General features: G+C 42.8%; 10 protein-coding genes across 15 annotated transcripts; 5 read left to right on the forward strand and 5 right to left on the reverse strand.

The window, feature by feature from the left end:
• Positions 1-288: 288 nt before the first annotated feature.
• igf2r (insulin-like growth factor 2 receptor) lies at positions 289-33,253 on the reverse strand. The gene is made up of 48 exons (XM_021600432.2): positions 32,630-33,253; positions 31,291-31,430; positions 25,945-26,069; positions 25,318-25,416; positions 24,664-24,796; positions 24,441-24,552; positions 24,144-24,249; positions 23,784-23,943; positions 23,386-23,581; positions 23,170-23,273; positions 22,862-23,023; positions 22,486-22,632; positions 22,124-22,273; positions 21,833-21,970; positions 21,569-21,719; positions 21,209-21,386; positions 20,945-21,060; positions 19,306-19,465; positions 18,826-19,002; positions 18,593-18,694; positions 18,170-18,271; positions 17,893-18,067; positions 17,550-17,723; positions 16,274-16,423; positions 15,787-15,962; positions 13,602-13,689; positions 13,272-13,481; positions 13,023-13,153; positions 12,809-12,912; positions 12,550-12,680; positions 12,169-12,365; positions 11,960-12,086; positions 11,623-11,754; positions 11,054-11,316; positions 10,188-10,403; positions 9,888-10,037; positions 9,550-9,708; positions 9,220-9,421; positions 8,826-8,978; positions 8,483-8,717; positions 8,211-8,347; positions 7,766-7,883; positions 7,212-7,358; positions 6,512-6,696; positions 6,072-6,258; positions 5,693-5,836; positions 5,491-5,560; positions 289-1,321 (listed from the first exon to the last, which is right to left on the reverse strand). Exons 1-48 carry the CDS (start codon positions 32,770-32,772, stop codon positions 887-889), a joined length of 7,497 nt encoding a protein of 2,498 aa, XP_021456107.2. The 5' UTR covers positions 32,773-33,253; the 3' UTR covers positions 289-886.
• Positions 33,254-33,336: 83 nt separating this feature from the next.
• c4h1orf198 (chromosome 4 C1orf198 homolog) lies at positions 33,337-36,197 on the forward strand. Its single transcript, XM_021600434.2, has 4 exons — positions 33,337-33,768; positions 34,615-34,665; positions 34,772-35,458; positions 35,673-36,197. Exons 1-4 carry the CDS (start codon positions 33,463-33,465, stop codon positions 35,727-35,729), a joined length of 1,101 nt encoding a protein of 366 aa, XP_021456109.1. The 5' UTR covers positions 33,337-33,462; the 3' UTR covers positions 35,730-36,197.
• Positions 36,198-36,437: 240 nt separating this feature from the next.
• Positions 36,438-38,541, forward strand: clec11a (C-type lectin domain containing 11A). Its single transcript, XM_036975797.1, has 4 exons — positions 36,438-37,109; positions 37,358-37,457; positions 37,558-37,749; positions 37,869-38,541. The coding sequence occupies exons 1-4, from the start codon at positions 36,999-37,001 to the stop codon at positions 38,267-38,269; spliced, it is 804 nt and encodes a 267-aa protein (XP_036831692.1). The 5' UTR covers positions 36,438-36,998; the 3' UTR covers positions 38,270-38,541.
• A 409-nt stretch (positions 38,542-38,950) lies between these two features.
• On the reverse strand, positions 38,951-43,030 carry selenol (selenoprotein L). The gene is given in 9 exon segments (NM_001193456.1): positions 38,951-39,227; positions 39,409-39,546; positions 39,686-39,808; positions 40,345-40,459; positions 41,742-41,869; positions 41,967-42,012; positions 42,128-42,181; positions 42,472-42,550; positions 42,914-43,030. Coding segments are annotated over 9 exon segments (924 nt in total). The 5' UTR covers positions 43,020-43,030; the 3' UTR covers positions 38,951-39,092.
• Positions 43,031-43,324: 294 nt separating this feature from the next.
• LOC110522223 (tetratricopeptide repeat protein 13) lies at positions 43,325-62,058 on the reverse strand. 4 transcript variants are annotated; one of them, XR_002473272.2, is made up of 23 exons: positions 61,860-62,058; positions 59,737-59,831; positions 59,557-59,632; positions 59,404-59,474; positions 58,391-58,456; positions 58,060-58,152; positions 57,611-57,727; positions 57,397-57,507; positions 57,199-57,281; positions 56,927-57,068; positions 54,345-54,519; positions 53,494-53,650; positions 53,149-53,279; positions 52,724-52,856; positions 52,465-52,557; positions 52,244-52,327; positions 51,846-51,930; positions 50,365-50,471; positions 47,285-47,494; positions 46,794-46,873; positions 46,549-46,627; positions 46,292-46,371; positions 43,325-44,511 (listed from the first exon to the last, which is right to left on the reverse strand). XR_002473272.2 is itself a non-coding variant. In XM_021600437.2 (23 exons), the coding sequence occupies exons 1-23, from the start codon at positions 62,023-62,025 to the stop codon at positions 44,397-44,399; spliced, it is 2,475 nt and encodes an 824-aa protein (XP_021456112.1). In that variant the 5' UTR covers positions 62,026-62,058; the 3' UTR covers positions 43,325-44,396. The 4 variants fall into 4 exon arrangements, 2 of the variants coding, with proteins under 2 accessions (XP_021456112.1, XP_021456111.1); XM_021600437.2 differs by having other exon boundaries at positions 47,285-47,420; XM_021600436.2 differs by having other exon boundaries at positions 47,285-47,420; positions 50,365-50,474.
• A 106-nt stretch (positions 62,059-62,164) lies between these two features.
• arv1 (ARV1 homolog, fatty acid homeostasis modulator) lies at positions 62,165-68,166 on the forward strand. Its single transcript, XM_021600438.2, has 5 exons — positions 62,165-62,305; positions 62,672-62,791; positions 62,950-63,103; positions 63,328-63,549; positions 67,689-68,166. Exons 1-5 carry the CDS (start codon positions 62,213-62,215, stop codon positions 67,814-67,816), a joined length of 717 nt encoding a protein of 238 aa, XP_021456113.1. The 5' UTR covers positions 62,165-62,212; the 3' UTR covers positions 67,817-68,166.
• Positions 68,167-79,299: 11,133 nt separating this feature from the next.
• LOC110522225 (protein FAM89A) lies at positions 79,300-83,559 on the reverse strand. Its single transcript, XM_021600439.2, has 2 exons — positions 82,976-83,559; positions 79,300-81,718 (listed from the first exon to the last, which is right to left on the reverse strand). Exons 1-2 carry the CDS (start codon positions 83,225-83,227, stop codon positions 81,458-81,460), a joined length of 513 nt encoding a protein of 170 aa, XP_021456114.1. The 5' UTR covers positions 83,228-83,559; the 3' UTR covers positions 79,300-81,457.
• Positions 83,560-86,741: 3,182 nt separating this feature from the next.
• LOC110522227 (sprT-like domain-containing protein Spartan) lies at positions 86,742-90,479 on the reverse strand. Of its 2 annotated transcripts, XM_036975798.1 has the most exons (6): positions 90,193-90,479; positions 89,755-90,071; positions 89,469-89,568; positions 89,209-89,337; positions 88,831-89,128; positions 86,742-88,706 (listed from the first exon to the last, which is right to left on the reverse strand). In XM_036975798.1, the coding sequence occupies exons 2-6, from the start codon at positions 90,063-90,065 to the stop codon at positions 87,718-87,720; spliced, it is 1,827 nt and encodes a 608-aa protein (XP_036831693.1). In that variant the 5' UTR covers positions 90,066-90,071; positions 90,193-90,479; the 3' UTR covers positions 86,742-87,717. The 2 variants fall into 2 exon arrangements, with proteins under 2 accessions (XP_036831693.1, XP_021456119.2); XM_021600444.2 differs by having other exon boundaries at positions 89,755-90,479.
• Positions 90,480-90,717: 238 nt separating this feature from the next.
• LOC110522226 (exocyst complex component 8) lies at positions 90,718-93,304 on the forward strand. Its single transcript, XM_021600440.2, has one exon. It carries the CDS (start codon positions 90,882-90,884, stop codon positions 92,949-92,951), a length of 2,070 nt encoding a protein of 689 aa, XP_021456115.1. The 5' UTR covers positions 90,718-90,881; the 3' UTR covers positions 92,952-93,304.
• A 4,100-nt stretch (positions 93,305-97,404) lies between these two features.
• Positions 97,405-118,132, forward strand: LOC110522228 (E3 ubiquitin-protein ligase TRIM9). 2 transcript variants are annotated; one of them, XM_021600445.2, is made up of 11 exons: positions 97,405-98,242; positions 103,810-103,905; positions 104,609-104,731; positions 107,129-107,239; positions 108,760-108,913; positions 109,615-109,683; positions 109,922-110,082; positions 110,457-110,595; positions 111,804-112,107; positions 113,671-113,833; positions 115,728-118,132. In XM_021600445.2, exons 1-11 carry the CDS (start codon positions 97,484-97,486, stop codon positions 115,776-115,778), a joined length of 2,130 nt encoding a protein of 709 aa, XP_021456120.2. In that variant the 5' UTR covers positions 97,405-97,483; the 3' UTR covers positions 115,779-118,132. The 2 variants fall into 2 exon arrangements, with proteins under 2 accessions (XP_021456120.2, XP_021456121.2); XM_021600446.2 differs by lacking the exon at positions 109,615-109,683.
• Positions 118,133-142,768: the final 24,636 nt, after the last annotated feature.

Genomic DNA, 142,768 nt, shown 5'->3' on the forward strand with positions numbered 1-142,768 from the left:
GTTAGCAGTATAGAGATTCAACATGAAAATCAGTCCACAAAATTAATTTAAAATGTGAATAAGTGATTCTCTGGAAAATGCAAGTGACAAATTTTAAATCCATATATGCACAGTGTCTTCAGAAGGTATTCATAACCCTTGACTTCTTCCACATTCTGTTGTGTTACAGCCTGAATTTTAAATGGATTAAATTGAGACTTTGTGTCACTGGCCTACATACAATACACAATTATGTCAGTGGAATTATGTTTTTAGAAATGTTTACGATTAATTAAACATAACAAGCGGAAATGTTTTGAGTCAATAAGTTTTCATTTTCCATATTACATTCCCTTTGTGATTCTTCTGAAGAAGGCCATTGAAGTCCGAAACGTCAATCTTTTTAAACTTGTCCAATAAAACTCTATCGCACATTTCCCTGTCCAATTACAGTATGTATTTCATTTTCCAAAAATGTGCTAAAATTTCTAAAAACATGTTTTCACTTGATCATTATTGTGTATTTATAATCCATTTTGAATTGAGGCTGTAACAACAAAATGTGGAATAAGTCAAGGGGCATGAATACTTTCTGAAGGCACTTTATAACATTACCTATGTACATCAACTAAATCAAATAGTCCAAATACAATTATTTGATGAAAACACCATTTGTCATCAGGAAGGAATCAACTTTCTTTTGAAGAGGGGACAAAAACATATCTGCTCTTTAAAACTGTAAAACAGCCAACAGACATTCTGCATTGTTTTCTTTAGAAAAAACAACAAGCCTCTAAGGGTTTCTGCTTTCTTGCGTTGTCATCGTTGTGTAGAGACATTCAAAGAGAGAGGAGAGAAGAGGAGAGAGATAATAGTTTAGGTGGACAGGGGGAGGATGGAGAGTCCCTCACACTGTCAGCAGGTCCTCATCGCTGTCATACTGGGGGTTTTGTTGTTTCCTCTGGGTGGGTCTGTTGTTACGGCAAGGCTTGGCCCTACCCCTCCTGTCCCCGTCCCCCAGGAGCCCCACCAGGTCCTCGTCAATCTCCTCCTCCAAAAGGGCACTGCGGAGGGGCCCCGAGGAGCGGGTCCTGGATCCTGAGGGCCGCAGGGTGGTCCGGCCACCGAGGACGCAAACCCCGGGGACGGACAAGACCTCCTCCTCGCTGTCCTCCTGCTCTTCCAGGGAAAAGGAGCGTAGGGCGTCGGCATTGACGGGCTTGGTGGTTATGTGGCCGTTTTCCTGGTGCTCCTTCCCCAGGCGGGAGGACATGGCTGGGGCCTCAATCTCCTCCATTAGCCACTCCATCTCATCCTCCCCTCCCTCATCATCCATGTTCACCTGCAGGGACAGACAAGACAGACAGGGGTGAGATTTAGCACTGGGAACTCACCACACCAACAGTCGTGGCCAAAAGTTTTGAGAATGACACAAATATTCATTTTCACCAAGTCTGCTGACTCAGTTTGTATGATGGCAATTTGCATATACTCCAGAATGTTATGAAGAGTGATCAGATGAACTGCAAATAATTGCAAAGTCCCTCTTTGCCATGCAAATGAACTGAATCCCAAAAATAAATTTCCACTGCATTTCAGCCCTGCCACAAAAAGGACCAGCTGACATCATGTCAGTGATTCTCTTGTTAACACAGGTGTGAGTGTTGACAAGGACAAGGCTGGAGATCACTCTCTCATGCTGATTGAGTTCGAATAACAGACTGGAAGCTTCAAAAGGAGGGTGGTGCTTGGAATCATTGTTCTTCCTCTGACAGCCATGGTTACCTGCAAGGAAACACGTGCCGTCATCATTGCTTTGCACAAAAAGGGCTTCACAGGCAAAGATATTGCTGCCAGTAAGATTGCACCTAAATCAACTATTTATCGAGACCTTAGTGCTGCTTTTGATACCATCAATCACCACATTATTTTGGAGAGATTGGAAACCCAAATTGGTCTACACGGACAAGTTCTGGCCTGGTTTAGATCTTATCTGTCGGAAAGATATCAGTTTGTCTCTGTGGATGGTTTGTTCTCTGACAAATCAACTGTACATTTCAGTGTTCCTCAAGGTTCCGTTTTAGGACCACTATTGTTTTCACTATATATACACACATTTTACCTCTTGGGGATGTCATTCAAAAACATAATGTTAACTTTCACTGCTATGCGGATGACACACAGGAGTACATTTCGATGAAACATGGTGAAGCCCCAAAATTGCCCTCGCTGGAAGCCTGTGTTTCAGACGTAAGGAAGTGGATGGCTGTAAATGTTCTACTTTTAAACTCGGACAAAACAGAGATGCTTGTTCTAGGTCCCAAGAAACAAAGAGATCTTCTGTTGAATCTGACAATTAATCTTGATGGTTGTACAGTCGTCTCTAATGAAACGGTGAAGGACCTCGGCGTTACTCTGGACCCTGATCTCTCTTTGACGAACATATCAAGACTGTTTCAAGGACAGCTTTTTTCCATCTACGTAACATTGCAAAAATAAGAAAGTTTCTGTCCAAAAATGATGCAGAAAAATGAATCCATTCTTTTGTCACTTCTAGGTTATCCGGCTACCCGGATAAAACACTAAATAAACTTAAATAGTGCTAAATACGACTGCTAGAATCCTGACTAGAACCATTTTTAAAAATCATATTACTCCAATGCTAGCCTCCTTACACTGGCTTCCTGTTAAGGCAAGGGCTGATTTCAAGGTTGTACTACTAACCTACAAAGCATTACATGGGCTTGTTCCTACCCATCTTTCCGATTTGGTCCTGCCGTACATACCTACACGTACGCTACATTCACAAGACGCAGGCCTCCTATTGTCCCTAGAATTTCTAAGCAAACAGCTGGAGGCAGGGCTTTCTCCTATAGAGCTCCATTGTTATGGAATGGTCTGCCTACCCATCTCAACCTTTAAGTCTTTACTGAAGACTCATCTCTTCAGTAGGTCCTATGATTGAGTGTAGTCTGGCCCAGGAGTGTGAAGGTGAACTGAAACTGCAGCAACGAACCGCCCTTGCTGTCTCTGCCTGGCCGGTTCCCCTCGCTCCACTGGGATTCTCTGCCTCTAACCCTATTACAGGGGCTGAGTCACTGGCTTACTGGTGCTCTTCCATGCCGTCTCTAGGAGGGGTGCGTCACTTGAGGGGGTTGAGTCACTGATGTGGTCTTCCTGTCTGGTTTGGCGCCCCCCCCCTTGGGTTGTGCCATGGCAGAGATCTTTGTGAGCTATACTCAGCCTTGTCTCAGGATGGTAAGTTGGTGGTTGAAGATATCCCTCTAGTGGTGTGGGGGCTGTGCTTTGGCAAAGTGGGTGGGGTTATATCCTTCCTGTTTGGCCCTGTCCGGGGGTATCATCGGATGGGGCCACAGTGTCTCCTGACCCCTCCTGTCTCAGTGGTGCTGCAGTAGTTTGTGTCGGGGGGCTAGGGTCAGTTTGTTATATCTGGAGTATTTCTCCAGTCTTATCCGGTGTCCTGTGTGAATTTAAGTATGCTCTCTCTAATTCTCTCTTTCTCTCTCGGAGGACCTGAGCCCTAGGACCATGCCCCAGGACTACCTGGCATGATGACTCCTTGCTGTCCCCAGTCCACCTGGCCGTGCTGCTGCTGCAGTTTCAACTGTTCTGCCTGCGGCTATGGAACCCTGTTCACCGGACGTGCTACCTGTCCCAGACCTGCTGTTTTCAACTCTCTAGAAACAGCAGGAGCGGTTGAGATACTCTCAATGATCGGGTATGAAAAGCCTTCTGACATTTACTCCTGAGGTGTTGACCTGTTGCACCCTCGACAACTACTGTGATTATTATTATTTGACCATGCTGGTCATTTATGAACATTTGAACATCTTGGCCATGTTCTGTTATAATCTCCACCCAGCACAGCCAGAAGAGGACTGGCCACCCCCCATAGGAAGAAACCTAGAGAGGAACCAGGCTGTGTTTTGACCTTTCTAGGGAGTTTTTACTAGGCACCGTGCTTCTACACCTGCATTGCTTGCTGTTTGGGGTTTTAGGCTGGGTTTCTGTACAGCACTGAGATATCAGCTGATGTAAGAAGGGCTATATAAATAAATTTGATTTGATCAGATTATCAAGAACTTCAAGGAGAGTGGTTCAAATGTTGTGAAGGCGGCTTCAGGGCTCCTAAGAATGTCCAGCAAGCACCAGGACCGTCTCCTAAAGTTGATTCAGCTGCGGGATCGGGTCACCACCAGTACAGAGCTTGCTCAGGAATGACAGCAGGCAGGCTGCACAGTGAGGCAAAGACTTTTGGAGGATGGCCTGGTGTCCAGAAGGGCAGCAAAGAAGCCAGTTCTCTCCAGGAAAAACATCAGGGAATGACTGATATTCTGCAAAAGGTACAGGGATTGGCCTGCTGAGGACTGGGGTAAAGTCATTTTCTCAGATGAATCCCCTTTCCGATTGTTTGGGGCATCCGGAAACAAGCTTGTCCGGAGAAGACAAGGTGAGCGCTACCATCAGTCCTATGTCATGCCAACAGTAAAGCATCCTGAGACCATTCATGTGTGGGGTTGCTTCTCAGCCAAGGGAGTGTGCTCACTCACAATTTTGGCTAAGAACACAGCCATGAATAAAGAATGGTACCAACACATCCTCCGAGAGCAACTTCCAACCATCCAGGAACAGTTTGGTGACGAACAATGCCCTTTCCATCATGATGGAGCACCTCGCCATTAAGCAGAAGTGATAACTAAGTGGCTCGGGGAACAAAACATTGATATTTTGGGTCTATGGCCAGGAAACTCCCCAGACCTTAATCCCATTGAGAACTGTTGGTCAATCCTCAAGAGGTGTGTGGACAAACAAAACCTCACAAATTCTGACAAACTCCAAGCATTGATTATGCAAGAATGGGCTGCCATCAGTCAGGATGTGGCCCAGAAGTTAATTGACAGCATGCCAGGGCGGATTGCAGACGTCTTTAAAAAGAAGGGTCAACACTGAAAATATTGACTCTTTGCATCAACTTCATGTAATTGTCAATAAAAGCATTTGACACGTATGAAATGCTTGTAATTATACGTCAGTTTTTTTTCCATAGTAACATCTGACAAAAAATATCTAAAGACACTGAAGCAGCAAACTTCGTGGAAATTAATATGTGTGTCATTCTCAAAACCTTTGGCCACGACTGTACATTGACATAGAATCAATGGCTGAGAAACTATAGCATACTGTGATTTAACGTAGGAGCTACACCGGATGTGTAACGTTTGCAGAGCATGCACCGGCTTATCAAGAGACTCGTACTGCTCTAACTTATGCTTCGGTTCCATTTTCAAGATTTCAAAGTGCAGCTCACGCCTGAGAACAATAGGATAAAGTGGCTCATGCTAGCTTCTAGTGCAGCAGGTCGTAAAACAACTCCCCCCCCCGACACCCTAGTGTAGCTCCCATAGGCCATACATCAGGATTTGACATCTATGGAAGTACATAGCTATGTTGATTTGATTGGTGTACTATAGTATTTATTAGCATGCATACCTTTGAGTATTTATAAGAGACAGGATTTCCTCTCCTACAACATCCAGTGATTTTCTGCATCACCAGCTCCCTGGAAACAGAACATTTGAGATTTAGGAAAAGATTATAGAGGAGCTTTTTCTATATTTTGTTTTCAAACATATAGATTTTGTAATGACAGTACAAAGCTGCGGGGAGGAAAAGAATGGTAGGTATCTCTTACCTCCGCTCTCGTTTGTGCAGTAGCAGAACCAGCAGACAGATGGCCACCACAACCAATAGCATGCTCAGGACTGCCCGTCTCCTTCCAGACAAGCCTGTACTGTCCTGCCCTCCATCGTCAGTAGTCTTCTTGGACACGGAGGTTCTGTATGGCACACCAGAAAAAATGTCACACCTCTTTACTTTATACAGCATCATTCATTCAAATTCAAAGTCCAATTCAATGAATGGAAGAAAGAGCTTTAAAGTGTAAGACGAAAATCGTAGCATTTTTATAGGACAACTTTAGGTAGTACTTCCTCTGTTTCAAAGCCCTTTCCCCTGTATCGAGACAACTGAACACTACCCTGATGTCCGTGTGTAAAGAGTTGTCGACTCACACTAGACCACAAACAGTGGCGGTGTGCCAGGTAAAGAGGTACTGGCATCCATCCGTCTCCAACAGGAACTCTGGGATGCCCTCTCCTGCTGAGGGGTTACAGTGGAACAAGATGGCCGACGACACCATCGTGGACTTGTCCCGCCCACACACAGACTCAGATGGGACCAGCACGTCCAGGTTACCATCTGAGTAGAGAGAGAGAGAGAGAGAGAGTCCATCTGTCAATCACAAACAGCTTAATGGAGTGCGCTTGTTGCATTACTTGATTGCCAAGTACTGTATCTTGTGAGTGATGTTGAAATCCGTTTAATCTTTAATAAAACGCAAGGTGAGACACTGAGGACAATCAAAACTATTCCCCAAACCAAATCACACTGTATTACCCAAAAGCCCAGACCACTTTGGAGTAAACCTGTGTCTGGCACGTATGTATTTTACCTTTGATGTAGTACTTGGCCTTGCTGGAGAAGCCGATCTTCCTCCTGTGGTCTCCATTGATCTTCACCTGGCAAATGTTGGCCCCCAGACACTTGGAGGAGGAGCTGTTGGTGATGCCTGACAGCTGGATATCATAGATGTACTTGTCCCCGTTGGCGCGGATGTCCCCAGAGGCCTGGTAGAGCCTACAGAGTGGACAGGGGGACAAAAAACCTGGTCTGAGTACGTTTATAAAAGGCTTATTTCATCTTTCCTCTAGTACATTGATAAATGTTTTCTGTTCCCACTGTTGTTGTGATAGACGTTCATGCAGTTCTGTCTATCTGATATAAGAGGCTTTGACCTGTGATCTCGCTCTGTCTGGGTTCAGGAAATCCTGATGTGAATCCATTCACAGGCACTCCCGACTTGAGTTTGCATTAATTTAGCAAGTGAGGTCGTTATGTGATACCGATTGGATGCTAAGAAGCTTGTTTTGCAATATATAACCTCAATGACCTGAAGAAAAACAGCTTTTTGGCCCAGCACATGAACTTGACTCATAACAGGTTTCAACATAAGATCGTTTAATTCTGGCTGAATGATGGTTCCTGTATGTCAATATCCTCATTAGTGGACCTGAAGCGTGAATGTGATAATTGGCCTGGATTGTTGTGACAAAGTGAGTTAATTGAACTGTGTTGGTGATGAGAGGTTTCACCTGTGGTAGAGGGCCCCCAGGCTGAAGTTGGCCCCTGTATCGGGGACTTTGATGGTTCCATTGACCATCACCACCTCATGTTGTTGAACAGCGCATGCTGCACGCGTCTCCCAGCCCAGCACGAATTCACACGAGGCATCATCCACGCTAGGCACAAAGAGACAGAGACACAGAGTGTGTGTGTGTGTGTGTGTACAGTATGTGTGTGGTACAGTGAGAGTTAACAAACATCCTTCAAAGAGTGACAAATGAAACCATGAGAGATGGAAAAGTTTAACTAGATAATTAAATATGACCTTTAAGTGGTCAATTTTCAACTTGAACATTCAGTAACTTTTCCTATTGTTATTCAGTTGGATACAGGTTTATTTTGCCCACATGGCTACATCATTTTGCTGGCTCGAGGCCAGTTGGCTTTCCTCTGTAGGAGAGGTAACCTGGTCCCAGATCTGTTTGTGCTGAATAGCCAACAACAATAAAAGTTGGTTATATAAGTCACAAAGAGATTACAGAAGAGGAAGCTCTCCCATGCTAGCTACTCACAGCTCACTCACCTCAGCAGCTTGGGCTGGCCTATATTAGGACCACATGTCAGCTGGACCACTGTCTTGGCCTGGAGGCCGTTCCCACACACAGTGTCTCCCATAGCGTAGCTCACTAGGATCTTCTTATCTGGGAAAAGGAGGGTTGGTTAAAGGGGATAAGTCTACCAGGACTGATATTACTGGGTTCCTTAAAGGGGATAAGTCTACCAGGACTAATATTACTGGGTTCCTTAAAGGGGATAAATCTACCAGGACTAATATTACTGGGTTCCTTAAAGGGGATAAGTATCAGGACTGATATTACTGGGTTCCTTAAAGGGGATAAGTATCAGGACTGATATTACTGGGTTCCTAGCAAAACACACAAACCTAAGAAGAACGTAAGACGTTTCAGTTCATTACACAAACATGACATCTTGAAGTAAGTGTCAGTAAGTAAGTCTGTAAAACCCACCAGAGACTGCCATCTTCTGGGTGTAGACGAGGCCCAGGGTCTGGGTCTTCCCATCGCTGGTCTTCCGGCACACCGTGGCGCCCTCGGGGCAGTCTGGCAGGCCCCCATGGATTCCCTGGCACAGGTTGATGTAATACCTGGAGATAGCAAAATGTTTTCTAGCGCCTAACCACTACTGTGCATTTTCAATCCTCGTCAAGTGGTACAGAGGGAGAGGAAGAAAGGGAGAGGAGGAGAGAGAAAGAGAAGCAGTAGGGAAAAGCTAAACATACGCTGCTTTGTTGTGGCTGAACTTCCACGGCTCGGTGAGAGAGGAGAGGGTGCGCAGGTTGAAGGTCTGGTGCTGGTTCACCAGCTTACACTCCATCTTCTTCGGTGGGCACACAGCCATGGTTTTCCACTGGAAGGTGACAGCGCAGCCCCCAGTCTCACTCAGCAGCTGTGGGGTGCCATGGCCGGCTGACTGGTCACAGGTGAACAGGATGGACGACTGCCTCTTCCCTGTCACTGAGACACGACACACACAGTAGAGTTGAGCACAGCTACGCCCAGAGCCCCTAGGAGACACACACTCAAAATAGTTTCTTTTTTTACACACATTTCAACAGTCATTACCGTGAACGCAGAATCCCCATTTCTTGTCCTTGTCAAAGTCACTGGTGGTGGCACACCATAGTCTCCCGTCCATCCTGCCCTCGGTTGTACACACCGTATACGACTTCTTCAGGAAGTTGAAGGGAAAAACGCAAACCTCCTCATTCTCAGTCACTGAAATGGAGAAATGGAAACCATATAAGGCCCAAACGAGCTTCCCTATGAGATACAGCACAACAACAGGCTGATAAACATCAAAGCATTACAGGCTGCACTCTTATGCGACACCCTATTCCCTATAAACCACTGCTACACTGGACACTGGTCAAACATTGTGCAATATATATGGCATGAAGGTTGTCATTTGACTTGCCCATAGACACCAGGGTGTGGTACTGAGGATAGCCTGTCTAACCTGGAGGGCAGACGTCTCCTCCTCCGTACTGCATGATGACAGCCTGCTCCTCGTGTTTGTAGTCCATAGTCATGGCCTGGCTGATGCCGTAGGAGAACGCTGATCCGCCCGGCGACTGCACACACACTGCACTGTTCTTACAGCGGGGGTCTGCCACCTCCCCACACACATTGATCTTATAGGTCTCTGAGCCGACAGGCACCTGGAGGAGAAAGACAATGGATGAAAAGGCATCATGAAAAAGTAATACTTTCCACGTATAGCTAAGTAGAACAGAACATGTAGATATGTTGAGGGTAAGAGGTCGCATATATAAAAAGGTCTACGCACCTGAATCTCCCCAGAGAGGGGTGAGAGGTCAAAGGTGAACTGCAGCTGTGAGTCTGTCAGGGTGCAGCCTTTGGTCTGCGTGGCGTCAGAACAGACCACGGGAGTGGCCCACTCAAACACATACATACACTTGTGCTTCCTGATCATCTGGGGTGAGCCCTGGGGGGTGGGGGGACAGGAGAGTGGCTTTAATACCACAAAGACTAAACATGCACAAGCTTTCCAAGACACCAAACCTAATTTTAGAGGAAAACTATTTCAACACAAGAGAGAAAACAAGACAATGAGAGGTCTCTAATATACAGACACGTCATCTGTGCCACTGATGGGGTACTGACCAGCTCCAGGCCCCTCTGGCAGGTGAACATGATGGTGGAGGTATAGTTCTGGGTGGGGTCAGAGGGGCAGGCGGTGGTGCTGTTGAAGGTGATTGACACCTCATTGGTCACGCTGTTGAACTCCGGACCGGAGGTGATTCGACCAATGTCCTGTTAGCAAGAGAGAGAGAGACACAGGGAAATATATAATTGAACATGTTGGTTTGTAAACACAGACGGAATACTATTGATGAGTGTTAATTTCTGCTGTGTGTGTGTGTGTGTGTGTGTGCGCGCATGTTTCTGTGTTTGTCGACTCACTATGGGGGGCCCTTGATAGGGGTCCATGCAGACAGCGGCCCCTGGGGGACAGGTGACCCCAGGGATGGGGTTTAGGGGCTGGCAGATGTTGATGTAGAAGTCAGGGGACTGGCCCTTGTCCACCAGGTCCTCGTTGGTGGCTTTGTAGTAGCCCGTCACGTGGATCAGAGGGGTCAGGTCGATTAGGGTAGAGCCGTTCAGGACTGAACACTTGACCTACGGAACACATCACGATTGTGAGACAGACGAGGGGGCTAGCAAGGACAAAAGGCATACCTCAGGCAGCAAAGTTGATGTTTAAATATTAAAGTCGCTATTACAAAAATGTACAGATATAATACACCTATCACAGTAAACCAATTCTAATGCAAAATTGACAGCTGTTAAGATTTGTACACCTCTATATGTCAGGTTAAACTCAACATACAAGTAATCTCTAATGGTCTACCATTCAGCAGACTAAACATGATGTATTCACATAGCCTTTTCTCTTCCACCTCATAGTGGTAACTAACAGTAGAGTCATTTACGTAAATAGCACATTAACTATTTAGTTTAGTTAGTCAACACAGACAGTGAGCCTCAGTGACCAGTTACAGTAGATGGGGCCTCTATCTGATGTCTACCACACTGCTACTTTATCAAGCAGCACACTGACTTGTTTGAAATGACTCTACATCAAGGACTCACTGGTTGCCTGATCTGTATGGCATGACTGGTAAGCACGGTTGAAGAAATTCCAGCTAGCGTATCAAAAGGCAAATTGCCATAATGGCTACATCTATCCAATTCATTCAGATCTACTAAGTTTAAGGGGTAGGAGGCTACGGGTTGTTTTGGAATTGGGAAGCGCCACCGGTCATTACCTGGTGTTCACACACCAAGGGCGTGTGCCAGGAGAAGAAGTGTGTGCACGTGTTCTTGTCCGAGTCCACCAGTACAGGCCCAGTGCTGGCCTCACCGTGGGCCTTGCACACAAAGCTGATGATGCTCTTGTGTGTGAGGGCGGGGTTGGCGGCACACACAGCCCCGCCCTCATAGGTTAGCTCCACCACCTGGTCCAGGTATGACAGCTCCCTGCTGGCCCGCCCACCACTCAGAGCACTCTTGGTCTCCTTGATACACACACCTGCACACACATCAAAACGACCATTCGTTGATACATTTCAAGACAATAGGGACTACATTTTATGCAGAGCCAAAGCCCATTGCATAACCCAGCTGCATGAACCACCATCTTCTTGAAAAGTGGGTTTAATCTTTAAACAGCTGTCTTGGGACCCGTGTCTAGTCCATGGCTCAGTGACCTCATCATTGCTGGCCAGCTGACATTGGCAGGACTGTTAAATGATTGCTGTGGGAATCAGGATTTTACCAGTAAGGGGCAGAGATTTCCCAGCCAAACCAGAGCCTGTGAGATATAACATTGTTGTACCGGTGTCTGGTCCACAGCCTGCATTGGCTATTTCCCCACACACGTTGAGCCGGAACATCTTCCTAGGGTCCAGGTTGTCGTACACAGTGTAGCCTCCCTCCTGGCTTAGTCCGTTCAGGTCAAAGAGGTGGCCTGGGGTCAGGAGGGCAGCACAGTACATACAGGTGTCAAAACAAAACAATAGCACATGGAGAAGTTGCTCACTAACTCTTTGCAGTGGCCTGCCTGACTGCACTGAGATCCTACGAGAAGGCTGGTATTTCCCCATGTTAATCATACTTAATGCAAATACCTTTTCAGAATGGTAACATGGCCTAGTACAGGCAGTGTGACTAACCGGTGACTGGATTGGTGACTCTGCAGTCTCCGTGCTGGGTGCTGTTGAGGGGGCAGGCGGCTGCAGTGAACCACACAAAGGTGTAGACACACTCCTCTATGGCCGTTATCAGTGTAGGCCTCGAGTCCTGGGGCAGGGACGGGAGAAACATGTTCAGTCTACTCAGCCTGTGTTACGTGTGTGTGTGTGTGATGTCTATGATCCCTTACCACTTTGTCCCGGTCACATTTGAAGCGTACAATGGTACTCTTATTCCTCTGTCCACCGGGACACATCTCTCCGTTGGTGTACTTGAGTACCAGGATGTTCTGGTCCCACTGTGGCGCCGACTCGGCCTCTCCCAGACTCACATAGTGTTCCCCGCTCTTCAGACAGGACGCTGCGTTGGACGGACACTTCCAGGAGCCTACAACACGAGGAAATAAATATGTATCCCGTGGTTCAGAAGGCGAGCATAATTGCGCCACATTCAAACTGAAGACTTTACGAGAAGGTTGATGTTTGTTCACACAAATGGGGAAATTAAAACTACACAGGAACCACCAGTGTCCTTCATATAACGGATGCTGGTGTTGAGGATAGGCACTTACCCCCCTGTTGCACCAGAGACTTGCAGACGTTGATGTAGTAGCGCTCCTGCTTCCCAGTGCTGGGCTCCACCACCCAGTTTCTGGAGTCCAGTGCCAGAGAGGAGAGGTCGTACGAGTTCCCATTAGAATCTCTGTGTGGGGAAAAATACCAAACAGTCAGTCGGAAATAACTGACAAAGGGGGAACTAGTCATTGTCTGGGAGGAAGAGGAGGTTGTGTTGGGAAGAGAGCTCCCAGAATGGAATAGGACTATCCATACTGGTGGGAGCAGCTGGTAGTCTTGACTGGGATACAGGCGAGAGCAGTACGCCAGGTAAACAGGTAGGTGCACTCCGCAGTCTCCTTGATGAACTCTGGCACCCCCTACAGGCAGAAACACCACAACAAGCCAGTAACTCCCACATTCACAAACACTTTGGGACGAGCATAGATGTCATATTACACGTTTGCTCTGTAGCTTCACTTCGACTCACAGGGTTCATTTTAGGATGACAGGAGAAGTAGATCTCTGTGGATCTCTGGTAGATCTTGTGGCATGTCTCCCCACCAGTGTAGTTGAGGACAATCTGATCTCCAACATAGCTCAGAGTCTGTGAGGCCATCCCTGTGATGAATAATCAACCAGCCGTTTCTCAGAGGTTTTATCAATTTACTACCAAAAGAACATCAAAGCTTTATAAAGAAGTTGAACCAACAAGATATTTCTGGACAGATTTACATACCAGCAATTCTGTGGGTGCTGTCTTTCACCTGACAGGCTGACACCTGGTCATTTCCTGTGTCTTTGTGTGTGCAGATCCCTCTCTTAAGCCCCCCGCAGACAGAGAAGTGGTATTGGTACTGGCCACTCTTCACCATGTAGTCCTTCCCTGACAGGGAACTCATGTCAAACATGTAGCCACTTCTGGGGTCCTTGACTTTACAGTTTTCACCTACAGGAGTCAGGGAGAGGAGAGTTACCTTAAGCACGATGATGACACTGGTGGAGAAAAGTACCAGTCTTAGCCAGAGCCAGGACACAAAACATGGCAGCCTCCTCCTCCAAAACCTACCCTGAGCACTGGTGAGAGGACACGCCTCGGAGGTTCTCCAGATGAACACATACTCACAGCCGTCTTGACGGTCAAATACAGGAGAGCCCTGTTGGTAAATGAACCAAACATGAAAAATATACTGTACCAGATAAAAGTTTGGACACCTACTCATTTAAGGGTTTTTCTTTATTTTTACTATTTTCGACATTGTAGAATAATAGTGAAGACATCAACACTATGAAATAACACATATGGAATCATGTAGTAACCGTGGAATTTCTTTCCTTCTTAATGCGTTTGAGCCAATCAGTTGTGTTGTGACAATGTAGGGGTGGTATACAGAAGATAGCCCTATTTGGAAAAAAGACCACGCCCATATTATGGCAAGAACAGCTAAAATAAGCAAAGAGAAACGATAGTCAATCATTACTTTAAGACATGAAGGTCAGTCAATCCAGAACATTTCAAGAACTTTGAAAGTTTCTTCAAGTGCAGTCGCAAAAACCATTAGGCACTATGATGAAACTGGCTCTCATGAGGACCTCCACAGGAAAGGAAGACCCATAGTTATCTCTGCTGCAGAGGATAAGTTCATTAGAGTTACCAGCTTCAGAAAATGCAGCCCAAATAAATGCTTCAGAGTTCAAGTAACAGACATCTCAACATCAACTGTTCTGAGGAGTCTGCGTGAAATCAGGCCTTTGTGGTCAAATTGCTGCAAAGAAACCACTACTAAAGAACACCAATGAGAATAAGAGACTTACTTGGGCCAAGAAGCACGAGCAATGGACATTAGACCGGTAGAAATCTGTCTTTTGGTCTGATGAGTCCAAATTTGAGAATTTTGGTTCCAACCTCTGTGTCTTTGTGAGACGCAGAGTACTGTAGGTGAATGGATGATCTCCGCTTGTGTGGTTCCCTACCGTGAAGCATGGAGGAAGTGGTGTGATGGTGTGGGAGTGCTTTGCTGGTGACACTGTCAGTGATATATTTATAATTCAAGGCACTTAACCAGCATGGCTACCATAGCATTCTGCAGTGGTACGCCATCCCATCTGCTTTGCGCTTGGTGGGACTATCATTTGCTTTTCACCAGGACAATGACCCAACACACCTTCAGGCTGTGTAAGGGCTATTTGACCAAGGAGAATGATGGAGTGCTGCATCAGACAACCTGGTCTCCACATTCACCCGACCTCAACCCAATTGAGATGGTTTGGGATGAGTTGGACTGCAGAGTGAAGGAAAAGCAGACAAGTGCTCAGCATAATGGGAACTCCTTCAAGACTGTTGGAAAAGCATTCCAGGTGAAGCTGGTTGAGAGAATGCCAAGAGTGTGCAAAGCTGTCATCAAGGCAAAGAATGGCTGTCATCAAGGCAAATATATTTGGATTTGTTTAACACTTATTTGGTTACTACATGATTCCATGTGTTAATTCATAGTTTATTTCTTCACTATTATTCTACAATGTAGAAAATAGTAAAAAATAAAGAAAAACCCTAGAATGAGTAGGTGTGTTAAGGGATTTTTTTTATCAATAATAACTAATTATGTATACATTTCAATCAGGACTGACTAATCAGAATACTATTATGTTACAGTATAGATGTATGAATTTTATTTTAATATAATGTGTGTAATTATAATCAAGAATTAGAACAATGACTGTCTGTTCCTTGGTAGAAACGAATGAACGTATCGTCAGACTGGCTAGAATGCTTATCTACACAGGAAGACCTTGGCTTGGTCATAAATTATCTAAATTGGTGGGAGACGATGTAGGGAGGCTTGAGAACTATACTGCCATTGTACCGGAGTGGAGGAGAGACGGGACAGTTCGAAACCTAATGACGTCATTTTCAGTTTATAACCTGTGGTATCATGTATCATGTTCAGTACTCTCGAGAATAAACGCTAGTGCTCGATTTTGAGACTGGTCTCCGCCCATTTTATGCAAATTAGTTTCTTACAAATCCTTAGAAATGGGCTGAGTGTATTAATTTAATTGGGTATTAAACATATAGGAATTTAATTCCTCTAACAGTGTCCAAACGTTTGACTGGTACTGTAGGGATTAGGAAGGAACATATATGGTAAATGGGATCAGCAACATCGATAAGTAACATTTCAAACAGATTATTGCCACTCTACGGCCATAACATGGAAGAGCATTCCCATAGAGAGCAAGTGTAGGTCACTCACAGGGTTGTCGTCACACTGGAAGATGATACGTGTGGAGTGGTGGCCTTTGTCACAGCGGTCCCCGTTGAGGTAGACGATGCTGATGGAGCCGTCAGAGGCCACCTGGGGGCTGGACTGGATGTAGCCCAGGTTTACACCTTTACCCTCCAAGGTACCACATGCACCCAGGAGAACATCTGCAGACGGAGGAGGACAGTTAGCAAAGGACGGCATTAACACGGACAGTACCTCACACATGGAGAGACAAACTAATCGACTCCTTCGTGGTACAAATGTATAAAAAGACAAGACACTCATCTGTTAGTATACAGTCTGACTGAAACACTTAAACACTCTTCTATACTGTACACATGCATGTAGTCAAACGCAAAAGCTGAACATCAATGAATACTGATTGACGGATGGAACAGCACCCTTTTTATCCTCGTAAAGGCCAAGCGATGACTCATTGCCTGGCCTTCACATAGGCTAATTGCATTCGACTCACCGGGGCATCCCTGGACTGGAGGCAGAGGTTTACACACATTGATGAAGAAGCGGCGTTTCTTGGCCTGCTCAGACGTGTCGATGGCCACCCAGGGACTGTCGTCACTGTCCCTGCTCAGGTGACTCAGGTCATACACGTTACCGTGGGAATCTGAAAGAGTAGAACAATCACTCTGTGAATCCAGGATGAGAAGCTGAACAATATCTTTCAATGAATATGAAGACCCATTTGTATGACCAGAGTTTTCTAAAGTGAATAAAATGATATGCCACGTTAGAGCCATACTGAAGACATCGATACCGTTTTGAAGAGATTAATACAGGGGTTCTCAAAATTCAAGTGATCCCAACCACGTGAAAGAAACATGTCACTAACAGCCAGTGTTCACTTTTTTATTTGGGTAGTCAATTGCTAAAAATTATAACAGTATTTCTGATTGTCTTCTCACCTCACTATCACATACAGTACATTTAATGTGGGGCTATGACAGTCAATTGCAAATTAGTCTAACATGTCTCTAATGCCGCGTTCAAAACAACTGGGAACTAGGAAATCTCAGACTTCAGAGCATTCAAGACAACTCGTAAAAAACAAGCTCCCGCTGGGAAATATCGTTTTGAACGGTCATCGAACTCGGAATTCCAACTCGGGAGCTCGTGTCTTTTTCTAAAGTTCTGACCTGAAGATCACTGATGTCACGATTTGACCTAGATGTCTTGAAAGCACCACTATCTTACCACCACTAATGAGATGGGTGTGCTTGATGCATGTCGCGTCAGAGCTTCTCAAAGTCAGGGGGCGTGGTCAACAGTGCGCACCGCATCTCTGCTGTCACATCCAAACTGGTTTGATACTTGGTTTTAATGCAGACCTTAGATCTGAATCCAGCTTCACACAGATATGAGCTGGTGAAGGGTACCATGGGTTTTAACGCTCTGTGGGAGGAGGCAGGGTATTATTCCCTTTGAGTCAGGAACCAAAAGTTCTCTGTAGTGACCCGTGAAACCATTGTCTGCAGCATTCGGTCACATGACAGCTTGAGAGGCCCCACTTGACTTTGCGCTTGAATCGGAATGATTAATCGGTCAAGTGCCACCTTTTCCCACCATCTAAGGTCTCTCTATGGTGGAATTTTATATTTTAAAAACAAATCTTAGATTTTGAAGGTTACAATGATTTTGAGATACATTTTTTTATACAAAATATGTTTTTTGGACCCCACATGGGTTTGCGACCCCTAGTTTGGGAACTGCTGCCGTAACAGTTTTGTTCCTACCAGTGACACGACAGTCCACAGGGGCAGGGATGCATGCCAGGGCTGTGGAAAACTCAAATAAGACATCGTGTGTGACGAGTGTGGACGAGCTGAGCTCCTCTCGGACCAGTTTCAGAGTGCCGAGGTGGGCGTCCTGGTCACAAACAAAACTAATGGTGAAGGTGTCCCTGGTGCCTGGGGGGGGGAGAGGGAGGAAACAAGTTAGTGCTCAGACTAAAACATTCATAACCTGACTTTAGTGTCACAACATGCATTTCGTTCAGACTTCCATATTCCAACAATGCTAATGGAGCCCCAGGGTTAGCCCTTAGTGAGTGATGATGGTTGGATCCATTGAATGTACCTGTAGGCTTGTTCATGTCTCCTTTGTATGTGAGTGTGAGCAGGCCATCAGTAGAGTACTGTAGAGCTCTCTCCACTCCCACAGGACCAACAACCAGGCCATTGTCCAGCTCACACCCAGCTACAGGCTTCCCCTGGTCCTTCCCACACTCTGCCACCTCGCCACAGATATTCACCTGGGGGGAAAGCACGGGGAAATGGATTGGAAAATGCACATTATTCACAATTTCTGCTATTACCTGAGGCCACAACACTGAGAGTGCTTGACTGTGACTTACCACAAAGGTTTTCCCATTGCCTTCAGCCTTGTAGCCAGTCTTGGAGGCCAGAGGAAGCAGATTGAACTCAAAGCCAGTATTGGGATCCCTCACAGAGCAGGTCTGCCATACAATAGAACGATCAAGAAAAATTATTGATGAGACCTCGGCCAATCTAACAGGTCCTTACAGACATCATGCGGCCATTTCAGGGGAAATGGAAAGAGAGCCTGTGACGCAACTTCCGCTTTTGGCCTTAACAAAGCGAAACTCCATCTTAACTCCTCCACATTTACTGGATTGGTTGAACAGTGAAGAGAACCTCCTCTGACAGTTACTAGAAATAAACCCCACTCAGGCATTTCTTTTACACCTGCTATGTTAGGTTAGACATCATGAAAAACACTATAATGCATCCAGTTGATGTGGAATGAAACAGCTCACCATGTTCTGGCCATCAGCAGTACTGATGGCACAAGCTGCCCCGGTCTCCCACATGAAGTTGGCAGTACAGTTCCCATAATTGAGGAAACGAGGGCCGGACGACTGCAAATACAGAAAAAGACAGGCACATCGCAGTGTTACAATCCTAGGCAGACATAATGACATAAAAGATTCAACTAAATCTAATTTCTTTTTGACACAGGGCCCTAAAAAAAATATGCCATTCCACTTACCACAAATCCTCTGGAGCAGACCAGGTGGATACGTGTGGTGTAGGTGAGTTTCAGGCCGTCTGAGATGCACTCGGAGCCGTCTGAGTACTCCAGCAGCAGGCGATCCTTCTCCTCGATCGCTGGACCTCTCTTAGCCAGGCCCATATTACTGACAGACACTGTTTCAGACAGAATGCCCTGATGACAACAACACAGAGAAAGTCCAGTCAGATCGAGCTACAGTCCAGTACTAAGACAGACCCACAGTGGATGGCTACCAGAACCAGAAGAGGGATACTACTAACCTTACCTTCAATTTATATCAACAACTAAAATCGTAATAATTTTTTAGGAATAGTCTCTGAACTTTTTAAATACTGTTTATTAATGAGCTATTGTCAGAAATTGTGAAACTGACGTTCCATGACCCAAACAGTGTTTAGCACACATCCTAGTGTGTGAAACTCATCCTACAGGATATCCCACAGCTCTGACACTAACCTGCTGAGGCTGGTATTTCATCTGGCAGACAGAGGCTTGGCGGTCACAGCCCTGCACGGCGTTCAGAGGACGACACACGTTGATGTAGTACTTCCTCAGGTTGTTAGGGTCAGACAGGTCCATGGCCTGCCAGTTCCTCCCTCCACTAGACCGGGAGAGACTGGGAAAGAGGACAGAGAGGAGGGTTACACACATTATTCCTCAAATATTGCTTTATGTCTGCCTTCTTCGGACTTAACTAGGACTGGGAGTTTTTCATGACCTGACCAGTACAAATTCTAAGCCGTAGTCATTGACCACGTTTACATGCACACAGTATTCCGAATAGTAACTCATATCCCGCTTAAGGTCTTATTCGGGATAAGCGGTTTACATGCACCTTTCATATCCCACTCACGAGTATTCCTGTATTCATGAATAAACAGAATGTTCCTCATTTAAGTTCATATGGATTAAATGGAACAGTAACTGAAATATTTCAGGGAACAGGAGTGGAGAAAATGTGAATGCACATATAACGTGTTATCTTTGACACTTAAGCAAGCAGACAGTATTTCAAAACACATAAAATATGCAGCCAAGATAAGACTTCAGGTTATCAGTAAAGTGATTCGTTTTCTCAGCTTTTCATTTCCATAAAACCGGTCAAACTGTTGACATTTGGACATTTTGCACAGGAACAATCTGTTTTGGAGTCGTTGCATTCCCTAAATGAAACAGACCAGTGTCAACTAGATCACGAATATATTCATTTTTTCAATGTAAGACGTTATTCTGGTGAACACATCTTTATTTAGTCTTCTGGGGGAACAAGTTATGACAGAAGAGAAGCTGCATATATCTAACTATACTGCCCTACCAAGCAAAAAGGCAGTAACTGCTCATAGCGGGGAACTGAGAAAAACAGCTTTTATTTACCTTGGTTTCACATTCACTTTAGGCAGTTACTGTTAACATAACCCCCATTTTCTCCAAAACACAATACGAGGCAGGATACTTGTCCACGTGATTAAGCATGTATTTAATGTAGCAAAAATTACTAACTAATTTTCGACCAAATGAGCAGTTACTGCCTTTTTGCTTGGTAGGGCAGTATAGTTGACAAACAAATGGCCTACCAAAAGTAGGAAAACATAATATGGCCTGCCAAATGTCGGAAATTATAAGCAGAAACGTTCCTAAATCCAGGGGGAAAGTAGCCAGTACGGAGTATGAGAAAAGTATATTATTATGGTGGATATGCAGTAACTGAGCAAGTAGCCTACTTTAAGTTATTTGTTTGACAATCAGATTAAAACATCACACAACACCCACACTATGCAAAACAGAGCCTGTTCAGACGGCGAAAAACAAGATGTTTACATGCCACAGTATCCCGTTTAAGATAGCATATCCCAGGCATCTTATCCAGGTTTCTCATAACCAGGATACAAGCTTTTTCAGGTTACTGTAAATGGGATATGATGATTATATGCATCAACTCAAAAACAGAATACTTGAGTAACCCGAATAATAACGGGATATTAGTGTGCATGTAAACGTGGTTACTGTCTATACCTGGAGTTTTTCCAGATCAAGCTTTATGGTTCGGGAAGATTCCCGGCTCTAGTCATAACATATCCTTGTGCAGGGGTCTCACCTGGACAGGTCATACTGGTCCAGTGTGTTGGGGTCTGTCACCACACACTCATGTGGCCTCTCTGGGCAGGCGTAGGATGTATACCACCTGAAGTTATAGGTGTACTTGTCCTCAACCTGTGAGGATCAATATGGTTATGAAAGTGGTATATTCATGGTAAATGATTTTACAGTTTAATCACCGCATAAGTGAACCATACGAGGAGCTACTTATTAGAGATTGGATGAGCTCTGTCAGCAGCACATGACAGGACCCAATCAGTACCTGGAACTCAGGCTTGCCGGCGCCGGCCTCTCGGTCACAGAGGAATGAGATCATGGTGGAGCGCAGTGTGTGCTGCACGTTGTTGTACCGAGAGCCGTTGCTGTAGGACAGCTTGATCATCCCGTCATAGTAGGACAGCTGAGAGTTAAACTCCCCCAGGCTCCATGAGTTAGAGCCACTGTAGCAGACAGACACACCAAACAGAAGAACATAAGCTAAAACATTCAGTCCACCTCAAACATTCGTCAGAACTCTAAAGCACATTTACAAAGCCCAGATACAAGCTTTTCCTACTACTGTTAGTGGGCATGTCCACCTCCTCTATATTCATAAGGATTTATTTAGTATGATAAAACATGCCTCTGGTCCACCTGACAGACCCCGGCTTTCAGAGGGCATTTGGCTGCAGTGACAGAGCCACAGACATTAAGGAAGTAGTCATAATCTCCGTTGGACAGATTGTAAAAGCCTCCTCCAGGTTTAGACAAGGGGGACAGGTCAAATGAGAATCCTGTAGAGAAAAGACAAAAGAGAGTGAGTAGTATTATTGCATTAAACAGCCAATAGTGTATCATATCACCATCGCTGGTAGGCATCTGGGTCCAGTGGGTCCGTGTGACCTACCAGCTTGGGGGTCTTCCACCTTGCAGTTGTCCCCGACTGTCCTGGACATAACACAGGCTGCAGCCGTGTACCACTCAAACTCATACACACAGCCATCACTGGACATGTGCCGCATGATGGGAGCACTCTCTAGATCACCTGGATAGGAGGACAGGAGGGTTGGGGGGGGGCACACAAAGAAAGTTAGGAGGAGTTGAACAAGTAGACTGAACGCTAGCTAGCTCCACTTTCAGGCACTTCCTTGTTCACCTTCAACTCTGCAGCTAACTTACAAGTCTATCTAACACTCACCTGGCTTGCATTTCAGAATCATGATGCTCTTCACTTTCATGTCCTTCCTACATTCATCTCCCTCTGTGTAGACCAGGCGTATGTCGTTGCTGTCATTTCTTTTTGTCGGGGAGGTGAGGAATTTTCCCAAGCTGACAACTTTTTCTTTTCCTAAAAGAGAGGTTTGAATACATGTTAAGGACAACAAATATCTTTGTTTCTCAGATTTGATAGAACGCTGTGTATAGATTAGCGTCTCAGAGTAGGAGAACTGATCGGGTCCCCCTGTTCTTTCATCATTTAAATGGCTAAACTGATCCTAGATCAGCACTCCAACTCTGAGATGCTTTATGAAAACAGACCCAGATCTTCTCCAGACTTACCCACGGCGCAGATGGCAGCGTCCTCAGGGCATGTAGTGGTGGCCCCCTGCTGGAGGACTTTGTGACACACGTTGACGTAGAAGCGCATTTTGTCTGACTTGGAGGCGTTGGCGTCCACAGCCTCCCAGTTCTGGGCCGACTCAGACTCTGAAAGACAGATAACACCACGAACAGGATGTTACGTGGGTGGTTTAACCTCCATATTTAAATGTGTTAGGGCTCGGATCACTTTCACTTCAAATGTAAAATTGGAAGTCAGGTCCTGGGCATTTACATTCATAAATAATGATGTTCAACTCAACGTTTTAGTACCATGTCTGCTACAGCCCATGCAACATCGCTCTGTGAATAGAGATTAACCAGGACTCCATCTTACCAGGGTAGCGTGTTAAGGGGGACAGGTCATAGTGTTTATACTGGCTGACCCTGCAGAGTAGATCCTCCTCCTCCTTGACACAGGCGGAAGCCGTCTGCCAGTCAAAGTAATAGGTGCAGTCTGTTTCACCAGCAAACACAGGCGAGCCTCTGCCGTCGTTTCCTGTGAATCACACAAATGAGGAAATGAGGAAGAGGAATAATGAGAATGTGATGGGTAAGACTTAGGCGAGTGACCTCTACGGAAGAAAGTATTGTTCATTTAAAAAAGGGCCTTTTCTCCTTCGGCATGCTATGGGTTATGCTCACCCGCTGTTTTGTTGCACTCAAAGTTGATGATGGTCATGCGCTGAAAGCCAGAGCTGCACCTGCTCCCATCTGGATAGATCAGTGTCAGGTCGCCATCGGAGTACCTGGGATAGAGCGAAACAAAACGTTGAGTAATGTTCCAAATTACAAAGAGAAGGAGAGACAAGCTGAGATGGCGAGAGATGAAGAGGAAATATGTATTCCTATTAAAACAACCTTAGTGTTTGATTGTGGTATCTCCCAGCTATCTTTTTGCTTTGATCTCCCGTTGCTTTGATTTGGCAAGCGGACACATAGTGCGGGTCGCCACCGCACTCTCCTGCCTTGATTTCCCCGCACACATTCAGGTAGTAGAAATAGTTGTCCTTCCCATCGCTGCTCTTGGCCTCAGCCATATAGGGGGCGTCTGTAGCTACACACACAGAACGTGACACACTGATATTAGTTGTGTGTATCTCAACACGTTATCATTCACTGTTAGAGGAACTGGCTTCAACTGTGAATTGAATTAGCCAGAGTCAGTGAGAATTAGAAAGGTCACATGATTATGCATAGCATTGCATTGCGTTGTCAAATGTTTCGCAAAGCCTGTGTGTGGGGCTGGGCGGACTCACAGCCAAGGGTGAGGTGGGTGAGGTCTATGTTGATGTCGTGCTGCTTGCTGGTCAGGGTGCAGTTGTGACTCTCTAGGTAGTCTCTGTGGCAAGCATACTCCGTCACCCACTCTACCTCATACCTGCAGTTGGACTTGGCTGTCATCTTGGGGTCATTACCCTGTAATGACAAGGTCAAAGGTCTCACACACACAACAAAAATTAAGGAGATATTGTACTTAAATACATGTAGGTTGACATGTGGAGCATATTTATATTTGATGAATTACCACTATTCTATGTGTTAATTCTGTAGTATGATGAATAGTATGGTTTGATCAATGGATGATCCCACGGGTCAGACACCCAGGTCTCTCTTACCTCCTGCCTGCGTGAGGGGCAGATGAAGGTGATGGTGACAGCAGGGGTGTGGCCGCTGCAGAAGTCCGGCGTGCTGTCCGGGGCTTCCTCGTATCGCAGCCTCAATCTGGCACGGTGAGAAAAAGAGAGAAATCAGCCATTCAGAAAGGCAACGCAGCTCTGGGGCCGGTCGATAACCGGTCAGCATGAAGGTCGCACAGCAATTATCAAGCTTGAGGTACGCTAGAGACAGAGGATGCTAGCTAGCGGTAAGCATGGTCTTTGTGCGTGGACAGGTTAGCATTAGCATGGCTATACCTGTCACTGGATTCCAGCTCTAGCTGGGTGGTGGGTAGGCCCATGCTGAAGGAGCCCTTGCTGGTGGTCAGGCAGGCAGCAGAGCCCGCGGGGCAGAGGCTCCCTGGACGGTCTGGGGAGGAAGCAGAGCCATTTTTGCCACAATACGAAGCAATAAGAAAAACCACTGGCACTAACATCTTCAATGAATCATAAGATAATTACTACTATTAAAGAAACGTACTTAGGCTTCTGCATATGTTAATATAAAAGTGAACTTCATCATCGGAGTCATCCACCAGGTAACCATCTGTGAGTTTGATGAGTGGGTTCAGGTCATGCTTTTTCCCATCCGTGTCAAAGACATAGCAGGGGACCTAGACAGAGTTAAAAAGGTAGAATTACAACATGACAGGAAGAGTTTCAGTGTGTTTTGGCACATACTGTAACTGAAGTCCAATATAATAGTGGAATGAGTTGATATTTAAATGAAAACACATTTCTTTATTATTTTTTTCTCTCTCTACAGGTAGCCTAGTGGTTAGAGCATTGGGGCAGTAACCGAAAGGTTGCTGGATAAAATCCCCAAACTGACAAGGTAAAAATATGTCAAGGCAGTTAACCCACTGTCAACCGTGGCTGTCATTGTAAATAAGAATGTGTTCTTAACTGACTTGCCTAGTTAAATCAAGGTTTAATAATAAATAAAAAATACACAAGAGACAGCGAGGGACTTTTCCACAGTGGAGAATGTGCCTGTCACAGACTCACCTCCCCCCACACATGGAGACCACTGTGGACTCACACTGCCACGCGCGCGTGCCTGCATACAAACCACTAAGAGGTGACACACACACACATCCTGTTGTGTCCGCTGCACTTCACTATTCAGACATACCTCTTTATCGGGCTTGTATTTATTATTTTTGCAGGCTGCATATGTTCTCCATTCAAAGTAATGAACACACTGGGCCACAGTTACAAACTCTGGTGTTCCCTGGGAGGGGGGGGTAAGAGCAAAAACATAGTTTTTAGTTGACATATGACATGACAGTTAGTTTCATCTCCTCTCTGCTACAATACATGTGATGACATACAAGGAAGTTACTACTAGAGGAACTGGGCTACCATGATAACTGTTTTTGTTCTGCTGCAAAGCTACCATTCCAGCTATGATCACTGTCAATACTGCAATCACATGGTTACACACCACTGCTTATCAATAGGCAGGCCAGGTATTCATTCTAAAGATATTACATCACTGTATGCTATTTAATATCATGTTTCATTCACGCTTCTGTTTCTAGAGAGAACTTAAAAATGTTCAATAAAAGAGACCACCACAGTATGTGTAGTTTCATTTCACCACCAGACTGACAAAGAACAGACATGCTTTGCGGTAAAATCCTTCTCAACCTAAACCCACACCTGTGATCTGACAGGAAATTCATAAGCAGCCTTCAATACGTATCATTTCCACGACTACTCTTCATTTGTAATGACAGGTGTGACTGGGTGACTTTACCATTGTCTTCCCACACTGGAAACTGATGCTGCTCTGGACATTAGTCCCACTACTGCCTGGGCACTTCTCAGTGCTGTTGAAGTCTATCACGCTGCTCTCAGTCACCTTCTTCAAGGACAGAACACCTGGAAATAGAAGTGGATGAGTGAGAAACGAATGCCTCTTTAAACATGCAAACGCTAAAAGATGTAATATAATTGTTTAAGGATTTATTTCAGTAGGCTATACTGAACACTGCACTACCTACAAAACAAACAGTTCACCAAAACCCAGAACTTTCCCAGTGGTTTCTAGCGGATGATTAATACAGATTTCAACTGAATCTGAAGCCTCCACCAACTCCCACAGTCCCTACAGTGGTGGGGTCAAAGCATTACGGCACAGGGTCAGGGAGGTTAAGTAGTTGAGGACATTTTTTCTGCCGAGCTGTCTGGCTGTGTACAGCCCAGAGAGATAAACAGCATGGGAATATGACCCATTGGACAACACTGCCTATCTCTGTCTGGTCTGCCAACAGCCCGGCCCCTGGGCAGGCTCCATACATACAGTTAAACTCCAACTGGAGAGAGAACAGAGCAGAGAGAACAAACTTTATGACCAGTTCTAACCAGTTATTCCCCTCTAACCACATTGGCTGGACTTTCTGTTTCCCAGGGGCAGAATACAGCAAGGACTAACTGCTTTTCACAGCAGAAAACTCCTTCTCAGGGATAGGTGATGGGGTTTAGGGTGCAGCACCAACTGCAAAGCTGTAGGTAACCATCGCTAGTCTATTTAAACATGTTCTACCGCTTGTCCCAGATAGTACTGAATAAACAGACGCCGCTATTAGCTTTTATTTGATTGTACTCTAATTTGATAGCAGTGACTGTATCCACCTCTGTGTTATTGAACACGGTCACACTCACAGGTTCCATTGTAATCCCTTACTGCTCGCTGCACCATACTTTATCGCTCATATATCATCAGATATCTGACGTGTCATAAACGAAAGCTACTCAGCAGAGCCTGGAGCTGACAATTTGCTACTCAGCTGACCCAGTAACATAAATTACTAGAGGTGACCTAGATTATTTTTTTGTTCAATTTTATTTCTATTTTTTTTCTCAAACCATAACAACCATACATCAACAAAAGACAATGAACAGACGCACACAAATTTCAACTAAATTCAATGACATCACACCTGCTCAAACCCGCATGTTCCCTCCGCAAGCATACACATCACGTATCTCACAACCACACTCCATCTCATCCTTCCCCTGGAACTTTCCAGTAGTTGTAGCACTCTCTCTCCTTTAAATTGCATTGTTCTAGATTTTTTTTCAGTATTTAAATACAACTAAATTTGATTAATCCACTGTTGTAGTGATCATTTGATTTCCAGTTTTTTGAAGTAGAATTTTTTTCAAAATCCTTGACGAGAAAAGTATGGTCTACCCTATTGGGTATATCACTGCACCCTCATATGCCATGTCTTAAAATACGCAGTTAGAGGGATTAAAAGTCAACTTGCATTGTAAAACTTCTGACAGCCAACGTTGTAACTCCACCCAGAACTTTTGGACTTTATAGCACTCCCAGAAGGCATGAATTATTGAGTCATTGTTAGTTTTACACTTAAGACATGACTCTGCCGTTGTGCTGTAGAATTTGTATAAAACATTCTATACATTAGTTTATACTGGATTAAGAGTACATTTTCGTTGACTGTAATTCCGTTAGTTATGTTCCAACACTCCCTCCATTTTGTGCCTATATCAGTTATTTTTAAGTCTTGATTCCAATAGTTTATATATATTTTTTTTATAAGAGATTGTCAGTTGGATAGGCTCTCTGAAAGGTTTTGTTTATCTTACGTATGATACGAGGAGCTTTATCGGAGCCAAATAGGATTCCCTCAACATTGCTCTGATGTCCAAAAGCTTTCAGGCCGAAATCATGATTTACAACATTTATAGGTGCACTATGCAGAAATTGCTCCACCATTTCCTGGTTGGAAAAATTATAACAGTTTGCCACAAAACCAGCATGTATAGTGTAGAGAATCATTGTACGCTCTAAACTGCTGTGAAATATAGCTTGTGTTCAAAACCGAAAGTAAAAGACACAAAAAACGAAACATAAGAACGGGAAGCATAGAAATAGTGCACATAGAACATATATACTGCTTTTTAGAGTTGCTACAATTACAGTGACAGATCAATAACTCACATTTCTGTGTGAATTTGGTCAAGCTGCCCAAAAAGTTGAATATTGAAGCTTTAAATTGTTTTTCCTATTACCATGTCATTAACGGTTTCTATGCCTTTAGTTTTCCATGTGGGCCAATTTATCGGTAAATTCATAAAAGCTATCCAAGGATTGTTCCATAGGGGTGTGTTTTTAGGGAGTGATATTGGTTCTTGTAAAATCCGTTTCATTATCTTCCATGTTGTTAACTGTGAAGTTGTTAATTATCTTAGCTTCATTCTTTGAAAATCTACACGCGAAAAGATTCTGGGGATGAGCATGCGCATCATCAATACATACCCATGGTTAATCTTTAGTGCATTTAACAATAAAATCACAAGTAAAAGCCTTGGGTGGCAGTTTGATACAATTCGAAATCTGCAAGGTTAAAACCACCCTCAGATTTAGCCACTTGCAAAACTTTCCTATTTATTGTATGAGTTTTATTTTCCCATTTGAAGTTTGTTATGGACGAGTATACTTTTTAAAAGAATGTCTTCATGGGGTAATAAATATAAAACTTTGTGAGCCATTCCATTCTAAAAGAGATTTGTTCTACTTGTAAGATTTATCTGGAGGTTATTCAATTTATTTAGATCTGCTTTTGTGTTGTTGAGTAATGGGATAAAGTCATTGTTATATATTTGGTTGTTTGTTGTCCCTTATTAAGCATCCTATGTATTTTATATTTTTTGTGATCCACTTAAAGTATTGCTGTAGGTCATGAGTAATTATTTTTCTTATAATATATATTTTTTAATCACGTACATTTTATATCCTGATATTTTAGACTATTTCGAAAATGATTTAACAAGGGGAGGCATTGACTTGACAATATTAGTCACGTATATCAGGAGATTGTCGGCAAATAAGTTTAGTTTATATTCATGCTTACCAATACTGATACCTGTTAAGCTTGGGTCCTGTCTAATTCTTTCTGCAAGCGGTTCAATTGCCAGTGCAAGAAGGGAGAGAGAGGACATCCCTGTCTCATACCACTTTCTTAAGCAACTTCATCAGATAATGTATTATTTGCATACATTTTGATTCAGGATATTTAACAAAGATTTTTATGACATGTATTATTTTAGCCGGAAAGTTTAATGCTTCCAAATAATGAATGAAAAAGGCCACTCCACTCCAACACATATTATGCAAGGTCAATTGCCTGCATGGAAGCAACCTGGTGGAATTCAGAGCAAAGCTGTGCGAGAGGATTTCTATGTTCCATGCTTATCAGTGCTTCTGTGTTCCATAGCATGAAGTCACAATCATGTGAACAGGCAGCTGCTTGGGTTCACCTTTAACCTCTGATTATTTCTACACAAAAGACAGGTTAGTCGCTACAGTAGTTATCAGCATTAGATCCCCTTCCTGTCCTACTCTCACACTGAGAGATTGTCGAGTTGAGACCATGGTGTCATACCAGCTGCAGGCATTTATCGCATGTAGACTTTAATCATGAGGTCACACAACCCAACTGTTTCTTCCTGTTTCTACCACTGATTTGTCACTGAGCGAAGGTCATGACCAAGTGCCCCGGGCCGGGACGTATAGTCATCATGTTTTGGAATAGTCTAGCCCAGTAGCCCTGTTCTCTGACATGGTCTTCTTACAAATGTACATTCATTCATACAGGTTCATTTGAGCTTTAAAGAAGTGTATGAGTCCATGTAAACCACCAAAGATTTATAGCTGAAAGAGCAAAACCACTTCTCTGAAATGCTTAGCAACATCAGCACTAAAGTGAAGCAAAGCTAAGTACCAATCTGTGTGATTCAATTAGTTTGATATCAGTGCTTCCTCTGTTCACAGCAAAAGCTGAGGATAAGGTGTTTTCAGTTTGAGGATTTTATGACATTCATTACAAATAGTACAGGAAAAGCCAAGCTTCTGTCATCATTGAGGAACAGTCTGATCAGATAAACTCCCATTAAAAGGTAGCCTGCCTTTTAAGTTGTTTCACTGACCAGACCTTACTCTTGACATATAATCATTAAAGCATACTTTGTCCTTTATCACAAATTGTGCCTTCATGGAACAGCACTAAACCGACACATCACTGAAACAAACAAACTGAATCAAAGGACATTATGACTTGACTGGCATCTGACTGGAAGCCTTTAAGGCCCATCCTGACAAGGTGCTCATGTTGCTACTGCTGTCCCTTACTGCGTCCTGACAGCAGCATCTCCTACAGTGATCTATTTTCCATCAGAAAAACGTTCTGCCTTGTCAGCGGGGCAGCTCGTCAGATGCCAACCTCACTTAATGAACCATCAGCACATCCTCCTGACAGAGCCAGAGCCCTGTACTAGACTTTGGGCCAGTCCTTTAAAGTGCAACCAATTTTTGCGGGAGCAACTACACTACCAGGCCGTATTTGACATGAAACAGGTAGCAGCCCAAGCTGGTCAACAGGCAGAGCTAATTGAGATAGAAATTGAAATGAACACAGCTTACTGCATTGCCAAAAAGGAGATGGCTTTTACGAAATTCAGGCCCATGTTACCCACCCAGAAAAATGATGGATTACAAATCAACCCGACATATGGAAAGTGTCCTGCAAAAACATGAATTGGTACCATCGCGGACACTATACGGGAAGAGGGTTAGTGCTATCTGGGGTCCTTGGGACATCCCTACTCTAAACCCTAACCCTAAAAGCAAGTTGATTAGTTATTCTGAGAGGAGATTAAACATTTATTTAATTATCCAAGTATAAGTTCTGTCAGCATGTTTCCTTGTTACAACATTAATATTATTACACTGTTTTGTATTGTTAGTTTTATGATTATTAGTTATATTAGCTGAATGCAGTAATGGATAACAGTTTACAGTTGCACTTTTAAATACAATAAAGGTTGTTTTAATCACCTATATAAATAAAGTTGCTTTTGAAATCTTGCTCAATCTATAGTAATGCATTCTATATCATCAAGGTAACAACTGATGACACTTAAGAATGATAGGACAGTCATTTGCAGTAAAAGAAAACATTATTATTATACCAGACCAGGAAAAACTCTGGAGCCTTCTAAGGAGCGACAAGGGCCTGTTGGTCCTGACCAAATCACCTTATCAGGGAAAACTCCTGTCCCTAAATATACTCACCCACTGACTGATTCTTTTGACTGGTGAGGTTGCGGGCACAGACAGCACTACCGGCTCCACATTCTGTGTTAGGTGAGGAATCACAGAGCTTCAGTGTGTATTTCACTTTGCTGTCCCGGTCTATAGCCTCCCATTTGTAACTTGAGCAAAAGTGGAGAAAAAAAATAAAAAAATAAATCAGATGTAGAATTCCTTTGTAAACATTCACACAATCTCAAAGCTTACACAAAGCACACATTTTACTGTTTAGTTGTCTATGTGTCCTCAAAATATGAAAAAAAAAAAAAAAAAAAAAAAACTCTTCTTGGGGTCCAAACACAACAAATAAAATACATAGCACTACATTTACATCACAATTTAGTCATTTAGCAGATGCTCCCATCCAGAGGGACCCACAGCTAGTGCATTCATTTCAAGATAGCCAGGCTAGACAACCACCTATCACTCACTACACAATACAAAATACATAAACGTGTCTCACGTGGTATGACCTTCCCTGATCAGCCAACTGACTAGAGACACCACCTTTCTATCCAAACTGCCTTGTCAAAACTGGACCAGGAACTACGCTTGTCTAATAAATCAGACTTTTAATACCAATTGGATCTTGGATACAGTCAAACAATACACTGCAAAATCGTGGGAATGTGCCTTACAAGATAGAATGTTGAATACAATTACATTTGAACTTACTCTACCGGTTGTCCTTCAGCTGCTCGACATTTGAGACAGAAATGTCAAGTTCAGTAGGCCTACTGACGCTCTAAAAGGTCGGGTAAACAATATTTTCATGTGGATATTATATCACCTGGCTCATGCACAAACCAATGTTAAACACCTGTTAGTATGCATGCATCGCGTGCATGTACATCTTGCGCGTCTACATTCGGTCATGAGCAAACATCTTGATTGCCACATAAATATACCCGCGTTTTGAAGTTGGTTTAATAACCATTTCCTGTGGATATGTGTCTAATTTCGACTAGCTGAAAGACCATCACCGTAGACAATAGACAAAGTTCAAATATAATTGTATTCAACATTCGTGTCAGACGTGCGTGGTGTTGCCTACACAATTGAAGACATCGCCACGTTTCGTGACTAGGGTTACAACAGATGATGAGCTGCTGACAATAGAATAGGACAGACACACACACACACACACACACACACACACACACACACACACACACACACACACACACACAGAGAGAGAAACATTGTAATGTATCACTCCAAATGCGCTGTATAAGCTGCGTTTGTTGCTAAATAGACTTTCCATATGCTAAGAAGCTTTATACGCCCTTGTTTATTCCCATGAGAGCGAGCAGTGCCTTACCTGCAGAGGTCTTGGTACCACTGGCTGACATCAGAGCCCGTTGTATCCGAGGGAAATGTCACCAGGACCGTTGTGATCGACACAAGTAACGCTACAACGATTTTCCAAGGCACAGCCTTGTTCCAATTGCACGGCGAGTCCATGCTTTGTATTCAGTATTAGAAACTAGACTCTAGAGCACAATGTCCGACATCATTCAGCAGAAGTCCTCGGGTCGTCGTACAAGGAACTAGGTGAATCACATGATAAACTCAACACGCGAAAGAAGACGTCACGTGGTATGACCTTCCATGAGTCATCGTGAAAACATATATTTGAATTTAGAGCACAACAAATGTCTGGAGGAACCAAAATACAGCCATATGAAATGGGGTTAAAATCACAAGTCATCTATGCTCTGTTTGTATTCTCAAAGTGCAACAAAATGAATACTAGACAGTCCATCATCAGCCTTTGATGTTGCGCTGTTACACTTTTTCCATTGTGTTATTTATTCCTACCGTAGAACTAGCCCAACTGGACACTAGATATCGCTATTACTCCTTATGGACTACCGTAGAACAAACATTTCTACAGAGCGAGATTTCTGAACTGCAATTCAGCCGCAGAGTTTCTAAATCTGTCTTTGGTGTAGCTGTAAATGATCCACTGTTTGTTGCGATGAATGATTTTGAGAAACTACTTCCTATCCTAAAATGCACATAGGGCATCGTTTATTTCTGGCGCCAGATGGCGCTTGCACATCCGTGAAATGATTTATGTTTACATGCAAACGTCATCAATGACTGCTCCATTTCAACGCCCACGGAGAGTACTGTACAGCTGGTAGAGAAATGACTGCGCCTTCGATGGAAGGGGCCGATGTCCATAGGATGGAGCAGAAAAAGTTGGAGTATTTCTCATCCATCAACTCCATGGCCAGGAAAATAATGCAAGAAAGGGAGAACATCAAGGAGAGACATGGATCCGATTGGGAGAAAATGACACCGAATGAACAAGACAGCGCAATCGACAATGGAATGATGGACCCCCATATTAGTGCTCGATATGCTATGCATAGGGTTGACCGAGAAGAAGTCATTTGTTATCCTAAGTTACTCATTCAGACTGGACAGAAAATAGTCCATTTTGGTGACGAGGTATGGACTTTTACCCCATTTGCATTGGTAGCCACATATATTAATTTGAGAGAATTAGCTACGTTTTCTTGCACGATTCCAGCTAGTTAAAATGGCTAAAGTAGCATGCTAACTAGCCACGACGAATATTTGGGCTGGTGGTAAACTGCTCGACATTTGAGACAGAAATGTCAAGTTCAGTAGGCCGTCTGGCGCTCTAAAAAGTCGGGTAAAACAATATTTTCATTTGGATATTATATCACCTGGCACATGCACAAACCAATGTTAAACACCTGTTAGTATGCATGCATCGCGTGCATGTACATCTTGCGCATCTACATTCGGTCATGAGCAAACATCTTGATTGCCACATAAATGTACCCGCGTTTTGAAGTTGGTTTAATAACAATTTCCTGTGGATATGTGTCTAATTTCGACTAGCTGAAAGACCATCACCGTAGACAAAGTTCAAATATAATTGTATTCAACATTCGTGTCAGACGTGCTCTAAAGTAGCATGCTAGCTAGCCACGACGAATATTTGGGCTGGTAGTAAACGTCACACCAACAACACAATGCAAGGGGGCGAGTTGGATCAGATGGCAATTTTCATCATGGTCTTTGCCTTCCCCATGGAATAATTATTTATACGATACCATGCGCTGTCTGATTTTGACAAAGCTGGGGAAATATACATTTATGTTTTGCACTCAATTCGCTGGATTATCAAAATATTCAGACAGCCAGATAGTACAGTCCTATAATCCAGTAATTTGACTGGCAGACTGTTTCTGCGTGTGAAGAGTAGTGGTTTATCACGAATCATCACACTTTTACGATAACATCTGTTTTTGTGTTCAATTTCAGGACATAACTTGGCAAGATGAGCACTCTTCCCCATTCTCCTGGGAGACCAAGGTGTGTATGACTGTGTTTTCTTCTATCATTCACAAGATGACCTTAAATTGATGTAGGACTACACATTTTATTTTCTGTCAACACATCATCTCCCCTCATTTTACAGAGCCAGTTGGACTTCAACCTGACAACAGGTGAATCGGTGCAGGGCATCTCCTCTTCGACAGCTGATTACAAGCCAAGCAAAGTCACCCAGTGCAGCCAGGTGGGCAAGATGACCCAGAGCAGCAAGGTGTCCAATGGCGAGAGCCTCGGCCTGGGCAGGAAAGAGGAGTCCTCCTCCTTCTGGAAGATCAGTGCTGAAAGATCCAGGCTGGAGGGTGAACAGGCAGACTTCCACTCCCTAACCCCCAGCCAAATCAAGTCCCTGGAGAAGGGGGAGAAGCCACTGCCCTCTTATCTCCGTCAGGAGCCCACCCCCAAGGAGACAGAGGAGACTCCACCTCCACCACGAGTAACCAAGCAGCGAGCCACCAGGCCGCCTGCGCCTCCTCCCCCTGTACCCATCAGTGTGCCCCCCCTAACAGCCATAAGTGTGACCCCTATGAGCGTGACCCCTACCCCTGCTCCTATCAGTGTGTCATCCACAGTGGCTGGCTGGGAGCGTGCTCAGAGCACCCTCCCCTCAGTCAGCAACACAGTGGAGGAAGTCTTCACTTCAGGGCTGGCCAACAAGTCCCCGGGGCTGCCCACCAAGTCCCCTGCCCGCTCAGGCAACACTGCCAGAGACCGAGAGGAAAAGGCTGCTGCTCAGACTGAGTCTCAACTGGCAACCAGTCCCACCTTCGCTCAGGTGAGTTTCTGGAACAACCTATTGCGTCCACTGAATGACTAAAATATAAATGTTAAAACTGATCAAAGATATTTTGATCCATAAAAATTGGCAACAGCACTTACCTGTGTATTAGCAGTCTAATTACTCTACTAACAACATTGAAATAACATGTTACATAGTATATTTACTTCAAGTTGTGTGCGCAGTTCTAATTGAGATTTTCTCTTACCAGTTTAATACCAGCAGTAACCTCCTGAAGACCGGATTTGACTTTCTTGACAACTGGTAACAGCAGCTTCAAGCAACACAACTTGAGTGACTGGATCAACTCAACACTAGAAGGACCCTTGTGATCACCATTTTATGAAAAGCCAACTATTGAACTGACCATGTCTATTTATCTTAAAATGGCTTGTTATGGCATATCTCACTACATGCGTGCTTTTGTTTCCCCACTGCCAGATCCCCCACCTTTCAACTGTTTCTCTACCTTTATTACTCAGACCTTGTATTAGTGCTAAGCATTACAGTAGTGTACACTAATGAGAAGCACTCAAATTGGTATGTTTAGGTAAGCCAGCATGTTAAGTGATTTATACCACTTGCAATGTAGATCTACAACCATTTTACAATACTAGAGAGTACTATTTTACTGAATTTTGTATGTAAAGTATATTCATTGTATCATAATATGCTATATTGCACTCATGCATTTTGAAAACACAGATTCAAAGCAAATAAATTAAATGGAACCAGGTCATTGTTCAGGGATGAAATTATTTTTAGACACGGTGACAATATCAGTCCACCATGTGGCAGCAGAAAACTTGTGGGTTCAGTTGAGAGAATCTCTAAATCCACAAATAGAGAATCAACTGTGAACTATAAATTATTGCAAAGGGCAAACGTTTCAACAGAACTTCCCTTGCCCTGATGAAATCGAGATGTAAAACCAGCAAAGCATCAGACCTATAGGTACTTTATATCTCTATTGGTCAAGTTCCTCCAATCAGAAGTATATACTGTCAAAGACATGCAGACGGAGGATACTGCAAATCCCTTTTCAAGTTATTCTCTCACAGCAACCTGAACATTTCAGTTAAGCCACACACCCAGCCCTTTCAGTGTCTGGCTGTAGCCACATCCTAGCAGACTTAGCTAGTTCATATCAAAGTCCTGGGGCCTGTGGAATGTAAACTGATTTGTGTGGCATTTTAACTGGCGTTCCTCATGTCTGCCATGGCTTCAGCACATACATTGACTCTCATTTCCCTGCCTCTGATTTATTTCCATTGGCAAAGCCTCAAAGGTTAGCCCTAATAAGACCATTAAAAGTGGACTGTAGGAACATGTGTGCCACCAAAGGTCCTTCTCTGTAAAAGTACCCTTAATACAAAGCGTGGAAGTGGGAGGTGATAGGAAAAACAAAGAGATTTCCTGTTGTTGGGGTGGTGCGCTCAGGACAAGTCAGAACGACAGAGTGTGGAGGGAGTGAGATTGAAAAAGAGAGGGCAGGACAGAGGGATACTGAGAAAAAACAACATTATTACAGAGGAAAATGGGAATAGCAGCCATCCTAGTCACTGTCTTGTGTATGTGTTCACTCAGCTTGAGTGCTTCAGACGGCGACACCAAAGTTGGAGATCCTGACGATGCAACACCAACTGAGGTGAGTACTCGCTTGAGCTAAGACATCAAATCAGTTGAGGTACAGCAGCACCCTGCACATAAACACAAATAGAGTACTGTAACATCTTCGTGATATTGTCATAATTACATGGAAACCCCTAGACTAGTTTTGTGTTTTTAACTCGTGTCTTTTTGTGGAATAAGTATAACAATCTCACCATTATAAAGACAATCATCAAAGGAGCAGGAGTATCGGTTCCACGGTTTACTCTTAACTGTTTTGTTCAGATCCCAGAGACTCAGGGGAAACAGGCAAGAGGAGATGTACCGGAGGAGCCAGAGCCAACCAGTCCTGTCTCAGATTTTGACAACACATACAACTATATTTGTACGTCTGCACAGACTCATCAGAAGTATATGCTACACACGGTACAAATGATTGCTGAGTTGTCAGACATTAACGCCTTGCGAGGTCTTCTCTTGCACAGTGTCCAGGCTGTCAGCGATGGATCAGGCCATCCACAGGCTGAATGTGGGCCACTATACACTGGACGTGAAGGTGACCCAGCTGGTGGACAGAGTGTCCCAGTTGGACGGCACCATTGGGGAGGTACAGGACACCATGCAACAGATATCCCTCCTCACCAAGGAGAACCGCAAAGAGATTGGCCGCTTGGAGGGTATGTCTTCATTTACCTCCCGTTTCCTCTGTTTAGTTGAAATGTTTTACAATGGAATACTGAGAAACAATGACAAAATCATGAAAAAGGAAAGGTGAAATGTTTCCTCCACTTCCTAGGATGTCAGAAGGGCCGGCGGGTGGGGTATAAGTGCTATCTGATCTACCGCACATATGAGACGTACCCAGGTGCAGCTCAGAAGTGCATGGAGCGGGGCGGCAGGATGGCTATGCCTCAGGACAGGAAGGAACAGGAAGCCCTGGCAGACTACGTCAAGGCTTTCTTCCAGCCAGGGAACTGGCCTGTGTGGCTGGGCATCAATGACCTGCGCTCTGAGGGACTCTACCTGTTTGAGGACAACACACGAGTCACCTACTTCCAGTGGCGCAAGCACTTCCTCTCCAGCCAACCGGACGGAGGCAAGCGGGAGAACTGTGTGGCCATGGCGTCAGATGATGGGGACTGGTGGGACAACTATTGTGACAGGAACATGTTTTACCTCTGTGAGTTTGATGCCTGATCCTTTTTCTTCCAAAGTATCAGAAATTTCAGAAAAACAAATCCAGCCAAGCTTGACGACAACTTTGAGTGGATAGACTATCATGGGTAGTCATGAGTCTTATATATTTCATGTAAAATATTTTTTTAAAGCAATAGGGGATGAAGCTGATCGACAAAGAAAATGTTTACTAGCTGATGGTGCTCTTGTTGAATAATAATTCACAACACATTTAACATACTGTACACAAGTTAGACAGATGGTGCTCATATTAATCCACACTGAAAAAAGAAACACACAGAACTCATTACTCACAGTAAACTAAGCCAGTCTCTTTGGCTGAATACTTTGGATCAAAGACTCACACAATTGTTTTTATCATCAATATATTTATTAAAAGGTATCATGATTAAAAGTATACCATTTACTACTGTACTTTTTCACAGTTAGTGTAAACCCAAGAACAGCATATTTCTAGTACATATATTGTGCAATAAAATATTTGAAAAGGCTCATTTTTTTCACATGATCAAGATCTGGATTATTTTTACTCAGTTAATGATTATCCTTAAAAATCATAATTAAGTTCGTAATTCATTTAAATTAAATGTCAGTAAACATTAGAATCTACAATCTTAGAATTCAGTCAGGAATAATAGCAGTAGCACAGCACTGATCCCTCAGAAGGAAGGGTGGTTGTCATTGGCTTGTGAGTTCCCATCAGACACTGCTCTTCATGAGGTTATGAGTGTGATCAGTGTCTTCATCCACATAAGCCAAGGTGGTGCGCTTCCTCTGAGGGGTCAGTGCCATGTCTACTCAGATGGAGTGAGTCACTACTACATTAGAAGCTGGTAGGACGGCCAACAGATGAGATGGTAGCCACCATCTGTGCTACTTCAGGCCTGTCCATTGGATTCTTGCAGGGATGAGAGAGGATCACTGTCCCGCCTTCATCCAGGACAAAGTCCCCACCCATCTGAAATCATAAAAAACGCAGTTAGAATGAGGACATGGATTATACAAACCTATCCCAAAATAATTGGGCATTGTATGGATATTCTTCATGGAAAGAGGAAATATTTTATGTGTTTAATGTATAGCTACTGTAGGTCGTATCTTAAGTAGGATTAAATATGTTCAGTTATATATCTGAATACCTGATAGAAGTCTTCCAGGAAACGTGGTGGGATGTCAGGAAACTCTTGGCCTAACACAACATACTCTGCATATTGAAGCAAGGAGTCGAAATTCATCACATTTGAATAGGAAGATCCCAAGCCAAATGCCTTGTAAATCTGAAACAGAGAATATGTATCCAGTTGTCTAAACATTGGCATAGCACTGAGTACATAAAAGCTTTACATTCAGCTACCAGAGGTCAATAGGTCATGATCAACCCTGAGTGACCCTCTATAGTGGCGGCACAGCTCTTACCTTCCTCTCTGGGTCAAGCAGCATGTCGTACTTGCAGCCCGTCTGATCTAGCCAAATCTGAGCACCTTCCCGACAGCCAAAGGAGACCACCAGTACCCGAGCTGACTGAGAATCTAGAAGTCCCTGAAAATGAAGGATGGGCATTTGAAAGAATGTCTGTGTTTCGAGTGCTCTTGTGCAAATCATTTTATGTACTCAAGTACTCGCTTGTTAGCGTGTAAAATGGGTTTGAAATACAAAATAAGTTTATGCTATGCTATCGGTTGTTCCAATTAGGTCTACTGGTTGTTCCGATACACACATGAAAACGAAATGTAAAATGTTTTCACTGCATTTTACATACTCCACAAACAATAAACATCTTAGAGATTGACATTTTGTCAGTGCTTATTAATTCAACCTGCTAAATAGTTGCATTTGTACATTGAGTACTTGTATTTGATCATTAGCAATCGAATACAAATCTTGAATCGAGTACTCAAAAATATTTTAGTACTCACGCCCATCCCTACTGAAGATACATAGTACAATAAGGGCACTGACACTAGGCTGCTAGAGGACGTTACAAGTTAAGGGCACTGAAAGAGGATAGGTGATGTTACATGAAGTCAGAAGCACTGAGAGATGATAGGAGACACGCTCCTCTCAGGTTGACTGACCTGTTGGGTCGCAAGCTCAGCCACGTGCTCGCGTCACGGTAGTCATCCAAAGTGTCGGATCAGGACCAGCAGCAGATTCTCCCCTTTCCCAAAGTACATTCCCAGAGTCACATTCCTGCACAACACAACAGAGGGTTTGTTTGGGTAATTTCTGTCTAAATAGCAGACACGATTTTCTCTGTAACTTTCTCCTAGTTCTTCGGAGAGGTTATTTAAAAAAAAAAATACAAATATACTTAACAAAAATATAAACGCAACATGTAAAGTGTTGTCCCCGTGCTACATGAGCAGAAATAAAATATCCCCAAAAAATGTCATACTGAAAAAAAAGCTTATTTCTTGTTTACATCCCTGTTAGTGGGCATTTCTCCTTTGCCAAGATAATCCATCCACCTGACAGATGTGGCATATCAAGCAGCGTATTAAACAGCATGATCATTACATTGTGCTGAGGACAATAAAAGGCCCCTCTAAAAATGTGCAGTTTTGTCACACAACACAATGCCATAGTCTCATGTTTTGAGGGAGCGTGCAATTGGCATGCTGACTGCAGGAATGTCCACCAGAACTGTTGCCAGAGAATTGAATGTTAATTTCTCTACCATAAGTCACCTCCAATGTCGTTTTAGAGAATTTGGCAGTACGTCTTACCAACCTCACAACCGCAGACCATGTGTATGGTGTCGTGTGGGCGAGCAGTTTGCTGATGTCACGTTGTGAACAGAGTGCCCCATGGTGTTGGTGGGGTTATGGTATGGGCAGGCATAAGCTATGGACAATGAACACAATTGCATTTTATCGATGGCAATTTGAAGATACAGAGATACCGTAAAGAGATCCTGAGGCCCATTGTCGGGCCATTTATCCACCGCCATCACCTCATGTTTCAGTATAATGCACGGCCCCCATGTTGTAAGGATCTGTACACAATTCCTGGAAGCTGAAAATGTCCCAGTTCTTCCATGGTCTGCATACTCACCAGACACCAATTGAGCACGTTCGGGATGCTCTGGATCGACGTGTACAACAGCGTGTCCCAGTTCCCGCCAATATCCAGCAACTTCGCACAGCCAGGCATTTAAGAGGAGTGTGACAACATTCCACAATCAACAGCCTGATCAACTCCATGCGAAGGAGATTTGTCATGCTGCATGAAGCAAATGGTGGTCACACCAGATACTGACTGGTTCTGATCCATGCCCCTATCCTTTTTAAAGGTATCTGTGACCAGTAGATGCATACCTGTACTCCCATTCATGTGAAATCCATAGATTAGGGCCTAATTTAAGTTTTTAAATTGACTGATTTCCTTATATGAACTGTAATTCAGTAAAACCTTTGAAATTATTGCATGTTGCATTTATATTTTTGTTCAGTATCTATCTATGGTGACTCACTCTCCACTCCTGGCATCTGTGAGGGGTGTATCAGCACTCAGATTCTGTGAAGTTGGGCCTCCTGTGAGCCGTTTGTCACTTGTCTTCAGCTCAGTGTCTATGCGGTCCAGAAAGGCATCCCATTCCTCCTTTAGGAGCAAAAGCACACACACACATCCTCATGTCTTTCCAAGGGTACACCTCAACCACATAACAATGGACCATTGTGCAGACTGGAAGACTAACCTCCAACTGCAGGAGCTCCTCTACTTGCTCTTGCACCTTGGCATGGCTGGTGAAATATTGGGAAAGAGAGGTCTGTCAAAGAGGTGTCAGTTTCTTCTAAAATAACATTTGTTTGTAGATTTGAGTCACACAGTTCTTTGATACTTGATCTTCAAACTCACTGATAAGACTTCTTCCACACGTCTTCAGCGTCGATCCTCTTCTTCACACCAATACTAACAAATGTTAACAAAATTATTCAGCAGAATTTAACCAAAATGACCCCAACCCTCAGTATGTCAGCAAAACAAATGAGGAAAATAAAATTAGGCCAAACTTCTCTAAAATGCACTCACCTGCTGTAGAAGTTGGCATCACATCTCTAAAATGCACCCACCTGTTGTAGAAGTTGGTACCACAACCTCTCTAAAATGCACCCACCTATTGTAGAAGTTGGTACCACAACCTCTCTAAAATGCACCCACCTGTTGTATAGGTTGGCAACGTGTCTCTAAAATGCACCCACCTGTTGTAGAAGTTGGCAGCACAAGTCATTAGTCCAAATAAAGTTGTAATTTTATTTGGGACAAAATCTTCAATGGAACCTGAGGAATGACAAAGGAACAATGCAGCCAGCCGATTGTGCAAACGTCAGTGATGGCAAACGCATGACAGGGCTTAGTTCCCCATTGTTCAATTATTAATCCCTAACACACTTTCCTACTTAAAGAACATGCCCTGTAGGCTACATGTAATGTTGCAGTAGATTTCAGGGGAATTTTTTTTTTTAAATGATGGTAGCAAAATTCACTCTAGTGCTTACAGACACCACACTGTCAATATTAATAGCTATTTATAGTCTACTGCTTTTGCCTTACTTTACAATTTTGCGTAGGTTACATGCGAGTTAGCTAGATAATGTAACAAGATAGGTACAGAAATACTGGTAGTAACGTCATATACTGTACCTGCTGCTTCTTGCTTGCCATTTTCAAGTAGGATTCTTCCCATAGTATTCAAGCCTGTTAAACCATAAATAAGAGTATCCTCTGCCTCACTGATATCTTCAGCCATGTATGGACCCGGTCAGCCTCCTCCAGCAGAGCAGAATCACTAGTGTTGAACTGCTACTGTGCAGCAAGCAAGCAAACCATATCCTTGCTTATCGAACATCACATGACTTGGCTAAAGGACGGTGGTTTACAGTATTTAGCAGCACTTGTGCGACATCTGCTGACATGAATCATGAAGTACAAGTAAGGTGTGTTGGAAAGGTTAAGCAAGCAAGATCATTAAACATCTTTGTGGGTGATGTGGCACAACTGTAAATAAACATGTAATTATCACCTCTGGTTGAATTGAAATAAGAAACAAACCACTCATTTGTCAACCAATTGTATTGAACATACCAATTCCCCAAAATCTCCAGATGTCATTCCTTCAAGTTTAAAACTTCAAGATGGGACATATTGCTCACTTAAAAATCCACATTTGAGCTTTAATAAACATAGCTAATTCACCCAGTGCTAAAATAAAATAAAAAAATCCCAGCAATTCAGCACAATCATTGATATGGAAACATTATTAAACAGTAGTTCTGCCAAAAAAAGACAATTAAGCAGTGGTCCCTGTTGTTGTAGTGATCCTCTGGAGCTCATTCAATAAGGACCCATGCAGGCAATGCATATTCTATCCTGTCATTAACAGTAAAATGGTAAGTGGGGAACATAAACTGAAAACCAAAGCTTGTCCTGAAATGAGGTTCTTCAGAGCAATTGAACAAAATCCCCAAAATAAATCCCTGAACGTTTGTTCTAATGTTGTGTCTATAAGACCATGGTCAAATTATTCAAACATTTACCAAAAAAAAGAAAAGCAACAATGAAAATCACAGAGGTCTCAAAATAAACCCAGAGGAACGATATCATGGCACAATGTGTTCTTTTCCCAAAACAAGTTGGACACAACCTGAAACCAACCCTTCCTCGTGCCCTTTTTGGGTCAAGATAAAAACAATTCCAGAAAATGGCAATGGCACAGAGCAACACTGTCCAATATCAACAAGACTAAATAAAAGGATTGCTTCACTTTTCTAAATGTTCAAGTATCCCAAGTGGAACTGCATAGCCCTGAAGTTAAGTTTACATCTTAGAATCTCATCCCACACTTTCTCTGCTTAGACTGAATAGCTGTGAGGGTTGTTAAAAACAGAATTGTGGCAATCACAATCGAGAGATTACCTATCATTCAAATGAATGTAATTAGTTACATTTCATAGCTTTTACATACTAGACACTAGGGTTTTGCTGGTATTGCATACATAGGGCCATACCTGAACAACATGTAGTTGCTCTGAATTATTTTTAGACAGACATTGTGCTTTGGGGGTTGAGCTTGGCCAGAGACTATGAGCAGACAGACAGGCCCTTGTTCTCATCAGAAGAAGTGGTGTTAGGACTTCTTTGGACAGTGCGATGTGGAGTCCGTGTTGAGGACCTCAATCATGGTTCTAGTCGTTGGGAAGGTTCCTGCTACTGACGGAAGACTCTGGTACCACACTGGTAGGCTAAGAGAATAAATATTTAAAAAATAAACATATACACAGTACCAGTCAAAGGTTTGGACATTCAAGGGTTTTTCTTATTTTCTACGTTCAGAATAATAGTGAAGACTATGAAATAACACATATGGAATCATGTAGTAAGCAAAAAAAGTTAATAAATCTAAATATATTTCAGATTCTTCAAAGTAGCCATCCTTTGCCTTGACAGCTTTGCATTCTCTCAACCAGCTTCATTAGGCAGTTAGCAGGAATTTGTTTCAATTAACAGGTGTGCCTTGTTAAAAAAGTGTGTCATGTGTTTGAGCCAATCAGTTGTGTTGTGACAAGGTAGGGGTGGTATACAGAAGATAGCCCTATTTGGTAAAATACCAAGTCCATATTATGGCAAGAACAGCTCAAATAAGCAAAGAGAACAGTCCACCATTGCGTTAAGACATGAAGGTTAGTCAATGTGGACCATTTCAAGAACTTTGAAAGTTTCTTCAAGTGCAGATGCAAAAACCATCAAGCAGTATGATGAAACTGGCTCTCATGAGGACCACCACAGGAATGGAAGACCCAGAGTTACCTCTACTGCAGAGGATAAGTTCATTAGAGTTAACTGCACCTCAAATTGCAGCCCAAATAAATGCTTCAGAGTTCAAGTAACAGACACATCTCAACATCAACTGTTCAGAGGAGACTGTGGGAATCAGGCCTTCATGATTGAATTGCTGCAAAGAAACCACTACAAAAGGATACCAATAATAAGAATTGCTTGGGCCAAGAAACATGAGCAATGGACAGTAGACCGGTGGAAATCTGTCCTTTGAGTCCAAACGAGTCCAAATTTGAGATTTTTGGTTCAAACCCCTGTGTCTTTGTGAAATGGAGAGTAGGTGAATGGATGATTTCCGCATGTGTGGTTCCCACCGTGAAGCATGGTGGTGGTGCGATGGTGCTTTGCTGGTGACACAGTCTGATTTATTTAGAATTCCAGCATGGCAACCACAGCATTCTGCAGTGATACGACATCCCATCTGGTTTGAGCTTAGTGGGACTATCAGTGGGACAATGACCCAACACACCTCCAGGCTGTGTAAGGGCTATTTGACCAAGAAGAAGAGTGATAGAGTGCTGCATCAGATTTTTATTTATTTAACTAGGCAAGTCAGTTAAGACTAAATCCCTATTTACAATAACGGCCTACCGGGGAACAATGGGTTAACTGCCTTAACTGTTCAGGGGCAGAACAACATATTTTTTTACTTTGACAGTTTGGGAATTTTATCCAGCAACCTTTCGGTTACTGGCCCAATGCTCTAACCACTAGGCTACCTGCCGCCCCCAGATGACCTGGCCTCCACAATCCCCCAACCTCAACCCAATTGAGATGGTTTGAGATGAGTTGGACCGCAGAGTGAAGGAAAAGCACCAAACAAGTGCTCAGTATATGTGGGAACTCCTTCAAGACTGTTGGAAAAGCATTCATTATGAAGCTGGTTGAGAGAATGCCAAGAGAGTGCAAAGCTGTCATCAAGGCAAAGGGTGGCTACTTTGAAGAATCTAAAACATAACATATATTTTGATTTGTTTAACACTTTGTTAGTGACTACATGATTCCATAGTTTTGATATATTCACTATTATTCTACAAAGTGGAAAATAGTCAAAATAAAGAAAATGAGTAGGTGTCTCCAAACTTTTGACTGGTACTGTATATGGTTATCAATACACATAGAAATAAATAATTGGCCAACTTATGTGTTTAAAGGTGATGCAAGTGGACATGCCGAGCTACTCACCTCTTTAAATTCATCCAGTTTTTTGCTGTTTTACTAAAGCTGTCAGGACTGTGTGTTGTCATGGCTTCAAAATCAACCAACTGGAGGAATACATTTAAAAAATAAAAAATAAAAACAAGGAAAATGCTTAAAAACAGGCTCATTGATAACTACATATAGTATACATTATTATGAATAACACATTTTCCACCACTGGAAAATGTAATGTATTATATTGACGTGGTGTAAAGTAGAGCAAAACTATTCAGCAATATTACCTTCCCTTTGGGGATTCTGCCTATCACCTCCTTTCCACTGGCCATCAGTGCTCCCATGACAACAGAGTATGCCACAACACTGTAAAGGGAAACGGGGACAATATAGAGAAATTAGACAGATTTCATAACTAAAAAAACATTCACAAAGTAAAATCACAATTCAGACCGAACCAAACTGAAAACTGTGTCGTTACATCATGTCTTGATGGTCACAGCAGAAAAAAATGACTTGGATAACACCTTACCTAGAACCTCTGGAGAGGGGCATGAGATTACAGAAGTAGTAAACCAGGGAGAGAATTAAATTACACACTGCATCTGCATCCTGAAAGAGAGAAAACAAAACCAATTCATACTACAGGGTCCACGTAGAGGTAATATCATTATACAACAATGGGAAACTGATACTGCATGTGGGCCGTCATGATTAAGTCATGTCTGAAGTTTGTTAACTGAATTTTAACTTGGGAGGGATCTACTAAGTCCAATAAGGAACGGAATAATGGACAAGGTTAGGTAGCCTCGTGCAAAACTGTCCGCTCCCAATTTTTCAGGGGTAGAGAGTGAATCTATCAACACGACAAAAGGACAGTTTTGGATTTACATCAGATAGTAGAGCAACATTATGGATCAGATTGTTGAGATGGCAATTCATTTCACAACTGGAAGCCAACACTGACAGTCAGACAAAAGAAAACAGAGGCAATGGAAAACAAGTGACAGAGAGAGAGCATACCCCAAGTTCAGTGGACAGCATGAGAGCCTTGCCCTTGGCAGTCAGGTCTTTATAGATGGACTCAATCTCAGACTGGTACTGCTGAGTGCGTTCCTCTGTGGTCTGGGTCTCCACTGAGAACAGCATGTTGCCCACTCTAAGGCCACACAAATACACACCGTCTGAACAAACACTGTGGTCTGTAACATGGTCCATACAACCGCCGTGGTGCTGTACATCAACATTCATCAAGGGACAGACAACAAGGTGCACTTTAGTGAAAGCTACAGGGTTAGAGCTGAGAAGAAGCTGAATCATAGTATTTCAAGCCTTGCATTCCAAGGTGTCTTAGAAAGCTTGAGCTGAATGGCAAAGAATTCATATCGGTTCAAATGATTTAACTAGGCAAGTCAGTTACAATGATGGCCTACATCATAGGGGCTAGGCTGTTTATACACTGCTCAAAAAAATAAAGGGAACACTTAAACAACACATTGTAACTCCAAGTCAATCACACTTCTGTGAAATCAAACTGTCCACTTAGGAAGCAACACTGATTGACAATAATTTTCACATGCTGTTGTGCAAATGGAATCGACAACAGGTGGAAATGATAGGCAATTAGCAAGACACCCCCAATAAAGGAGTGGTTCTGCAGGTGGTGACCACAGACCACTTCTCAGTTCCTATGCTTCCTGGCTGATGTTTTGGTCACTTTTGAATGCTGGCGGTGCTTTCACTCTAGTGGTAGCATGAGACGGAGTCTACAACCCACACAAGTGGCTCAGGTAGTGCAGCTCATCCAGGATGACACATCAATGAGAGCTGTGGCAAGAAGGTTTGCTGTGTCTGTCAGCGTAGTGTCCAGAGCATGGAGGCGCTACCAGGAGACAGGCCAGTACATCAGGAGACATGGAGGAGGCCGTAGGAGGGCAACAACCCAGCAGCAGGACCGCTACCTCCGCCTTTGTGCAAGGAGGAGCAGGAGGAGCACTGCCAGAGCCCTGCAAAATGACTTCCAGCAGGCCACAAATGTGCATGTGTCTGCTCAAACGGTCAGAAACAGACTCCATGAGGGTGGTATGAGGGCCCGACGTCCACAAGTGGGGGTTGTGCTTACAGCCCAACACCGTGCAGGAGGTTTGGCATTTGCCAGAGAACACCAAGATTTGCATATTCGCCACTGGCGCCCTGTGCTCTTCACAGATGAAAGGTTCACACTGAGCACATGTGACAGACGTGACAGAGTCTGGAGACGCCGTAGAGAACGTTCTGCTGCCTGCAACATCCTCCAGCATGACCGGTTTGGCGGTGGGTCAGTCATGATGTGGGGTGGCATTTCTTTGGGGGGCCGCACAGCCCTCCATGTGCTCGCCAGAGGTTGCCTGACTGCCATTAGGTACCGAGATGAGATCCTCAGACCCCTTGTGAGACCATATGCTGGTGCGGTTGGCCCTGGGTTCCTCCTAATGCAAGACAAGGCTAGACCTCATGTGGCTGGAGTGTGCCAGCAGTTCCTGCAAGAGGAAGGCATTGATGCTATGGACTGGCCTGCCCGTTCCCCAGACCTGAATCCAATTGAGCACATCTGGGACATCATGTCTCGCTCCATCCACCAACGCCACGTTGCACCACAGACTGTCCAGGAGTTGGCGGATGCTTTAGTCCAGGTCTGGGAGGAGATCCCTCAGGAGACCATCCGCCACCTCATCAGGAGCATGCCCAGGCGTTGTAAGGAGGTCATACAGGCACGTGGAGGCCACACACACTACTGAGCCTCATTTTGACTTGTTTTAAGGACATTACATCAAAGTTGGATCAGCCTGTAGTGTGGTTTTCCACTTTCATTTTGAGTGTGACTCCAAATCCAGACCTCCATGGGTTGATACATTTGATTTCCATTGATAATTTGTGTGTGATTTTGTTGTCAGCACATTCAACTATGTAAAGAAAAAAGTATTTAATAAGAATATTTCATCCATTCAGATCTAGGGTGTGTTATTTTAGTGTTCCCTTTATTTTTTTTGCAGTGTATTTCATTTCTCAAGCGCAACCATTTATTTTTTTGATGATGTTCCACACTTGAGGAATCCTATACAATATGTTTCTCACTGCAGCTCTTGCCTCTTGCAGTTTGTGTTTTTGTTCTGCAACCCCAAATGGACTGATTGTCTGGTTCTTTCCCATCACGGGGCTTTTTGGGAAAGGTAGATTTCATTTCCCTGTTCAACATGGTTTTAGCAAGGAAAGGATTAGTTGTTTCTACTACATAATGTAACTGGAATGCAATGTCAACAAACAGACCTAGAACATTTGTTAAAAAGTTCCCAGACAGAAACATCTGAGCTGTGAATTCAAATGAACAAAAATGTTATTCATTGAAGCACAGGTAACTGCCAAAATAAAGGAAACACCAACATAAAGCGTCTACATAGAGCGTTGGGCCACCACGAGCCGGTGAACAGCTTCACAGCACCTCGGCATAGATTCTACAAGTGTCTGGACCTCTATTGGAGGGACGCGACACCATTCTTCGACAAGGAATTCCATCATTTGGCGTTTTGTTGATGGTGGTGGAAAACGCTGTCTCGGGCTCCACTCCAGAATCTCCCATTAATGTTCAATTGGGTTGAGATCTGGTGACTGAAACGGCCATGGATTATGGTCTACATCATTTACATGCTTGTCTAACCATTCAGCGACCACTCGTGCCCTGTGGATGGGGGCATTGTCATCCATAGTCATGGTAGCCAAAATAATGACCTGACAAGCATTTTTATACATGACCTTAATCATGTTAATTGCTTAATTAACTCAGGAACCACAGCTGTGTGGAACCACCGGCTTTCAATATACTTTGTATCCCTCATTTACTCAAGTGTTTCCATTATGTTGGCAGTTACATGTATTTAACTGCTTTCAACTAACCCAAGTTGACATACCAAACCCTGACATTTTCACACAATAAATGATGTTCCATGATGGGAAAAATTCTCAAATTTCCATTTGATTGGAAAATCTTAGGTAAACCACTGATGGAGGTAGACTATAATGTCAAGAGCTCAGTTCTTTATTCATGTATTAGAACCAAATAAACTGACCTGTCTCCTGTTATGGTGATTGTGAAGCCGTCATATTCTTTGCCAGGGTCTTTTAGACTGGGCACCTTGGAGTTAACTGTGAAGCCATCTCTCGTTTTACTGTTAAACTGCTTCAGGATAGAAATGCAAAACAGCAGCAAATCAGACATTCTATCAGCGTTGAAACACAAGCCAAGTTGACCTAGATCTCAACTCTGATCTACATGATATCACACACACACACACACACAACTCAGTAGTTCCTAGATGCTATTCCCATGAATAAGTCAGGCCTCAAACCGAGTCAATATTTTCTTATCAGGGTGTTGTTCCAGGGCTTGACATTCAGGTAAATTTGCCAGTGGCTCACCAGGACAGTGCCAACTGAAAACTACTGACGCAAAAATGAAAAAAATACTGCCCAGAGTCAAGATCTGACAGGAAAGTGAATGATGCTCCCATAATTTCAATAGCAAGTGATTTTATATTTAATTTGCAGGCTGAGCAAGTAGCCGTATACACAGTTCATACTGGCAAGCCAAATTCAAGGACCTACATTTTACATTTCATTGTTGTTAGTATATAGATCCCCGCCCCACCCACAACAAAAAACACATTATACAAAAAAAGTATCATTACCACTTGATGAATATTGCATTTTTAATATCCCTACACAATGTAATTATGCATTGACATTCACATTATGTTTACATTCTAAAATATGTCAGAATAATGTGGGCATTGACTGACTAAATACAGCAATAGATTATCCTGACACAAACACACTAATGAAGTCTGTTCATGTGGTAGCTTTACTCGGTCTTGCCATTTGAGAAGAGTTATTGAGGGGTTATTGCATCATGTTTTAAAACGAGAAAGCAAAATAAAAATGAGTACCCTTTGTAATTGAACGCTTTGTATGGAAAAGCAAGTTGTGGCCAACATTTGACATTGTCTCTCTTGCTCATAATGCTCGGCTTTACCTTATTAACGAAAGCAAACAGACTAGCGCAACACCCGTCAATTGAAACAAACAAAAGCGGCAACATCTCTTAAAAAACGATCAGAATTTAAATCCCGGAAATAAGTATATTGCTACAAGTGTCTGGAAGTATATTCAATGATGCCTTCATTGTGCATCGCAAATATTCAACCAAGACTTTAAACTTCAAAAGCCTTGCCTTAGCGTTTACTGGTGAGCTAGATATCATAACTTACTGTATCACTGTCGGTCTTTGATGAGCTGCTCCACCAAACAACCAGCTGTTTGAGAGCTGCGCACCCTCTCTGCCTGACAAATTATCTAGGCTGTGCAACGCGCATGTGATAAATAATCAACAAACTAACAGCTTCGGGAATTTAGTTTTTTGAATCAATTATATAGCCTAAATTAAAAATAGCATTATTACAACAACAAAATGCGGGCCACTGACGGGTGTTATCGACTGGCCCGGAGGGTTTCCTAAACCCCCCCTGTATGTCTAACCCTGTGTTCTTATTACCTTCATTATGGGGAGAAGGTCTTCCACCGTGTTGACATTTTCCAGTGCTTGTCTGACTTCCAGTAGGCCTCTTGGGTTGTATGCCCTGAGGACAATGCATCAGTAAGTCAACATACAGTGCATTCTGAAAGTATTCAGACCCTTTCCCTTTTTCCACATTTTGTTAAGTTACAGCCTTATTACATACATATTACATTACGTATACATTTGCTTTGTCATTATGGGGTTTTGTGTGTAGATTGATGAGGAAAACAATGGAATCCATTTCAGAATAAGGCTGTAACGTAACTAAATGTGGAAAAAGTCAAGGGGTCTGAATACTTTCTGAATGCACTGTATATCACCGTGTCGAAAATATTTCTCTAATAAACAATCTGTATTTTCTTTAAAAGGCACACCTGTGGTAAACCAATATTCTGTCTTTAATGAAATTGAGTATGTTGTCAAAGTAGGCCAAGTATCTTATGTTGATGATTTGTCCTCTGTGGAAACAAACAAAACAGGAAAACCACATAATGAAAAGGAATATCTAAAAATACAACTTGACTCAACAGTTGTGTGTCAGATTTACACAGCGACTATCTTTGAGACGATTTGATGTCATTCTCCTTTAGGTTACCTGATGAGGTTAATGTGGTTATTGAACCCTCGGCTGAGACTTCTGGCAGGCATCTGGTCCAGCCACAGAACAGGCTGGTCTGGATCAGCGATCCTTCAGAGGGACAGAATACCACAATGACTTGAAACATGTACCAAACCTCAGACTGACAATACAGAAACAGACAGGGTGGTGATTGACACTGCAGATGGCCCATTGTGGTAATAACATTTTGTTTTAAAAAAAGTTACTATAAAACAATCTCACACCCAAGCCTCACCTCCTCCATTTGACGGCAATATCGAACATGTCTCTCCACTGCATCTGCCTGGTTTTGCCGTTGACTCGCACCTTTGAATTGCTCCAGGTGCGCTGCATAGCCTGCATGACCTCCAGGGTCGCTAGGCCCATGGCTATTGAGGTGAAACACAGCACATATTCAATTTCAGAACTTGGAAATATACTGTTATGGAGCTACTGGATTAAAGCCATAGGATGGGGTGAGACAATATGTATTCTAGAAAGACCAACATGTACAATAGTTTGTTAGGTTGAAATGAGTTCCAGCATGCACATTGTTTTTAACAAAGGACATGTTGTTCAGGGCTGATAGTCATATTGAAACTGACAGAATTACTTAATCTGATTTCAGCCATGTACAACAAATTTGAGGCTGAACTCAAATGTGCTCAGGATCTCACCCACCTCTGTGTATTCTGCGATTGGGAAGAAATCCTGGTGTGTCGTATTGCATAAGGGCACCAAGGTGATCAGCAGCGCAAATGAGCTTCTGAACTTCAATGTTGTAGCTTTCAAAGTTCTGAGGTAGAACATCCCTACAACGGCAAGGCACGAAAAAAGATCAGTTGGGCAGGTTACAAATGGGTTGAATAGCACAAACACTCAGTAGGTCAAATTCATCTACTGTAAATGAGCCTGCTCCATTACCCATCAGTTAGCCGATACTATTAGCCTATTATACTACCTATACCTGGCAGAAAATACTGAACTATGTTCAGTCAGCAGCAGGTGCTATCCTTTTAAACTCACTTAATATGAGGCTGCAGTCCTGGCTGCTCCTCATAGTCCTCTATAAGGAAAGGAAGGTGTTTTGCCCAGTGGTTTTTGAAGTTCCCTGGAAGATCCTGATCAACATTGTATTCTGCCACAGGTTTGTCGAGATGTGAGTGCAAGTAGCGAGAGTATTCTGTGGGGGGGAAATTACATGAGGAAAATTCTAACCATATCTCCATAGGCAAGAAATGATCAAAGACACAACATTCCGCTCCAGGTTGAAATGTTAGTTCAGAGGTCACTATAGCTGGCTAAACTCCTCGGTGAAGGAAGTTTCTGATGAACTCCACCAAAGGAGTGGAGCTGAGACCAGGCTTTGTGGAATTCAACTTAGGCGACATCGACTCGCTCAAGGTCAATACTTACATTTCAATTATGAAATGCTTACCTTGTACCCATGTTTGTCCTCCGTAGTTGCGTGCCTTTCTTAGTTTGCTGAAATCCACTGTTTCAATAAACAATCAAATACAACCGCCGACTGTTTGCTCACTGCTGTTGCTCTAAAATGGCAACTCAGCGCAAATGCGGTAATTGAATCTCAACAAGGAAACAGTCGGTGGCTGTATTTGATTAACGTTTACAGAAAAAGCATGAATTTCAGCAAAGAAAGGCACGCAACTACAGAGGACAAACATAGATAGTACATAGTAAGAATTTCATATTTTTTTTTTATATATATTTTTTTTTTAAGAATTGACCTTGGGTGACCTTTTAGCTGAGCTGAATTCCAGAAAGCCTGGTCTCTTCTCCACTCCGTTGGTGAAGTTCATCAGAAACTTCCTTCACTGTGGAGTTTAGTCAGCTAAGGTCCCTAATGCTACGCTCACCTCGGAGGTATTTCACTTTGAGATATTCCGAGCTTGCCTTCTGGCCCAGCAGAGGGTCATTCAACATGACTTTAGTCTGAGCCTTGATGCCTTCATAGAACTGACCCATGGACACGTGGCTCAAACCCTTCATGTACTGACATACCTCATTGTAGGGCTCCAACTGTAGACACCTCTGAAAAACACAACACGGAGGTGTTACACATCAAGTCCAATGACACACATACAGTGCCTTGCGAAAGTATTCGGCCCCCTTGAACTTTGCGACCTTTTGCCACATTTCAGGCTTCAAACATAAAGATATAAAACTGTATTTTTTTGTGAAGAATCAACAACAAGTGGGACACAATCATGAAGTGGAACGACATTTATTGGATATTTCAAACTTTTTTAACAAATCAAAAACTGAAAAATTGGGCGTGCAAAATTATTCAGCCCCTTTACTTTCAGTGCAGCAAACTCTCTCCAGAAGTTCAGTGAGGATCTCTGAATGATCCAATGTTGACCTAAATGACTAATGATGATAAATACAATCCACCTGTGTGTAATCAAGTCTCCGTATAAATGCACCTGCACTGTGATAGTCTCAGAGGTCCGTTAAAAGCGCAGAGAGCATCATGAAGAACAAGGAACACACCAGGCAGGTCCGAGATACTGTTGTGAAGAAGTTTAAAGCCGGATTTGGATACAAAAAGATTTCCCAAGCTTTAAACATCCCAAGGAGCACTGTGCAAGCGATAATATTGAAATGGAAGGAGTGTCAGACCACTGCAAATCTACCAAGACCTGGCCGTCCCTCTAAACTTTCAGCTCATACAAGGAGAAGACTGATCAGAGATGCAGCCAAGAGGCCCATGATCACTCTGGATGAACTGCAGAGATCTACAGCTGAGGTGGGAGACTCTGTCCATAGGACAACAATCAGTTGTATATTGCACAAATCTGGCCTTTATGGAAGAGTGGCAAGAAAGCCATTTCTTAAAGATATCCATAAAAAGTGTTGTTTAAAGTTTGCCACAAGCCACCTGGGAGACACACCAAACATGTGGAAGAAGGTGCTCTGGTCAGATGAAACCAAAATTGAACTTTTTGGCAACAATGCAAAATGTTATGTTTGGCGTAAAAGCAACACAGCTGAACACACCATCCCCACTGTCAAACATGGTGGTGGCAGCATCATGGTTTGGGCCTGCTTTTCTTCAGCAGGGACAGGGAAGATGGTTAAAATTGATGGGAAGATGGATGGATCCAAATACAGGACCATTCTGGAAGAAAACCTGATGGAGTCTGCAAAAGACCTGAGACTGGGACGGAGATTTGTCTTCCAACAAGACAATGATCCAAAACATAAAGCAAAATCTACAATGGAATGGTTCAAAAATAAACATATCCAGGTGTTAGAATGGCCAAGTCAAAGTCCAGACCTGAATCCAATCGAGAATCTGTGGAAAGAACTGAAAACTGCTGTTCACAAATGCTCTCCATCCAACCTCACTGAGCTCGAGCTGTTTTGCAAGGAGGAATGGGAAAAAATTTCAGTCTCTCGATGTGCAAAACTGATAGAGACATACCCCAAGCGACTTACAGCTGTAATTGCAGCAAAAGGTGGCGCTACAAAGTATTAACTTAAGGGGGATTAATAATTTTGCACGCCCAATTTTTCAGTTTTTGATTTGTTAAAAAAGTTTGAAATATCCAATAAATGTCGTTCCATTTCATGATTGTGTCCCACTTGTTGCTGAATCTTCACAAAAAAATACAGTTTTATATCTTTATGTTTGAAGCCTGAAATGTGGCAAAATGTCGCAAAGTTCAAGGGGGCCGAATACTTTCGCAAGGCACTGTAGGTGTAAGAATAAAAAAACGGAGGGAGGGAACCTCAAATTAACTCTGACTCAAAGTGGATGTCACTGCAGTCACTTAACCTTTCGGTGTTGACTGTGTTAACAGCCTGAGGCTAACAGCTCTAGCCTAGTGAGTCATGACCCCACCAAAACACATTCTCCACAGGCAGCCTGGGAAGCATATGACAAAGTCATGCAAGGTGATGTAACAGTAACCGTCATAGTAACGCGTGAGGCCTACTGAGTCGCCACAGCGGGGCTACTGATGGGACAGTAGGCAAATAGGCAGGGCGTTTACACTGCCAAATGCTATCATGGGGACAGAGAGAGGATATGGAATGATGACGACAGTCAAAGTGTGGCCTACAAGTCTGATCAGGGGCATCAGGGGCACGAGTCTGTTCGTTAGACTGCGATGCCATCAACCGCCTGATGCCACAGTGAAAACAAAGCATCAGCAGTATCGCTTGTAACGGCTGGATTGATATTATAAAGGGAGTGGGACAAGTATTGATCCGAGGGGGTTCTCTCTAGGCAGCATGCTTAGAAAAACTGATGCAATTGAGAATCATTTGAATGGCAGGCCAGCCCCACCCTAGCCAGTACTATTGCACATACAGCCCACAGTAAAGCAGTCTGTTATCATGAGGGGAGATGCAGAATAACTAATTCAGCTGTACTGTAATTGGTAGACTGATATCGTGTCCGGAGAAAGAAGCTGTGCGACGCGGCCATTACCTTGAAGTTGCCGACTGCCTCCTGGAGACTGCCATGGTGGTACAGCATCATGCCTCTCAACTGCAGAGACTGGATGTGGTTCTGGTTGAGCATCAGGGCTTTCTGGAAGCTCTCCATAGCTGCCTCAAAGTCTCCAAGCTCCCTACAGACAGGACACAGGGATCACTCACTGCATTGGCCCCATGAGTACTAAGGCCCTGACTTTTTCCTGACCAACGATGTGAACTGACCATGTTGAAACCAAAGCAGGTCATAGAGCCTCCCCACTGTACCTGTAGGCCTGTCCGAGACTTTTGTACGCATCTATGAAGTCAGATTTTAATTTCAGGGCCTCCTTGAATGTTTCGATGGCTTCCTGAATGGGGGACAAGATTGTGTCGTAAACATGCAGTGATTTAACCAAAAAAAACAGGCTACACTGGCAGTACTCAAAGTTGAGCAACTATGATTTTCTACAAAAATGTCTATACCTTTAGCATTCCTCTGTGGAAGAATGTTAGACCTTTGTATAGCATGGCAATGGGCTGATTTTTCTTCAGATCCAAAGACTGTTGAAAATCATCCATAGCTGCCACATAATCCTATTTGGGGAAAAACAAAATCAGAAAACCAACTATGAGAACTTTAAATATCAACACCACCAATCAGAGACCCCATATACAGATCATGGTTTGTCAGTCTGACCTCGGCGATAAAGAGCAGAGTTCCTCTGTGTCTGTAGAGGCGGGCGGAGGGCTGGAGCTGGATGGCTTTGGAGAGATCACTCAGAGCCTCACTGATCCTCCCAAGCGGAGAAAGGATCTGCAAGTATATTATTCAAGTAAAACTTGACACACATGAAATTCAAAAGGTCTAATGGTCTAGTAACTAGACTACTTCAAGGCATAGCGTTAATACAACAGCAGTTGCCTACTGTGTAAGATTTTTTTTTAAAGCATGCTTGATAGAATAACACTGCCCTCACTCATTTGTAACCATTTTGCATGGGGTGACAGAAACTTGCTCCATTTAAAAACAGACATGCAATTCAAACATGATAGTAAACACCAATGAAAACCAATACCCTAACACAAGGTATAACACAAACAGCGGGTTAACCCATGAAGCATTAACAGGCCTAGCATTATCCTCACCTCTGCCCGCTGTTCGTATACCTCAGGGCGGTTGGGCTCCAGAGTGATGACTCGGCTCAACTCGAACAGCGCCAAGTCTGCATTCTTGATGTCCTTCCATAGAAGGAGAAAAGAAGAGAGTCAGTGTGACCCCTATTGGACACACCAGGAAAAAAAGAAGGCCACTCTCAGCCTTCATCAATCACGTCCACTGACAAGCACATATGCTAACTGCTGAGCATTGCAGATTAGATTTTTATTTATGATGTGTCACACTGAAAACATTTGCTGTGAATAAAACTGCTGGTATCAACATTCTGTGAACTAGTATCATGCCGCTGTTATCACTTACCTGCAGACTCTTTTTCCCGTATGCTATCCCTCTCCCATAGATGGCACTGACTACCTCTGGATCCCCCTAGTAGAGGACAACACACACTGATATGTCCTCCATTGCAAACCACACAACATATTCAAAGCAGGGGGAAAAGAGGGGAAGTACTGTAACGTAAACAAGGCAACAGTAAACATGTCGTCCCCCACGAATGATGCAATTAGTGACAACAATTCAAAGCAGACTACACTGACAGTAACAAAATATGTGCCCGTTATAGCGCCATGAATGTTCTCGTCGATATGAATGTTCTTGCATATGTTGTGTCTTGACAGTGTTTGCAACATGTGTACCAAATGTTGTTGCATTATGATTATCTGTGACTGATTTATATGCATTTATGTGCCAGACCACGCCCACGTGAATGTTCATTGGTCAATAGCGGCCATGTTATTTTAGGTACTAGTCTGGAAAATATTGCATTGAGAGACATTTGTCCTTAGATGCCACATGACAAGTTTCATGCAGATTGGTCATTCTTTGCTAGAAGAGTACCGCTTTAAGTGTTTAAAAAATTCAAAATGGTGGAAAAGCCATCATGGCGGGCCATAGAGGTCCCTGGGGAACATTTGTTCCTTGTGAGGAGAGGGACCTACGTACTGAATTTCATGATTTTATCTCAAACGGGGTGAGGGGCGTGACCTTTCAAAGTTTGCATTTTCAATCGCTTGTTATAGCGCCACCATATGGCCAATCAGTGTCATTTATTAAATGCAGGATCTCTACGGCAAGACGCATCATTTACCCAAGTTTAGTCAAAATCGCACCAGTGCTCTCTGAGAGATTGAGTGAGACGAATGGAGACAGATCGACAGTTCGGGGGCTGATGAAGTCTGTACGTCTGTCTCTCTACTATTAATATATTTGTCTAAACAAAAAAAAATGCATTATTCAAAACTGTCAAGAAGGCCAGACCAAGACATGTACAAAGATGAGTGTTGTAATTCATGCATCTATGAATGTTAACCAACCTGTAGTAACAAGGAGAAGTGTTTGATGGCTTCATCGTACAGGCCATTGCCAATAAGAACATATCCTATAGCTGCAATGAAATGAATAATGAGAGTCAAGCAATGTATAGCTAACACTCCACAAACCAAACTCTTTCAGGAATAACTTCTTACCAAGCTCCTCATTTGTGTTGTGGTTGTCCACTGCAAAAGGGAATCGCTTCTGCTCTATAAACAACTTGGCTTGTCTCTGTTTGAACGAAGACAACGGTAGTTATTCCATTACAATGAGTCAGTCAAACAGAAATGCCCAGGCAAAATCACTGAGATCTCAGTGAATTTACTGCATCTCACCAGGATTTTCTCTGCGTTGAGAGAGAAGACAGACTCGCATGGTGGGTTGCTTCCTTCCTCACAGTCTGGGTCCTCCAACTGTAGAATAAAGGACTCTGTAGGGAAATATACAGCATCAGACAACAAAGCACCCAGACTGCTGCCAACTTGGTCATTATGGTGACACACACACATAAACTCAGGTGTGATGTTCGGATGTACCGATCCTGTGCAAGTGTTGTTACACGTGGTCTGCCACTGCGAGGACGATCAGCTGTCTGTCCTGTCTCCCTTTAGCACTGTCTTAGATGTCTCACAGTACGGACATTGCAATTTATTGCCCTGGCCACATCTGCAGTCCTCATGCCTCCTTGCAGCATGCCTAAGGCACATTCACAAAGATGAGCAGGGACCTTGGGCATCTTTCTTTTGGTGTTTTTCAGAGTCAGTAGAAAGGCCTCTTTAGTGTCCTAAGTTTTCATAACTTTGACCTTAATTGCCTACCGTCTGTAAGATGTTAGTGTCTTAACGATCGTTCCACAGGTGCATGTTCATTAATTGTTTATGGTTCATTGAACAAGCATGGGAAACCGTGTTTAAACCCTTTACAATGAAGATCTGTGAAGTTATTTGGATTTTTACAAATTATCTTTGAAGGACAGGGTCCTGAAAAAGGGACAAATCTTTTTTTTGCTGACTTTGTGTGTGTGTGTGTGTGTATATATATATAAAAAACACACACACTAGTTTATTAGGTACAGCCATCTATTAGTGGGTTGGACCCCCTTTTGCCTCCAAAACAGACTGAATTTTTCAGGGCATGGAAATGTTGCTCAATTGGTATCAAGCGACCTAACGCGTGCCAGGAAACATTCCCCACACAATTACACCACCAGCAATAGCCTGTACTGTTGACACCAGGCAGAATGGAACCATGGACTCATGCTGCTTAGGCCAAATCCTGACTCCATCAGCATGTCGCAACAAGAACCGGGATTCGTCGGACCAGGGCATATGTTTTTCCATTCCTCATCTGTCCAGTTTTGGTGATCGCGTGCCCAGGACCTGCTTCTTCTTGTTTTTAGCTGATAGGAGTGAAACCCGGTGTGGTCGTCTACTGCAATAGCCCATACGTGACAAGGGCAGACGAGTTGTGCGTTCCGAGATGCCGATTTTCACACCACTGTCGTACTGTTATTTGCCTGTTTGTGGCCAGCATGTTAGCTTGCTCCATTCTTGGCCATTCTCCTTCAACGGGCCGTTTTCACCCACAGGACTGCCGCCGACTGGATGTTTTTTGTTTGTCACACCATTCGTGGTAAACTCTAGACACTGTCATGCGTGTCATCTGTTTCTGAGATACTGGAACCAGGGCACCTGGCACCGACAATCATAAGTCGCTTAAGTCACTCGTTTTGTCCAGTCTAACATTGAATCAAACAGTAACTCAATGCCTGCTTTATATAGCAAGCCATGGCCACGTGACACTGTAGAAGCGAACCATTTTCGTAAACAAGGTGGTGTACCCAATAAACTGGCCCTGAGTGTATAAGGATCAAACATTGGCAGGCTTCAAGGCTTCTTTCTACCTGCAATGAAGGGACTGCTCATCAAATACTAATCCTTTATTGTTGATTGAGTCATAAAAGCCTCAACAAGTTGTGACACTTCAGTGGGAAACCCATAGGATGATCTCATTCATTCATTCAGCTGGATATTTTTTATTCAATTGCAAAGTAATTTGATTTTCTTTCGCTACAATGCACATTCCAATACATAACCTGTTCCAACAAGACAATGAATGAGTCAGCGGGAGTTTTGAGGTGCGCTCTGGGTTACGTTCACGCTCAGGAAAGGCGTGTACTTGCTGACATCGTGTTAAAAACTTAGATACATAAGGATATCATAGCACTGCATTATTCGGGGAAACTGGGGACCTTGTCGAAGTACTTTCTGTTAGTCTTGAAAGATTAGTTGCGGGGTCTCTGATTCCACCCTGACCTTTACAATCAAATCCTAACCTCTACGAGTTCTCTCTCGCTTGCTATGTAACTTCCTGTTAACGGGTGCGGAAGAATAGATTTGGTTAGTTTAGCTAGCTGAGTTACGAGGACGTGGCAAAACTGTGTTTAAAGACCGCTTACCGCAATCCGTTGTGTATTCCTCCCACTCTGACGGAGAGCTGCAACCATGTTTGTGCAGTTCGCTATTGAAGAAAGTGAGTGTAGAGAGGTATTCCGTGGAAAATATAGCACGGGATAAGTACAGAAGTGAGAGAGCTACCACAACAACACTGCCAGCAGGTGCCATGTTGTGTTTGATGTGTAGGTGAGGAGCGCTGGAGCTTTGGTAATGTAGTTCCCGTGTTCCTACTCCCCATCGTGAACTGAACTACCAGTCAAACTGTAAACGACTACAACTCCCAACGTATCACGCACAAATCCAGGAAGTCAGGTTTTTCAAGCCGGTTTCTCCATCGCTGCCAACCTAAAACAGAATGGCAAAGCGGTTTAGATGTGTTGAATGCAATAAGGACGCCCACGAGCTTCACAGAGATTACAGTAATGGGATCTTGAAGATAACCATATGTGTGAGTTGACTAGCTGGCTCATGTTGATTTATTGGTTAAGATATTAGCTAGCTAACTGGTGATGCTAGGCTTAGCTAGAAATGAAGCCAAAGGGACCTGTGACTGCCAGCTGTGTAACTTAGCTAGCTGGGTTTCTCTGCTGTTTATATTCAAGTTATGATGCCTGATGATGGATTGCTAGCTGAAATGTATATAGACTAAGTGGTTAGTGGTTGGGTCTCTACCCTTATAACAGAGTAAACAGTAAGCTAGCTATTTAGTTTAGCCATAAAAGCTGGATAAATGTTTTTTTTTCTTTAAAAATGGTTTTTAACCTTTATTTAACTAGGCAAGTCAGTGCTTGTGGTTTGTCTCTATTTATTTCAGGGATCCTGCCAAAAGCCTGTAGACAAGTACATTGAATATGATCCTGTCATTATTCTGATTGATGCCATTTTATGCAAAACTCAAGCATTCAGACACATTCTGTTCAACACTACATTGAACGTAAGTACAGTAAGACACTGAAAAACTATTCACTAGAGTCAGAGTACAGTGCTCGCATTAGACAATGTATGCAGCTTCATCTACATTGCATTGCATTTACTCTGCAGACAGAGGACTCAAGAAATGATGCCATGTCTTGTTGATGGTTTCTTCCACAGATTCACTGGAAGCTGTGTGTGTTTTGCCTGCTGTGTGAGGCCTACCTGAGGTGGTCACAACTTCAGGGATCTGAGCAGAGCAATGACCCTGCAGACATCATTAGATACACCAAGGAATGGGATTTCTATGGCATGTTTGGGGTGGCAGCTCTTGGTGGGTATATAAAGCATGGAAAAAGGACAGTCACATTATTATTATTATTACTACAACTCATGCATTTCATTAGTAAACATGCATATGACAATGTTAATAGCAATGTTATAACAATGTTTCCAAGTGTAGTGGAAGTGACAAATGTAGCTTTCTTTACACATTGATTCCATACAAATGACAGCCTTCTGATGGTTTGTACTGATTTCATGTTCATTTGTCCACAGAATTGGGTGCGTTTTCTGTCGGAGTGCTGTCCTTCCTGTGGCTGGTTCAGTGGTTGCTTGGCTTTGACTTTGAACTGAGCTTACTGCTGAAAGCCCTCCTGCTGTCCAGCTATGGCAAAGTCCTGCTCATCCCTGCAGTCATATGGGAGCATGACTACTCCCCGCTCTGCTTCAGCCTCATCAAGCTGTTTGTGCTCACGTCCAACTCTCAAGCCATAAGAGGTACATTAAACAATTCCTCCATCAGTGTTGCAATGCTCCCATTAGTCACTCACATCTAGCTCCATCTCTGTTCATCTCTCCATCTTCTGTTCTCAGCGAGGGCTTTGGAGGGGAAACTGATTGAAAAGTTCTAATTTCTCATTATTGATACTAGAATATAACCTATTTCATACGCGACATGACCAAAAGTATATGGACACCTGCTCGTTGAACATCTCATTCTAAAATCATGGTTATTAATATGGAGTTGGTCCCCCCTTTTGCTGCTATAACAGCCTCCTCTCTTCTGGGAATGCTTTCCACTAGATGTGTGAACATTGTCTGCGGGACTTTCTTCCATTCAGCCACAAGAGCATTAGTGAGTTGGCCACTGATGTTGGGTGATTAGGCCTGGCTCGCAGTCGGCATTCCAATTCATCCCAAAGGTGTTCGATGGTGTTGAGGTCAGGACTCAGTCAAGTTCTTCCACACCGATCTCATCAAACCATTTCTCTATGGACCTCACTTTGTACACGGGGGCATTATCATGCTGTAACAGGAAAGGGCCTTACCCAAACTGTTGCCACAAAGTTGGAAGCACAGAATCGTCTAGAATGTCATTATATGCTGTGGCGTTAAGATTTGCCTTCACTGGAACTAAAGGGCCTTAGCCCAAACCATGAAAAACAGCCCCAGACCATTATTTCACCTCCACCAAACTGTACAATTGGCACTATGCATTGGGGCAGGTAGCATTCCCCTGGTGTCCGACAAACCCAGATTCATCCGTCGGACTGCCAGATGGTGAAGCGTGATTCATCACTCCAGAGAACGCATTTCCACTGCTCCATTATCCAATGGCAGCAAGCTTTATACCACTCCAGCCAACACTTGGCATTCTGCATGGTGATACCCATAATTTGAAGGGGTGTCCACATACTTTTGTATATATAGTGTACATAAATCACCATAGATATTACATTTTCAATTAAAGGGTAAATGGACGGCTCACAGGGTATTGATTGGGAGGCTAGGAGCACTAGTGTGCACCAGCAGGTGGCAGCTCTTACTCCTAGCTTGAATCTGTTAGAACATTAATTCAGTTGTTCGCTAGAGTTACTAAAATAGGCAGTTTATATATTGTCCCAAAACTGTCCAAAGCTAATCCATTAATTAACTGGCTTACTCTTGCATTATGCTATTTTTTTTGCTAAACAATCAGCCGTGCAAGGCAAGCATTTGTCTCTGTGTGCCGCTGTGATTTGTCACATTTCACAGGATAATGGCCTATTGGATTTTTGTATCTGTTTATTGCACTGATGGGTTATTCAGTTTCCTGACGATAATGATTAAATGGAACTATTTCTGCAATGGATTGGATAAGGTGATTTAATCATTAGACCCTATTTGTATGGGATTCGTTTTACTGGGGGGACGTTGGGTAATGTAACTGTGTGCATGAGCACAAAACACCACGTATGTCATTTTAGTCCCGTCCAAATCTGCCGTGTCAGTCATTTTTGGATGGCAGGAGAGTAACATTTCCAGACAGAATAACCTACTGTTAACCTAATAACCTAAGTCCTCTGATAATACTAGTCCCTTGCGAATAGACATCCCTGTGTTTTGAGAGTAATGTCTGAGTTTGACAGGTGTTGCTCACAGTTTGAGCAAGAAAACAATAACTGATTTGATAAATTGAACAAAGTGCTGCACATAGTTTATATATGAACGGCTTACATGTATCAACTTTCACAGCGAATGCTTTTATGTACGATGCCTTCAGAAAGTATTCAGACCCCTTGACTTTTTCCACATTTTGTTAGGTTACAGCCTTTTCCTCAAATTGATTAAATTGTTTTTTCCCCTCATCAATCTACACACAATACCCCAATGATAAGCAAAAACAGGTTTTTAGACATTTTTGCTCATTTATAAAAAATAAACTGAAATATCACATTTAAATAACTATTCAGACTCTTAACTCAGTACTTTGTTGAAGCACCTTTGGCAACGATTACAGCTTTGACTTCTTGGGTATGACGCTACAAGCTTGGCACACCTGTATTTGGGGAGTTTCTCTCATTCTTCTCTGCAGATTCTCTCAAGCTCTATCAGTTTGGATAGGGAGCATTGCGGCACATCTATTTTCAGGTCTCTCCAGAGATGTTCGATTGTGTTCAAGTCCAGACTTTGGCTGGGCCATTCAAGGACATTCAGAGACTTGTCCCGAAGCCACTCCTGTGTTGTCTTGGATGTGTGCTTAGGGTTGTTGTCCTGTTGGAAGGTGAACCTTCGCCCCAGTCTGAGGACCTGAGTGCCCCAGAGCTCTCTTCATAAAGGATCTCTCTGTCCTTTGCTCCGTTCATCTTTCCCTCGATCCTGACTAGTCTCCCAGTCCCTGCTGCAGAAAAACATTCCTGCAGCATGATGCTGCCACCCATGCTTCACCGTAGGGATGGTGCCAGGTTTCCTCCAGACGCGATGCTTGGTATTCAGGCCAAAGAGTTCAATCTTGGTTTCATCAGACCAGAGAATCTTGTTTCTCAAGGTCTGAAAGTCAGGCTGTCATGCGTTTTACTGAGGAGTGGCTTCCGTCTGGCCACTCGACCATAAAGGCCTGAATGGTGGAGTGCTGTAGAAATGGTTGAGAAACTCTAGAGCTCTGTCAGAGTGACCATCAGGTTCTTGGTCACCTCCCTGACCAAGGCCCTTCTCCCCCGATTGCTCAGTTTGGCTGAGCGGCCAGCTCCAGAAAGAGATTTGGTGGTTCCGAACTTCTTCCATTTAAGAATGATCTGTGCCTCGACACAATCCTGTCTGAGCTCTACGGACAATTCCTTCGACCTCATGGCTTGGTTTTTGCTCTGACAACTGTGGGACCTTTTTATATAGACATGTGTCTGCCTTTCCAAGTCATGTCCAATCTATTCAATTTACCACAGGTGGACTCCAATCAAGTTGCAGAAACATCTCAAGGATGATCAATGGAAATAGGATGCACCTAAGCTCAATTTCGAGTCTCATAGCTCCCGAGTGGCGCAGCGGTCTAAGGCACTGCATCTCCGTGCTAGAGGAATCACTGCAGACCCTGGTTCGATTGCAGGCTGTATCACAACCGGCCGTGATTGGGAGTCCCATAGGGCGGCACACAGTTGTCTCAGCGTCGTTAGGGTTTGGCCGGCTGCCTAGTTAAATAAATAAACAAAAATACAATTAAAAATAAAATCATAGCAAAGGGTCTGAATACTTATGTAAATAAGGTATTTCCGGTTTTTATTTGTAATAAATTTGCAAAAATGTCTATAAACCTGTTTTTGCTTTGTCATTATGGGGTATTGTGTGTAGATTGCTGAGGACTTTAAAAAAAATTAAATCAATTTTAGATTTAAGACTGTAACAACAAAATGTGGAAAAAGTCAACGGGTCTGAATACTTTCCGATGTTTTGGGCGTATGAATTGAATACTACCAAATGCATCAGTTAAAAAATATTGTGCCTATTAAATGTAAACCGTGCTGTTAATAGATGGCAATGCAGCAAACTGACCTAAACTTTTTGAAATGATACATTTACTTTTTCATCCATAAAACGCATCTTAAGTGCATGTGCACTGTTTAGCTCATGCCTGAAGCCTGGGGGGCATTTAGGACATCTACTGCAGATCGCTAAAATATCCGAATGATTATGTTCACACTGCCTCAATTCAAATATTATGGCAACACTATACCAATGATGGCTGGTATGGTTTAGAAACTCGGGAACCAAGCTCAAGTTATCAGTGTAGCCCTGTTATGGCCTGGACCTATTGAAATATCTTCACACCTAGAAACAAAACCTCCAAGTTTCCATCATAACTGTCAATATATTGAAAATAATTAAGAATTACAGGCTGCAGTTTGGAAAAAAAACGAATCCTGTCCGAATCATCTTATCGAATAACGGACATTCTGGGGTAATAATTATATAATCAACGTTCTCTAGTAATACTAGTCCCGTGCGAATAGGGCATTAATCTCATTCGTATAAATGTTTTTCTATTCTACACCAAGTAGGAGTTTAACATGATTCCAAAGATGTTCAGAAGAAGTACTTTTCCTGCATATTGTCGTGTTTGTGTCCTTGCAAGACGTGATCATTTTCTCTCCTCTCTTTTCCAGTCATTCTAAACTGCAGCAGAAGGCTCTCCCTGATGGCTGTGTGTGTGGGTCTGCTGTTAGAAACGTGCGTAGCCCAGGCGTTGCAGACGCTTCCGTGGACCATACAGGACATCCTGCCGTTCCAGTGACCTGTTTCAGGCCAGTCCTGAAGAACACACTGTTACAATGGCACCTATTACACCCTGGACCAAAGTGGTGAGGAGAGACTGGCAGTGCTGTGTGGAGTGTGCCTAGTGATATACAGTGATTTCCAAAAGTATTTGGACAGTGACAGTTCTTTGGGGGGGGGGGGGGGGGGGGGGCTCTATTACAACACAATGACTGATGTTAAAGGCCCAGTGCAGTGAAAAATTATTTTTTTCCTGTTTTGTATCATATTGTACAACAGCTGAGGAAACTGACACTGTAATAATGTAAACAATTTCATCAGTGTTATTTCCTGATTTGTTTCAGGTTGAAAATAAAAATCTACACATGACCTTCTAAATCAGCAGGTTTGCATGAGCGGGAGCTTTGGCTTGCCTGGTGACATCAGCAGGTGGTAATTGGTTAATAAACCAACAACAAAGAATTCCAAACATTTCTGCCAGTAACAGCTAGTTTTCAGTTTTCTCTTCCCTACTCAGACCACTCCCAGATTGTCCTAGCAAAATTCCTGCTTGAGAAATATTTGTTTGCTAAAAAAACTATTTTTGTTAATTTTGATAGAAAACTAATACAGTAAGGTACCTAATTGTTACCCAGAAATTATTTGATATTGTTATAAAAAATAGTTGCATTGGGCCTTTAAAGTTCAGACTGTCGGCTTTAATTTGAGGCCATTTTCATATCAGTTGAACCGTTCAGAAATTACAGAACTTTTTGTACATTGTCCCCCCCCTCCATTTTAGGAAACCAAAAGTAATTGGACAAATTCACTTATGTGTATTAAGGTATTCAAAACTTTAGTAATTGTTCCCATATTCCTAGCAAGATATGACTAGATCAAGCTTGTGACTCTACCAACTTGTTGGATACATATGCAGTTTGTTTTGGTCGTGTTTCAGATTATTTTGTGCCCAATAGAAATGAATGGTATATAACGTATTGTCATTTTGGAGTCACTTTTATTGTAAATAAGAATAGAATATGTTTCGGAACAGTTCTACATTATTGTGGATGCTACCATGATTATAGATAATCTTCATCGTAATTAATCGTAAATAATATCAAATATCATACCCCCCCAAGACAACCTCTGACCATTACAATAACAGGGCAGGTTAGCATTTTTTGGGGGGGTATGATATTTATGCCTCTAACTTTCTCACTCATCATTATTCACGATTCATTCAGGATTATCTGTAATCATGGTAGCATCCACATTAATGTAGAAGTGTTTAGAAACATATTCTATTCTTATTTGCAATAAAAGAGACTCCAAAATGACACAATACATTATTTACCCTTCATTTCTGTTGAAGTACAACCAAAACAAACTGCAAATGCATCCAAAAAGTTTGTAGAGTCACAAGCTTGATGTAGTTAGTCATTGAGTGCTAGGAATATTGTACCAAACACTAAACTGCTGATACACAAATAAGTTAATTTGTCCAAATACATTGGTTCCCTACAAGGGATGTACAAAAAGTGCTGTAATTTTGAAACGGTTCACCCAAAACATTTATAATAATCAAATAAAAAAGCTGATAGTCTACATTAACTGCAATTTAACCTCATAGTCATTGTATCATTTCTAATCCAAAGTGCTGGAGTACAGAGCCAAAACAACAAAACATGTGTCACTGTCCAAACACTTCTAGGCAAATACTGACACTATGGACCTAACAACAACCTCTCTGTTGGGATTGGAGTTACTGAGGCCACGGGACATTCCTGAGGCTACTTGTGAAAATATCTACCACTATAGAAAGTGAGGTAGCACATAGTGAATGTATTCTTAATTCCATGCAATGCCAAAAACCACAAGCTGTGTATAAGCAAAACCTACTTTGATATGGAACAGGTGTGTGTGTTACAGAAATAATTTGCATTGATGGGCTTTACAGTAATCACATTTATTGTCTTAAATTGTTTTGAATTTAAGATGTAAAAAAAGAGCAATACTCTCTTGGTGATCAAGCCTGTATGATTAAGACTAGGAACCGTGGAATGATAAGCATTTGACACACATGCTCACAGAGGCTGGCTTTATGTGCTAAGGCCCCTTGAGACCATCTAATCGGTTATGTAGTGCATAGCCAGATATCAGTCTGCATATTTCCTGACCAAAGCCAGCTGCTTTGTTGGTATTTCTTAACTGTATAAAGCACATAAATCTGTCCACTGGAAATGCTGTTGTTGTATGCAGACAGAGCCTAAAGTCAGTGTGAATAAAAGTAAATTTTTGATAACTCACAGATTTTTTTCCAGCAGGTCTCATTTGTTTTTTCTCTCTTCCTTTTTTTACAGTGATAAAAAAGTATACAAAAATACATGTTTCTCATTCCTGCCATAACTCTGGTTCAAATGTAATGCCAAGATGCATGGTGTGCTCACAAGTTGTAACAGGACTTTACATTGTTGAGTGAACTTTGCCTTGGAATGTTTTGTTTGGTATCTTTACCCGGATACCTCAACTGGATCTGAGCATCTGTCAGTCTGAATGGTCCAGGATGACAAACAGTCATTGTTTTTAGACCGCACGCCTTGCAAGCAAATGTGGAATGAGAGGAGAGAAGATTTAAAAGGTGTATCCTGAATAAATACTGAGTATCGGTATCAAGGTATCGGTATCCAATCAAGAAGGCTTGTCAAGTAGAAGCTAACAACCTGTAGCCTGCAGTGCTAGAACAGAGACTCATCCCCACATGTTCTCAGGACACATACTGTTAAAACCAATAAACAGAGATCTCCTAAAGCCTTGCGTGCTGACCCAGCCCAGTGCTTTCAAACAGTGGGAACGTGTTTTGAAAGGCCTCAGGTGGCCGCGGGTAATTGTAGATCCATGCTTGGAAAGATTCCACTGCTTGTGAAATTGACCGATGTGCCTTAAGGACATGTCAAAACTGGTTTTAAACCCCTGTAATAATCCTTCCAAATAAAATACACATACCTAGCTCAGTGTTGGTAATTGAGAAAGTCAAAGTGTTCCAGCAAGCTGGTGGGTGAGATTAGCAAGCTTGTAGTGAGTGTTCTACTAGCATTATTCAACCTGAGGGGTATACTACAAAGCAGCATCAAGCAGCATCGAGTTAGCCAGCTATCTTGCCTAAATATTCTGATATATATAGAGTGTATTCGGAAAATACAGTGCCTTGCGAAAGTATTCGGCCCCCTTGAACTTTGCGACCTTTTGCCACATTTCAGGCTTCAAACATAAAGATATAAAACTGTCTTTTTTTATGAAGAATCAACAACAAGTGGGACACAATCATGAAGTGGAACGACATTTATTGGATATTTCAAACTTTTTAACAAATCAAAAACTGAAAAATTGGCCTTGCAAAATTATTCAGCCCCTTTACTTTCAGTGCAGCAAACTCTCTCCAGAAGTTCAGTGAGGATCTCTGAATGATCCAATGTTGAACTAAATGACTAATGATGATAAATACAATCCACCTGTGTGTAATCAAGTCTCTGTATAAATGCACCTGCACTGTGATAGTCTCAGAGGTCCGTTAAAAGCGCAGAGAGCATCATGAAGAACAAGGAACACACCCGGCAGGTCCGAGATACTGTTGTGAAGAAGGCGTAAAAGCAACACAGCTGAACACACCATCCCCACTGTCAAACATGGTGGTGGCAGCATCATGGTTAGGGCCTGCTTTTCTTCAGCAGGGACAGGGAAGATGGTTAAAATTGATGGGAAGATGGATGGAGCCAAATACAAAAGACCTGAGACAGGAACGGAGATTTGTCTTCCAACAAGACAATGATCCAAAACATAAAGCAAAATCTACAATGGAATGGTTCAAAAATAAACATATCCAGGTGTTAGAATGGCCAGACCTGAATCCAATTGAGAATCTGTGGAAAGAACTGAAAACTGATGTTCACAAATGCTCTCCATCCAACCTCACTGAGCTCGAGCTGTTTTGCAAGGAGGAATGGGAAAAAATGTCAGTCTCTCGATGTGCAAAACTGATGGAGACATACCCCAAGCGACTTACAGCTGTAATCGCAGCAAAAGGTGGCGCTACAAAGTATTAACTTAAGGGGGCTGAATAATTTTGCACGCCCAATTTTTCAGTTTTTGATTTGTTAAAAAAGTTTGAAATATCCAATAAATGTCGTTCCACTTCATGATTGTGTCCCACTTGTTGTTGATTCTTCACAAAAAAATACAGTTTTATATCTTTATGTTTGAAGCCTGAAATGTGGCAAAAGGTCGCAAAGTTCAAGGGGGCCGAATACTTTCGCAAGGCACTGTATTCAGACCCCTTGACTTTTTCCACATTTTGTTATGTTACAGCCTTATTCTAAAATTGATTTTTTTATCCTCATAAATGTACACACAAAACCCCATAATGACAAAGAGAAATCAGGTTTTTAGACATTTTGCGAATTTACTACAAATAAAAGAGAAATACATTTACATACAGTTGAAGTCGGACGTTTACATACACTTAGGTTTGAGTCATTAAAACTAATTTTTCAACCACTCCACAAATTTCTTGTTAACAAACTATAGTTTTGGCAAGTCGGTTAGGACATCTACTGTGTGCATGACACAAGTAATTTTTCCAACAATTGTTTACAGACAGATTATTTCACTGTATCACAATTCCAGTGGTTCAGAAGTTTATATACACTACTGTGCCCTTAACAGCTTGGAAAATTCCAGAAAATTATGTCATGGCTTTAGAAGCTTCTGATAGGCTAATTGCCATCATTTGAGTCAATTGGAGGTGTAGCTTTGGGTGTATTTCAAAGCCTACCTTCAAACTCAGTGCCTCTTTGCTTGGCATCATGGGAAATTCAAAAGAAATCAGCCAAGACCTCAGAAAATAAATTGTAGACCTCGACAAGTCTGGTTCATCCTTGGGAGCAATTTCCAAACGCCTGAAGGTACCACGTTCATCTGTACAAACAATAGTACGCAAGTTTAAACACTATGGATCAACACAGCTGTCATACCGCTCAGGAAGGAGACGTGTTCTGTCTCCTAGAGATGAACCTACCTTGGTGCGAGAAGTGCAAATCAATCCCAGAACAACAGCAAAGGACCTTGTGAAGATGCTGGAGGAAACCGATACAAAACTATCTATATCCACAGTAAAACGAGTCCAACATCGTCATAACCTGAAAGACCGCTCTGCAAGGAAGAAGCCACTGCTCCAAAACCACCATAAAAATACCAGACTACAGTTTGCAACTGCAAATGGGGACAAAGATTGTACTTTTTGGAGAACTGTCCTCTGGTCTGATGAAACAAAAATAGAACTGTTTGGCCATAATGACCATTGTTATGTTTGGAGGAAAAAGGGGGATGCTTGCAAGCCGAAGAACACCATCCCAACCGTGAAGCACGGGGGTGGCAGACTCATGTTGTGGGGTTGCTTTGCTGCAGGAGGGACTGGTGCACTTCACAAAATAGATGGCATCATGAGGATAGAACATTATGTGGATATATTGAAGCAACATCTCAAGACATCAGTCAGGAAGTTAAAGCTTGGTCACAAATGGGTCTTCCAAATGGACAATGACCCCAAGCATACTTCCAAAGTTGTGGCAAAATGGCTTAAGGACAACAAAGTCAAGGTATTGGAGTGGCCATCACAAAGCCCTGACCTAAAAACTATAGAAAATGTGTGGACAGAACTGAAAAAGCGTGTGCGAGCAAGGAGGCCTACAAACCTGAGTCAGTTTTACACCAGCTCTGTCAGGAGAAATGGGCCAAAATTCACCCAACTTATTGTGGGAAGCTTTTGGAAGGCTACCCTAAACGTTTGACCCAAGTTTAAAAAAAATGTAAAGGCAATGCTACCAAATACTCATTGAGTGTAAGTAAACCCACTGTGATGAAATAAATAAAAGCTGAAATAAATAATTATTTCTACTATTATTCGAACATTTCACATTCTTAAAATAAAGTGACCTAAGACAGGGAATTTTTATTAGGATTAAATATCAGGAATTGTGAAAAACTGAGTTTAAATGTATTTGGCTAAGGTGTATGTAAGCTTCCGACTTCAACTGTATGTATTCAGGCCCTTTGCTATGAGACTCGAAACTGAGCTCAGGTGAATCCTGTTTCCATTGAATATCTTTGAAATGTGTCGACAACTTGATTGGAGTCCACTTGTGGTACATTCAATTGATTGGACATGATTTGGAATGGCATACATCTGTCTATATATGGTTCCACAATTGACAGTGCATGTCAGAGCAAAAACCAAGCCATGAGGTCGAAGGAATTGTTTGTTGAGCTCCAAGACAATATTCTGTCGATGCACATATCTGGGGAAGGGTAACAAAAAATATCTGCAGCATTGAAGGTCCCCAAGAACACAATCGCCCCCATCATTCTTAAATGGATGGAGTGTGGAACCACCAAGACTCTTTCTGGAGCTGGTTGCCCGACCAAACTGAGCAATCGGGGGAGAAGGGTGGTCAGGGAGGTGACCAAGAACCCGTTGGTCACTCTGACATAGCTCTATAGTTCCTCTGGAGATGGGTGAACCTTCCAGAAGGACAACCATTTATGCAGCACTCCACCAATCAGGCCTTTATGGTAGATTGGCAAGATGGAAGCCACTCCTCAGTAAAAGGCACGTAACAGCCCTCTTGGAGTTTGCCAAAAGGCTCCTAAAGACTCTCAGACCATGAGAAATAAGATTCTCTGAATCTTGACCTGAATGCCAAGCATCACGTGTGGAGGAAACCTGGCACCATCCCTACAGTGAAGCTTGGTGGTGGCAGCTTGGTGGTGGCATATACAGTATACAGTAGCAGTCAAAGGTTTTGACACACCTATTGTAGAATAATAATTGTGAAGACATAAAAACTATGAAATAACACATATGGAATCATGTAGTAACCCAAAAAAGTGTTAAACAAATTATTCAAAGTAGCCACACTTTGCCTTGATGACAGCTTTGCACACTCTTGGTATTCTCTCAACCAGCTTAATCTGAAATGCTTTCCCTACAGTCTTGAAGGAGTTCCCACATATACTGAGCACTTGTTGGCTGCTTTTCATTCACTCTGCAATCCAACTCATCCCAAACCATCTTAATTGGTTTGAGGTCAGGTGATTGTGGAGGCCAGGTCATCTGATGTAGCATCCCATCACTCTCCTTCTTGGACAAATAGCCCTTACATAGCCTGCAGGTGTGTTGGGACATTTTCCTGTTGAAAAACAAATGATAGTCCCAATAAGCGCAAACCAGATGGGATGGCGTATCGCTTCAGAATGCTGTGGTAGCCATGCTGGTTAAGTGTGCCTTGAATTATAAATAAGTCACTGACAATTTCACTAGCAAAGCACCCCCGCACCATCTCACTTCCTCCTCCATGCTTCATGGTGGGAACCATGCGTGCAGAGATGATCTGTTCACCTACTTTGCGTCTCACAAAGACACAGCAGTTAGAACCAACAGTCTCAAATTTGGAATCATCAGACCAAAGGACAGATTTCCACCGGTCTAATGTCCATTGCTTGTGTTTCTTGGCCCAAGCAAGTCTCTTCTTCTTATTGGTGTCCTTTAGTAGTGGTGTCTTTGCAGCAATTCGACCATGAAGGCCTGATTCATGCAGCCTCATCTGAACAGTTCATGTTGAGGTGTGTCTGTTGCTTGAGCTCTGTGAAGCATTTATTTGGGATGCAATCTGAGGTGCAGATAACTCTAATGAACTTATCCTTTGCAGCAGAGGTAACTCTGGGTCTTCCTTTCCTGTGGCAGTCCTCATGAGAGCCAGTTTCATCATAGTGCTTGATGGTTTTTGCATCTGCACTTGAAGAAACTTTCAAAGTTCTTCAAATTTTCCGGATTGATTGACCTTCATGTCTTAACGTAATAATGGACTGTTGTTTCTCTTTGTCTACTTGAGCTGTTCTTGCCATAATATGGACTTGGTCTTTTACCAAATAGGGCTATCTTCTGTATATCACCCTTACCTTGTCACAACACAACTGATTGGCTCAAACACATTAAGAAGGAAATAAATTCCACAAAAGGGTGGCTAATTTGAAGAATCTCTAATATAAAATATATTTAGATTTGTTCAACACTTTTTTGGTTACTACATGTATGTGTTATTCCATCGTTTTGATGTCTTCACTGTTATTCTACAATGTATAAAAAATAGTAAAATAAAGAAAAACCCTTGAATGAGTAGGTGTGTCCAAACTTTTGACTGGTACTGTATATTTTTTAAGATAAGATTAAAATGGGTATGGTCTAATTGATAAAAAAACAAAAACATGTACACTATATGTACAAAAGTATGTGGACACCCTTTAAAATTAGTAGATTTTGGTATTTCAGTCACACCCGTTCCTGACAGATGTATAACATCTACCATGCAGCCATGTAATCTCCATAGACAATCTTCAGACATTGGCTGGAGAATGGCCTTACTGACGAGCTCAGTGACTTTCAACGTGGCACCATCATAGGATGACACCTTTCCAACAAGTCAGTTCGTCTAATTTTGGCCCTGCTAGAGCTGCCCTGTTCAACTGTAAGTGCTGTTATTGTGAAGTGAAAACATCTAGGAGCAACAACGGCTCAGCTTTGAAGTGGTAGGCCACACAAGCTCACAGAACGGGACCGCCGAGGGCTGAAGCACGTAGCACATACAAATTGTCTGTTCTCCATTGCAACACTCACTCCCGAGTTCCAAACAGCCTCTGGATGCAACGTCAGCACAAGAACTGGTCGTCGAGAGCTTCATGGAATGGGTTTCCATGGCCGAGCAGCCGCACGCATACAAGCCTAAGATCACCATGAGCAAAGCCAAGTGTCGGCTGGAGTGGTGTAAAGCTCGCCGCCATTGACTCTGGAGCAGTGGAAAAGCGTTCTCCGGAGTGATGAATCGCGCTTCACAATCTGGCAGTCCGACGGACGAATCTGGATTTGGTGGATGCCAGGGGAACTCTACCTGCCCCAATGCATAGTGCCAATTGTAAAGTTTGGTGGAGGAGGAATAATGGTCTGGGGCTGTTTTTCATGGTTCGGGCTAGGCTCCTTAGTTCCAGTGAAGGGAAATCTTAATGCTACAGCATACAATTACATTCTAGATGCTTCTAACTTTGTGGCAACAGTTTGGAGAACACGCTTTCCTGTTTCAGCATGACAATGCCCCCATGCTCAAAGCTAGGTCCATACAAAAATGGTTTGTCAAGATCAGTGTGAAAGAACTTGACTGGCCTACACAGAGTCCTGACCTCAACCCCATCAAACACCTTTGGGATGAATTAGAACGCCGACTGCGAGCCAGGCCTAACTGCCCAACATCAGTGCCTGACCTCACTAACACTCTTGTGGCGGAATGTAAGCAATTCCTGCAGCAATGTTTCAACAGCTAGTGGAAAGCGTGGAGTGTAGGCTGTTATAGCAGCAAAAGGGGGACCAACTCCATATTAATGCCAATTGGAATGAGATATTCAACAAGCAGCTGTCCACATACTAAGCCGCTGTCCACATACTTTTTGTTATATAGTGTATCTAAGTTTAGCTTTGTTAATGAATCAGAAAATCAATAGTAATTTCTGGTTTCTTGTCAACGTTAGTTAGCATATTAATCCTGCTTTTCAGTATACCCCTTTGGTGAAGTGATTGATCATGAGTCTGGATAATCAGATTAGTATAACAAGAATCACATCAGAGGCATTACAATTTTGAGACCAGTGTATAAATGTGCCCTTAAAGGGAAATAACATTTGATTCATAGGGACAAAAGATGTCATGAAGAATAGATAATGTATGATTTATAATTCTCTATGTCAACAAGTGCTCAGTGTAAGCTCATGATCATAATTCCAGCCAGGTCCAGGGCTCAGAGAGTAAAGGTCAGACAGGATCACTGAAGCAGAGCTGACTGTTCTGTGCCAAAGCCAAGCTGTGAGCTCTAGACAAGTTAACCAAGGACGATAGGTAGCCGAGTGGGTGGCAGGTAGCCTAGCGATTAAGAGTGTTGGGCCAGTAACCGAAATGTCGCTGGTTTGAATGCCTGAGCTGACTCAGTGAAAACTCTGCCGATGTGCCCTTGAGCAAGGCCCTTAACCCTAATTGCTATGCTTAATCAACTTGGTCTCATAAACTAGACATAACATAGTAAATCTAAATCCGGGACACTCAAATTAGTATGATATGGTAACATAAAACAGAAGGTTACTAAAGGCAGAAACAAAAGGAGGACGTGGTAATGGCTTAAGTGGAATTAGTGGAATGGTATCAAATATATCAAACACATAGCTTCCATGTGTTTGATGCCACTCCATTCTTAACTCTATTGCAGCCCAATGCTAGAAATGTGAAATAAGCAATAGGTTGTGTGCTCCATTATTGTGATCCTACACAAAACACAGCCCTTATTTGAAGTGTTTGTAAAATCCCCTATGGGAAAAATTAATGATGTATACTACTTCATCTGAAAACTCCTAAACTGTACTAGTTACATGGTTTATACTTCAAAGTGTTTAATGGCGTTAGTAAAACCAGGGGAATTTAATTGTGTTTTTTTCCCATTCATTGATTAAGCTTTGAGGTGAGTAGTGTGTTTGTGGTCTGAGTGTTGGCACAGCCCGGTTGTACATAGCCCAGTGCTTGTGTGGCAGAGTCACGCATACTGTACCTTGGATTTGCTTTCAATCAAGATTATGTTAATCCACCACAATCTCCTAAACAAATGCTCAGCCCAGCCCAGCACAGCACAGAGGCGTGTTCAGTACAGGCTGCATTCCAAAAGGTCACTTCTCATTTGAATACATGCAGCCCATACTGTACTCTGAGGAACAAGCGTAAGTCTGAGTGTGTGGAGAGGGGATTAGTTCTACCCTGATTTTAACTGACCAGCTGGGTTGCTTGGTATATGACAACGACGGTTGACGCTCACTGCCTGTGAGAAGATACAGTAACAGGGAAACTATCCGAGGGTCCACCAGTGTTGTTCACATGATTTGTCTACGGAGCCTTGACCTAAGAAGAAAACACTTGCAGAGACAGATTGTGCATTTAGCTCGCTACTTTATCTGAGCGGGACATTCCAGAAGCTTTGCTTCTCAGTTTTCACTATGAGATAGAAACAATGTTATCTTCAGCAGTACATATACAGTAGATGTCTAGTTACATGTCACATTTCATATACATGAATTGGTGCTTATTTTGAACAAGACAATCATTATTTAAACGATGTCAAACAGCAATAGTGTTGAAATAGCGCACAATTCCCCAAACAGAGTCAAAGAAGAATGTCTCTATGGCAGCTATAATAAATTATCCAAAGTCACTCTAAAGTGCAATGATGCAATGTTCTGTTGGTGCTAAAGGTGGCATTTGATCAATACCCTATCAAGTGGTGCATGCTGACCTGTAAAGCCAAAGCTAATTTTAGAGCTACAAAGTAGAGACAGTTATGTTCGGTTGCCTGTGAATGACAGTTTCATGCGGGAATAACAGACAAATTTGAGTAAAGTAATTTTATTAAATCCATAAGTATAACTATTACATAAAAGAGCATAAAACCAATTTTCCAAAAACAGTAGTATGGTCATTCACTAAAAAATAACAAATATGAGGAATGGATTGAAACTAAACAAACCCTTCAAATATTGTCTTTGAGTTCTGTCAGAGGGAACAATCAAATGTACATCATAGATGAAAATCATATTACATAGATAACAGATTCATCTTGACCTTTTTCATTCAAAATATGGACTGAAATCATTGGGCAGAGAACCAAATCTAAACTTAAAACATCAATGTTCTTCACACTTTGATCATAAAATGTTTGCTAAGATTGAAGTTGAATTTCCTTGGCTTGAGGCCTATATTGGCTCTCTGTAGATTCTGATACAGCGCCAACTCCTTGAAATGACTGTGGTAAAAGAACAGCTTTCTGATTGGATGAAATCAAGACCAATCAAATGTATTTATAAAGCCCTTTTTTACATCAGTAGATGTCACTAAGGGCTATACAGAAGCCCAGCCTAAAACCCCAAACAGCAAGCAATGTAGATGCACAAAGACATTGTTCATCTGAATATCGCCACATGAAACCAAATCTCATCGGGATGCAGTTATATACATTTCACATCTGTATTACTCTGGATTATTGACGCTAGTGAAGAAACCTCTTTTTTCCTTTTAAGGTAGGAATTGAACAAGTAACTCCGCTGTAGTTACAGCATACTATGCACCACGTGTGCCATCAGACCATCCGAAAGACATGCCCAGATTGAGAAAAGTGCTGTGAGATGAAGGGACAGATAACAGCAATAGCCTAGGTTGGAGACCTAAAGGGCACAAAAGGCACTAATTGTGGCGATTTCTGTTTAGTGTGATGCAGAAAAATAAGAGACTGCTATCCTGTAATACTGACTTTCAATGTGGGGCTGGTGGCAGCAATATATACATTTTACGGTGAAGCTGGAGGTAGAAAATTCAATACATAGCACATTGAGGCATAGGAGTTACCGAGGACATTTTCTTTTAGCTCCCCATTTTGAAAGCTTTCTGTAGCTGACCTCCAGTCAGCCGCTGGTGTGTATATTGTCAAATGGCATGAATCATAGTCAAGAAAACACATGTCTAAACAGATCAACCTCCTGTACTACAACACATTCATTATATTGTGTAACATCGGAGAAAAATAAAACCGACTAGGAGCATCTAAAAGAACATTGCACAGTATCATTCCTAAAACCCATTACAAATCAACCCAGGTGTGTCAATTATACTCTTTGGTTTGCGTACCACAAACACATGAATTGTGGACCAGTTAACACAACAAAAAGTCTGGATACAAAGGCAAAATTTTACTTCGACTAGACTTCCTAGCCTATATTATTTTGATGAGCAGTCTATGCAGCTAAATGTTGAGAGTGCAGACTTGGTGTCAGTTGGCTGTGGAACACCGTAATGGACACAACTGCCATACATGCATGTCCTAGTGGGGTCAATATATGAATTCATGAGTACCCTGTATTGATTTGTTAAATGAAAACAATGGTTACGATGGTGATAACTGTACTTAAGTCAACAATCTAGTTTCATTGAAGAACTGTTAACTGAAAAGGTATGGAGCGCCACAGCACAATATGAAATTAAGCATACCATTGGGCTTCAAAGAAGCACATGCTTACTTACCCTGGTATAAAACCGTTCCAGAAGTAAGCGTTTCCAGCATTTTAATACTTTTTCACAGTTCTATACTTTTCTCCAGCCTACTCCACCCAGATCACAAATCCGTAACAGTCAACATTGCCACTACATGCCATCTAAAATTTAATTTCCTCCCTCACTGATTGCAGGGACAGGAATCCCATCCCTTTTGTTTATTCAGACCTTCCCAGTCTCCAGATTTCAACCCTGTAAACATTGTGTTGACAGAGCTTGGAAGTACTCACAACAAATCATTAAAAACGCAACTAAAAATGTCCATAGTTATATGAAAAAAAACATAATTTATAATAAATAATGAACCTTTGTTTATATATTTGTATGAAAAGGTCTGCTGAAAAAGTACTATAAGCCAGCAAAACAATGCATGGCACAGCTCTTTATTTAAAAAAAGCATATTGCCTCAAATGTGTGGAGTCAAGCAAGCTCAGCGCTTGAGTCTCAGATGGTGATGTGGAAAGAGTCTCCTAACCAGGAGTCCTTGCTAGTCCCGTTTTTGGGAGATGTCGCCTCACATCCCTCCGGTTGGTCAGTTGGTGTTGTGCTCGTCTCCTGGTAGTATTCATCATCTTCATCAAAGTAGCCATTTTCTATCCCGTGCCCGGCGCTGAGGTCATGGCAGCTGCCCTTGTACTCCTGGATTGACTCGTGAAGGGACCAGAGCTGACACAGCAAAGACATATCCTGCTGACGCAACCCCACCTGGAAAATACAAAATTAAACCAGAATTATTTTAAGCGCTCAAAAGGGTGTTTTCTACTATACATAAAACTTTAGAGATTAGACAAAAGAGCAGATGGTGCTTAATGCCTAGCCCAATATTGGACTAAAAAGAGCCTAACATTGCTTCTTCTCTACCCAACAACTAAGGAGTAAAGGTGCAGTCTATGCATCTAAATGTTATGTTTAAAGGGTGAATTGGCTCAGGAAGCCAACAACTCCATCGAAAAGGTGAATCAGTTGCCAATTGTAGATTGGTTCTTGAAACATAAATCCCTCTACTTCTATAATACATCTAAATAATTTCCCAAGTGCAAAACACAAACACTTACTGCTCACTTAACCGATTTTAACAGTTGCAGCAGACAGTATTTCAGTGACAACATGTGTATGTATGGCTTCTGTCTTCTGCAGACAGCCAATTAGACGCAGATAGCTAATTAGAACAGGTAGTTAACGCTATTCCATCTGTTTTCGTAAACAAGTGCTGTAGCATAAAATATGGCCGTGTGGGAACCCTACCCCTATAAAGTTGTATCTCAATACAAAACATGTTGCATTATGTTTCGCCGATAATAGCGCCTTCATATTAGAAATGAGAAAGTCCTTATGCTTCCAAAACCGTACTGCAAGTGATGCCTGTTAATGTTCAGACCGAGCGTCGCGGCTCCCACCCTACAGAAGATTGCTTCATCCAGTGAGTTGGGTAGTGCAATGGAACAGTCATGATCAAGGACTACTTCCGGCCTTCAGCTAGAAATAGTTGTTTCTATCCATTCAATCAATATTTTATGGGATACAATATTAATCATAAGATAAGCCTACAGTGAGGCTGAACGTTCGATTTGTAAGCCTTCAAATAGCTACTCATAAAATAATCATCTGTTCACAAAGCAAAGTCACAAATTTAGTATAGACTGTAGGCTATCAAAGATAGCCAAACTGGCATCAAATCCTACAAGCAACAACGTATCGTGTTTCATCGTGGTCTTGCCACTGTTGAGTATTGGCTACAGTGTTGCAAATCTTATCACAGAAATTGGCAACTGCCAGTGTCAAATTTCTGTTGACATGTTTCAGCTGACTATAAGAGCTACGGTACTAATTAGACCATGAATGAATTAAGTCATTTGGAGTAATTTCGTGATTGGTGAAATCAAGAGAACAGCTGTTCTGACATTCTGCCTTGTAAAATGAGAAGGAAAACAACCCATCACAAATCACATCCCCTCCACTTACCATTTCTTTTCGGAGGAGTGCTAAAGCCGCATCAAGGTTGGCCGGTTTATTCGCAAGCAGATTGTCGGAATTGTTTCGCCCACGACTAAGGTCGTCTTGGATCATGGTTTTCTTTGCATACATCCTTTCCATCTCTCTCCAAGACCCGCCGCTTGAATTCAGCAAGCCGCTTAGGCTCTTCGGCAGTGGTGGTAGCCCCTCAATGAAGGCCAGTGTTCCGCCCGCTGTGCCGTTCGCCGATTTACCGTTCATCGTTATACCTTTACCTTAAATTCAATACTTTAGTGGGAAGAAGTTTTAGTGGTTATGAATAACCACATTCGGTAAAGAAATTCGCCTCTCCGACGAGCACCATGCAACAGTAGAATTATTCGTTGAAGCCAACAGCGGTAATCTCCTTTATGACTCTGGCTCGCACTTCCTGTCCCTTTAACACAGTTCGAGTTGGATTGGGCGTCACCCACGGTGACGGACAGGAAAGTGTGGTTGAATATTTACAACCTTCGACAGAATTTTTTTGGGGGGGAGGTTAGACGCTCCTATCTAATTCATTCTGTTTATTGCTAAAGGGAGTCACAGCTCTACAGTGTGAGGATTTGATTTACTTCTAAGACAATTATCTGGATTCACACAGACAGTCCAATTCTGATATTTGTTTTCACTAATTGGTATTTTGACCAATCAGATCAGCTCTGAAAAACAGCTGCTGTGAAAATATCTGATGTGATTGGGCAAAAGGCCAATTTGTGAAAAAAATGTAAACGCAACCAATAATGATGAGGAACCACCAAATAGCCATAATTTAATATTTTATCAAATTAAAGTTATCAAGCTTATTTTATTGCAATTCTCCAATTGTGGGATACAAGTGCATTGATATAATGTTGTTTAGTATAATGGCACACTTCGCCAAGAAACAAACATGACATATGCTACATGAATACGGCTGAGAATAGTTCAAAAGGCATTACTTAGGCTGAGGTCTTCATGACATGAGTCTGCAGAACAAAGGTTTTCAGTATGAAGGACAGATGGTGGGATTTCCAACCATGGTCCTGTTTTATTAACAGCCCCTCAACAAAGAGACAAAGCCCACCCAACAGAGGCACATGTGGCCTATACAAGGGCAGATGTCATTGAAGAATCAAGGTCTCAACAAATTGTGTAATTGTAAATGTGAAAAACGAAATAAATCAATGTATTCCCTTAAAAAAACATTATTTTATACTCTATGAATTGGCAGTGCGTCAATACGAGTTGAAATGTACTCACAATGTGTTTTTGATGATACACTGCACAGTTAAGACAAGGACACCCCATTAGGCCTTCCTAAGTGTTGGTGCCTTTTGACTGCAATGCACTCAAGATGAACAGATTATGAATTTACCCCTGTGGACATGTGCTTTAAATACAGGCTAGAGGAAACAGGTACAACTTATCTTAGAGCTTCTCATTTGTGTGTCTTCTCACTAAATTGCATTGTATGCTATTTTTCACTGTGCTAATCATCTGGGATGTCCTCAGAATCTAGCAGGTCAGGATGAGCAGAAGTTGTGACATACAGTTGCCTGCCTCATTGTGCCTTGAACTCTACTGCCCTCCCTCTCTGCCCCTCTGCCATGACATATCTCACCCCACTGCCCCTGCATCATCCTTCCCTAAATAACATATGCCTTGATTTTATTCCAGAATGAACCAGAAACCATTCAGGGAAAACCTTCCTTTGTACATGTAAGATCACAGACAAATACACTGCTCAAAAAAATAAAGGGAACACTTAAACAACACAATGTCAATCACACTTTGTGAAATCAAACTGTCCACTTAGGAAGCAACACTGATTGACAATAAATTTCACATGATGTTGTGCAAATGTAATAGACAACAGGTGGAAATTATAGGCAATTAGCAAGACACCCCCAATAAAGGAGTGGTTCTGCAGGTGGTGACCACAGACCTCTTCTCAGTTCCTATGCTTCCTGGCTGATGTTTAGGTCACTTTTGAATGCTGGCGGTGCTTTCACTCTAGTGGTAGCATGAGACTGAGTCTACAACCCACACAAGTGGCTCAGGTAGTGCAGCTCATCCAGGATGGCACATCAATGAGAGCTGTGGCAATAAGGTTTGCTGTGTCTGTCAGCGTAGTGTCCAGAGCATGGAGGCGCTACCAGGAGACAGGCCAGTACATCAGGAGACGTGGAGGAGGCCGTAGGAGGGCAACAACCCAGCAGCAGGACCGCTACCTCCACCTTTGTGCACGGAGGAGCACTGCCAGAGCCCTGCAAAATGACCTCCAGCAGGCCACAAATGTGCATGTGTCTGCTCAAACGGTCAGAAACAGACTCCATGAGGGTGGTATGAGGGCCCGACGTCCACAGGTGGGGGTTGTGCTTACAGCCCAACACCGTGCAGGACGTTTGGCATTTGCCAGAGAACACCAAGATTGGCAAATTCGCCACTGGCGCCCTGTGCTCTTCACAGATGAAAGCAGGTTCACACTGAGCACATGTGACAGACGTGACAGAGTCTGGAGACGCCGTGGAGAACGTTCTGCTGCCTGCAACATCCTCCAGCATGACCGGTTTGGCGGTGGGTCAGTCATGATGTGGAGTGGCATTTCTTTGGGGGGCCGCACAGCCCTCCATGTGCTCGCTAGAGGTAGCCTGACTGCCATTAGGTACTGAGATGAGATCCTCAGACCCCTTGTGAGACCATATGCTGGTGCGGTTGGCCCTGGTTTCCTCCTAATGCGAGACAATGCTAGACCTCATGTGGCTGGAGTGTGTCAGCAGTTCCTGCAAGAGGAAGGCATTGATGCTATGGACTGGCCCGCCAGTTCCCTAGACCTGAATCCAATTGAGCACATCTGGGACATCATGTCTCGCTCCATCCACCAACGCCACGTTGCACCACAGACTGTCCAGGAGTTGGCGGATGCTTTAGTCCAGGTCTGGGAGGAGATCCCTCAGGAGACCATCCGCCACCTCATCAGGAGCATGCCCAGGCGTTGTAAGGAGGTCATACAGGCACGTGGAGGCCACACACACTACTGAGCCTCATTTTGACTTGTTTTAAGGACATTACATCAAAGTTGGATCAGCCTGTAGTGTGGTTTTCCACTTTCATTTTGAGTGTGACTCCAAATCCAGACCTCCATGGGTTGATACATTTGATTTCCATTGATAATTTGTGTGTGATTTTGTTGTCAGCACATTCAACTATGTAAAGAAAAAAGTATTTAATAAGAATATTCAGATCTAGGGTGTGTTATTTTAGTGTTCCCTTTATTTTTTTTGCAGTGTATTTCATTTCTCAAGCGCAACCATTTATTTTTTTGATGATGTTCCACACTTGAGGAATCCTATACAATATGTTTCTCACTGCAGCTCTTCCCTTTATTTTTTTGAGCAGTGTATAGTACTATTGGTATTATATTGCACAAGCAGTTTTTCTTTTCGGAAACTGTCATTGCTCTCTTGGCCCGGTCTAGTTACGTCCCCATAAAACTTTCCTATACTCTTTGAATGTGAATCAAAAGAAGATTCTCAACAATGCTCTATGCCCTTGGGAGGGCAGGAAATCTATTCAAATGTGTCTAAGCATGTAAGGGTATTGAAGTATGTGTTTGAGAATTATGTCATTTTTCAGTTAATTGAATTAGTATAGTTATATGATGAAATGGTATTTGAGACCATCTTATTGATTTGTATTAGTCTGCCATTGAGGAAGGAGGACTATGAAGTCACATTCAGTCAAAAGACACATAAAAGGTATGAAAGAACATTTTATTTTCCCTTTATAAACATTCCTATTAAAACATGAATGTTGGTCTTATTTCATCAGAAACAAAACAAATCCAACATTCAACAACATTTATACCAACAGCAAACATGCAGAAAATAATCTGCAAATACATTAATACTATTCAATGATGGTATTACTAATGACAATAAAAAAAGACAACTAAAACACTAAATATATTCAATAACAGCCTTGTTACTCGTTGGCTACACACTTCTACTACGGATAATTTACAGACGCTTAAGATAAATTCACATTAGTGCTTTCCATTGAACAAGGCATTTAACTATTATTGATGACATGAGTCAGCACATGCCCTTGTAAAACACTTGACCCTGTCGAATGTGACGAATTCTAAGGCCTAGAGAAGTGAATAGCAAGCACGTGTGAAATTCAATACTGCCCGATCAGCATACGAGGAAGACACTTTCCAAATTCAAGACCGCAGCAAATTGCCTATGTAATGGCAACATTGCCTTGACCCATCAAGTCAAAGTGGCACCAATGAAATCAATTATACATGAGTGAAGACCAATGCTAAAACATTTGGAACATTTTCTTAAACATGGTTATCTGAGGCAGCATGTCACAATTGATCAATGTTTTTGGAAATATTTACATGGATCTACTAAGGCACAAGTCTCTCTGCAAACTACCATAAACGTAACAACCCGGTGCAGTCCAGATGTTGTTCTTTAAGACTTAAACCAACAGGCTTTTTCCAGAGGGTTTTACATGATGTAGGAGATGCAAACTGGAAAACCTCAAAACTGTATCTCTAATTACGGCAGTACTACATGAGATACAAATTAAATTTAGACTTATTAGCAAAACCGTCTTTCAGGGAAACAAACTCTATACAACTTAACCTACGCTTAGACCTGTTAGAGGTTGTGCAATATAAAACAGCTGCAGGGCATTCTCCTCACATTTCAGTTCTCTCACAAGAGACAGGAATCTAAATGTTGATTGATTTTTGACTCTTGCACCATGGCTTGGCATACAGGGCAGCTGACGTTCACAGTAAGGCTTGCAGAGCTGGCAGAGTTGTTCTGAACTGCAGGATGGGCTGTTGGGGTAGTCGGCATGTCAATGTCCTGCCTTGTACTCCTTGACGTTGATGGTGGTGACTCACCAATTGTCTCCTGAAAGAAGTCAAAGATGTGAGCAGAGGTGCGGTCTTCCCAAGGCCTCTTCCTAGAAACTGGAATGTTGACTCCATTAGGCTTTTTAGGGCCTTTGAAATATTTGGAAGGGTGAGGCTCGGTAGACACGGCAGGTTTTGATGTGGCCGGAACACCAGAATGATGGCTGTCCAGTTGTCTGGTGTCTGAGGAACTGACAGCTTTGGCTGGTTGTCCAAAGTTCAAACCACCCACAGATGAAAATGCACTTTTAGTCTCATCTGGAGGTTTTGAGACAGTGGAGGTACTAGAACTAGCTGCACTTCCAGACTTCCAGCCACTGGCGTTAAAGAGGTCTTGGACAGACCTTTGCTCTGTTTTGGTCTTGAAAGTGTCTGAGGAGTTACTATCTGGCTTGGACACAGTGGTGTTGGATTTGTAAATCCTAACAGGTGAGCCACCGATGTTGACAAATGCCTTGGTGTTGCTGACAGATTTTTTAACAGGGGGTTTCGGTCCTCTGAATGGACCGTGTGCTCCCCCTGCTATGGAGGTTGTGGTGCTTGTGCTCCCCTTCTTCTGTGGGCAGCTCATACCTGGCCGTCCAGGCAAGTCAATTCCTTTTGCCGTCGCCTGAGCTGGAGGTGACAGCACAAGCCTGGGGGACACAGAAGTAGTGAAGGGTGTTGTGGGACTGTTGACAATAGGTTTCTTGAGTTGAAATGATGATGGCTGCGAACTCCCTCCAAGCAGAAAGCCTTTGCCACTGAATGGGATGATATTCCTTATGTCCTGTAAACCAGAGCCTGAGACAAAAACATTGGAAATAAAATGTAGATTCACCAAAACACATTCACTAAGCCATATTTTGAATTATAAATGATATTACTGCTCTCAGCATTCATCAAACGAGAAAGAGACTTGTATTACCTGCAATAGCTGTACTGGAAGGCTTGCTGTTGCTTGTGGGCTTGTCTGTAGGCTTCTTGCCTTGGCTGGTGTCTGTCTTCTTGCCTTTCTTTCCATAACCCTCCGGCTCCTTGACCTTGGTATAAGTGCCCCCACAGGAGCGCAGGTGGTCCCCCCACCATGTATCTTGGGCTGAGGGGGCACGGTTCATTGCCCTCTTCACGTATCCAAAGTAAGGCTTGCGAGTTCGACAGGGCCCATCACAGCGCCACCAGTGCTGACGGTAGAGATCCACTTCATCGTGGAACGTGTGATAGACCTGGTGGAACACCGTTGATTCAGAAGTCAGATGCATATCAACACAAAGTACACTTTGACTGGACACAGAGAAGAACCTACTGTGATTTTAGTGCCAGTAGCTTGATTGATTCTGTCCATGTGCTTGCAGAACTCAGGTCCATGCCCATCACGATCCCTGTTGTTTAGAGTCACGAAGAGCAGTGCATGGATCATCTCATGGAGAAGTGTCTGGAATAATTAACAGAGTATTTTTCATGTCATGCTATACTGAAGAAATTCCACCACAGCCACTTTGCATGTGTTAAATCTTATACAATTGTAATAAATCTGAGAAGGTTCAGGTTGGTTAGTCAAAGTACCTGTACAAGATCCCGACGGGGTCTGAGTTTCAGTAAAGGTTCACTGAGTCGAATAGAACACAGTCCACCTCGTCCTTCATAAGAACACACACCTGCACACCTACAATTTAAGATTTTATGAGGGGACAGGCATTGAACAATATAAGATAAGGGAATACTCTAACCACAAGAAAACAATCACAGTTCGAGTTATACATGGATAGTCAATAGGCAACATGTTCTAATGTAAGAGCTCCAATAAGAAACACGTGAATCATATCTGATGATGGATACAACAATGACTTACAGTGTCATTCGGGGGCTCCATTTGACTTCAATACCACTGAGCTTTCCCCAGAAGAATGTGTCATTGAACTCAAGGAACATCGCCCTCACATCTGGGCTTGGGTCAAGCGTCTCCCACGACTCATCCACGATTGACATTGGTTTCTCTGGAGCAATAGATGGACGTGAATAGGGGATGACATCGCTGCTAGACTCAACTTTCCGTTTTTTGGTGGTTTGGCCATAGCTGTTGTCATCATTTGTTGAATTTGTGGATGCCTCGGAATTAAATTGCTGTTGCAGCTGAATGGCAAGCAGGAAATCGTTGTCCATGTTCAACTATTGATGGATGAACATATAATTCAAGTTAGATGGATATAAGATAGCTAAATTAGATAGCTTGTGATGTAACGTTGACTAGCTAAATAGCTAACGTTAGCCAGTAGGCGAATGAACGCACCAAAACCCAATCATATGATTTGGCGCTGGATAGCTCTAACTTTAGCAACCATCAGATGACTGTCATCGCGGTCTAATCAATTTGATTGTCATATAGCTATATCTACGTAAGAGTATCTCAATATTCAGCTTAAGTTAAATGTAGATTCATTTCTGTAATTATTTAGATAGTTAACGGGCAATACTACAGAAAAAAAAAATTTCGCTCTTTTTCAAAATACTTCCTGTTTACGTGCTTTCCTAGTTTACGGTGATATCCTTCATTCTATGGTACTGTTGGGAACTCTGGGATACGTTATTCCGCCACAGTGGCACTCGCGAATAAATGTTGTCCAACTAAATAGTTACTCGGGATTTTTTATAAATACGTTGAAATGAAAGAACATTTATAAAATACAAATGTTGACTGTAATTTTGATCTTTCAATATGACTATAACTTAAATAACTATGCGCACAATTTATTTATTATTTATTTTATTTTACATTCAGTTTTTAACCCATAGACGTTCTATTGGCCACCTAATTTCCGTCTCGTGACGTTTTGGGCAAAGATGTTGTTCTGTCTGTGTTTTGGGTGTTAACATATTTCCTGTTATCGCAGCAGCTAAAAAAACATCACATATTCATGTATATTAATCAGAAGAAGACACCTTTTTTTAATCAGAAGAAGACACACAGTAACCTGGGAGATGGCAGAGCAGGCGAACAGACTGCGCAAGCAATTAGAATCAGCTAATTTCGACCCGCAGAATTATGTCAAGAATCTCTCACAACAATCTGATGGCGACAGAGATTTGCAGGAACATCGTCAAAAAATACAGACCCTGGCAGATGAAACGGCTCAAAACCTGAAGAAAAATGTATACAAGAATTACAGACAGTTCATTGAAACTGCCAAAGAGATTTCATACTTGGAGAGTGAGATGTACCAACTAAGTCATATTTTGACAGAGCAGAAAAGTATAATGGAGAGCATTACCCAGTCTTTGCTCTCAACAGATAAGGATGAGACTGCGAAGGAGATGCTGGCAGCATTCCCTAAAGACACAGAGGAAGTGAAACAGAGAACACTGACTACACTGCTTGAGAAAGTGGAGGGGTGCAAAAACATTATGGACACCCCAGGCAGGTATTTAGTGTACAATGGCGACCTGGTTGAATATGATGTGGACAACATGGCACAACTTCAAAAAGTGCATGCCTTCCTGATGAATGACTGCCTTCTTATTGCCACCTGGTTAGCAAATCGCCGTGGTACAGTGAAGTACAAATACAATGCACTGTATGATCTGGAGAGCTTTGCCATTGTCAACGTGAAGGACCACCCCCCAATGAAGGACATGTTCAAAATCCTGATGTTCCCCGAAAGCCGCATATTTCAGGCAGAAAACAGCAAGATTAAAAAGGAGTGGCTGGAGATCCTTGATGAGACCAAGAAAAACAAAGTGACAAAAGAAAAACACAAGAAGGAAGAGGTAGAGGTTCCCAACTCACCAGTGAGACCAGAAGCCTCGGTTTCAACCAACCCTTTTGATGACAAAGAGACCAACCCTTTTGACTCAGAGGAGGCAGTGGATCTGAGCTTGGAGTGGATCCAGGAGCTTCCCGAGGACCTGGACGTGTGCATTGCCCAGCGGGACTTTGAAGGTGGCGTGGACCTCCTGGACAAGCTGAATGACTACCTGAAGGACCAGCCTGTCAATCTGAGGGTGAAAAACCTCAGGGTGAAGGTGGATGAGCGTGTCCGACAGCTGACAGAGGTGCTGGTGTTTGAGCTTTCTCCTGACCGTTCCCTCCGCGGAGGGCCCAAAGCGACCCGTCGGGCCGTGTCTCAGTTAATCCGGCTGGGGCAGCCCACCAAAGCCTGTGAGCTCTTCCTTAAGAACCGAGCCGCTGCTGTGCAGACCGCCATCCGCCAGCTGCGCATTGAGGGGGCTACTCTGCTCTACATACACAAGCTTTGCAACATCTTCTTCACTAGCCTGCTGGAGACAGCCAAAGAATTTGAGATGGACTTTGCCGGTAACACAGGCTGCTACTCTGCATTTGTGGTCTGGTCCCGGTCATCCATGAAGATGTTTGTGAATGCATTCAGTGGGCAGGTGTTTGACAGCAAAGAGAGCCTCTCCACTGCAGCTGAGTGTGTCAAGGTGGCCAAGGAGCACTGCAAGCAGCTCAGTGAGATTGGCCTGGACCTCACCTTCACACTGCAGTCCCTCTTGGTTAAAGACATCAAGTCAGCCCTGCAAAGCTACAAGGAGATAATCATTGAGGCCACCAAGCACCGCAACTCTGAGGAGATGTGGAGGAAGATGAACCTGATGACTCCAGAGGCTCTCACAAAGCTGAAGGAGGAAATGTGCAGCTGCGGCATGAGCAGCTTCAATCAGTATACAGGAGACGACTGCTGGGTCAACCTCAGCTACACCCTCGTGGCCTTCACCAAACAGATGATGGCTTTCCTAGAGGAGGGGCTGAAGCTCTACTTCCCAGAGCTGCACATGGTGCTGCTGGAGAGCCTGAGGGAGATCATTCTTGTGGCTGTACAGCACGTCGATTACAGCCTGCGGTGTGAACAGGAGGCAGAGAAGAAAGCTTTCATTCTACAAAATGCGTCCTTCCTACACGATACTGTACTCCCTGTGGTGGAGAAGAGGTTTGAGGAAGGAGTGGGGAAACCTGCTAAGCAGTTACAAGACTTGAGAAAGAGTGCACGGACCATTCGTGTCAATCCTGATAGTACTATGTCTCAGGTCTAGTGGGTGGATTATTACCTGGTGTGAACAGCACTTTGATGACACTGTTGAACTTCAAATCTTTGGCCAGAATTTATGAAATCTATTATTTCTGTCGTATAGGCTATTCAGTGATGATTCTTTCTGTTTAATATGATGTTGAAGAGAATTACATCGAGATAGTTTGTAATTTTGAATTTCCCTTATTTTTTCTATGCTTGATGATATAGCATTATGAATAGTAGGCTAACTGCAATAGGATGACTGATTGTTTTATCCTAATGCATTGACAATGTTATTGATTTGTACAAATACACCTCTGACACTGGTATCACACAAATTCTCTCACAAAATAAAAAGGAAATGCATTATAACAATTTTGTCCAGTTTATTGAAAAAAACATTTGTTTATATATACTGTTTGAGTTCTGCAAAACAATTGAAATTGTAAGGATTATTGAACCAAATGGTGAAAAAGGATTTAGACTTTATAATATAGCTTTGGACCTAGGCTTTGCAAAATCTCATGATTTTCAAATAGGTAATGGATTGGATATTTAAAATATTTAAATTTGTTGAAATTTGTGCCCTGCCTTGAACTATATGCTGGGATTAGGCTATGGGAGTGAAGCTTGCTTTTGGGGATAACCTCACCCCACCCATTAAAATCTTCTAACTGCAGTTCTGAGAAAGGTTTCAAGTTTTATCAGTCGTATGTATGGGATACGCATGGTATTCATCGTCCAACAAAATGCTTACTTGCAGGTTCCTACTCGACAATGCAACAACAATGAGAAATAATCAAATATAAGAATACGAACATATACAGTTGAAGTCAGAAGTTGACATACACCTTAGCCAAATACATTTAAACTCAGTTTTTCACAAATCCTGACATTTAATCCTAGTAAAAATTCTCTGTCTTATGTCAGTTAGGATCACCACTTTATTTTAAGAATGTGAAATGTCAGAATAATAGTTGAGAGAATGATTTATTTCAGCTTTTATTGATTTCATTCCCAGTGGGTCAGAAGTTTACATACATTCAATTAGTATTTGGTAGCATTGCCGTTAAATTGTTTAACTTGGGTCAAACGTTTCTGGTAGCCTTCCACAAGCTTCCCAAAATAAGTTGAGTGAATTTTGGCCCATTCCTCCTGACAGCTGGTGTAACTGAGTCAGATTTGTAAGCCTCCTTGCTCACACATGCTTTTTCAGTTCTGCCCACAAAGTTTCTGTAGGATTGAGGTCAGAGCTTTGTGATGGCCACTCCAATACCTTGACTTTGTTGTCCTTAAGCCATTTTGCCACAACTTTGGAAGTCTGCTTGTGGTCATTGTCCATTTGGAAGACCCATTTGCGACCAAGCTTTAACTGATGTCTTGAGATGTTGCTTCAATATATCCACACTATTTTGTGAAATGCACCAGACCCTCCTGCAGCAAAGCACCCCCACAACATGACGCTGCCACCCCCGTTCTTCACAGATGTAATGGTGCTCTTTGTTTTATCAGACCAGAGGACATTTCTCCAAAAAGTGCGATCTTTGTCCCCATGTGCAGTTGCAAACCGTAGTCTGGCTTTTTTATGGCGGTTTTGGAGCAGTGGCTGCTTCCTTGCTGAGCGGCCTTTCAGGTTATGTCGATATAGGACTTGTTCTACTGTGGATATACATACTTTTGTATCTGTTTCCTTCAGCATCTTCACAAGGTCCTTTGCTGTTCTGGGATTGATTTGCACTTTTCGCACCAAAGTACATTGATCTCTAAGAGACAGAACGCGTCTCCTTCCTGAGCGATATGACGGCTGCGTGATCCCATGGTATTTATACTTGCGTACTATTGTTTGTACAGATGAACGTGGTCCCTTCAGGCATTTGAAAATTGCTCCCAAGGATGAACCAGACTTGTGGAGGTCTACAATTTATTTTCTGAAGTCTTGGCTGATTTCTTTTGGTTTTCCCATGATGTCAAGCAAAGAGGTACTGAGTTTGAAGGTAGGCCTTGAAATACATCCACAGGTACACCTCCAATTGGCTCAAATGATGTCAATTAGCCTATCAGAAGCTTCTAAAGCCATGACATAATTTTCTGGAATTTTCCAAGCTGTTTAAAGGCACAGTCAACTTAATGTATGTAAACTTCTGACCCACTGGAATTGTAATAGAGTGCATTATAAGTGAAATAATCTGTCTGAAAACAATTGTTGGAAAAATGACTTGTCATGCACAAAGTAGATGTCCTAACTGACTTGCCAAAACGATAGTTTGTTAACAAGAATTTGTGGAGTGGTTGAAAAATGAGTTTTAATGACTCTAACCTAAGTGTATGTAAACTTCCGACTTCAACTGTAGGTATAATACAGGAAGGCACAATTTATCGTCCAATATTTACATGTGTTTTGGGGAAAGGACACGAAGAGTGCAGATTTTTCAAGGATGCTCTTCAGCCACTTGCTGAGTGGTTAATTTAGAGCAAACCAAATGAACCAGTGAAACTTATTGTAACAAACTCACATAGTAGGCTAGGTGATAAATCATATTCTGTGTGATGAAGCTTTTCGAGAGACAATTATTTTCCATTTGAAATAACTGCTATGGATATGATTGACATTTTTGGGGGGAGAGTTGTGACAGCTACCATATTTCCTGCATAATTGGAATCAAATATTACTCTTGAAATCATTAAATTAAAGATAGCCTAGTCTTTTTTTGATGGTCTAATTTGGGATTGCATCATACAAAGCATTAATGATGAATTGTTCATGTTGTGATGTTTTTCCCATTGCATGAAGCAATTAGAATCCTAATATGACACCCCTTTGATTAGATCTCAGGTAATCTGAGACCAATTGATTTATAAACTGCCACAATGGATGTAACTGCTCCAATGCACATGTTAGGGCCTGACAGTTGCACATTTCAATGACAGTAACACAGTAATGCCAAACAATTTGGCAAGAACAACGGGTGCGTATGCAAAGCATGTGAATCATGGATAGATATACAGTACATGAAGTATGTGGACACCTACTTGTTGAACATCTCATTCCCATATCATGGACATTAATATGGAGTTGGTCACCCCTTGCTGCCATAACAGCCTCCACTCTTCTGGGAAGGCTTTCCACTAGATGTTGGAACATTGTTGCCGGGACTTGCTTCCACTCAGACACAAGAGTACTAGTGAGTTCGGCTACTGATGTTGGACGATTAGGCCTGGCTTGCAGTCGGAGTTCCAATTCATCCCAAAGGTGTTGGATGGGGTTGAGTTCAGGACTCTGTGCAGGCCAGTCAAGTTCTTCCACACCAATCTCGACAAACCATTTCTGTATGGACTTTGCTTTGAGCGTGGGGTCATTGTCATGCTGAAACAGGAAAGGGTCCTTCACCAAACACTTGCACAGAATAGTATAGAATGTAATTGTATGCTGTAGCATTAAGATTTCCCTTCACTGGAACTAAGGGACCTTAACCATAAAAAACAGCCCCAGACCATTATTCCTCATCCACCAAACTTTACAGTGGGCACTATGCATTGGGGCAGGTAGCGTTCTCCTGGCATCTGCCAAACCCATATTCGTCCATTGGACTGCCAGATGGTAAAGCCTAATTCATCACACCAGAGAACGTGTTTCCAATGCTTGTGTGCTGCTCCTCGGCCAGTTCTTGTGCTGACGTTGCTTCCAGAGGCAGTTTGGAACTCGGGAGTGAGTGTTGCAATGGAGAACAGACAATTTTTATGTGCTACGCGCTTCAGCACTCAGTGGTCCCATTCTGTGAGCTTGTGTGTCCTACCACCTTGCGGCTGAGCCGTTGTCTCTCCTAGATGTTTCCACTTCACAATAACAGCACTTACAGTTGACCGGGGTAACTCTAGCAGGGCCAAAATTTGACAAACTGTCTTGTTGGAAAGGTGACATCCTATGATGGTGCCACATTGAAAGTCACTGAGCTCCATTCTACTGCCAAATTTTGTCTATGGAGATTGCATGACCTGTGCTCGATTTTATACACCTATCAGCAACGGGTGTGGTTGAAATAGCCGAATCCACTAATTTGAAGTGGTGTCCTCATACTTTTGCATACATAGTGTAGTTCTGTCTATATGTATGTCAGTGAGAAAAGGGAAACGTTTAATTCAGAACATGCATCTTGAATTTCATTAAAAGATTAGGTTGAAACTCTAAATAAAATAACATCACCACCAACATATGCCTTGCACATTCAATAGCCTCGGAAATGTGCAGGGCAGGTCCCACTGCTACCCTTTGGGTTAGATACTGGTTAATAACAGTTTTATCACCAAGGTGTGACTTGCCTCCACAATACTTTTCACGGCTGCTCACTTGGATTACGGGTCTTGTAGTTTTTTGTTCAAAGTGAACTTGGTATTGTGAAGATGCGTTTTCAGAACCCATCCGCTCTGACTACAACCCCCCCTCGCCTGCGCCTGCGTAAACCAGTCGAGGGAGCTGTTCGTGTCATATAGTGCTGGTCTGTTTTCATTGATCGCTGCTCTTGTGCACTGCGCGAGGAGCGTTTTATAGAAGACACGATGGATGAAGAATTAAAATGCCCCGTTTGCGGCTCTCTTTTCAAGGATCCTATTCTTTTACCCTGCTCACACAATGTGTGTTTGGCGTGCGCCCGAAATATCATTGTACAGACCCCAGAAGGCGAAACACCTCCGCAAAACCGTGCCTCCGGGAACTCGGACTACGATTATTTGGATATGGACAAAATGAGCATGTATAGTGAAACGGACAGCGGCTATGGATCATACACGCCGTGCCTCAAGTCTCCAAATGGGATACGGGTGTTTCCTCCGACTCTGGTGCACCGCCACTGCTCCATAACGTGTCCTCTCTGTCACCGTAGTGTCTCTCTGGATGAGCGGGGACTGAGGGGCTTCCCACGTAACCGGCTACTGGAGGCGATCGTGTCTCGTTATCAGCAGAACCGCTCTGCCAACGTGAAATGTCAGCTGTGTGACCGCAACCCTGTCGATGCCACTGTGATGTGCGAACAGTGCGACGTGTTTTACTGCACACCATGCCAGCAGCGATGCCACCCTTCCCGTGGACCGCTGGCCAAACATCGATTACTGCCACCGACCCAATCGCCCGCGGCTGGAAGCCAGCAGATGCCCGCCGGCACCATACGCAAACAGGGAAAGTGTGCAGACCATGACATGGAGAACTTTAGCATGTACTGCGTCAACTGCAAGACTCCAGTGTGTATGAAGTGTCTTGAGGGTGGCAAGCACGGGAGTCATGATTTAAAACCTTTAGCTGCCATGTGGAAACAGCACAAGGTAAGGATGAAGGCTGGTGGGGATGGCCTTGGCCAGCATCATAATAAGCTGCTCTGCAGCATCACATCGTCACATGTCATCAGTGCCCTTTAAATCACTCCAACTGAGTGCATCAGTGGTAGCCTTTACTGACAGTAATCAGGCAGCAACACTGTATAGCCTAATCACAGAGAAAGAAAAAAAAAGCAACCCAATAGCCTGACTCACCAGTGTCAGGTCACTGTTCTCCTGTTTCTATCCCAGATTGTTCCTGCCAACACCTCTGGGTTTGCCATTTGAATTTGCGAATAGGTCACCGGCGCTGTGTAACAGTGCCCCATGGTTTCCTCAGCGCCCACTACATGGTGAAGAGGCATAGGATGCCTATAAGCAGACTGACACTTTGATAGATAGTAGAGAAGCACATTGAGCTATCACACCCAAATCCACCAATTCAATTAAAAGCCAAACTGGGCCACTAATCGTACATGTTGTGTGATTTGGAGAGTCCTGGGGTATTCTTCCCATCAAACAGCATGCCTCCTTCCCACTCACTGATAAGGGTTGTTATGAGTACAGTTGACCTTTATCACACTAGCCTACTGTCCCACAAATGGACCATGAAAATCGCATACTGTAAGTGTGAAGCGGTGTTTATAAGTGATGAGCCCTATAAATACAAGATGCAGAAGTGCTTCGTTAATATATTTCCTGGTCGAGTGAGATCGAATACACTCCAGCATGCTGTCCATTTTGTGCTGTGTTTTATGGCCAACGATCTGTATTGGCAAGAATGGGATGGTCAAGTGAGCTCTGCTCAGGTTGGAGGGAGTGTGTGTGTGTGTGTGTGTGTGAGAGAGGGAGAGAGGGAGGGAGAGGGAGAGAGAGAGGGAGGGAGAGAGGGAGGGAGACATTAGGTGATGAAAAGGACACGAATGTATTGGCCTACTATTATGGCAAATTATCTCGGAGCCCTCTTGAAGCTACACTATCCCTCTTCACTGTAGATATTGGCTTGGGTCTACTCTGCATGCCTCCCCTTGAATGATTCCACTGCACCAGGCAGCTATCTATGTCACTGTCACTTGGATGGGATTTTGTTGTGACACTGGGGACTAATACAAACCTATTACTCACAATCCTTCCCATCCACAGCTCCAGATCCGCCCTCGAGCTCTGACATGCTTTCCTATCGACTGTCCTCTTCTAGGATCTGACAGAAAACTCAGTTGAACAGATTCAACAACCAGTCTGTTAGTTAGGGTAGGAGGGCTTGGAGATTGCAGTGTTGAAAGGAGAGAGAGAGAGAGAGAACGGCTACTCCTCCGAGGATTGTTTTATGACCACAGATAGATTGTGTCTCAGAGGCAATTGTCATCCTCCATACTGCAGAGATACTGATAATGGAGACGCCTGTGTGTGCTGACCCACGTCCACTGTGAATGAGAGCCCCCATTCGTTTTTTGCTGGACCTTCAGTAGTCAATCTTATATTCCTCCTCGGGGGATGCTTTTACAAACATGATTTGAAAGTAATGTCAAGTTGTGTTGATGTTATTTACAGTATGTCAAATGGAACAAACGGAAAACAAGGGACTGCCTTAGGGTATCAATGGCATTTTTCTCCCCTTTAACAGTGACAGTGTGAGTGAGTGACAAAAATGCTTGCTGGGAATACCTCATGAATATGTATTTACTAGCCGATAAGCCTCAGATAAGCGTTTGGATGAAAAGTCACGGTAGTGAAGTTTCCTATGGATGTCCTATGGGCAGCCAAGCAGAAACACCCAGATTCAGTGTATAGTATATTTAATGCCCCCGCACACACACTACACACTGGTACCAAACTCTGCACATGCGTACACTAGGCCAGGGCATTGCTCACCAGGCTGCAGCAGGCATGAGCATTTGGGCCCCGCCAAGTCCAGTGCAGGGCCCAACCGACTAGTACTGAGCAATTAACCGAAATGTCAGTGTTTAAAAATGTGTCAACAACTTATTGACCCGACATCAGTAAAGAGACGGAAGACGATTGAGAGTGATAGAGAGCAGTTGCTTCGCGAGCTACGTACTGTATCTCTACCTGAAAATACATAAAGTGATTTGATAGTTGGTGTTCAGCAGTCATAAAAGTATGCCTTATTTCCTTTGAAGAACTACTAAAATAGTGACTTTGTCAGACGGCACAGGCAGCAGCTCTATAGAGATGAGATGATGACATGGAATGAAATGATAAAGTCATCAAATGAAACAAATGTAATGTACACAACAACAGAAGTAAAGTCATGTGAATAAATGATGGTTAATAAGTGATAAGCAGTAATGGGCAGTCACAACCATCGCGGGATTGGATTAATTGTTTTATTCTGTGTTGTTACAGCATTCAACCCACATAATGCATAGTGCATTTAATGTGCCCAAAAATATTTTGAATCCGAAATTGAAAAAAACTTTATTATTTTTTTTATTATAAAACCGAAACCGAACTGACCTAAAAAGGCACTAACCACTCAGCAGTACAACTGACTCAGGTCCTTTAGTTTTGCCCTGAATTCCCAAATACCGCACATTATACATGACCACAAAGAACCTTTTAGGAGATGAAAGAAACCATGCTTCCTCTCTTTTCAATTCCACATTTTGTTAAATGGGGTTGTTATCCTGTCATTAAGAGAAAGGATGACATATTGAGAAGGCCTACATTTGAACTACATCAACCTATTTATGGACCAATGTCATAGTCATGGATAGAATCTGATCAACACATTTGTAGAGTACTATTGGATAATGGAGGATGGGGCTACATTCCAGTGCGGTTATGTGGATAAGAATAGATACAGAAGTCTGTGGTTTTGACCATTGAAAGAGATTCATATAGGAGAGGATGCCCCCAGCTTGTACAGTACGGGAAGGGGCTAGCCAAGTAAGAGCACAGAGTCTGGTCGGGTCAGCTGGCTGGCTGGCTAGCCTAGATTCAGATGGTACTGTAGCTAAGGACAGGTTGTTCTGCTGCCTCAGACATACAGAGCCCCTCTCCCAGACCCTGCAACGGCATTGGCTCCAGAATGTAGGTTAAGTACAGTGCGGTATCTCCCATCCCATTGAATATCTGTGCTGTGCCATACTCTAGCTGCATAGTACCCAGGACACTAGACTTGGTTCATGTTGTGTTGAATAAGCGTTTGGTGATGGGGTAGCCAGGCATAAAGGATGAGTGTACTGTATGTGTGCAACTACTGTAACCAAAGGCATAGGAACAGGAGAATCATTTTGAGCTATTTTTAGAGGCAAGAATGAGTGCTTGGACAAGACCTTAGTGTAGTGCTGTGTGCGCATACCTCAAGGGTTACCATGGATACATGGAGGCAAGTTACCAGACTGTTGCTGAAAATGAGGCCTAATGGATATCACGACTCTACCTTTTGAAATGTATGTAACGAGCTTCACATAATGCGATATGTCAAATAGATGTTATACTTTGCGTGTGTCAATGATTGTAACACTGTCACAGTATGAAAAAAGAAATAATTAATTATTCCTTGCAAATGTCATTTGTGCTGGTTTTTAATATCATAAAATGTGTCCATATTATGCATATTCATACACACAATATATTGTAGCAAATCCTATAAATATTTGATAAATTGTTTTCAATTGAATCATCCTCTGGAGATTTTCCTAAACTGGTAAATATTGTGTGTGCTCTGATTTCATGCTTTATTTGGGTTGTTCTTAATTTGCCTGGGGGGCTGTGCTGGCCATGCTGGGCTGTGATGGCTGTTGTGGCCATGTTGTAAAATATCAGTGGTGGAGCAGTGTGCCACACGGCCAGAGGATTTGTGTGAGGCTGAGCAGGGGAGGGAGATTGGTTCTGCTCTCATCCAGATGTGGAACGCTAATGACACAGCTGCTGAGTGAGGGAGGAGAAGATGGAGGAGATGGAGGAAAAAGAGGGGGAAGAGAAAGGGGTGTTGGTGGTGGGGCTTCCTGAATCTGACCCAGTCCTCCTGGCATGTCCCTGAGGACCCATTTGGAATCAAGGTCAACACCGCAGATCAACACTGCAGCTACTGTATGTATTGTCTTACTCCGATCCCTTAACACTGGGTTAGAAATTGATAACACACCTTCTCCCCTACTTGAAACCCTCTGCTCTTGAATGTCACGCACATTACTCAAGTGTTCTCTCTCTCTGATGACATTACTGGGGCTCTTTCAGAGGAAGAATGCTGCTGTCAGGAAAAAGGATGCCTCTTCCTATTTGTCTGGAGGAAATACATTTACAATAAAGGGTACATTTTAAAATGAGGGGTACTTTTTAAAACGAGGCGTTTAAATAGAGCCTCACCTTTCATCTTATGACCCTTCCCACTGATCACACACTGTTTGAATCAACGCTTTTTTTAACGTCATTTCAACGAAGTTGCGTTGAACCAACGTGGAATAGACGTTGAATTGACGACTCTGCCTAGTGGAAATGACTCTAACAGGTTTCTCCTGCTATAACTGACCTGTCATCCTTAGTGACAGTGAAGGGGCTGGTGCTGTATTCCACCAACACTAATGAGGTCACTGCCAGTTCTGAGCCACACGAGGGCAGCATCCCGATCCTAATTACACTGAAGTTTAATATTAGCTCATAAAGAATAACTACATCTTACAAGGGGGGCTCATGACAAGACTGATAAAACCTTGACGATATGGGTCCCTTGATAATGTTTTCATGTGAAGCAGTAGCATCCTTCTGGTCCATATCGAATCAAACTCTCACATTATACATTGTTAGGATAAACGAGGACAACCCAGTGAAAGGACATTAATTGGTGATATGCAGGAGGTTGTCAAGTAACAGGCTCTCTCCCCATAGGAGGGTTACTAGCCCCCTCCCCCTGACCCCTGGAGGTCACCCTGACAAAGTGTCACAGAGAGAAAAAGGTCTGAGCCGATAAACACTGGGCTGGCACTGCCCCCTTGTCTTGTCAGGAGCTGTGGCTGGGGCCCTGGTGGAAAGAAACCACACAGGGGAGCGGAATCACTCATCCCCTTGTTAGCGGCGCGGACAGACAGCTTGCTGGGCCAGATGGCACATTAATGAACCGTGTAGGGCTGGCTTGATTTGTGTCCCTCCTGAACCCGACGCACGCAGCCCACAGAGGCCCAGCCCCAGAGAAGCCCTGACTGAGACTGATAGAGAAGCCCAGAGGAATAGGGGCAGGTGGGAGGAGCGGGAGGGAGGTGGGAGGAGGGAGGTGTGGATCCGGGCCAGATTGATCACAGCAGGGTTGGTGTACACCATGATTACCCTTCACTCATGGTCCATGAGCCTCAGCTCAGAGCAGATCTGCTGGAAGGTTTGACCTCTAAACATGGTTTTGAGGCCCTCGTTTGAATTTGTAATCTCCTTGATTACTATGACCTCAGAGGTCGTTGCTGTGTGTTTGGGCTTAAGTATGGGGTTAATTAGTATAAATTACTGCCCATACTATATATTTCTGGGACAATTGGCTTTAATCATAACATATTAGAGAAGTGACACGGAGAGTGTTTTGATTAGTTTTGGATTAATAATTGCCCGTTTTTCATTCACAGTGTCAACTCTCCCAAGCTTTGAACGGTGTGTCAGATAAAGCCAAGGATGCCAAGGAATTCCTAATGCAGTTGAAGAACATGCTTCAGCAGATACAGGTAACATTCTCTTTTTGATTACGTGTCTGGTAGATCAAATGAGAACGTCAACATGTATAGAAATGTCAATGTAACCTGCATTCCCCATAACCTACTTACCTGTGCCTGTCGGCTTTAACGAAACACTAAAAAGAAAGAGGAAGGATGCTCTGGAATCATACAATGTCACTTTCTGGACTCTTTTCATTCTGCAACGAACACCGGCACTACATCCAAAGCACTTCTTATCGCCCGGTGGGAACAAAGGTTTCTGTTTGTGACCACGCTAAGAGCTAAAGTAGGAAAGGGCTGCTGTCCACACAGACTGCCCCAGCCTGTCACAGCTTTTATACACTTACTGCACTGCCATGTCTTATCAGTCTGTGCATTAAGACTCTTATTCTGGGGTTGAGGGGATTGTATTTGAGTAAAATCCCAGCTCTGCTCAGCTCAGTAGAGTTAGTCTCTAACCATTTTCTTCATCCTTGAACCGAGGTGCAGAGTGTAGCTCGAATAGAATTCACTATCTCACCTGCGCTTAGGTAAATTATTGATATGCAGTGGTGATGATGGAAGATTTAGCTGCAATCACTGTGGTGTTATCATATGTAGTCCGCTAGTGTCCTTGCCCCCTGTCCCCTCTGTGCCTGGCCCTAGCACCCTGTACCTTCCTGTACCTCCCTGTTCTTTTATTGAGCGATGTGATGTGTTGTGTCCCTCGCAGGAGAACGGGGTGGAGTTTGAGGCCTGCTTGGTGGCTCAGTGTGACGCCCTGATTGAGGCTCTGACGAGGCAGAAAGCCAAGCTCCTCACCAAGGTCACCAAGGAGAGGGAGTACAAGCTCAAGGTGGGTTAGAAGGATGGACGCTGCGACGGCTGATGGATAACAACGTCATGTTGACTGCCCCAGACACTTCTTCCCAAGCTCAGATTGTATGTGCACCATTATCCTGGGGACAAGGTCATGTTGACTGTAACATACAGGTGGCAGGATTCAGATGGGCGGACAAACACAGCAGGTTTATTGATAACAATAATCACAGTACTCTCTCTGCATCAGACATGTTAACCATACTTTGCACACTTAACACAGATGATCAATAGTTACATATTATTCATATTACAACCCTAAGTAGTGATAGACTGCCTCTTTTACCTCAGCTAGCAGCTCTTTCATGACACAAAGGGCATCCAAGGTTGTGAACTTGTCTTGGCCCAGGTTGAGGTGCATCTGGATGCAGATTTCTGTCCTCTCCGCCTCCCTGTCCTCTCTTCTCCCCCTGAAGCCTCAGCTGAGGGCCTGGGCCTGCAGGCTGGCTGGTGTTAAGTTCTTAGTGGGTCACATGGATCCAAGCCCAGGCTCAATGTGCAGGCTGGGGGATTGGGGCTCCAGAGGACAGCTGTTGTGTTTAGCAGGGCTAAAGCTAAAGAGCAGCTAGGACTGTTGCAGCATCACACAGCAGAAAAAAAAGGTCTCTTCATTTCACTATGATGAAGGCTGTCAAACTGATGTGTCCTTTTCAGAAGATTACAATGGGAAAATAAGAGCTTTATGGAGTTTAGTACACAACCATATGGTTGCAATTGTCTTGACAGCATTTGGTATCAATAACATCTCTTCTCCCACAGTATGGTGGAGATAGATGGTTGGTGATTAACTTGGATTTATGACATTCTTTAGGATCACCATTAGCCAATGCCAATGGCGACAGCTAGTCATACCGTCACACAAAAGAAAAATAGTCACACAAAAGAAAAATACATTACAGACAAAATCCAACTCACATACATTTAAGTACATGAACATGTAGTGTGTGTATCTATCAGTTACACATACATGTCAGTACATACTGTACGCACAACAAGTAGGTCACATGGGGAAAGGCGTTGTGAGGTGTTGCTATATTTGTTTTTTTAAACCAGGTTTGCTGTTCACTAGAAGGGAGTTTACATGCGATCACAGCTCTGTATAATACTGTACGTTTCCTTGAATTTGTTCTGGACCTGGGGACTGTGAAAAGACATCTGGCATGTCTGGTGGCATGTGTGTCAGTGCTGTGTGTAAATTGACTATGCAAATAATTTGGAATTTCCAACACATTATTGTTTGTTATAAAAACAAGAAGCGATGCAGTCAGTCTTTCCTCAACACTCAGCCAAGAGAGCCTGGATTGTGAGCTTTGTTTGATGAAATCCTTTTTTAGGAACAGTTGTGACGGTAATCTGTTGAGAATAACTACTTTATGTCATCTACAGGACAATGTTTTTTTTTACCCTGCAATCCCAGCTGGAGGGCATTTGTTTCCCCTGTTCAATAGTCTGGAGTGTTGTGTTTGTGTGCCGGGGAACGTCATTTTCTACTCTAATTAAATTCATCCGAGCCATTAATCTGTCAGCAGTATTTTTATCAGTGGTCTCTTTCGCCACACTAAACATTCCCAGGGAGAGAGTCATTTTTGTGACTCGTGACAGACTAGTCCAGGCATAATCCATAGACCGCTGGAGTGGCATTGTTTGAATGTTGCATGATGTACGGATTATATAGTAAATTCAATCTGAGTTTTTATATATCATTTGATTTACCTAAATGTATATTAATTATGATTTGATAGACATGACTGTTCCTGACTGTCCTCTGGTTTGTTTATGTTTTGGGGTTATTTTATTTTGTCTACCATTCAAGAATGTTCATTATATGCTTATTTAATTTTTAATATTTTAATAGATTTATTTAAATAATGAAACCGGTTGACAGGTGAATAATTTATGAACATTTAATTAATGATAGGCTAATGGCCTGAATGTGTCAGTGGCTTAATCTAATGATTTCTTACATTAGTTTTGAATTCTAAGGCTTGATTTGATAGAGTGATTAAATACCTTCCAATTAATCAACCTTTTCTGACCTTTTAATTTATAATCTTATAAACACAAAAATCCATACTTTTTCACAAAAAATGCAAAGATAAGTTAAACACATGAGCTAGTATAAGTGGTCTACCCAAACAAAGGCTCATAAAATGTTGACAGTCCACTGAATTTCAATTAGCTGTGAATGAATGGCTTTGACACCCGCCCAAATCCATTCTCCCCAGTGCTTTGTGTTTAGCCAAAAGGAAAAACGCGCGTGTGTGTGTATGTATGTGTGTGTGTCTGTGTCTGTATGTGTGTGAAATGCTTGCCCAGTATTAATATTACATTAAAGGGTGCCCGTCTGTGTCCTCCTGGCTTCTCTTGTGTTCAGGTGGTGCGTGACCAGATCACACACTGCACTATGAAGCTACGTCAGACCACGGGCATGATGGAGTACTGTCTGGAGGTGATCAAAGAGAACGACCCCAGTGGCTTCCTGCAGGTACAGTAGTGATGTATGGGTGACTGGGGCTAGAGCTCTGCTAGTAGGCTGTATCATGTTTGAAGGTAAGACCCAGGTGCAGGCAATGTCGAAGTAACAAAAGTTTATTAATTCGAACACGGGCAGGCAAAGTTACAGGATGGCAGGCAGGCTCGGGGTCAGGTAGAGGTCGGTAATCCAGAGTAGTGGGGCAAAGTTACAGGACGGCAGGCAGGCTCGGGGTCAGGCAGAGGTCGGTAAACCAGAGTAGTGGGGCAAAGGTACAGGACGGCAGGCATTTCAAAGCCATTCATTCAGGGTCAGGTCAGGCAGAGTTTGGTAATCCAGAGTAGTGGGGCAAAGTTACAGGACAGCAGGCAGGCTCGGGGTCAGGCAGAGGTCGGTAATCCAGAGTAGTGGGGCAAAGGTACAGGATGGCAGGCAGGCTCAGGGTCAGGTCAGGCAGAGGTCGGTAATCCAGAGTAGTGGGGCAAAGGTACAGGAGGGCAGGCTCAGGGTCAGGTTAGGCAGAAAGGACAAAACTGGGAAAACTTGAATATAGACAAGGTAGGGACAAGGGGAAAACCGCTGGTAGATTAGAGGAACAAAACGGGCGACACCTAGAGGAGGGTGGAGACAATCACAAAGAGAGGTGAAACAGATCAATGCGTGACAGGCTGTGGATGAGGCTAGCCTGCTTGACTTCCCTCACATTCCCCTCAGATGTCCTTGTTTCCTACTGCTAAATGCTAAGGCCAACAACTATTTTTCCCAAATATATTTCCTAAAACGGGTTGATAACAAATCATTTAAAGATCATTAGAAAACTCTTGCCATAAAAATTCTTAACATCAAGACCTTTGAAAGAACTGCGTATATATTTTACTATACTAATAAATATTAATATTGATTCAGAGTGCATATGATAAGCTTGTAGCAAGATGTTGATTAAAATGTGTTGTTGGCCAAATGTGAATGAAGATATTGATACTTAATAGGTAATAAATAGGTCATCCCAAACCAATACTCGTTGACTTGCGCTGATAAAGGTTAACCTGATAATGGTTAACATTGGTATGTGACACCTTCATTGAGTTAAACGTTGACTTGTCGTATTTAGTTCCCCTCACCATTAGCTGGAAGCCATTGATTCTCCTCTTTTTTTTAAAGAACAGTCTGAAAAGGGCGAAATAGAGATGAAAGACTCTCTTCTGTAAATTTGTGCTTCTCTCCCCCCTTGAAATGTTTATGGTGATATTGATTGTACAGTTTCTTATAACCCCTGAACAAAATCTGTGCTCTGTATCATAAAAGCTTATATAAATCCTGACAAAAGCTGGTAACCTACAGGGTTGGCTATTCCTTAATGCAGCACATTTCCAGCTGACATTTTTCCAGAAGCACAAAGCCTCAGAGAAACCATAAAAAGTCCATTAAAACCATGTAGCACTTTGTAATAGTATATTACACTGTAGCTGAACTTTTTAGTGGAGTTGTAGCTGGTTTGAAGCGGTTCTCCCCTGCTGTGTGTCTCTATGTAGATCTCAGATGCGCTGATCAAACGTGTGACGTCGTCTCAGGACCAGTGGGTCAAAGGGGCTTTGGAGCCCAAGGTGGGTCCTGAGTTTGACCTGACCCTGAACACAGACCCCCTGCTGCAGACCATACTACAGCTGGACTTTGTCCAGAGCAAAGGTAACCTATATGTGTTCATTTCTAAGTCATATTCATATACTTGCTACTGTTTGCGTAGTGTTGAGTCTATTCGTACACATTTTCATACAGTATATTGTTACATTGTTAGATAGTCTTGCAGTGGACTCCTCTTTCAAGTGTGCCTGTGATGTATTTTTGTATGGCTGTTCAGCAGTTAAGTAGACGCACTTGTCTCTTGCTTTATGCATAACCTGCACTCATTCTGTGCTTTATAGCTTGGTGAAGTGGAAAAAAATGCTTTTGCAAAACTGACCAAAAAGGTCTCCATGTTTCACACATGTTCAATATTCTGAGTATCTGATTAAAACATACTATGTGTCCAGAGCAATTTTTTCATTCGTCTATTTAAATATTGTGCTTGACTAAACCTGAGGAAGATTTGTAGTATCGCCAGACGATGTCCTAGAATACCAGGATATATTTGTCATATAAATACGATGTATTTCATTTCGCTCCAACACTTTTCCACATCTGTCTACTGAAGCAGACAAGATTTTCCCGTACACAGTTACCATCTTAGTCTGCTCCAAATACAACGTCATGTAAAACCAAATGAGATTTGAAACCAGGGGAAATGTAACCAGCATTCCCCTGAGAAAGCACAGTAGTTGATCAGTTCCACTATGTTGCAAACTAAGTCAAGCACCACACATCAACCCATGTCCAATATCATGTTTCAGATATACAGGAGACTCCATTATTGAAACAAATGCATGCAGGTGGATTGAAAGAGACGGAGAGCGCAGGAGGTATTTCAGAGTTGCTATATGATCATCCAAATCCCCTTTTCCTCCTTGAGACCTGCCAGCCCACACCAGCCCACCACGTTAAGGGGATAGAGTGCTCTCCTCCCATGCATGTTTTACCGCACTCTTCCCTGACAATATTCCTACCTGCCTGACAACAACAACTATCAACCACAACCTATCCATGCAGAGATAGATGTTAACTCCTCTGTGGTGTTCCTGCCATCCGTTTCTATTCAAGTGGAGTCTGCCACGGTGCCCCCGGCCCCCCTGCTGCAGCTGGAGAAGTGCTGCACCCGCAACAACAGTGCCACCCTGGCCTGGAGGGTCACTGTGCCCCCTAGCAACCCCATCGAAGGCTACATCCTGGAGCTGGACGACGGCAACGGGGGTCAATACAGGGTCAGATAATACTTCACTTCACACAATAGAGAACGTGTCATCATGTCCGACGCTCCATGTAGTCTGGCACTAGGGTGGAGCACTTCACGGGCGGGTGTTTTAACAGTAGATTAAGTCAAAGAATGTAAACGTTTGATGCTCATTATGCAATGAAAGGTTTGCATGAGCTGTGTTTTATTTAGCCAGGCTCATTTCAATATGCGTAATACAGTTACACTGTAATTCTATGTGCAGTAGGGTGTCATACCCGTTTCCTATAGATAACAGTTGTCGCCTCTGCCACATATTTTATTATTCATAGTGCGCATGCTGCAGTCAGAGCTCTAACTAACGCCAGATGGTCCTGTGCTGTACTGTATGTCTCTGTGTCCCAGGAGGTGTATGTAGGGAAGGAGACTGTGTGCACTGTTGACGGCCTCCACTTCAACAGCTCCTACAACGCCAGAGTCAAGGCCTACAACTCCACCGGAGTGGGGCCCTATAGCAAGACTGTGGTGCTGAAGACATCTGATGGTGGGTGTTCTCTCACTTTGTGTTGACCTAACTGTAGACATGAAAGGGAAGGAAGAGCCCCACCCAACTGGGGACCAGGGGACACCAGGCTTAATTAGTGCCCGGGGTACAGAATGATACTCTTTATTCACCGCTCCTGAGCCGAGCTCGTCCTCTGGGACATCCAGGCCTGCTGTTTGCCGACAAAGCCTCGCCCTCCCATCAACGCTCTTGTTTGTGTCCTCAACTACGGAGTTCTAATCCACAGCAATGGTATCCCAGATCCCACTTTAATGGAAGGCGACTGGTGCAATCTGTCACTGTCCTGGCTGGGTGTGGTGGTACTAGTCAGCTCTGGGTCCCCAGAAACCTCCAGATTTAGAGCAGTAAACACCATGGCAGAGCCAGAGCTGAAGGAGCTCCACTAAAGAGGTGTCCAGTCCTGATATAGGGCTGACAGACAGTGGAAGTGGTCTCGCAGTTTAGCAAAGTATCACAGCGAGAGCGTGCCAGACTGTGATTACTCTAGCCTGCCAGCTGTCAGCGCATTGCCGTGCTTTCCCCGTCCATCCCTCCACGCCTTGCACTCAATCAATGGCATCAACTGCCTATCCTCTCTCCCTCTCCTCCCTCTCCCTGTCCTCCCATTACTGGGATGGGGAGTGGAGGGAGGGACAGGGAGAGGGAGAGAGGATAGGTTGTTGATGCCATTGATTGAGCTGACAGAGCAGCGGGACAAGGAGAGAGTTTAGACTGAGCAGAGTACAGGCGGCTCCAGCTCTGGCTCTGCCAGCTGCAATAACAATGGATCTCTGCATGTGGAGGCCTTAGTGAGTGCCTGTCGTGTGCCAGTTAACTGTTTATTCTAACATAGCAGTGCCTCTTTGAGGAATGGGGCTAATTAAGGCAATACACTGCAATGGTTTGACACAGCAGTGCCTTATGGGCAAGGAGCTGCTGAATGAAAATGAATCCAGTGCTTGACTTTTAAATGAGAAGTAGAATTTTTCATTGTGCTGCTTTGTGAATATTTCATGTGTCATCTCACAGTATGCTGCCCAGCATGGGGTCCTAGCTGACCGTGCCGTTCTATAATGGCATCATGTTTCATGCTCTCATGGGGCTCCATCCTCCAATGAGGTTCACTCAGACAGCCATGCCCTAGAGACCTGGAAAAGCTCTTATCTTTCTCTGACTCCTCCTACTGCTCTACTTTGTCTCTCCTGCAGTGGCCTGGTTCACCTTCGACCCCACCTCGGCTCACAGGGACATCATGTTGACCAATGAGAACCGGACAGTGAGCTGCAACAGCTACGATGACCGTGTGGTCCTGGGGACAGCCGCCTTCTCCAAAGGGGTCCATTACTGGGAGCTCAGGGTGGATCGCTATGACAACCACCCGGACCCTGCGTTCGGGGTGGCGAGGATCAATACGATGAAGGACATGATGCTGGGGAAGGATGATAAGGCCTGGGCCATGTACGTGGACAACAACCGCAGCTGGTTCATGCACAACAACTCCCACACCAACAGGTAGGTGACACATCTCTGGGGAGGAAGGCTGACTCCTCCACAGCTTCAGAGTTTAGAAATAGCCATCATATGCTTTGTGTGTCATACTGTTAGGACTAAAACACGTATGCACTTGCAATACTTGGCAGGCAGTATCAGACCTCAGGATAAGACCCAGTTGCAGACAGTTTGAAGTAACAAAAGTTTATTACAAAAACAGGGGGGCAGGCAAATGACAGGTCAAGGACAGGCAGAGGTCAGTAATCCAGAGTCCGAAAGGCACAGAACAGCAGGCAGGTTCAGGGCAGGCAGAATGGTCAAAACCAGGAAAACTAGAAAACAGGGACTAGAGCGAAAACAGTAGTACAGGAAAAACCGCTGGTAGGCTTGACGAGACAAGACAAACTGGCAACAGACAAACAGAGAACACAGGTATACATACACAGGGGATAATGGGGCAAATGGGCGACACCTGGAGGAGGGTGGAGACAAGCACAAAGACAGGTGAAACAGATCAGGGTGTGACAGGCAGTTAGTTGGAAATGGAAGCGATTATTCTCGGGCAGTGCTCTTATGTTTTGTGATTATCCGTTTTGATTTACTTTTACACAGGGTAACACAGAGTAATATTACACGTAGATTCAAAGACAAAGAGGCCACTGGCTTAGCAACCTACAGTAGCCCCAGGGACATGAATATCCAGAGCAGAATCCTCCTTCCTCGTTAAACCAATAATACAGTAGTAGTTACTATTTTCAGTCGCTGATTAAAGAGTTTCCCTGTTTTTGTCTTTCATAGCACACCATCTTTTGGTTTCACCAACCTCATTTATTTATCTTCCTGTCAGCTGTTACATTGGAGCCTATCAACCACAATGACTCACTCATTTCCCTCATTAAACTGCCAACGATACATGTACTGTATGTCAGGTAATCACCAAAGGCTGATCGTGCCGCAATCCTGCTTGTTTGTTTCTTTAGCCTAGCGGATTTCTCTGGAACCCCTTGTAGAGCCCAGTTAGCTTTGTGACATAGTTGTTTAACTGGGGGCACACTTTCACACGTCCACCATTTTGTTGTTTGAGCTGCCCACTCTCAAAAACTAAAACACTGCTGGCTTTTGGGGTTTCCAATGAGTTGACTGGTTTGAGTGTAACTATTTACATATGGCTTTGCACTGCCAAAGTGTTTCAGATGTTTGGATACGGATGCGTTTATGGACTTAGTGCCTCAGGTTGTTTTCTTTATTCCATTGGAAGGGAGAAAAGATATACACTCTGAAGGAGAAGCTTGGGAATGTTTTCATATATTTGTTAGACAACAAGTATTCCAAATATATTAGGGATTTACTGTACATCAAATCACACATAGCCTACATACAAACATGAAAAATTTTGCAATTAGGTCAAATCTAATGTCATGAATAGAGAAAACGATTTTCCGCTGAAAGCCATTTGCTCCATACTGTTTTTGGACTCATTGGGATCCCTCTACCCATCAGAGATCCCAGACCACTCTCAAAGGGCCTGTGTGAGCTGTTTTGATGTAGTACATTAGGCCTAGACTCTGTGTGTGTGTTCTGCAGGGCCGAGGGGGGCATCTCCAAGGGTGCCACTGTGGGCATCCTGCTAGACCTGAACAAGTACACTCTAACATTCTTCATCAACAAAGAGCAGCATGGCCCCGTGGCCTTTGAGAACCTGGAGGGAGTCTTCATGCCTGCTGTCAGCATCAACAGAAATGTCCAGGTGAGCACTGATAGTCAGACAGAGCTGATTAGGTTTCAGAAATTCATTCAGATAGTTTTGTCTCTAAATTCAAGGATTATCGGATTAATTTAGAAATGGAATGAATCTCCAGATTAAGTATGTGCTAAACTGCATAGGCTGTACACATATATACAGTGGGGCAAAAAAGTATTTAGTCAGCCACCAATTGTGCAAGTTCTCCCACTTAAAAAGATGTGAGAGGCCTGTAATTTTCATCATAGGTACACTCATAGGTACACTTCAACTATGACAGACAAAATGAGAAGAAAATCCAGAAAATCACATTGTAGGATTTTTAATGAATTTATTTGCTAATTATGGTGGAAAATAAGTATTTGGTCACCTACAAACAAGCAAGATTTCTGGCTCTCATAGACCTGTAACTTCTTCTTTAAGAGGCTCCTCTGTCCTCCACTCGTTACCTGTGTTAATGGCACCTGTTTGAACTTGTTATCAGTACAAAAGACACCTGTCCACAACCTAAAACAGTCACACTCCAAACTCCACTATGACCAAGACCAAAGAGCTGTCAAAGGACACCAGAAACAAAATTGTAGACCTGCACCAGGCTGGGAAGACTGAATCTGCAATAGGTAAGCAGCTTGGTTTGAAAAAATCAACTGTGGGAGCAATTATTAGGAAATGGAAGACATACAAGACCACTGATAATCTCCCTCGATCTGGGGCTCCACGCAAGATCTCACCCCGTGGGGTCAAAATGATCACAAGAACGGTGAGCAAAAATCCCAGAACCACACGGTGGGACCTAGTGAATGACCTGCAGAGAGCTGGGACCAAAGTAACAAAGCCTACCATCAGTAACACACTACGCCGCCAGGGACTCAAATCCTGCAGTGCCAGACGTGTCCCCCTGCTTAAGCTAGTACATGTCCAGGCCCGTCTGAAGTTTGCAAGAGAGCATTTGGATGATCCAGAAGAAGATTGGGAGAATGTCATATGGTCAGATGAAACCAAAATATAACTTTTTGGTAAAAACTCAACTCGTTGTGTTTGGAGGACAAAGAATGCTGAGTTGCATCCAAAGAACACCATACCTACTGTGAAGCATGGGGGTGGAAACATCATGCTTTGGGGCTGTTTTTCTGCAAAGGGACCAGGACGACTGATCCGTGTAAAGGAAAGAATGAATGCGGCCATGTATCGTGAGATTTTGAGTGAAAACCTCCTTCCATCAGCAAGGGCATTGAAGATGAAACGTGGCTGGGTCTTTCAGCATGACAATGATCCCAAACACACCGCCCGGGCAACAAAGGAGTGGCTTCGTAAGAAGCATTTCAAGGTCCTGGAGTGGCCTAGCCAGTCTCCAGATCTCAACCCCATAGAAAATCTTTGGAGGGAGTTGAAAGTCCGTGTTGCCCAGCAACAGCCCCAAAACATCACTGCTCTAGAGGAGATCTGCATGGAGGAATGGGCGAAAATACCAGCAACAGTGTGTGAAAACCTTGTGAAGACTTACAGAAAACGTTTGACCTCTGTCATTGCCAACAAAGGGTATATAACAAAGTATTGAGATAAACTTTTGTTATTGTCCAAATATTTATTTTCCACCATAATTTGCAAATAAATTCATTAAAAATACTACAATATGATTTTCTGGATTTTTTTCTTCTCATTTTTTCTGTCATAGTTGAAGTGTACCTATGATGAAACAGGCCTCTCATCTTTTTAAGTGGGAGAACTTGCACAATTGGTGGCTGACTAAATACTTTTTTGCCCCAATGTATTTTTGAATTGTTACTAACCAGCAAATATACATCATGCTGAGTTATTGAGCACTGTGGTTCAAATCCTGGAGCTCAAGTCAGCAGTTTAATCTGTCATGAACTCATTTGGAATTGTTTGTCCTTCGCAGGTGACCCTACTAACAGGAATGGAGGTGCCAAAGAATATTAAGCAGCAGTAGCCCCCCAAGGTGTCTAGGCACAGTCCCACCAATGTCAACATGGATTCCTCCTGCTCCACTCCCCCCCCCCCCCCCCCCCCCCCCTTAGTACTACTACTGTTCAATGCCTATGATCAAATATCACCCTTAGAGGGAATCTTATATACAAGGGACTTTTGTACATCAATTATATTGTTTTTTAAATAATTTTCCAAGTCTTAATTTCATCTCAATCCGTACAATCAGATTCTGTGTTTACAGTCAAAATGCCACCGGGTGCTTTAATGAAGTGCATCTCTGAAACAAAATCCCATACTAGGGTAGAGTTATGAGATGCCCTACAGTACAATGTCTCTACTGTATTCATCTTCTTCTCTCAGGTTAGTTCATAGAGAGTTTGTATACTCCTATTTCTTTAGAGGAAACTGAACGTCTGCCTATCTAACTCATAAGTAGAGATTAATAGAGCTTTCCTCAGACATATTATTGGTGATATACTGTACTATCTTTTCAACTTTACAAAGCCTTGCCAGAGTTGGAGTAAATTCAGTTTCAATTCTGCTCAATTGAAAATGACGTATTGGGGATTTTATATCCTATAAATTCAATTTCATGAAATTGAAATGGATTTCACCCCAGCCTCGCTTTCAATAAGAGAGTAAAGGTGGTCAGATCAGTATAAAGGACAAATCAGTATAAGGGACAAATCAGAGGACAAACTGTATCTTATCAAACACAAAATTCTGTCGCTAGAGGACAAATCTTGGTTCGAAGTGAAGCCAAACCACTGTGACATTGAGATGTAACATTGCCATGTATATTTTGTCAAACGATCTACATACAGTAGATAGTATCTTCTTTCAAAGTATTTATTGTTTAATGCGTTGACTTTTACTACACTATTGAAATATTTATTAAGAGGGTGTATGCTCATGTGATGTTTGAATGAACAGGTATTGTTAAAGGTATTTTAAATCAGTTAAAAGTATTGTATTGACAGACCACCAGAGGGTCAAGTTTGCATGATATGTAAGGAAACTGTAAATACGACTGTCTCCCAAGCATGTATTCTAAGCTAACTAGTTTACTTAATAAAACTCTATCTGTATATAGTAAAACAATGCACAACAGTGCTATGCGGAAGCCTTTCAAACGACCTATTACAGTATAATAACAGTTTGCCCCCTAGAGTTTGAGTTAGGATTACAGCGTCACATTCATTTCACCACAGTATGTATTTTACCTTTATGTGACAAGTTAAATCATTTTATGGGGCTAAAGCATATTAATATGCCATGTCAGATGACAAAATGAATGAAAAGGGTTAAGCAGTGCATTTGTGATTTGTCAGAGGGAATCTTTATGGAATTGTAGATACTAGGCAGGCTTATTATTTTTATTATTATTATTTGACCATGTCTTCATTATGTTTGAGTTCACACACTGGTATATCGTTAATCTGCATTCGATGCAGTTAGGAGTTTTGTATTATATTATTTAATTATCATTTTGTGAACATCTTGATCTCTTTCTGCTACTAAAAGTGTTGCTTCAAAGTAATGTGCCCTTAATCCAAAATGGTAATATGTTTTTCGATTAAGGATACCAAAGCTATTGCCATTAGAGGAACATTCTGCTCAGAGTCTGTGTTGAAGCACTGTGGTACACTATTGGTTAAAGGTGATTTGTACTGCTCTTGTAATATTTTCTCTTTGTAAAAACACCAAATATAGTACTGGCATTTTTTAATAGTCTTTAAATCTAATATGGGGGTTATTTAGCTGTGTTAATGGCGTTTTCTGAACAGAACCATTGCCTTGTACATTAAACATGTTGATATGATGTAGAGCAGCCTGTCTGATGGAACTAAAGTATGTCCAAAGCTAAAACGTGGAGAGGACCATTCCCGGGGTAAATAAAATGGATGGGAAATGTACATGAAATGTTGACAGCTGTTAGGCTGGACTGATAATTGGCTAGAGCCATTTTGTATAGAGACAAGCCAATGCATCAGGTTCCAGCATGTATTGAGTTATTAAGTGGCTCCAAGTGAATGTTGTCAATTACAGAACCGTCCCTTTTATGAAGACATTCGTATAAAACTGAATTAGTGCTTGTGACGGCAACTACAGTATAGGGAAGTGTGAGGTGTAACGAAACCACAAAAGGCAAACAAAATGGTGTCCATGTAGCCTCTCAGCAATCATGGAAACGGCACAAAAAAAAAAACACTGCAGGTGCAGACCATAATATCAAAAGAACCTTAGTAGTAAATGCAGATAGTAGTTTCTCCTCTCTAAGTGTTGTCTATTTGTGTGTTTGGCATGGATTTCCCCTCCCCAACATGGTAGCCTGCTTCTGAATGTGAACCCCCCAAAAATAACAAAAAAAATAGTGCTAGAAAGTCACTACTGTCAGATTACGTTTGCATTTGAATCTTCTTATTTTTCCCATATTTACTGTTCCCACCCTGACTATGGCATGTGGGGGGAGGAGATGTTGCAGTGTCTGTGGGGCATCTCTCTTCTAAAGGCAGGCACGTATCTCATGCCCTGGGGTGCCTGTTGCCCTCACTGCCACACCACCAGAGAACTAGGCTGGGTGCACCACCAAACCTCATGGGGAATGTCAACTGGTCCTTTAGGACACTGTATCTATGTCCACAGTATGCGTCCACAAAAAGCTGTGCTTTTTCTAGAATTCTGTTCATGTGTATGTATGTTCTTTAGTTCTCATCTCTCCTACAATGTAAACGTTTTGTACTTCTAAGTGGTTTGTATATGCAATGCGTTGTACTTGGCATTGTTTTCATATTATATTAAAAGAAAAGCAAAAAGCAATGTATTTTTTTTCCTTTTTTAAAATTAATAAATGAGTAGCTGTGATGGAATATGAATGGGCTCGTCAGTATCTTTTTCTGTAGTCTTCCTGGGGTTATGTTGATTGAGGCTTGGACATCAATTGTCTAATCTGTATCTTTATATGAACTCTGCAAAACTCCTAGAAATGCAGCAAAAATGCAACTCTTCATCACTGTTTTCAATTCTTCACATTTTATTTATCCAACCTATCAGAGCAAAACACCAGTCTCAACGTCAAAAGCGAAGAGGCGACTCTGGGATGGTGGCCTTCTAGGCAGAGTTGCAAAGAAAAAGCCATACCTCAGACTGGCCAATAAAAAGAAAAGATTAAGATGGGCAAAATAACACAGACACTGGACAGAGGAACTCTGCATAGAAGGCCAGCATCCCGGAGTCGCCTCTTCACTGTTGACGTTAAGACTGGTGTTTTGCGGGTACTATTTAATGAAGCTGCCAGTGGAGGACTTGTGAGGCGTGTATTTCTCAAACTAGACACTCTAATGTACTTGTCCTCTTGCTCAGTGGTGCACCAGGGCCTCCCACTCCTCTTTCTATTCTGGTTAGGGCCAGTTTGCGCTATTCTGTGAAGGAAGTAGTACACAGCGTTGGAATTTCTCGCATGGAATAGCCTTCCTTTCTCAGAGCAAGAATAGACTGATGAGTTTCAGAAGAAAGGTCTTTGTTTTTGGCCATTTTGAGCCTGTAATTGAACCCACACATGTTGATGCTCCAGATACTCAGCTAGTCTAAAGAAGGCCAGTTGTAATTGCTTCAGTTGTAACAGTTTTCCGCTGTGCTAACATAATTGCAAAAGGGTTTTCTAATGATCAATTAGCCTTTTAAAATTATAAACTTGGATTAGCTAACACAACGTGCCATTGGAACACAGGAGTGATGGTTGCTGATAATGGGCCTCTGTACGCCTATATTCCATTAAAAATCAACAGTTTTCAGCTACAATAGTAATTTACAACATTAACAATGTCTACACTGTATTTCTGATCAATTTGATGTTATTTTATTGGACAAAAAATGTGCTTTTCTTTCAAAACAAGGACATTTCTATGTGGCCACAACTTTTTGAACTTATTAGTATATATTCATAGCAATCTAAAAATAGACCAAAAACCCGCAACCCGTGACTAATACTTGTTCACCCGGGACATCTTTTTCAAAGTGGCCCAATTTGACTGAAAAACTACGAACATGACAACACTTAGCTAAACAGAAACTTCTGCAGGGCATAGCAAACAGACTGGACTGGCAAATGGACTGGCGAACACTGGACTGGCCAATGGTAGACATTTTTTTAGTTCATCCATCATTCCAGTGAAAGTGACCAATCGAAGGTTTATAGACACCCATCCACGTTAAACCCACCCTCCATCAGCCCGAAATCCAAACCCAAAGGTGTCAAGACTTGAGAGAGACATTTGATCAATTGAGAAAGTGTTATTTTTGATCTGTGACAATGAAGCTCTTAAGTTTAATGTGCACACTTGACTGACCTGTGCAATCGCTGGACGCGTCTGCTCGCATGCCCATTTTCTTCTCTCGAATTGTGTTTTCTCGCGCAATGATGTTTCATCTTGATCGCGCGCGCCATCTAGTGCTCGTTCAACTATTGGATCGGATTTAAGAACATATTTAGCTGCCATTGTGTTTTTAACGTTACAGCAAAGGGAAACGACGCTAAAAAAGAGAGATGACTATGAAGACATTTTGGAAGAGAGGAGGAACTCCAGCGACTTGAAATATGCACACCGGTTCTTTACAAGGGACTCACTCCCTGCAACGCAAACATGCTCAAGAATATCGTCTATTCTGATCAGCTACGCTATGTGATTAATCAGGTAGGTAATTAATACAATCGGCCGCATTTGCAAAGGTTGTCATGGTTGTTATAGGTTGTGAAGTGTTAAAATCTCAGTGTTTCTAGTGAGCCTCACACCACAGTGACATCTAGACCCCTCTGATCCACAATTTTAGTCAACATGTGTAGATGACAAAATGTGTTGATCAAAGTGTGCAGGAATGTAACTTTATATTGCTTTGCATGCAGGGTCATACTTGACCTTATCACTCAAGGGTTAATTCCATCCCTTCAGTGTTTAAACCAGTTTGACCACCAATGACTAATGTCTTGACAACTTTCTCTGAAACTGTCTTTGGGGTTAGGCAATGCATGTATTATTCATAACCTCTGTCTTCTGGTTGATGATCATGCCCAGGTGTCACAAGAGTCTGGTGAAGCCCCTGACATCAGCCAGGAAGAGTCCTGTGTCATTCTGGAGGAGATGGCCTACCGGCTCCAGATCAGCACCGTCCACTTTTTTGCCTTCACTCTCAGCAAGGATTTCAAAACGTTTTTGCAACATGTCTGTATTAACATGTATTAATGCAACTATTCTGAGTCTGAGGTCTGTTATGAATGAAATGCAAAGTAGTACATCAAGGCTTATGGGGCATGTGGGATATTAACTATTTTCCCTGTTAATAAAGTTAATTCATATCCACACATTTTTCAATTCTTCAGCTCCAACAGGCCATCCAGGAGCATCCTATGGTGCTGCTCCCCAGTCACTGTAGTTACATGGACTTCCCGTTGATGTCCTACAATCTGTACACCTATGACCTTGCCCTGCCTGTCATCATAGGTGCGGGAAGTATGGGTGCTGAGGGTGCTGCAGCACCCCTTGAAAAATCAGAATATAAAATAAATATTTACTGTACCAGTCAAAAGTTTGGATACACCGACTCATTCAAGGGTTGTTCTTATTTTTTTTTGTACTATTTTCCACATTGTGTAGAATAATAGTGAAGACATCAAAACGATGTAACCCAAAAAGTTTGTAACCAAGAACCAAAAAACTATGTAACCAAGAAACTTTGATTCTTCAAAGTAGCCATCCTTTGCTTTGATGACACACTGTTGGCATTCTCTCAACCAGCTTCACCTGGAATGCTTTTCCAACAGTCTTGAAGGAGTTCCCACATATGCTGAGCACTTGGTGGCTGCTTTTCATTCATTCCGCGGTCCAACTCATCTCAAACCATCTCAATTGGGTTGAGGTCAGGTGTTTGTGGAGGCCGGGTCATATGATGCATCACTCCATCAGTCTCCTTCTTGGTCAAATAGCGCTTACACAGCCTGGAGGTGTGTTGGGTCACTGTCCTGTTGACAAAAAACAAATTATAGTCCCACTAAGCACAAACCAGATGGGATGGCGTATCGCTGCAGAATGCTGTGGTAGCCATGCTGGTAAAGTGTGCCTTGAATTCTAATTAAATCACTGACAGTGTCACCCCCACAGCATCACACCTCCTCCTCCATGCTTCACGGTGGGAACCACACATGCGGAGATCATCCTCTCACCTACTCTACATCTCACAAAGACATGGCGGTTGAAACCAAATAGCTCAAATTTGGACTCTTCAGACCAAAGGACAGATTTCCAACAGTTTAATGTCCATTGCTCATGTTTCTTGGCCCAAGCAAGTCTTTTCTTCTTATTGGTGACCTTTAGTTGTGGTTTCAATGCAGCAATTTAACTATGAAGGCCTGACTCACGCAGTCTCTGACGAGTTGATGTTGAGATGTGTCTGTTCCTTGAACTCTGTGAAGCATTTATTTGGGCTGCAATCTAAGGTGCAGTTAACTCTAATGAACTTATCCTCTGCAGCAGAGGTAACTCTGGGTCTTCCTTTCTTGTGGTGGTCCACATGAGAGCCAGTTTCATCATAGTGCTTGATGGTTTTTGCGACTGTACTTGAAGAAACGTTGAAAGTTCTTATTGACTGACCTTCTTGTCTCAAAGTAATGATGACTTTTGTTTCTCTTTGCGTATTTGAGCTGTTTTTGCCATAATATGGACTTAGTCTTTTACCAAATAGGGCTATCTTCTGTATACCACCACTACCTTGTCACAACAGAACTGATTGGCTCAAACACATTAAGAAGGAAAGAAATTCCACGAATGAACTTTTAACAAGGCACACCTGTTAATTGAAATGCATTCCAGGTGACATGAATCTGAATCATGAATCTGATTGAGATAATGCTAAGAGTGTGCAAAGCCTTCATCAAGGCAAATGGTGGCTACTTTGAAGAATCTCTAATATAAAATACATTTTGATTTGTTTAACACATTTTTGGTTACTACATGATCCCATATGTGTTATTTCATAGTTTTGATGTCTTCACTATTATTCTACAATGTAGAAAATAGTAAAAAATATAGAAAATCCTGTGAATGAGTAGGTGTGTCCAAACTATTGACTGCGACTGTATATTTTGTAAAAATATATATATTTCACAAAAGTAGTGCACTGGGCCTTTAATAGTCCTGTATTAGCAGACCCATATCACGGGTTATGTCGGACAAACCTTACACTCATAACTTTCGATAACTGATAACTCTCTCCACTAACACTTAAGTGTATTTTTCTCTCAGTTTTTGTATTTTGTTGTTGTTGAATTGAGACCCTGTTTCATTTGAGTTGGTTTGTCATGGTCTTCAGTAATCACTGGTCCTCCTATCCTGTTACAGACACATCCCTATGAAGCCCTTGGAGGAGACCCAGTAGTTTGTGAACGACACGGCCTACAGGATAGTGCGTCTGCAGGAGGACAACATGATGCTGAAGCCCTGTGTCCTGATGGCCTCTCTCCTGCAGAACCTGGCCCTGTCCTATGGTGTCTTCCTAGACTGGCCTGGTAGGATCCACACCCAGCCAAAGGCAATGCACATTGATCCCAGTGTAACTCTTCCTTTTAACGCTAACTCACTCTGAAGTCCACGTTTATTGTGCTTCTGGCTTTAACTCTCCAGTTGACCTCAAATGATACAGTAAGCTCCTTGTTGCTGTTGCTTAGTGTTTTGTCATTGATGTAGCCTCAGCACAACTTAGCCTAAATATAAATGCAGCACATCTGGCGCCACTCCAGGCAACAAGTGAATGTCATACACATTGCTTTAGAATGTGATCAAAGGCGATGTAATTATCTTTTAAAAAAAAACGGCCCCACAAAAACCCAAGATATGTAATCAGGGGATTGATTGCAATATGGTCGTATTGGAATTTAGCCAGGGAATGAATCTTCATTTCCTTGCCGAAGACTTTCTCGGAGCCATCTGAATGTTCAGAATCTCAGTTCTCTCATTGACTTTGATTGGACTCGTATTATTTATTACACCCATTGCTCCAGATGCAATATGATGTTTGATATCCAGTTCCCTTTGATGTCAAAATATATAATTAGCTCAGTGTGAACCTCTCGGCTTGCTAACCAGAGCCAGATGGTGCTCTCATGGCCCTTCAAGGCCTCAGATGAGTCCCTTGTCATTGCTTTGGGGATGTCACCTGCCATCCTAAATGAGTCACTGGTGTTGTGACAAGATGTTGTGTCTGTAGGATCGTCTCAGTTAGACACCCTATGCGTGCCCGTCCAGACGGAGCTCACTGCTGGGCCTCATGTCACCTTGTTACTTTGTCTGACTCCCTTTTCTGTTGTCTATCTGTCTCTTGTTGTCTCTGTCTTTGTCTTTTCTGTCCTCCAGACCATGCTCCCATAACTAAGGTGGTGTCGTCCAGCCTGGCTCTTCATAGGAGCTTGGTGTGTGTCTCAGGGGGCCTGGCTAGTCACGCCTCCTTCAAAAAGGAAAGGTGAAAGCCTGGCTGTTGCTCTCATTTGAAATAATACACAGGTTTTATATAGCGCTTTCCATGGACCCGAAGAAACTTACTAGAAATATTTGATTAGGGTCAAAATAAATATATAGTCCCTGTTTGTGTACACTCAACATACCTGCTTTTATGTCGTCCCAAGAGGGTGCATGGCTGAGGTTTTGAATGTGTGTTTTTCAAACGGTCTCTTTCATCCTCTGTCCTGTGGACACTGTCTGGGAAATACTTAGATGCAGAGTGATGATTTTTGTGTAATATATGGTGACTGGAAGGTTGTGCGTTACGATTCTGAACAGTCAGATAGCTAGCAACAATGACAAGAAGCTGCCGTGTGGGGAATCATAGGTGTCTCGTTTCAGCTCGTTCTATCTTGTTATTATTGACGCATGTCTTGTTTTGAGGTGTGTTGACTGATGTCATGTCTATGCTAATTTGCTAGCTAGCTAACCAACAACTGTAACGATGTATTTGAGAGAAGACAAGTGTGAAGTGAAGACTGGTGCTGTTCAGATGCTGCAGCAGGACATAGTGATGACAGACAGAGGTCAGCCCTTACTTTCTTTCTTCAATGGCTTGCTGGAACCATTCCTTTAATGCTACCAGGTACACTGGCCCTCTGACTAGCACTAATGTAATGTTTCTATCTGAGCATGATACTTCATGATAGCTTTCTAATACTTTTATGACATTTATTTCTTACATTTCACTCAAAGCGCTCAAGAGACTTGCAGTGACCTGATGATTGAGCACTTTTGTGGACATTGATAGAGGTACGAAACGCTTCAATATGCATTTCACAGTGGCAAACTGTCTAGCCTATATTGTGAAATATGAACTTGTTTCATGCTCAGTCTCCAGTAGAGGGAGCTCTGTAACCAGAGCAATGTCATATTATAGTGTTGCTACTGGGTGTTGACAAATCAGCACTCCACTTACACATTCCTCTGCATCGTGCCTCTCTGTGATTTTCAGTGGCTGTGTGTGAGTTGACTGTGGTGTTGAATTCCTGTGTGTGTGTGTCCTCTGTAGGTGGTATGTCAGTACCTCTGTGAGGAGGCCAGTGAGGGCCTTACAGAGAAGCAGTACATCCCTGCGGTCCGCAGCTTCGCTGTGTAACTCATCCAAGCAGGTACCTTCAATTCACTCTCTGAAAAGTTTTGAGTGTGGTCTGGGTTCAGTCAGCTGGACGACGACTCTAGTTTACAACAAACCTGAACGTTATCACTTCGTTTGGATAGTCCAAAATTAATAGTTTGAAGATGTTCATCTGTCAACAATAACTTACTATCCATTAACCCTAGCCTTAACCCTGACCTTAGCTTTATGTCCACATCCTGGGTCAGACGTAACCCTAATCCTAGCTTCATGTCTGCACCCTAACTGAACCCTTACCGTAGCCATAGCTATTACCCTTACCTTGGATTCATGTCTACACTCTTGCTCTTGGTTTATATGACACAATGAAAACTGCCGTCTAGTGGCTGTAGATGACACTGCCACTGCCAACTCTCAGATGTGAGCATTCTGTGTAGTATTTTTTTCACAGAGAACCTGAGGAGCGAGGTAGAAAGTGGGGTGGGGGATAGGAGAAAGAGAGGGGATGAACGTGGAGTAAGGGAGAGGTAGAGGTTAGGATGGGGGACAGAGAGAGGTTTAGATGGTGGAGTGGTGGAGAGGAGGGTCAATGATGGGATGTTGGTACCTACTAAATGTTTCAAATCATACTACATAGCTGAAATGCATTAGAAGTGTTGGCACAGTTTCTGTTAAGTTGGAGCGTCATGGCAGTCTTGCCTGTAAGTGGTGGCACATTCCCTTAATGCATCTGACCAAGGCCTGCACAGTGTAAACAGTATAAACAGAGTTGTTTTTACCCAGTGTCCTCTTCAGGCTTGAGACTGAAGCTCAGTTGGTTCTCAACAGGCTGCTTGACAGGTCACTAAGCTCTCTGTGTCCCCTGAGCTCTGAGAGAGGGAGAGAGACAGACAAACTGACAGACAGACTGAGAGAGAGAAGAGAGAGGGAGAGAGACACAGAGTGAGAGAGAGAGAGAGAAGAGAGAGAGGGAGAGTGACATACAGAGTGAGAGAGAGAAGAGGGTTTTGTGTGAAACACATGTACCGTGACTAAATAATACCAGTAGTTGTCTTGCAAATAACTTAGGACCTCAACAGTGTCCTTTGGGGCACTCTTTTTAGAACATTGACATACTGTATGTCTAACAATATTAACACTGGATGGCGCTGAAGGGGATTGCTGCCGTTTTACGGACTCCTGACTAATTGTGCTATTTAGTGTTTTTTTTGCATTGATTTGATATTTTCCTTTACATAATGTCTCCGCCATCATTTCCTATGACTGGAAAATACTTCTGGACATTAGAACAGCGAGTACTCATTTTTTCTTCAATGAGTCGGAAGCGAATGACATACTGCTCTTCCTGGACCAGGCCCAAGTCCCCGTCATTCGTTAAAAGAGGGCGGTGAGCGGGATACCTGATGAGTGGATCACTGGCCTTTACCCTCCGTTCTACTGGCAAACGTGCAATCACTGGAGAATATACTGGATGAGCTCCATTTCAGACTATCCTATAAACGGGACATTAAAAACGGTAATATCCTATGTTCCACTGAATTGTGGCTGAACAAGAACATGGATAATATATAGTTAGCTGGGCTTTTCCATGCATCGGCAAGACAGAATAACAGCCTTCGGTAAGATCAGGGGAGGTGGGGTGTGTCTCTTTGTCAACAGCAGCTGGTGCGCAATCTCTAATATTAAGGAAGTCTCAAGGTTTTGCTCGCCTGAGATAGAGTATCTCATGATAAACTGTAGACCACACTATTTACCAAGAGAGTTTTCATCGATAATTTTGGTAACTGTCTATTTACCACCACAAACCGATGCTGGCACTAAGACTGCACTCAACTGTATAGGGTCATAAGCAAACAAGAAAATGCTCCTAGTGGCTGGGGATTTTAATACAGGAAAACTGAAATTTATTTTATCTAATTTCTACAAGTGTGCAACTACAGGAAAACAATCTCTAGTTCACCTTTACACAGAGACTCATACAAAGCTTATAAGAAACCCTGCTAAACCCTCTGACTAACTATCTAACAGGCAAAGCGTCAATACAGGACTAAGATCCAATCCTACTACACCGGCTCTGATGCTCGTCGGATGTGGCAGGGCTTGCAAACTATCACTGATTACAAAGGGATATCCAGTCGCAAACTGCCCAGTGACGCGAGCCAACCAAACGTGTTAAATTCCTTCTATGTTCGCTTCAAGGCAAGTAACACAGCACCAGCTGTTCCGGACGACTGTGTGATCACGCGGTAGCTTATGTGGGTAAAACAGGTTAACATTCACAAGGCTGCAGGGCTAAATGGATTATCAGGACGCGTACCCAGAGTACGCGCTGACCGGCTGGCAAGTGTCTTCACTGACATTTTCAACCTCTCCCTGACCCAGTCTTTAGTACCTATATGTTTTAAGCAGACCACCATAGTCCCTGTGCTCAAGAACACCAAGGTAACCTGCCTAAATGCATATCGTCCCATAGCACTCACACCCGTAGCCATGAAATACTTTCTGGTCTGGTCATGGATCACATCAACACCATCAACCCAGAAATCCTGGACCACTCCTATTCACATACCGCCTCAACAGATCCACAGATGATGCAATCTCTGTTGCACTCCACACTACCCTTTCCCACCTGGGCAAAATGAACACCTACGGGAGAATGCTGTTCATTGACTACAGCTCAGCATTCAATACCATAGTGCCCTCCAAGCTCATCACTAAGCTAAGGACCCTGGGACTGAACACCTCACTCTGCAATTGGATCCTGGACTTCCTGATGGGTCACCCCCAGGTGGCAAAGGTAAGCAACAACACATCTGCCATGCTGACCCTCAACACGGGGTACCCTCAGGGGTGCGTGCTTAGTCCCCTCCTGTACATGCCATTGGTTGAGTGTAACTCTGTAACTAAACATTCCAATGGTTGGGTGTAACTCTGCAACTTAACATGCCATTGGTTGGGTGTAACGCTGTAACTAAACATGCTATTGGTTGGGTGTAACTCTGTAACTAAACATTCCATTAGTTGGGTGTAACTCTGTAACTTAACATGCCATTAATTGGGTGTAAATCTGTAACTGAACATGCCATTGGTTGGGTGTAACTCTGTAACTTAACGTGCCATTGGTTGGGTGTAACTCTGTAAGTAAACATGCCATTGGTTGGGTGTAACTCTGTACCTGAACATGCCATTGGTTGGATGTAACTCTGTAACTAAACATGCCGGGTTTAACTCTGTAACTTAATGTGCCATTGGGTGGGTGTAACTCTGTAACTAAACATGCCATTGGTTGGGTATAACTCTGTAACTTAACATGCCATTGGTTGGGTGTAACTCTGTAACTGAACATGATATTGGTTGGATGTAACTCTGTAACTAAACATGCCATTGGTTGGGTTTAACTCTGTAACTTAACGTGGCGTTGGTTGGGTGTAACTCTGTAACTTAACATGCCATTGGTTGGGTGTAACTCTGTAACTGAACATGATATTGGTTGGATGTAACTCTGTAACTAAACATGCCATTGGTTGGATTTAACTCTGCAACTTAACGTGCCGTTGTTTGGGTGTAACTCTGTAACTTAACATGCCATTGGTTGGGTATAACTCTGTAACTGAACATGCCATTGGTTGGATGTAGCTCTGTAACTAAACATGCCATTGGTTGGGTGTAACTCTGTAACTTAACGTGCCATTGGTTGGGTGTAACTCTGTAACTAAACATTCCATTGGTTGGGTGTAACTCTGTACGCAGTACATGTGATTGATGTCATGGAATGGTCTAATGTGTAACTAAACATGTCATTGGATGGGTGTTACTCTGTAACTTAACGTGCCATTGGTTGAGTGTAACTCTGTAACTAAACGTGCCATTGGTTGGGTGTAACTCTGTATGCAGTACATGTGATTGATGTCATGGAATGGTCTGATGTGTAACTAAACATGTCATTGGATGGGTGTTACTCTGTAACTTAACGTGCCATTGGTTGAGTGTAACTCTGTAACTAAACAGAGTTTAGTTGGTTGGGTGTAACTCTGTATCTTAACATGCCATTGGTTGGGTGTAACTCTGTATCTTAACATGCCATTGGTTGGGTGTAACTCTGTAACAAAACATAACATTGGTTGGGTGTAACTCTGTAACTAAACATGCCATTGGTTGGGTGTAACTCTGTATGCAGTACATGTGATTGATGTCATGGAATGGTCTGATGTGTAACTAAACATGTCATTGGATGGGTGTTACTCTGTATCTTAACATGCCATTGGTTGGGTGTAACTCTGTATCTTAACATGCCATTGGTTGGGTGTAACTCTGTAACAAAACATAACATTGGTTGGGTGTAACTCTGTAACTAAACATGCCATTGGTTGGGTGTAACTCTGTAACAAAACATAACATTGGTTGGGTGTAACTCTGTAACTAAACATGCCATTGGTTGGGTGTAACTCTGTATGCAGTACATGTGATTGATGTCATGGAATGGTCTGATGTGTAACTAAACATGTCATTGGATGGGTGTTACTCTGTATCTTAACATGCCATTGGTTGGGTGTAACTCTGTATCTTAACATGCCATTGGTTGGGTGTAACTCTGTAACAAAACATAACATTGGTTGGGTGTAACTCTGTAACTAAACATGCCATTGGTTGGGTGTAACTCTGTATGCAGTACATGTGATTGATGTCATGGAATGGTCTGATGTGTAACTAAACATGTCATTGGATGGGTGTTACTCTGTATCTTAACATGCCATTGGTTGGGTGTAACTCTGTATCTTAACATGCCATTGGTTGGGTGTAACTCTGTAACAAAACATAACAATGGTTGGGTGTAACTCTGTAACTAAACATGCCATTGGTTGGATGTAACTCCGTAACGGAACATGCCATGGGATGGATGCAACTCTGTAACTAAACATGCCATTGGTTGGATGTAACTCTGTAACTAAACATGCCATTGGTTGGGTGTAACTCTGTAACTAAACATGCCAATGGTTGGGTGTAACTCTGTAACTAAACATGCCATTGGTTGGATGTAACTCTGTAACTAAACATGCCATTGGTTGGGTGTAACTTTGTAACTAAACATGCCAATGGTTGGGTGTAACTCTCTGTCTCTCAGGGATGGCTGTTTTAAAGGATGAACAATCTTTGTAGCTCCTAAGTCAAATTAGTTTTACTTTGTGAAAATCCTTTTTTTACCGCACTTGCTTTTATCATTTTTTCCATAGGGTTTCCTCCTTCACAGACTCTATGAAATAATGACCTCTTCCTAAGTATTTGGCCACATGATTCATTTTGTGTATGGTTCCCTAGGAAAAAGGGGTGGCTCAACTAACTCTTCGGCTCAACTTACCCCACTCTCCCCTACTGATTGAATAAGTTGTTCTTTAACAAGTTGTTCTTTAACTTCAGAGCTGATCAAGTCACTCTCAAAGTGGACAAGATGGCTGTGAACTCTTTAGAAGATACACTGGGTAAGAGTGGAATTATCAGTCATATCAATCAGAGTCAGATCAGTCCACGTCTCCTGCTTATTACTGTAGTCGAAGAGATGTATAGAGATGGGTTGACAGGAAGTTAGATAAGATGATGGTATACAGTATTTCATGCTATTTGGGTCACATAGGCTTGTTAAGTGCTGTTTCATTTCAAATGGCTGCATAAGTTTCTCCTCAGAAGACATTATGATAATACTGAGGGCTGGCCTACTTACACTTTTTGTTACATAAATTTGTATGACCCACTTTGGATGATGTGGCACTGGCACATGCATGACAGCTAACCTATAGTGGGTTTCCATTACACAACACAAGTGTATGAGTCCTGATGGTAGATTTTTTTCTCTCTCTCTGTTCAGGAGAAAATGTCCCACTCAGAAAGCTGTCCATGCTCGACTGTAATTCATTCACTTCGTGGGCCAATGAAAACTCTGGAGAGTAAACTCTGCCTTCATTACCATAATGCCACATTTTCCAGGAGAGCACAGCTTAGCCAACTACAAAGGCTGTTTGTCATCGTTTTTTAAAAGGGACTTCACAGGGCTACCATCTGGGACACTTTTCATACACACAAGCTCTTCGAATTTTGTATATGACAACGCTTGAATAATTTCTGGAGGTTGCCAACCAAATTGCCAACCAAAATGTTTGCCTGCAATACAGATGGTTATATCGGGCCGCTAATACAGGACTAGTAAAGGCCCAGTGCACTACTTTTTTGGGGGGGAAAAATATTTGTTTTATTATGATTTTTAAGGGGGTGCTGCAGAACCCTCAGAACCCCTACTTCCTGTGGCTACGGGTGGTGTGGACCTCTCCCTTTCTCCTCCACTGGGATCGTTGCCTTTGCATGTGTTTATCGGGGAAACCGTTGTTCCAAAAGTTGGTCGGATCATGTTGCTTATGGACCCAATTGAGGATACCAGCCTATTAAGATAAAGTAAACACTGGCTAGATAAGAAATTGTATTTACTATTTTATTATATTATAAAAACAGATTTGGAATAAGTGACACCCCCTCTTGTGATCAAAGCCAAAAGTTTTGTGATGATTTCATCAGATATGCTGCGGGGAAATAATTAAAACATGTTCCATGAGAGCCATATGTTGTTTACATCTGTTACATATCCAACTGCTATGGTTCTGTAGCATCATTGTTACATCATTGTTACTCTGATATATGATGACTATTGTGTAATATTGTGTAATACTCAATTACAATTTAGGACCTAAGATCAAACAGGTAACCCGACCACTGAGGATTTGCCATATTCTATACTGCCTGTTTCTAAACTGTTTTGATATGACTGTTTAAACTGCAGATTTGACAAAAACATGAAGAATATTACCATGGTCTCTGTTACAAAGATCTTTGTTACCAAGTCCACCAGATACATGGACTCCTGGTTTCCTGCCAAAGTATATATATATGTACATGTTACAGTATGGTGCAATGTGTATGTGTGTTTTTGAAGTGGAATTAATGTTGTTCTAACATTAGTGACTGCTGTTTCTGTACAGTAACATTTAACTATATGATGCTGTTAAAAAAAACTTGATCAATGATGCCTTTTGAAGTAGATCTACAGGCCGAAAATGTCACATTTAGAAAATAAGATTCTAAATCCAATGTTAGATGGTCTGACAGTTCTGTGTAATGTTTTACAATTTCTTTTTAATATAATTGTAAAAAATGTATCCTTTATTTAACTAGGCAAGTCAGTTGAGAACAATGACGGCCTACCCTGGCCAAACACTGGGCCAAATGTGCACCTATCTATGGAACTCACAAGCATGGCCGGTTGTGATACAGCCTGGAATCAAACCAGGGTGTCTGTAGTGACGCCTCAAGCACTGAGATGCAGTGCCTTAGACCACTGCCCCAGTGTTGTGGTTATCTGTAGGCAGAAATGTATTTATGACCTGACCATAGATGGCAGGCTTGTTCCTCTTTCTATGAAATAATGTTGTCGATTTCCAGGGAAGTAATGTGGACGGACGTGTCATATCAGGGAAGTATTTTTCATTATATTGTTTTGTGGTCATGCTGCTGAGTAAGAAAATATTGTCAGCCAATCCCCCAGCTTCCATCCATTTCTCTCTGACAAACTGTTGGGTTCTCTAAAGTCCCCACACTCCTCAAACAAACTATTTTACCATCTCAATCCAGTCCCTTGAGCTCTTTTAACAGCTACAGTATATCAGCACTTTATTTATTTCTCACAACGTACTTTATTTAAGGACCTTGAACCAGATGAATTATGTTCAACTGGGTTGCTGCTGCTTTGTGTAGAACATATTAGGCCAGGTAGGTTGTCCATCTACATCTATGGTGTTTATTGTTTTAAACACCAATCTTAGCTTTTCTTATTAGGCCACTCTTCCGACCCACCTCTTGATTTGGTCTGTATTGGGTTTGTGGTAGTGTGCTCCTGGGAGTTGTGGCCTCATCATTAATGTGAGATATTCACTGAAACACTCCCCAGGCGTCGTTGCCTTGTAGTTGACCTTGGCCAGTCTCCTGACTGATTTCATTCCATTTTCTTGAGTACTTCCTGCATAAATATGAACACTGTAAGCCTTGGCAATTTTCATAGGTAACCTTGCACCGTTATATCCACCTGAGCATGTATGACAGTGATGTAAAGCTTTGCGGTTGAGAGAAAGAATAGATTCAACCTTTCTATGCTGTCTCACACCATGGTTGTAGCAGCAGGGAATAGTTTGAAGACTCAAATTTTGTTGCATGAAACAGTCAGTGACAGCATTGCATTAGGAGAAAGTTCTTGATATGGCAGAGAGCAGGGGAAAACTGGGAACAGATATAGGCTCGGGAATTTAAAGTGTACCAGCCCCAGTGGATGGTGGCATGGCACTGTTTTCTGTTGTACTCCCTTAGTTTAGCCTGTAGGTCTGTCAATAGCAGGCTTAATAACAAGACAGTAAATTGAATTCTAATCACAGGTAGACTAATTTCTGTCATATTTGTCAACGCTAGAAACCATTCCCTCAATTGAGTCTAAAACTGAGTCTGGTGCTCTCTAATGCACTTTGGTCATGAGAGAGTGATGATAGGCACAGAAACCCAGTCTAGGAGTTTAATGATGAAACAGAGTATACACGTGGTCTGTATACAGAGGCAAACAGGATCAAATAAATAGAGAATTACTACAATGTAAATCCAATAAACAATATGACATTAAACGGTAATGTCAGCTATCTCTGTAAACAATTTACAATAAGAGAAATATAACACACCATAATTCCTTTCAAGAAAATGTATATTACAGTTACACCAACTGGTAGGCTAATCACATAATTGTACAAAATGGTAAGAGAACTGGTGAAGAATGTTACCCCTCTACACACTCATTTCTTGTATTTACATATAACAATAGCAACAGGAATATAATAAAAGTGAAATAAGTATATGTTCTGACTTACATTTGTTCAAAAACAAACACATATCTCTGGAAATGAAAATCTCCACAAAAGCCAACCGAACTGAGAAAATGTCATTTTTATACTAACACGTGGTTGCCATGGTGAATAATCCAATAATAATTGGTAGGTCACATGAAAGGAAATGTCAAAGAGTTTACCAGAATCTCTATATGAAAATACTGGCAGATCAATAACGTGTCCTTGTGGATCTAATTCAATTCAGAGGATTCTAAATTAAAATCTAAGGGGCTTTTATACAGAGTCATATCTCAAAATAAAGTCAGCATTTTCATCCAAATTCCTTGGAAGACTGTCCTACCTTACAAGGTCAGCAGGCGGCGCAGCAGTGCAGTTTTCTCTGCAACCCAATAACCCCATCACTGTCTAGGGCTAGAAGTATCTCTTTCTCTGTAGCCATCAACATGAAGCCCCGCCAAGTGGTCTTGGGACATGGTGCTTCTTTACAAACTTCAGAGTAGACAAACTCCTTTCACATGCCACTTGAGTGACAGACAGACAGAGTGAGGAGGAATATTTAAGTGTGATATTTATTGTCCCATCTATGCTGCTGCATCTGTTCTCCTCTTTGGGCTGACTGATTTGGGAACAAGAAGCATCTCCCTAGCAATCCCTATTGGCAGCAGCCAGCCTAGGCCTACGGAACATGTCTGGTCGGTCCGTTATCTTGTTGCGCCTGGCAGCATCTGCCTCCCGAGACCGTTGCCTTTCTCTCGGAATTTCTCCGCACCACCTTTTTTCCCCCTCTCCATGATGACAACACGTCACGGCTACTCAGAATAGTTCTTTGCAAAACATGCGGAAGACGGAACGAATACGAAAATAAACTTTGCTTAGGCTATTGACCAATCCCGTTCTGCAAGTTCAATTATGGACCCCCTTAAATATTGTAATATTGGTCCATCCAAGAGAGGCCGTTGTGTGTGTGTGTGCACGCGTGTGTGTGAGAGAGAGAGAGAGAGAGGTAAAAAAATAAAAGGCCAGTCGAGGAGCGCCGCCCACGCGGCTCAGACCTCCTACCGGGAATAGACCCGCACTTCCCGACGGCCAGTCCACCCCTGGCAGAGAGCCACTCCAAGATGTCTTCCAAGTGAGGATGTCCCACGTTGTCGAACACATTGTATTAAATTACACCAGGGAGTGTATCCATTAGCAGTCATTTCTTACACCGTCCTCTAATCCTCTCTCTTCTCAGAGCAGCGTTCAGCTATGAGGGATTTCTGGAGATGCCAGTTTGACAGGAAAATAAATAATAATCCTCGGATGGCGACCGCAATGAAGTGAGCCCGGAGACAATTTAATAAAATTCAATACAATCTAATTGAAGTGGTGAGTTTTGGTTAACTATTTAACTAACACCTCCATTAGTTATTTCCTTTCCAATACTGAGACATGAGGATCACAGAAGTCTGTTCAGCTCTGAAGGTACAATGAAGGTACAACATGTGTAGAGAGAATGACATCTATTCATTGTAAAGGCACCTGCATTTAGCTCTTTAACTCATACCCCCCATTGTAATAAATACACTATATTCATTCTACCCTATGGAGTAATTTGCTCCCAGTATAGGGGGGAAAAAACGTCATTAAACTATTTTCTGCTTTGGTTATTCAAGGGAAAATGCAGATTGCTGGGCACAATGGGGAGTTGTATATGTTAAGTGCATAAGCCACAGAGAGGAAATTACATCTAATGATCTTTTCACTATGGCTCAGGAGGAGAGGAAGCCATTTCTTAGAGTGAAATTATCTCATAGATTGTCATTTGGTGGGTAATGCTCAGATTGTTTCAGGGGTGCAACTTTCACTCGGGACATGTCCCCCCCACATTCTGAAATAGCATTTTTGTCCCCCCCCAGTTTTATAATTGGAATGTGATACAAAATGAGGCAACGGGGGTGCTTTAGGACCATGCAAATGCCTCCGATTAAAATATCCCCCCCCCCCCCCCCCCCCACCACTTCTAAAACCAAAAGTGAGCCTCTGGATTGTTTAGTTATATACGACATCCTCTCTCCTAGCCTGCTCAATGATTGTAGGCTACATGCAGCACATTCCTGGAGTTAACTTTTGCTAGATTTCCTCCTCCCACCTCCTGTATACCAGCACTATATTTAATCAGAGTCTGTTGATGATGCATTGCCTTGCTGTACCCTCAGGCAACAGAACTGCATTTCTGGAAATGTAATTATGAAATTACAAAGCAGCAGGTTGATCAGCACAATTCAAATTAGTGGGTACACAGCATTAGGCTCGCTGGCTGTGGCCTTTCAATTAGCATGACGAAATGAGTTCCATTGGGTCTCAATGAGCCTTTTCATTAAGTGAATAGCAAACCTTAGTTAATTAAAATTAGTGGATAGGTAAACTTCCCCTCTCGTTTTACGAGTGCACTCAGCTGCCAAAATAGTTTTCATAATTACAATGACATTGACATTGATCCTCTTTTTTTCAGTCTCCAGAGGCGTGAGTATATGAGGAGGAGAATATCAGTTGTGGAGTGATTATATATAAATATAGAAATAAGCCTTCCGAGTGGTTTGCTCAACTCTCATTTGAAACATTCTAGGACGGAGGGGGGGGGGGGGGGGGGGGGGGGGGGGGCATGCTGCTATTAGCCCATACACACGCATTGAATAACATATTCACTACATGGAACAAAATAAAATCTAAAATATGTCTGTCCTGAATCTGAGACATATTGCCATTGATTCTAAGTAATGTTGTGCTGCTATTTTTATTGACTTGGCCAAATCTTTTGATATAGTAGACCATTCCATTCTTGTGGGCCGGCTAAGGAGTATTGGGGTCTTTGGCCTGGTTTACAAACTACCTCTCTCAAAGAGTACAATGTATAAAGTCAGAACATCTGCTGTCTCAGGCATTGTCTGTCACCAAAGGAGTACCCAAAGGCTTGATCCTAGGCCCCACGCTCTTCTCAATTTACATCAACAACATAGCTCAGGCAGTAGGAAGCTCTCTCATCCATTTATATGCAGATGATACAGTCTTATACTCTGCTGGCCCCTCCCCGGATTTTGGTTTAAACGCTCTACAACAAAGCTTTCTTAGTGTCCAACAAGCTTTCTCTGCCCTTAACCTTGTTCCGAACACCTCCAAATCAAAAGTAATGTGGTTTAGGAAGAAGAACGCCCCTCTCCCCACCAGTGTGATTACTACCTTTGAGGGTTTAAAGCTTGAGGTAGTCACCTCATACAAGTACTTTTATTTAACCTTTATTTAACTAGGCAAGTCAGTCAAAAAACTATTCTTATTTACAATGATTAACTATCCCGGCAAAACTTTCCCCTAACCCGGACAACGCTGGGCCAATTTTGCAGCCCTATGGGACTCCCGATCACAGCGGGTTGTGATACATCCCAGGATCAACCCCGGGTCTGTAGTGATGCTTCAAGCACTGCGATGCAGTGCCTTAGACTCCTGTACCACTCAGGATCTCCTACTTGGGAGTATGGTTTGACGGTACACTGTCCTTCTCTCAGCACATATCAAAGCTGCAGGCTAAGGTTAAATCTAGAATTGGTTTCCTCTTTCGTAATAGCTCCTCTTTCACCACAGTTGCCACACTAACCCTGATTCAGATGACCATCCTACCCATGCTAGATTACGGAGACATCATTTATAGATCAGCAGGTAAGGGTGCACTCGAGCGGTTAGATGTTCTTTACCATTTGGCCATCAGATTTGCCACCAATGCTCCTTATACAGTAGGACACATCACTGCACTCTATACTCCTCTATAAACTGGTTATCTCTGTATACCCGTTGCAAGACCCACTGGTTGATGGTCATTTATAAAACCTTCTTAGGCCTCACTCCCCCCTATCTGAGATACCTACTGCAGCCCTCAACCTCCACATACAACACCTGTTCTGCCAGTCACATTGTGTTAAAGGTCCCCAAAGCACACCCATCCCTGGGTCGCTCCTCTTTTCATTTTGCTGCAGCTAGCGACTGGAACGAGCTGCGAAAAACACTCAAATTTGACCATTTTATTTCCATCTCTTCATTCAAAGACTCAATCATTACTGACGGTTGTGACTGCTTCGCCTGATGTATTGTTGTCTCTACCTTCTTACCTTTGTGCTGTTGTCTGCCCAATAATGTTTGTACCATGTTTTGTGCTGCTACCATGTTGTTGTCATATGTTGTTTCTACCATGCTGCATTGTTATGTGTTGCTGCCATGCTATGTTGTTGTCAGAGGTCTCTCTTTATGTAGTGTTATGGTGTCTCTCTTGTTGTGATGTGTGTTTTGTCCTATATTTTCATTTTTAATTCCAGCCCCCGTCCCCGCAGGAGGCCTTTTGCCTTTTGGTAGGCCGTCATTGTAAATAAGATTTTGTTCTTAACTGACTTTCCTAGTTAAATAAATGTGACATCAAAATAAAATAAATAAATAAGAAAGATAAGGAACCTTTTTTTTGTGTGTGTGTGTTTTTTTTTTACATGTATTTAACCCCTTTTTTTGGCCTCATAATGGACCTTAGGAATTCGTCACGTATTTCTGTGTATTCAAATTGCCATCAATAAAATGCAATTGTGTTCATTGTCATAGTCTTATGCCTGCCCATACCATGACACCACCGCCACTATGGCGCACTCTGATCACAACGTCGACATCAGCAAAGCGCTCGACCACACGATGCCATACATGTGGTCTGCGGTGGTCTGCTGTTAAGAGCGTTGGGCCAGTAACTGAAAGGTGGCTGGTTCGAATCCCTGAGCTGACTAGGTGTGGAAGCTTGTTGGACATACTGCCACAATCTCTAAAAAGATGTTGGAGGTGGCTTATGGTAGAGAAATGAACATTCAATTATCTGGCAACAGCTCTGGTGGACATTCCTGCATGTCAATTGTACGCTCCCTCAAAACTTGAGACATCTGTGGCATTGTGTTGTGTGACAAAACTGCATATTTTAGAGTTGTAAGGATCATGCTGTTAAATCAGCTTCTTGATATGCCAAGAAGCTTTTTGTGTGTGTGGAACATTTCTGGGATCTTTCATTTCAGCCCATGAAACATAGGATCAACAATTTCCTTTTTTTTAACTGGTACCAGGGTACTTTCAGACGAGTCTTGTGAGGTCTGTGGGTGTCCTAGAGAAAAACAACCAACATGAGTGTGTTGCCCAAACTGTTCAGACGCTTTAAGTTGGCAGATTGGCTATACAGAAGTTGGCAGATTGGCTGTACGAACTTCAGACGAGTCCCAAGACGCTTGTGGGGGTCGTAGAGAACCATCCTGTTTGTGAGAGTCTCATCTTTCCATAGAGGGGCCATAATAGTTTGTAGGCCAACTGCTAAACTGCCTATGCATCTAGGTAGTTTAGCCTACTGAAACACCCGGCTCAAACAGAGAGGGTTGTTATGTTAGCTAGCTGGCTATGGCTATCCAACACTGGAACTATTCCTAGTCAAGGTAAGCGTTTGGCTTTATTAATTTATTGCCCCCGGGGCCCATCGGTGTAACTGCTAAACTGCTTTCTGACTGTACACTGTACTGTGTGATTGTAGCGTGTTTTCTAACGTGTTAGTTCTAGTAGTTCTAGTTGACTATGACGTGACAACGATGTAGCTGTGTGTAGTGGTTAGGGAAAGGGAGATACCTAGTCAGTTGTACAACTGAATGCATTCAACTGAAATGTGTCTTCCGCATTTAACCCAACCCCTCTGAATCTGAGAGGTGCCGGAGGGCTGCCTTAATCGACGTTTACGTCCTCGGCGCCCGTGGAAGTTATCGGTCATGATATGAGGGTTTGGCTTGGAAAGTTTTCTTTGCCTGGTCACAGACAACTGATATGTTGTGCAATTAAGTTCACAAGCAAAATGAAAAGGTGAGAGGAGGAGAGCACGTAGATAGTTGCAAGAAGGAATTATATATACAACGAGTAAAGTGATCATGCTGTTTTTATGCGGCTGCTATGAAAGTGAACTGTTTGCGTGTGATCAGGGGTGTATTTATTCTGCCAATTCTGTTGAAAACGTTTCTTAAAAGGAAGCAAATGGAACGAAACAGGGATAAACATACCTGAATTTGTCAAGTAGAAAGTCTAATTTGCAACTGTTGGACTAATGATTACACCCTTGATCAGCTAGATGCAGGCAGGAATGTGCAAGCCGCTATTGAATGTGTCACTGTCTGTCACCTGTGCACCTACGTTGTAAAATTGAATTCGTAGGCTAGGTTGTAGCAACCTCATGATGAGTACAGGGAAAATTAGAGTATCATGTAGTACCCTAAAGCTATCGATGTTGCATTGAACTGGGTGAATGGAATAGGAATGACAGTCATCCAAAATGCTGTAATATAATAAGGTCATGCTCATTAAAAAATGTATCATCCTCCCTCATCTTAAACGGCATCGACCGTCACTGATTGAGACGCATCCAATGCAAAAAACCCAGCTATCTCTTGCTTAAACTGATGGATCTTTGTGGGGATTTGTTATTATGCGGGGGCATTGACTCTAGGGGTTTCAATTGGATCAGTTGAAGAAATTGTAATCAGTTTTAAATATGGTTCTGACAAGAGACATGATAGGTTGGGTGATGTTTGAATTGTTTGATTGAATAGAGTCTTCAGGATAGCATGTTTCTCCTTGTTTGTACAGTTAGTACATACATCCACTAACCACCTCTGGCTGTTTTAATTGACTTTGGAATCCCCTTGCCAGAAGAAACACAGGTCCTATAGCCTTTCTATGTCAGCTCCAGTGACTACAGGCTAAACAGATGCCACAGTGATGCATTCTGGTAGTAGACTGGGGTAGACAGTGAAGTCTTCTCACTGCAGACAATTCGCCTTCTACTATTCTCCCATTCCAACTTGACGTTGCATCCTGTATGCTGAGGAATATGAGTTTGTCATCATCAATGTTCAGATGGCCTGATGGGGAGTGACTCACACGGTCTCTATTCTTCCTCCCGGGACAATGGCTGGGACTGTATGTGGGAGAGAGAGGAAGCCAGCTAAAAGTAGGTCCCTGATTGATATCGCTTTCGCTCCCACTGGATATCTCCATCTGTAAATATGACTTATTTGCAATGTAAAGAGACATTTACACACACATTTGAATATGAAGCTATATATGTTTGTTAAATTCAATGCTTGTTTTAGTGTAATGTCATTTACGATGCACACATTTTGTTCACAAGTAAATATTTGAATGTTATTCCACAAGGGTATGTGTATAGTAGTTTGATGACAAAGGAGGCTCCATTCTTTATCAGCTTCATCTGAGGGAAACGTGGATAAAAATGTCAGAAAATAATCATAAAAAAAGGAATTGGAACAACCCAGAAATGATGAGTAAGTCAATTTTACAAGTAGTTTATTTGAACACCCCGGGCATGCAACCATCACTCTTTCCTCCACGACTGATTTGCTGTTCTCATGGAAGGATGGGGCGCCCAGAAGATGAAGTGCTGCTCTGCAATGTGACAAAGAGTTCCTCGTGCACACACTTAGCAGGCACTCTTATCCAGAGCGACTTACAGGCGCAACAGCAACAAATTTTTCACCTAGTCAGCTCAGGGATTCGAACCAGCACAGGCTTGGCGCACACACACAGTATATTTTTTACTATCCTTGTGGGGACCTAACATTTATTTCCATTCAAAATCCTATTCACACACATACACTCTTCCTCTACCTTTGAGAGTGTTCCCATCACACACAGTGACAGGGTCTCTGCAGTTGCTAATGTGCGCCTGTGATCTGTGGGCTGGAACAAAACGAACGAGCCGGCGCATCAGCAGACGTTGTCAAATGGGTTAATACTGGCACGGTTCAGGTCCCTCTTGAAGATGTCAGATCAAACCACCAGATTGTCTGTGGTGGATTTGAAGCATGTACCCAGGAGAGCTTGGGAAATTGCATTTGCTGCTGCTACAAGATTCCGATAAGAGGAGATTTGTTCTAAAAATGCAATGACAGGGCAAGGTTATCTGAATGCTGCAGGGAAGCAGTGCGCTGTGTGCCTCACCTCCCCAAGAGGTCAGCCTCTGTCATCAGTGAAGTGAGGGGCAGCAGTAGAAAGACAGGCTGCTGAGGTGGTGTGGGGAGTACAGGGACACTACTGGAGGGGGCCGAGTCCCCGAGCTCAGTCTCATGTAGTAAAACCATGAGCAGATGGCTATAGGGTCACAGCTGCGCTCTCGTTCCCCGTCCTCAAACTTCACTTAATGCTATTAATGCTATTATTGTATGACTCCAAGGCCAATAGGTTAATGACTTCATGGTTAATAGTACAGCATGAGCCTGTATGTATACTCAGTGTCGCAGGAAGTGACAGTTCAATCAACTTGACAGTTCAATCAACTTGGTTCTATGAAGATGGGCATCTGTTACACTTGTACTAGCTTATTCACAGTTACTACATG

Source organism: Oncorhynchus mykiss, chromosome 4 (assembly GCF_013265735.2).
Source record: "Oncorhynchus mykiss isolate Arlee chromosome 4, USDA_OmykA_1.1, whole genome shotgun sequence".
NCBI lineage: Eukaryota > Metazoa > Chordata > Actinopteri > Salmoniformes > Salmonidae > Oncorhynchus > Oncorhynchus mykiss.

Bases quoted from the DNA above. Each gene is read 5' to 3' on its own strand.
- igf2r (XM_021600432.2), bottom strand. From the start codon at position 32,772: ATGGACTCGCCGTGCAATTGGAACAAGGCTGTGCCTTGGAAAATCGTT. The intron at 24,553-24,663 runs GTACGTTTCTTT...CTTCCTCCCCAG, and splicing joins TAACATATGCAGAAGCCTAA to ACCGTCCAGGGAGCCTCTGC. The intron at 19,003-19,305 runs GTTAGTGTCAGA...TGTTGTCATCAG, and splicing joins TGAAATACCAGCCTCAGCAG to GGCATTCTGTCTGAAACAGT.
- c4h1orf198 (XM_021600434.2), top strand. From the start codon at position 33,463: ATGACTGCGCCTTCGATGGAAGGGGCCGATGTCCATAGGATGGAGCAG. The intron at 33,769-34,614 runs GTATGGACTTTT...GTTCAATTTCAG, and splicing joins TAGTCCATTTTGGTGACGAG to GACATAACTTGGCAAGATGA. The intron at 34,666-34,771 runs GTGTGTATGACT...CTCATTTTACAG, and splicing joins CATTCTCCTGGGAGACCAAG to AGCCAGTTGGACTTCAACCT.
- clec11a (XM_036975797.1), top strand. From the start codon at position 36,999: ATGGGAATAGCAGCCATCCTAGTCACTGTCTTGTGTATGTGTTCACTC. The intron at 37,458-37,557 runs GTACGTCTGCAC...TCTCTTGCACAG, and splicing joins CAACACATACAACTATATTT to TGTCCAGGCTGTCAGCGATG. The intron at 37,750-37,868 runs GTATGTCTTCAT...TCCACTTCCTAG, and splicing joins AGAGATTGGCCGCTTGGAGG to GATGTCAGAAGGGCCGGCGG.
- LOC110522223 (XM_021600436.2), bottom strand. From the start codon at position 62,025: ATGGCACCTGCTGGCAGTGTTGTTGTGGTAGCTCTCTCACTTCTGTAC. The intron at 53,280-53,493 runs GTGAGTTTAAAA...TTGCCGTTGTAG, and splicing joins GGACTGCAGCCTCATATTAA to GGATGTTCTACCTCAGAACT. The intron at 46,372-46,548 runs GTAATATTGCTG...GTATTCCTCCAG, and splicing joins GCAGAATCCCCAAAGGGAAG to TTGGTTGATTTTGAAGCCAT.
- arv1 (XM_021600438.2), top strand. From the start codon at position 62,213: ATGGCAAAGCGGTTTAGATGTGTTGAATGCAATAAGGACGCCCACGAG. The intron at 62,792-62,949 runs GTAAGTACAGTA...TTTCTTCCACAG, and splicing joins TGTTCAACACTACATTGAAC to ATTCACTGGAAGCTGTGTGT. The intron at 63,104-63,327 runs GTGGGTATATAA...ATTTGTCCACAG, and splicing joins GTTTGGGGTGGCAGCTCTTG to AATTGGGTGCGTTTTCTGTC.
- LOC110522225 (XM_021600439.2), bottom strand. From the start codon at position 83,227: ATGAACGGTAAATCGGCGAACGGCACAGCGGGCGGAACACTGGCCTTC. The intron at 81,719-82,975 runs GTAAGTGGAGGG...TGTATTTTCCAG, and splicing joins CACTCCTCCGAAAAGAAATG to GTGGGGTTGCGTCAGCAGGA.
- LOC110522227 (XM_036975798.1), bottom strand. From the start codon at position 90,065: ATGGACAACGATTTCCTGCTTGCCATTCAGCTGCAACAGCAATTTAAT. The intron at 89,569-89,754 runs GTAAGTCATTGT...CTTAAATTGTAG, and splicing joins TGGAGCCCCCGAATGACACT to GTGTGCAGGTGTGTGTTCTT. The intron at 89,338-89,468 runs GTACTTTGACTA...TAATTATTCCAG, and splicing joins CCCGTCGGGATCTTGTACAG to ACACTTCTCCATGAGATGAT.
- LOC110522226 (XM_021600440.2), top strand. From the start codon at position 90,882: ATGGCAGAGCAGGCGAACAGACTGCGCAAGCAATTAGAATCAGCTAAT.
- LOC110522228 (XM_021600445.2), top strand. From the start codon at position 97,484: ATGGATGAAGAATTAAAATGCCCCGTTTGCGGCTCTCTTTTCAAGGAT. The intron at 103,906-104,608 runs GTAACATTCTCT...TGTCCCTCGCAG, and splicing joins ACATGCTTCAGCAGATACAG to GAGAACGGGGTGGAGTTTGA. The intron at 110,596-111,803 runs GTGGGTGTTCTC...TCTCTCCTGCAG, and splicing joins GGTGCTGAAGACATCTGATG to TGGCCTGGTTCACCTTCGAC.